The sequence below is a fragment of the Myiozetetes cayanensis genome, unplaced genomic scaffold (assembly GCF_022539395.1).
Source record: "Myiozetetes cayanensis isolate MyiCay16 unplaced genomic scaffold, myiCay2020 scf17, whole genome shotgun sequence".
Lineage (NCBI taxonomy): Eukaryota > Metazoa > Chordata > Aves > Passeriformes > Tyrannidae > Myiozetetes > Myiozetetes cayanensis.
In genome coordinates this window covers 11,294,836-11,415,891 of record NW_026087378.1, presented here as the reverse complement: position 1 = coordinate 11,415,891, position 121,056 = coordinate 11,294,836, and the positions used below count along the sequence as shown (strand labels likewise).

At 43.6% G+C, this 121,056-nt stretch overlaps 5 protein-coding genes across 17 annotated transcripts; 3 read left to right on the top strand and 2 right to left on the bottom strand.

Moving 5' to 3' along the window:
- Positions 1–44,393: 44,393 nt before the first annotated feature.
- RUFY1 (RUN and FYVE domain containing 1) lies at positions 44,394–59,466 on the top strand. Its single transcript, XM_050312216.1, is given in 19 exon segments — positions 44,394–44,564; positions 44,566–44,662; positions 49,225–49,398; positions 49,682–49,799; positions 50,488–50,589; positions 50,915–51,038; positions 51,442–51,500; positions 52,214–52,279; positions 52,379–52,448; positions 53,315–53,416; positions 53,841–53,957; positions 54,295–54,462; positions 55,207–55,304; positions 55,771–55,890; positions 56,700–56,829; positions 57,241–57,335; positions 57,774–57,822; positions 58,013–58,090; positions 58,734–59,466. Coding segments are annotated over 19 exon segments (2,082 nt in total). The 3' UTR covers positions 58,878–59,466.
- Positions 59,467–60,600: 1,134 nt separating this feature from the next.
- Positions 60,601–76,319, bottom strand: HNRNPH1 (heterogeneous nuclear ribonucleoprotein H1). 9 transcript variants are annotated; one of them, XM_050312221.1, is made up of 15 exons: positions 76,273–76,319; positions 75,559–75,687; positions 69,438–69,497; positions 68,484–68,621; positions 67,491–67,646; positions 67,149–67,292; positions 65,531–65,669; positions 64,358–64,536; positions 64,039–64,110; positions 63,826–63,959; positions 63,515–63,650; positions 63,261–63,344; positions 63,076–63,126; positions 61,986–62,078; positions 60,601–61,385 (listed from the first exon to the last, which is right to left on the bottom strand). In XM_050312221.1, the coding sequence occupies exons 2-15, from the start codon at positions 75,605–75,607 to the stop codon at positions 61,261–61,263; spliced, it is 1,560 nt and encodes a 519-aa protein (XP_050168178.1). In that variant the 5' UTR covers positions 75,608–75,687; positions 76,273–76,319; the 3' UTR covers positions 60,601–61,260. The 9 variants fall into 9 exon arrangements, with proteins under 9 accessions (XP_050168178.1, XP_050168181.1, XP_050168180.1 ...); XM_050312224.1 differs by lacking the exon at positions 69,438–69,497 and having other exon boundaries at positions 76,273–76,291; XM_050312223.1 differs by lacking the exon at positions 76,273–76,319 and having other exon boundaries at positions 60,601–61,500; positions 75,559–75,732.
- On the top strand, positions 70,305–74,962 carry LOC126638388 (deoxycytidine kinase 2). 2 transcript variants are annotated; one of them, XM_050312233.1, is made up of 7 exons: positions 70,305–70,404; positions 70,935–71,050; positions 71,441–71,634; positions 71,838–71,985; positions 72,217–72,332; positions 73,748–73,847; positions 74,666–74,962. In XM_050312233.1, the coding sequence occupies exons 1-7, from the start codon at positions 70,305–70,307 to the stop codon at positions 74,687–74,689; spliced, it is 798 nt and encodes a 265-aa protein (XP_050168190.1). In that variant the 3' UTR covers positions 74,690–74,962. The 2 variants fall into 2 exon arrangements, with proteins under 2 accessions (XP_050168190.1, XP_050168189.1); XM_050312232.1 differs by lacking the exon at positions 74,666–74,962 and having other exon boundaries at positions 73,748–73,892.
- CANX (calnexin) lies at positions 75,769–120,727 on the top strand. Of its 3 annotated transcripts, none has more exons than XM_050312219.1 (15): positions 75,769–75,773; positions 108,122–108,310; positions 108,773–108,846; positions 109,376–109,434; positions 109,657–109,798; positions 111,093–111,174; positions 112,601–112,793; positions 113,640–113,829; positions 114,569–114,682; positions 115,173–115,329; positions 115,641–115,856; positions 116,261–116,380; positions 116,484–116,622; positions 116,773–116,864; positions 117,440–120,727. In XM_050312219.1, exons 2-15 carry the CDS (start codon positions 108,125–108,127, stop codon positions 117,491–117,493), a joined length of 1,818 nt encoding a protein of 605 aa, XP_050168176.1. In that variant the 5' UTR covers positions 75,769–75,773; positions 108,122–108,124; the 3' UTR covers positions 117,494–120,727. The 3 variants fall into 3 exon arrangements, with proteins under 3 accessions (XP_050168176.1, XP_050168175.1, XP_050168174.1); XM_050312218.1 differs by lacking the exon at positions 75,769–75,773 and adding an exon at positions 100,292–100,365; XM_050312217.1 differs by lacking the exon at positions 75,769–75,773 and having other exon boundaries at positions 116,776–116,864.
- On the bottom strand, positions 84,647–90,380 carry LOC126638387 (leukotriene C4 synthase-like). 2 transcript variants are annotated; one of them, XM_050312230.1, is made up of 6 exons: positions 90,222–90,380; positions 87,738–87,812; positions 86,824–86,923; positions 86,112–86,182; positions 85,797–85,878; positions 84,647–85,424 (listed from the first exon to the last, which is right to left on the bottom strand). In XM_050312230.1, exons 2-6 carry the CDS (start codon positions 87,793–87,795, stop codon positions 85,298–85,300), a joined length of 438 nt encoding a protein of 145 aa, XP_050168187.1. In that variant the 5' UTR covers positions 87,796–87,812; positions 90,222–90,380; the 3' UTR covers positions 84,647–85,297. The 2 variants fall into 2 exon arrangements, with proteins under 2 accessions (XP_050168187.1, XP_050168188.1); XM_050312231.1 differs by lacking the exon at positions 90,222–90,380 and adding an exon at positions 89,641–89,786.
- Positions 120,728–121,056: the final 329 nt, after the last annotated feature.

Here is a 121,056-nt window from a genome sequence, read left to right as displayed (position 1 = left end):
AATTCATGACACCCTCTTGAACAAATCTCTCCTCAAAAATTTACATTTATCCATTTTATTCAGAATACGATCAGTTGTGGGTTTTGTTACTTTTCTGTATCATACTAATCCAACAGGAATGTGAATTACTGAATCGGTTTTCTAATAAATTGTAATTCCTTCTGCCTTCAGTAATAAAACCTTAGATTTATAAAAAGCAAACTTCAGTGTAGGAATTTGCTGTGAATAATTCCTGTAGGAGCTTTTTTCAGAACCGTGTAATTGTGAGGGACAGGTCTGTGCCCTGCCCTTCCTCTGCCCCACAATGAGCACTCAGGGCCTCTCCCTTGTTCCTTACACTGACTGCAATTATGGTCTGAGTAAATTGTCAGAGACAAAGACAACAAAAAGGTTAGAATTAAACTATTAAAAACTAAGGACTATGTGTAAAATGCCCCTTTCAATGACAAAATAGAGGAAATTATACCACTCCCTTAACAGCAGAGTCCTCATTCAAAAATAGAGCATTTAAGGAATAGCTAAAAAAAGCTCTAATTGTTCATGTCTTTCTTTTTTCACAGTTTGGATAACAGTTTTATAAATAAGTTTTCTGAATGATCACTTAACTGAATCACCTACCCTAATTAAATTCAGTACCCATACTATGCCATATATAAAGATGGTGAATGGAGCTCAACTCCTTAAATGATCCATCTGTAATAAATGTATATATCTATATATTAGAATAAATACCTTTGTAGTATTATATAAGTGGGTTCCCTGAGGTTGTCCCCATCATTTGTATTCAGTAATTAACTATGTTAATCATGTTTACTTTGAAATGAATTGTTCTCTAATCAGTATTAAGAACAGTTACTTAATAAACATGGCCCTTACTTTTAACTGATTTTTAGACTGACTTCACAAAGTGACATTTAGTTCTTTGAAATTATTTGCTATTTTCTCTTCTGTTTAAATAGTGAGTGTGGTGGATAAGGCAGCTCCTCCAAAACATGGTGAGTAAAAACCTATTTCAGTTAAGGACTTCATCTCTTTTCCTCTCTGCCTCATTTTCCTTTAGAGACCCAGATAACAACTCCCCCATTTCCAACGACTCTTCAGTTCAGGAAACTATCTAACAATAAGAAACTGCAGTGGTGTGGATACCCCAGCACAGTCCATGGAGCCTGGAGAGAGCAATTCAGAGCATCCTCACTACCTGACTCTCTTCACTGCACACTTTCCTGGTTAGAGACAGACTCAGAGGTCCTACTGCAGGCAACTGAATTAAATATCTAAATTTGGATGGTATGAGTAGGTTAACCTCAACCTCTTGTTTTTGCCATATAGGAAGTGAGGGAGACATGGATTTTACTTTAGAATTGGGGTCTTCCTAAAACCAGAAGTGCTCAGCAATCTGTGGCTGGAAAAGTATGGTTTAATTCAAAGCAAATATGATGTTGTTTAAGAGAGTCAGGAGAGCTGATTTAAATTCCTGTTCTGCTATAGACTTCCCCTGTGACCTTAAGCAAGTCACTCAGGGCGAGATTTTTATGGGCATCTGGACATCTGACTCCAGAGGATTTTAAATAACTAACTTTGCAAATCTAGCCATTGAGTGCTATTCTTTAATTTTTCCATTTGCAAAATGTAGACAGTGTTATTTCCTCTCTCACCTTCTACCAACAACAGCTTCCAGGTGGAATTCTCTGTTAAAAGACTAATGTAAGGCTGAGAGACTATGCACCATAGTGAGAAAATTTACTGCTTAAAAATATTCTCTAAAATATTAGGAATTTCTCTAACCCATTTTTTGTAAGTGCTGGGGACAATTCTTCTGATTTCCTATAGCTGAATAATTGAAGTTTCTCCACAAGTATTTCCTGTCTCCATCTGAAAAGGACAACAGCCATCACCAAAGCAGCCAGGTAAAGCTATATACTATTGTTTCAGTTCCCAAAATAGAGTGCAAATATTTGCAATTCAAATATCTGTCCATTTAAATTTAAAATTTACCTTTCAAGTCCTGCCAGCTAAACTGGAGTGAGAGCCTCACACCGAGGTGGCAACTCCAAGCACGAGTCCTTCAGTGACTCCCTCACGCTCTGTCCCCGTGTGTCCTTTATCTGCCACCCACATTTATGTCCAGCATCACAGGGCATGGAAGGGGACACGGCACTGAACCTGGAAATGCTGCTTCTTTTGGAAGAATTTTTGCTAAGTGGCACGAAGAGGTTGTACCACAGCACCACACCCGCTCGTGTGCCGTGTGCCATCCTGATACGCTCCCCCTGACACGGCTCAAGGCTGCCTTGGTCCAGAAGCCAAAGCAAACTCAGAAGTTTTCCATTAATACTTGCCTGTGCTGCTTTGATTCACTTTCTGCAGACGTTTTGCCAATAAAACGTAACACAAGCCAGATTTCCTCCTGCCATGCTTTCTAAGGAGCAGATGACTCGTGGATATGTCATTCAGCTGGATTTTCACCTGGAAGGAAGCAGCACACTGCCTACACCGAAGTGACTTGCTACTAGCTTTTAACTGGCACATCCTTCCTTTTGCATCACTCTGTGCTCACAGGCATGTCTTGGCTGAAGCTGATGGAATATATTTTACATTTATTAGCACTTCCAACATGCCCAAAGCTTGCAATGCATATGCTGGGCATCACTCCAGGTATACATGACCCCAAAAGGTTCCATGAATTTTGGACACCAACTTGCTTTGCAGTTATTTTGAGTGTGTGAAAGGTTTGAATGAGAGTTTGAATGAGGTACCCACACTAGCTAAGCTGCAGGCAGAGTTGGGATGTGCCAAGGGACCGCAGAAACTCTACATCACAAGGAAAGCTTGAAAACCAGAATGATTCCAAGCAGATGTATGGAAAATGGTACTTTATTCACTAAGTTATTTGCCATCAACATTTGCACAAATTAAAGAGGCCCCCAGGAATGGTTTCTCACATATTTTAGCAAGTCACTGCATTCTGGTGAGCTGTACCTTGCCCTTTGAAGAGTCCTATTGATTTTAGTTCAGACTAACGTTGGCAGAATGGGGACTGAGCAACTCTGGGTGGACAGTGACTCCCTTCTTAATTTATATTCACTGGATCATGTTTGACAACTAATTTTTTTTAAGAGGGTCCTCTGCCCTCTCAACCCAAATTTAAATCTCCTGAGTGAATCTAATGTGGACATTTCTCCTAGTGATTTCTCACTGACTTCTGCTGGAAGATGATGATCCCACTTAATCAATGGTGAAAGTTCATTGGTTTCCATGAGGCAGAGCTTTGCCCTCCTTCTCTGGGGTTTATTGCCTGCTATAACCATCTTTGGCATATTTCACCATTTCTCTGCCTCAGACTTCATTAATGAAATATTTCCTTCTAATAAAGAAAGCTCTGCTGTATAAACCACAGCATGTTTCCAGGGCACATTGCTTCTTTTCCAAGTTTAACTTCTTGGCAGCAGACTCCTCACTTTCATTTTTGTTTTAATCCCAAATCTATTGCTGTTATGATCCTTGCTTCAATAAGTTCCCTATTATATAGTCAGTTGTACCTGCAGTATTAGGTATAGAAGTATAATCATCTTTGTCATTTGATGCACAGATTAATTTGGGAAACAATTTTAAATCGGTTTCAGTGTCACATTTTTGATTTCCAATATTAATTATGTAGTTCAATGTACAGCTCTTACATATTAGTATATTTTTACACCTTGGCATAAATATTGTCTCAGATCACCTGACTGTAGCAGTGAGATACAGCAACCAGTTTACCCCCTCCTACCTCGTCATTCTCAGAAGACAAAAGACCACAGCCTGCCTCCTTGACAGCACACAAAGGAAGTTGTGCTATATTTAAATTGCTCTAACATATTCCTTCCCATGTGAAGGTTCTCAGCTCCTTTGCTGGAATCTCCACCCCTGAAAAAGGGCTTTTCATCTCCCATTATGTGAGTACTGAAAAAAAAACCCACGAGGTTTCTGTAACATCCTGGGTCAGTTTGTCCCTTGGAAGATAGTAAAGCTATTTTATCTTTGGAAAGGATATTTAAAATTAAAGTTCATACTTCCTACATTTTTCTGTCGGTTTTATTCCAAATGAAGCAAGAAATTGATTGACTTCTAGGTTTAACATACTCCCTGTAGATCCTACATTAGTTTGGAGGCATGAGAGGAAAACTCATCTGGCTCTAAACAAAAAATGTTATTTGTCATTTTGTTGGGTTCTGTCATTGAGGAATATGGTTTAAATGTTTCCCTTGATGACCAGCCTGTAGAGAACATAAATCCTACAAGCTCATTCAATGTGTTTTAGTCTTTTAGGGAAATTTATCTATTTTTCACGATGGAGGACCTTGATTTAGCTCACACTCAGACGCCAGCCACGATGGAAACATTTATTTTAAGTGAAAATTCTTGTCATTTTTATCTCCTACTATCTTCTTTTTAAAATATTTTTGGTCCATCAACACAAACATGAAGCATCAACACTATGCCCTTCATTTGAAAACAAAAATAGTTTTCAATATGTTTTCTGTCCTCTTCTTTATCTCTGATATTTTGTATTTATGCATTAGTAGCATCTGCAGACCTCTGTCTGGAATGATGATCATGGTATTTTCTTGGCAATCCTCTGATTAAAAACTGAGCTATTCCATCCCAAGTTAGTCTGTTCTCTTTTGGCATGTTTGGGTGGGTTTTTAGGTTCTTCTGCTGCATCACAGTCCACAAAAGGAGGTACAACTTTACCCAAAATAAGCAGAGAAAAAATAAAATCACTATTTATAGTTCTCTTGCTCTTGGAACACGTATAGCATTTTCTTCCCTGATATTCTGGCAATAATATAATATTTAATTGAGGTCACAACTCACTTTGACCACACCACAACTTCCCAACAACAGACAAGCACTTCCTTCCTCCAGCAACCTACACATGGACTGCTCCAACAGGTACACAGTCACTAAAAAAGCAGGGAAATCTTGTTGAAACTGAGAGGAAACACCATCATTCCCACACTCTGCTTCCACCTGCCACGTTTTACTTCTGCCTCTCCCTCTCAGTCTCCCAGCAACAGCACGATCACTCCATCCCCCCGTCAATAACCAGCGCTGAGCCCAGCAAGGAATTACTTCACATGCTTCAACCAACAGACTGGACCACAGAAGAGCTACTGAAGTGACAGCTATCACTTCTAAAAGAACAACCCCTTGCATAGAATTCCACGTTCTAAAGTTTTGATACAACAAATGACCTTCTGTCCTTGAGTGTGTGTCCGTGCTAAGCATATTTGGCAGAGTTTAATACCATATAATTGTACCAGGGATCAAGTTGATCCACCACTATTTTTACAGAAAGTATCACAGTAGAGATAGAGTCACACTCAGGTGTGACTGTTTGTTGCCCCTGGACAAAAACTAAATAAATGAAATAAACTTTTAACCACATTTTCAAGTGTGTCTTAGAATAGGTTTTTACTGCCTTCTTTTCAAAGCTGCAGCATAACACAGATGAGTTTTTTGTATTTTATGTTCTATTATATTCCTTTTCAGCCAGGACACCTGGCTCTGCAGACACTTTTCATTGCTTCAGTTCTGGGCAAATCAACATCTGTAAAACCTGAAGAACTGCTGCAAAATCCTATTTCTGTGCTGACATCTCCAGCCATAGTGATGGAAAGTTATATGAAAATAAATACATTTTCCATAAGAAAAATCTAAGGATTTAAATAGTTGGTTCAGAACCTGTGATCCAGGAGACCTGACCTGAAATGGCCAATGAAACACTTCTGGAAAACATATAAAAATGTTAAATTAGATATATCAGGAGCAGGGTCTGGCTCCTACAGAAGAAAGAGCTGTAAAGACTGGAGCAGTAGCTTTCAAAGGTACCTGAGGCCCGTGGTCTGAGAAGCAGCAGGAGAGAGAGCCTTTGGAATTCCATGCCTTTACTCCTGAAGCTCAACAGTTCTTGTTTCAGGTTGCAGCCAGCAGAGAGGATGTGCACTGCAAAAATAGTTTTACTCTGTTAATTGAGCAACCAAAGATTTCCAAGTAGGATGAAACAGCAACGTTCCATCAAAACACCACTGGACTCTGCAGAATGTATTTGGGGAACTATTGATTTTGCCAGGGAATTCTGCATTTGCAGTAGGCCTTTTAACATCTCAGAGGAATTTGATGGGGATATAATTCCTCACTAAAATTTGTAAGGTGTTTCAAAGGCCTTACAGAGATTAGCTTTTCACTCAAGGTTGTAAAACTGTTCCATAAGGAAAGAGATAAGATGTAGAAAATTTCTCATTGAAGCCAGCCTTGATTCAGTCTGTGTTTCTGTCAGTGGTGTATTTTGAGCAGTATAAACATCCTCCCAAAGACGGATCTAGTGAAGTGCTTTGTGATGGCCAGATAAAACACTGTGTTTTATTAAGACCACGTCCAAAATTTCATGAAATTCAACTGAAAGACTGCTATTCTTTGCTTGGTGTAGTGAGTGGTGACAGAATTCCTATGGAATTAGTGTTATCCTCGTATTTTCTTCTTAAATCCAATCAATTACTCAGTGGAGTTTCTGGGAATCTTGCCGACCATGGCCAGTGAGTTCTACCTCCAGCCTCCAAAGCGTGATGGAATCAGCAGAAGGGCTTCCTGATTTCTGTGGCACCTCCTCCCCTGGAGAGGGCATGAATCACACAGGCAAATGTATTGAAAATGTTTCATTTCAGTCCATTACTTTTTTCCTTGTATGGCGATTTCATAAGGGATAAATGATCTCTCCCATGTGTTTTGTGAAGCCAAATGAAAATGAATATTTTTGACTTGTCCCCAGCCAGAGAAAGTCACAACCCCACAGCAGTTTTTATCCATTCAAAAGAACTAAGCTTTGTCCCAACCCACTGCAATAATCACTATTTTTATTTTAGTTTCTACTCCCTTTACTCCAGATTTTAATCTGGTGTTAGTGAATCTCAGTCAGGGGAATGTTTTTACTGAGTGAGAGTTGACAAATATAAATTAAAAAGTCTCTTTATTATGCCTATAAAAAGTCTTTAACGTTATTATATTTGTGTAGAGTGACTGTGACTTATCATCTTATGTAAAACCTTAATCAGGTCTGAGTGTAAAATGAGATCAGACAGTTTTATTCTATCCCTTTTTTCCTTTTCTTTTTCTGACCAGTGTAGACCTAATAGATGCAGAATACTGATTTAGCTATTGCCTTTCTTCTTTTTTTCTTTTTTCTTTTTTTTTTTTTTTTATTATTTTTTATTGAAAGAACTCTGCAGGGATAAACATACTCTTCTGGAGCCCTTTTTTTTATAATTAAAAGTGAATAATAAAGTAGAATGACCTGATAATTATATGGGAATAAATTTACAATCCTCTGAAATTTATATGAAGTTACATAACAGTGGAGTGTCAGGAAGTCCAGCATATTCTTCCATCTTTCTACTTTCAGTTTGTGTAAATCCTGCATCACTCCTGCATGACTAAAAGTCACTCCTTTAAACTACTTTTTTTTCCTCTTTCTTTATTCCCCAGAGTATTAGAGCCTTTCTTCATTGCTATTGTGAAAACACATATGTTAGCAATAATTGAAGTGCAAGGAAAGATTAGCCCTGTCCTATGCAAATACAATAAAAACCAGTCTTGCCTCAAAAGGTGATCCCATGCAGGCAAGTGAACAGCATGAAAAGTTGGATATATTTTTTAGAAGATGCTTCTTGTTCTGTTAGGTTTTGTTCCTTATGAGAGATGTATTACAAATAACTGGCACTGAAAATTAGGTAAAAGAAGGCAAAGAATAAATAGGACAGTCAAAGCTCACCAGCTGGATCTGGATGCCCAGAAGAGACATCAAGGCTGAAAAGATGGTTTTTGAGACTTTTAAAGAGATAAAATGGCAGCTGTAATGTTATGTCTCTGTTGTTTATATTAAGATTTTTTTAACAAACAATAATATTGGGCACATCAGAGAATGCAAGAAGGTCTGTTTTTAAAAGAGCATTGACTACTACATCACATACCCTAACATGGGGAGGGAATCTTTGTAAGGTTCAGATATATCAGTTCAAAACAGAGAGACACTTCTGGTTTTTTTCACACTGCCTAAAACCTTGTCTGCACAGTTATATTGACCCAAGAGGACTACAGATGAACAAGTATCAGACCTTAAGTACTGTCATGTTTCTCCTTTCTGCAGGCATTCTATTTTAGAAAAAAGGATTTAAAGGATTATTCTGGAACAGAGCATTCCCACAGGAAAGCAGAGGCACACTGGCATCATTACAGAGGAATAATAACACCCTGTAAACATGACCTGTGTTTTACCCCACCTTATGTCAAGGCATTCAAAAGCCCTGTAGAAAACTTCAGGTGCTCAGCAGCCAAGCAATTATACTCTTGATCTCTGCAGTGCCCTGTTCTTTGGGAAGGTCTCCCTTGCTGCAGTGAAGGACTGTACTCTCTGGAAACTCAGAGAAAAAAAAGGTTCTGTTTATAGCAGGAATTGGTGTCAGCTGACTGTGATTCTCAGGCTATGCAGAGAACAAGGTGGGACAATAAAAGGTACAGTGCAAGCAAGGAAAAGTGAGAGAAGTTAGCTGAGATCTGCTTCAAAGGTGCTCAAACTGGCTTCAGCAAAATTGTTACCTTAAACATTTATTTAAAAGTAATTGGATTTTGCACAGCCAGCTTAAATGCACTAAGAATCCCATCTTTCAAATGGAACAAGACATTTCTGGGCTGTACTTCTGTTTAAATTTAGTTCTTGAGATTACCCCCTGCTGTTATACTGAACTCCTTAATTCTGACATCACTTACCACGTCCCATCCAACAACAGCATCATACTGGAAACAGTGACGATGGTATTGCTGCATATCTTTCATTTTATTCTCAATCACTGCAGCCTCACTGGAGTTATTCTGGTTGACACTCATGTGAGAGAAGAATTAGGTGCTTACACTTGTTGAAAGAGTTTTCAGTTCATTCATGGTCAGTTCTGGTCTTTAAAGTCAAGTAGTCGTTTGGCAATTTGCTATTTCTGGTTCACTTTTATCATCCATAATTCTAAATAATGCTAAAGAAAAACACGTGCAATGGGGAAAACTCTCACAGGCAAGACAACCAGCCAAGTCATAAAACAAGTCCTTTTATTCCTCTCTTGGTGCAGAAAGAACGCTGTGTACTGACTGAGTCCCAAAACATAAAGCCCTAAATTCTTTAAATCTTCCCAAATAGAATTAAAAGTGACAAATTTATTATGTAACTCAGATGATATATCTGCCACTGTGGCTAGGGACCAGCCTATTTGAGTCCAAAGCAAAAATAACCACACATCACTCTGAGGAATTGTCAGTGCCCACTTTCCCTCTCAGATTAAACTTCATATAGTATAATTTGCAAAAAATAATCACAATCAACTAGATAGCATGTGCTGAGCACTGTCTGACTGGCCACTTGTAAATAGGCAGTTCTTTAAAACCACACAGAAACTGAACAACAATGATGATTATTTGTTTGTACTGAAAATGCAGACACCAAAATGGGCTTCCCACTGCAAACAAAATATAAAATTGTACCCACAGATGGAAATATTTAGAAGTAATTAAGGATTCTGTGAGGGAACTTACATATATTAGTCTGAGTGAGGAGTTGAAACAAAAGGATTACTTGAGATTGATGCTTACCTTTTTCTTAATCAGATATTGAGGTATTTGGGGTAAAGGAAAAGTTTTATTATACATCCATGTATAAGGGATGTTAGGAATGTCACTGCAACCACACTATGGTGAATGGTAAACTGCAGGACATGGAAAGACATGTGATTGCACTTTTATTGAAGAGAAAAATTTGCTCATTCATATGACAGGGCAGTAAATTGCTTTCTACATCCCTATTACAGTCACTGCTGTGCAAGGATGTGGCCTCACAATCAATGCAAGCCAATGTAAAACTGCACTGTCACCAGCAAGGGCTGTCCCACCTTCTGCTTTGGGCTGGCTGAAGAATAAGACAGATCAGTGGTGACTCATCAGAGATCACTTCAGCCTGCTCATGAAAATGAGCAAAACGCTGGATCCACCAACAGAGCAGTAAAGACTGACTTGGGTGTGTCCTAGAACGCCCTGTTAACTCTTTGTGTTGTATCTGTATCACGTGTTTGGTCATCAAATAAGTGTTTGTGTGGCTGCACACACAGAGAGAGTCTGAACCAGCTGTGGGCAGCTCAGTCACAGTTTATAACATCAACAACCCCCTGTTTAACCTGGTTTTCTCTGAGCCAGCAGCCCTGATCTCTGCTGCTGTGAATCTGATCCTGTCACAGGCAATGCTTAATAACACTGAGCTAATTTTAGACTCTTGGGTACAGTGGTGGTTGAGGAAAACGATGCTGCTGTCTCACTCTCAGAAAAAAAAACAGGAATGCCATGGATTCACCATAAATATGCACAGACTAGAGAAAGAACATCTTTCCCCAGACTGATTCTGTCTGACTGTATGGCTGGGATGTTCCCAAGCTGCCATGTACTATTTGAATTTGTCCACAGTGAGTTCTGAACAGTAATTTGCTAATTTCTGTCAAACATGCTGTCCAGGGGTTTAGCTGTAAAATCTTCAGCAGTAGTTGGATATTGTAATACTTCATTCCCTACCCTGTATTTATTACAGTAGGGATCAGCATATGAAAGGCAGTTCTATTCTTTCCTTGCTCTCCTCTATGGTGTGCTTTTAAAGAACAGCTGTCTACCAGATGCAAGAAAATTAAGACATTTAATTTCCTTTCTCTGTGCCTACCTGCCATTAATGCTAATGGCAGCTAAGTATGAAAGCAGGAAGAGAGCTACTGTGAGCAGACTGAATGTAACAGTTCACCCATTTCAAATAAACCTGGTTGTTTGAAGAAGAAAGGCAGAAAACCCGTCACATCACATCCCACTTATCCTTCAGCATGAGACCTGCAAATTCATACTTGATTGACTTCAGAGCCACCGTGGACATCGTGTGCTGAACAGTGTTAACCCTTCAATGCCTCACATCCAAACTCAATAAAATTTTACAATTATGCTGTATAAAGCACAGTTATTGGCTGCATGTGTTTTAAACTGCAGATCCTAGGATGGTTTCCTAGAGATTATTTAAAAAAAAAAATCTTTCACCTGTTTTCTCTGTTGTAGTTTTATTCCACTCGGATTATTAGGTGTTCTGCTCTCTTTATTTTGTCAAGGGGGCTTTCAGAAATATTAATAAATAGAGCAGATTAGAAGCAGACTGGTGTATTCAGAGTTTGCTGCACACTTAGGTTTTCTTATAAAAAGAGCAATTTCCAACCAGTGAGGCCTCTGAGGGAATCAGTAGAAAAGCTTTGCCATTGGATGGGGCTTGGAGTAACCTGGTCCAGTGGGAGGTATCCCTGCCCATGGCAGGGGGTGGAACAGGCTGGTCTTCAGTATCTCTTTCAAACCATTCTGTGATTCTACGAGACAATGCAGTTTCTGTAACTATTCCACTGTACAGCAAATGAAGTTCCTTTTTCTTTTCCAATTGAAATTCTGAAGCACATACAATTAGAATTAATTTAAAAATCTATCTCAAAGCACTTTTGACAGATTTAGCAGTTCTTCCAACCCTTTAGTGACTTTGCAATAATCAGCTATTATGGTGTTTCCTTTTTCTTCCATACAGTGCTTACAGTTAAGTAAAAGGTGTTTCAAAATAATATACACTTGTCAGACAAGATATGTATGTCCATCTTATCTGATATGGGTTTTGAAAGATTAAGAATTTCTTGGGGATCATTTACTATGACCTAGAGATTCAAGCTAGTGGCACAGAGGAATTACAGGATTAAAATTCCTGTTACAGATACGTTAAGAATCCATCTCATTGCTATTCTGAAATCTGCTATTCTTTTGTTCAATGCACTATATTGCTTGTTCATGGTTGATTGAGATATAAGACCGATTAATCTGCAGTTCTACAGAGGCAGATTTTAAGGTTAATTCCAAAATTTTATTGTATTTAGACTCTTAAGCCTTCAAGTGATTGGTGTCCTAAATTTGAACTGTTTCCTTTCACATAAAAAGTATGTGCTGTCTTCAGAATTGGTGGTTCAAGGTAAAAACCACATGAAAGTTTTATCAGAGATTAATTTTCTCTGTCTTTCGAGTAGTGCATATTCATGCTTGCAATATAAAAGACTTTCAAATTCAAGAACTTAGAAGCTGAAGTCATGTTTCCTAAATAATCTCATGTGACTGATTTGTGTCTTTAGGTGTTGTATAATTCAACCACTGCACACACACTTTTCAAGTCAAAACATTTCTTAGTGATTTTTTTTAAAGCTTTCTTTTAGAAGATGCATTCTGGGAAATTTCAAGTTCCACGTTATAAAATCTTTACAGGAGATCATAAACTATCACTAAATCAGAGGATACATGTAGAAGTTCTTCTAGGATTTATAGAACACATGCAGGATTCAGCTGTGTCCAGGACTGCTCCAGGGTGTTAGTTATCCTGCTGGATAGGCCACTGCAGTTATTACACAGACTTATTTATTTCATAACATATTTCCACCTCACTGTGATGGGTGGCAGCTCCTGAGGACAGCTTTGGAAAAGCCCAGATAGATACCTTCTGATAATTCACAGCCCTTTGAGGCTCTCATTAATTGCATCTGTTAACTGGGTGAGGTTTGTGCTTTCCAGGTTCTGATCTCCCACAGAACAAGGCTCGTGTAGCCTTCCCAATATGCACTCATGCATCCAGACCCAGATCTAGGTGTGCTAATGCTTCCCTGTTTGCTCTCCCCACTGCCCACTTTCCCACTGGACTGGTGCAGTCATACAGGAAATTTTAGCAGCCCACCAAGGTTAGTGTGTAACTGCACCTCAGAGCTCGGGGTATTTTCAGTATTTCCATTGTTCTTGGATATTTATTTGTATAGTTTAGTACCTGGAAGAAACACTACTCCTCTTTTCATTCTGCCATTGCTGGACACACACCCCAGTGACCCCAGGAGTGACTGCAAAGCCACCCATGGGTACTTTACAAATCCCCAAATCATTATCCTGTTCCAAACACACTCCACAGTAATTAGCTCCAGATTGTTCATTGACTGTCATTTTAGAACTCAAATGAAATATGTTATTATTATGTTATTAGCTGTTTATGCCTTGTTAAAACATAACCATTTCTAATTTGCAGAAATGTGAAAACACAAATCTGGAATATACATCTGTATATGTCACATCTACAAAACCCTATGACCCAAAACCAGATTTTCTAAACTAAACTGAGTATTATTCTCCATATCACTACATATGACATAGGATTTTAAAGGCAAACTATAAATAGTTCAAACCATCAAGTACTTTTAAAGTCCACTCTGTATTTAGACCAGAAAGCAGGAAATATTAAATATGATCTGACAGAAAAAAAACCACCAGAGAAATACATGTATTACCTTCCAATATTCCCTATATTACATTTAATTTATATCTAATACATACATATGCTATATAAAAATATGGAAACCTGCAGGCAAAAAAATATTAGTAAGTTATGAGGAACTGCATTACAACAACTGAGCAACAGTATATATTTCTGTCTTCTTTTACTGACTGTACAAGAGTACTCAATGTTATTGCTCACATTAAAGCTGAAACTCCACTAAAATTGCCTGACAACCTATCTTCTTGCAATTTTTTTTGCAAGATTATGAAACAGTAATTGGATTCTTTTTAATATTGGGGAATTGTCACAAGGTGTTTATTTGTTTAATTAAGTCTTCTAATAGTTTTCAGGGGAAAATATATTTGTGAGACTTAATTATTATATCAATTAATTTTAATTCTATCCCAAAATGATCCAGTTAATGTAGATTACAAAACTCAGAGATAATCAGTCTAGGATAATATGCTTTTACCAAGCACAGGGAAGGCCCATAGAGCACTGCTTGTGCTTCCTTAACTTAAATCTCAGCTTATAACTTTAGGAAGTTATAAACTCTGCCACCCTCTCTTTTGGCTGTGTTAGTAAGTCAGCTGCAGTTCTGCAGAATGCATCAGTTTAAAGCTATATATACTAACTTTTAAAAACAAACATTGCTTCCAAAAACATCATCCTACAAAAATTTGTTTATATATGGTTCATTTCCTTTACCCTTTCCTGTAATATAAAATTTATTTTATTAGTTAATTTTGGATTATGCTATGTTCCTATCACTGAAAAATTTTTATAATGCTATTAAACACACACAATAACTTAAAAATAAATGCTTTCACATTGGTTTTAAGTGGAAGAATTGTTAATCTGCAAGAAAGATTCTAAATGCAGGACTGTTGGCACCAGACTGTGATTGGTGCTGAAAGATCCTTATGTAACACATCTGTGTGTGACCTACACAACAGCATCATCCCAGTGCTAACAGCAATAGATAATTTTATAATATTATCTAGTATTATGAAGGCTAAAGGGAAATACTATATCTAAAGTTCAACATTCTCACAAAGTTATCGTTTCTATACGTTAGATAAAGAGTTGGTTTTGTGTTAGTAATGATTTTTGCACAGAGAAGGGTAAAAGTTTTGCCGTATTTAACCAGGAAAAAGATCATCACATTCTTTCCCAAATCATCTCTCTCTGGGTTCAAGCAGATCAATGCCTGTCTCATATTTCCCAGCTGTGTCCCAGACAGAGTCTGCTCCTGTGAAAACCTTGCAGTGCCTCTTAAAAAAAAAAAAAAAAAAAAAAAAAAAAAGTTTCATTACAATCACAATGAGAAAAGTCTCAGAATTCCTTATGTGAGGTGCTTATTTACCATTAGAGGTCACTGTCCTGCCTAGGACACAGCCCTCAGCCACAGTTCATTTTAGGCACAAACAGGGAGGCATTTGAAAGCCTAATAAACAGTGAGGGTACAAGCTGCTATTTAAATCAACATTTAAATAATCCTGTCGATATACAAGCTCTGTAGAAAACCGAGAAACAACCAAGGGAAATAAAGAGTATCTGTGAGAACCTGACAATTCTATGTTCTTTAAGGTCCAATAAGGTATTGAGTAGATGGTCATCTTCTAATAATTAGAAAAACTACTTAGCCAGAGAAATGCTGTCTTTAAAATGTTTGTCTTTTTAACATTGAGCTTTAATGCTTGAATAATTATTATTATGCACTTTCAGCAAGGGATCTGATTCTGAATGCCATGCCTTAGATGAGTACAGGGGATACAACAAAAATGTAGATGATGACTTTTAAGTTTTGTGCCCCAATCCAAAAAGATCCAACGTGAAACTGGAAATCTGAAAGCCAATTTCAAACCAAACAGGAGACCAACGATTACTGCATTCAGTCAACTGCACTGAAGGCAGAGAGACAAGGACATTTCCCCTCTTGAAATTCTTTTTATTTCACTCAAACGCCTTGAGAAAAAGATTCTCTAGTTCCAGTGTTTTGTATGCCAGTACCTCACATGTACAACAACATGAAGAAAACTCAATATTTGTTTCTATAAAGAACCATTTAGTGCTTTATGATACTCTTTGGATTAAACCCAAAGTTACTGAAAGGACTTTTCTGAAATTCGTTGTAACTACTGTAAAACACTGTCATGGGTTTATAATCCAATGATTACGATTTCTGCCATTTATCTTTGAGTTATGTGCTTCTTAATGAACTTTATTGAAGCACAAATGCGTGTCCTATAGGTTAAGAGTCCAAGAACACGGAGATGCCAAATATGGCATTCACTTGCTTCTCAGTTTTAATTAGGCCAACTGGGAGCATTTTAGCATAACATATTTCAGCTGTAAAAAATACCACCTTTAGAGATGAACATCCCCAGCCAGGCATTTGCAATATTTTATCACCACGCTCAGGGTTGTTTCTCAGCAGTGAATTCTCCGTCACTGGAAAGAAACTCAATAGCAGTTTTTAAAGCAAAGGTCACGAGTGCTGTGCACTCAGTCCTCACCACAGGCTGGTGATCTTTGTAAAACCGAGTCCCTCTTATTCCAGGAGGGAGTAAAATCTCAAGGAGCCAGAGCCATCTCTGGCTGTACCAGCCCCTCCTTGATTAATATTCTGATGCCTCACCATGTTCTGTGCAATTCATTCCCATCACACCTGCACAGATGTTGGGATGGGCACGAGAAAGGACATTCATGTCACATAATGACACACCTTTCTCCATAACTCTTCAAAAATTGATGTCAGATTCCAGTACTTCCCTTGGGAAAAGAGTATTGGGAGCTGCCATAATGGTCCTGATTAAGTGTTCTTGGAATATGGAAATGGCAGTTCTGGAAAGATTGTAAAAAGTTAATGTTTTCATTAGTCTTCAAGCCCTACTGCTGAATTCATCCTTCACATAGTTATTAAATAATACTTATCTTTTATTACAATAGTGAAAATAAAGAAGTGTAACTCCCACTCCTTAATCTCCTGCTCTCCCTCTGCAGTGGAGACTGAGATATACAGAGGTTGGCAAACCTGGGTTTAGAACTTATAGAGATACTTTAATCACATTAAAGACAATAGATTTTTTTAACCCAGGGTATTTTGGGTGGACTTGGGTGTTAATCACTCATTTCCATTAAACATCCATATTTTGGATCTCTTCAAAAGACTATTTCATAAACGAAGATGAAGGTGACTCTGCAGAAAATTCAAGAAGCCAAAAATAAATATCACTGTCAAATTAGCAAGTTCCTAAAAGTGAGGAGAGTGTATAGATTTAACTTGTTTTTTTATGTTCTTCCTTGTATTAATTACAGAAACTTTCAGGAAAAAGAGGGGGAAAAAACCTAGATAATTTTCTTTTTTTTTTTTTTCAATGTAACAAATTCTTACCAGGCCTTGGCCCAATTATATTAGGAGGAACTCAAAATGTCACTCCAATTTAAACCAACTTTGAAAACTGAGGAACTTTCTAGGACAGGCTAAAGCGTCTAGATAAATCAAGTATGTAAATACCATACATTTTTTCAATTGCTAATGGATTACGGTATTTGGGGTGGTGTTAAATGTTTATACAATATTTATATAAATATTATCTCTGTTCATTTATTTATCTATTATCTATAAAGCATATAATAAAAAATATTATTTAAGAATAATAAGGGACTAGGAAATCTGAGGCTCAGTTCTGCACAGGGATTTTTGCCACTGAGGATGGTGGGTAAACAGGCAGGTCCAGGAAAAATGTCTCCTCCACATAATTTTGATCCTCTGCATGTTAAAAATCATGCTCATCAGTGTGCCCAGAACTTTGTTTTGCACTTACTCCACTAGGAGTAAAGGCCATGAAGTAACCAAGCAGACAATGGTACACTTTCCACCCAATTTAAACTCCTTTCTACTTTAGGAGGGGAATGTGATTAACAGAAACGCTTTAAATGGCAATTGGAAGGTCTAAAACTAACAAATCTCTCACGGTTTCTAAAGATAAGCAGCAGCAAACTGTGAGTACAGGTTTACTACTGAGGAGTCACTGACACACGTGGGCAAACACACACATTCCTGGCAGGGCAAGGATGTTGTTGTGCAAGTAACTTGACTGCCAAATTTCAACCTGCCTTTCTGTGACCTAGTGCTCTTTTGAACTATAGAAACCCCCAAAACACTCCACATTAAGATGAAACTAACGGAAAGGGCAGCTTTATCCTTTGAAGCCTCTGTTATTGTTCCTCATGCTCCCTTCCAATTACTAATAATGTGTTCTTTTGTTATAGTTAAGTAATACCTGCATCTGAAAAAGGAGACCAAGCGAGGTGTTGAAGGGAGTCCTTGGCAGATCACTCAGGTAAAAGGAGAAGGGGAGGCAGAACACATTGGTCCTCACAGATTTGTCTATAAGAATTGTACAGCTTGTTTTAAAAAATTCCTTGTTCAGTCTTAGCAAAGAGTCTGAATGTGCTTCATTATTCTGAAGGGAAATGTAGAAGAAGTACCTGAGCTTAATGAGATTTTGGAAAATAAATATCCATCTTGAGTTGCCTGTGTGGTGGTGCTTTTTAATGAGTTTAACTTTGAGTGTATAAATAAATATTCTGTTAGATGCCATCTGAATAATGTGCAAATTAAAACAGGCATAGGGTAAGATCTTCAATGCAAAATTTCATTCTTTTTACAGTACAGTATTTGTTGTTTGTTATCTTCTGTAGGCGGCAACTGATCATTATTTCCAGGATGTGCTTAGGGAAATCATGAAGTGTTTGTTTTAGATAATGATGTGCAGCATTCACAGCTACTTGTGACTTTCAAAAACCGAAATTAAAGATCCTGAAATATCAAGCATATCATTAAAAAATCCTTCACTGCTCAAGACTTTCGCCTCATTTTCGTGTAATTGGGGAAAAAAATGTTTTCTGGAATGCTTTGCAATATGATTTAAGTTGAGCATAAGTTCACTTAGCTGAGTGGATGTAATTTGATTTCATAAGAGCTGAAGTACACTAGACCAAACTAGTGAGCTGCTCTTCTGACCTGCTGAAGGCTGTGCCTCATGATGCCAGAAGCTTCAAATCCCTTTAACTACAGAGTAGAGAACAACAGCCTCACTTCTCAAAAACGCTTTTCCTCCACCCTCAGTTAACTCATTCCAGTTCATTAACTGGCCATGGTCTTTTCTCCAGACCTTGTATGCTGGTAATGTGAAAATGTAAACAAATGACACCGAGAAAATCGTCACCTTTTCAAAGCTGCTGAGATTTGGGCCATATGCAGGTACCTTCAATGCTCTGCTAAGAAGGAAACTAAATAGAATTTGACTTCTAAACACTTTTTTTAGAACCTAGAGACCATACTAAACTTTGTCTTTCATCCTGAGGAATATGGCCAATGTCCATTCTCAGGTCCACTGCACGGATTTATGTCTTTTTTTAATTATTTTCCTTTCACTCTGCTATGACTCAGCAAAGCACATAACATTTGCTTATATTTAATACCTTGAAAGGACATTAACTTAAAAAAAAATCATAGGCTTTTTGTTTGTTTGGGGCTTTTGGAGTCAGAAACATTGACTTATTTTCTTTGCTTTAACACTTTCTGAGCCTGTATGGTTCACTTTTTAGTCTGCTTCTCTTCTCCACCCAGCTGTTCAACTTGATGGAATTACTGTCACTCTGTTTGATAAATTGGGTCACTGAGGGTCAGGAGTCCAAAGCAGCCAAACTTACTCCAGAAATGGCAGCAGAAATTCACTGTAATGGGCACAGGTTAGAGGCCAGAAGACTCAAGCATGGCAAAGTTTAGTGGTATTTGAATGGCATTATCCTTGTTGTGACACTAAGTGGGATTCTTAGCCAAGGGCTGGGACCCAGACCCAGACCCAGACGTGTGTAGCAACACAGAATCAAAAATTATCTCTGTCCAGAGAGAGCTTATGATCCGTGCAAAGAGACAGGAGACAGCTGAGGAACCACAAGCAGACCACAGTGAAGGAGGCACATGGAGATATTGCCTGTTAGTGTCATAAACTGGGGGGTAAGTACATCAACAACCTAATTGCAGCCAATTTTTGTTTTTTACAAACAGTCTTGGAAATGAGATTCTTAAAGAGAAATGCAAAGTTATATTTCAGGACATCCTTCTGAGAGCTGATTAATAAAAAGACTTCTCCTAGCTATATTAGAATTACAGAATTTAAAAATGCCTTTTGTTTTTTTCTCCTTGGAGAGTTTTCAAAGTACTATTCAAAAGCAGGCTCATTTCCCGTAAATTCATGAAGGAACATCTGGACTTAAAATACCCTTTCATCCTTTGCACATCATTTTAACACTTTCCCCTGATACTATTTTTGTCTTCCTTCTTGGATTTATTAGCTCCTAAGTAATTACCTTTTGTTTCTCTTAGGTGTAATCATTGCTTGGGTCAACATTTTCAAGGAGCTCTCACAGCTTTAAAAACGTGCTAATCAACATTTTTTGATCATTATTTGCTGTGCTTTTCTTCCTTGCCTCCCCTGCAATGGCTGCCAGAGGATTTGTTCTGTCTGTCTGTGTTCTGCACGTGCATTTAAGCACTTCTTTCTTTTCATCCTCTGGGGGTTGAATATTCTCTCCTGTTATTCAAAACTGATCTCTAATCATTATATTGACTTGAGCACTGAAGAAGAGAGTCAATAAGAAGGAAGATGTGAGGGAGAATAGGCCAGATTCTTTCACCTGGACATTCAGCTGATGGCAACACTGTTGGTTTATGCAAAGAGACCTTCCCAGAACCTTCCCTTCTTTTGTCATGCAAACAATGAAAAAGTCCTGTGAACCTCCAGGGGTTCACTCACGAGGTTCTTGCAGAACTGTTCCTCTGCAAAGCAGGTATTTACAAGCTTCACAGAAAAGAGAGCACCTGTAATAAAACCCTGTACTATCCTAGGAGATCTGTGGCCATGGTTACACAGCTGCTTTAATCCAGCAGAAACCCAATCTGCCAGTGATATGGGGGACTTGGAAATTCCCCTTTCTATGAAACTGCTCCTTCTCATTGCCTCTCTAATGCTGGCTTGAGCTCTCCCAAGACTCTACAGCAAGTCTGATAATGGAACTGATGCAACTGCAAACTGAGCCAGCAAGACCCACCCCTCAAATATTCATTATTAGTCAAATTAGCTCCCTGATCTAACTCGTTGCAAAGTCCTACAAGCACTAACACTGGAGAACAGTGGACATGTGCAGCTGAGGATGAAGTGCAAGGTAATGCTCTGGTTAGTAGCAGTGAGCTGAAAGTCAGCTGAAAACAAGCACAAAGCTTCAGCCCAGTCTTTTCCTTTCTGCACCTGAAAGTGCAGCTCCATTTCCAAACTTACTGCCACTGGTTTGTTCTCTCAGTGCCTTGTTCTAACAGTCTGAACTCGTGCTAACACCACTTTCTGCTGAACACAGGGAAGAACATGCTCCTGGTAAACAGCTCAGACTGCTCAAGGCTCCTCTCTCCCAAAGCATTCCCATGTGCTCAGTCACAGCACAGGAGGAGGAAGGCACTCCCAGCCCTCTGCTGCAGCTGAGGTTTTCAATTTTCACTGGGGTTCTTAGGAGCCTGAGCTTTCCCCAGGTAAGCAAGACTTCAGCCTCTCTCCTGCTTTGCAATCCCACTAATCAGACACAAAACCTGAGTCGGGCCCAGCAGATCTGATCTGCCACACAAAGCCAGGAACAGGCAGCAGTGCTGGCTGAGAATCAAAACTCGATGCGAGATGGCACAAGGAGAGAGCCAAAGCATGTGCCTCACGGTGCACGAGGTTTGGCACAGTCTCAACAGATGGCTGGTTAAGTTTTTTTGCTTTAAATTACCTTCTTATTTTCTTCAGTGTGATGATTCCTCGCTGCTTCCTCAGCAAAATGAAGATGTTAATAACCACGTGACATAAGCCAGTGACGAAAAGTTGAACCTTAAGAAAAAATACTGACAATTTAATTCAATTCTAATGACATTAGAACACATACCTTGTTATCTTGACGTCCTAGAACAGCAACAGTACACAAACCACTGACTTTGGCTGTGATATTTACTCCTCTTTCCCTACTATGTAAGTGAGAAAATGCATGTGGTCAAGTGGATTTAACCCATCATCCAAAATCGACTTCAAACAGTAGAAAACAGTAGAACAGTAGAAAAATCTTTCTAACAGCCAGAGAGCCCTTGTTTGCTCCCATAAAAATCAACAGAATCTTGCTTTCAACAGAGTCAAAGGATTCAAGAACAAAGGATAATCCATGGCCTCATATTTATTAAAAGTAATTTTAAAATCAACAGCAATAATTTTTTCAATCGAGATTAGCAAATATCACCAGGAAAATTACTTTGATCCTATTACAGTCAAAGGAAATGCTTCCTTTCCCTCTCTCTGCCACGGGGCTGCAACATCAAGTCTGCAATGCTGATTCCTACAGGAACTTTAGGTTCATTTAAGATGATTTTCCTTTCTGCATATGCTTCAATCTATATAAATGTTCAGGTCCAGGAAAGTTAAAGATACCTCTGCACCGTGAGCTTGGACTCTCAAAGTTCAGATTTACCTTTAATGAAATAAAGTGTCAGTGAAGTCCTGTTGGCCACACGTGCAAACATCACACACACATTTTATCACCTTGCTGGTAAAGGTCATATTAATTCACAGGATCAGTTCAATAAAGTAAGTATTGTAAGTGCAAATTTTTGCTACTGTCATTAAAAAATGACACTGCAGAATAAAACACCTGGGATTTATGTGGTCCTATGGTCAGGGCCCATGTTGAAATAGTTGATATCTCTTAACCTACAGGAAAATAATTCCTGTAACATCCTCAGTTATGAGGTCAAAAGAAACAGTTTGCCAACTTTATGACACGCAGACAGGTAAGGGTTAATAGGGTTAAGGAGAAGGGTGAACTATCTCAAAGCTCCAACTGTAAAGAATCCACACTCATACACCATTCAAAAAGCAGAAATATATATGCTTTAAGGGGGGAAATCAACTAGTAATCTCTTCAAAAAGAACTTTTCTAAGTACGTGTATGTTTTTATTTTTCTCTCTTCTCGCATCTGTGTGTAAGGAGTTAACGTGTGTTATACAAGTGCAGTTATATAATTACAAAAATCCCCACAGCAGAATTAAAAAATTATCTGAAACTGTATTATTTTTAAATGTATAGCCACATACCCATGTGCGATGGCCCAAAGACAAGAAATGTTAATAAATAGTTTGAACAAAAAAAAAATGTGTATTTTTGAAGCATTTAGGCATATTACTGCTTCCCTGCTGCACCAACTCACAAAGCTGGCTAAAGAAACCTGGATAATTTTAAAGAGCAAATCTGGTGTTGCTCAGCAACAGCACACCCTGATAGAAAGGATGCAGGATGTTGGAAGATTTAATATTAGGGAAACTGTGCTTGCAAGGGGAAGAAGAATAAATACAATTTTATTCATACAACGTCCATAAAATTGGGACAGCTTAAAAATAATAATCAGATGAAGTGATCATGCTAATATCAATCTTTGTATAGTGGAGCTAAATAAAAAGTTATTGCCTGGAACCAATGAGGTGGCATCACAGTTCATTAAATGGCATTGATGTTTGCACTGTCTTGATATGATGTGATGAGGGGAGAAAAGCAGTGCATTTTATGAGAATTTGAGAGCAATCTCATGGTTGAAGATTTCAGCTCTGCCACGGGCTTGGATGAATATTTGCCAAAGTGAGGACTGAGTAAGAACCCAGAACTCCACACATTCTCCTGATCAGAGGAAATCCAATGCTCTCAAAGGAGAAAGTGTCTTAGACAATACAGGCCTCACCTCTGCTTTGGTCCCACATAATCATCTCCCTAATTTATTTATTCCTGGTCAGAGTAGCAAGCCCTGATTTGGTTAAAATACTACATTAAGTACTAGGTTAAGTACTATTATTTTTCCATTTTGGAGACACACTGGCGAAATGTTCTGTAGTGTTCTTTTGTACTGAACATATAAAATCCCACAGGAATTTAATATTCTGTCCCTCTTTACTCAGCCAACCTTCAACTACTGTTGGGCACTATCGAGAAGAACCTGCAAGAGAGACTGAGACTGCTTAGATGACAGAAGTCATGACAGGGTCTAAGGGTCAGCAGATATGTGACAGAATTAGAGTTAGTGCTTTGGAAACTGAGCAGCTAGACCAGTCCGAAGGAGAGAAAGAGCCACCCACCAGAACTCACTTGCAAGGTTGCTTATAAAAACCATATTTTGGAAACAGTGTCATTTTGTGTCAGCAGCTCTGAGGGTCTGTTACCACCCACACGTGCTGAACTCCCCGTGTGTGACAGATTAGGGCATCTCCATGGATTACCCCAACCCAAAACACACCACCTGTAATCCAATACAATGCACACAGAAATTCTCTGCCTTGGTCAGTTTTAAAATTAATATTTGGTTTTTATGGTAAAATACGGTACAAACAGTGTAAAAGTCCTTCTACTCACAAATCATGAGGATGGAACTCAGGATGTTGGACCGGCAACAAGACCTCAGTATTCCCATCAGCTGGCCTGAAAGAGACTCTGTGTAACCATTTACCTCATTGCATTCTACATTAAAACCCTCTTGTTCCTCCTGTACATATAAGTGAATACTTAAAATGGGCTATAAAGTCATAACTGCCTGGATTTTTATCAGCCTACTCAGAAAACAGAGACTTTCTCAACAACGGGCTCTGTGGGACTAAAAAGTACACCTGAACAGAAGGACATTTGCTTCTGCTCTTCTCATCAATGCACTGTGGAAACAGGATCATTAGGACTGAGCAAAAAAACCTGTTGCTACAGTGTTTGATTCTCAGACACCTGGTGATAACACAGTCATTAGGCAACTGCATCACTCTTCTCTCTGTCCTAGCGGTAAATGTCAAACGCTGCAAGATTCTTTGTTGCTCCTCCAATGTAAAACTCATTTTATTAAACAGGAGTGATACCATCTTGCCTATTAAATGATTGGTTGCAAGGGAAACGAGTCTGTCAGCACACCTCAGTGGATCTGTCCTCTGGGTGACTACTTTTGCTATGACCCACCGATACCCTCAGCTTGTCAGGAGTTATTTACATCAAATAACATCAAACTTTCATTGAAAATACCAAAAAAAAAAAAAAAGTGCCTTTCGAGCACCTGCTGGCCCAAAGTGACAATGAAAAATGTTGATTAGAGTGAAAAAGGATAAATATTTCATAAAAATAAGCATTTCATTAAAATTTCATACTTATAATTTCTCTTCCATTTCAGGAAAGGGGTTTTAATTAAACTCTACAAGGTACAAGTGTAAGGTAAAAGACAGAACTAATAATCTCAGGAGAAGAAAAGAAAAAATAGAAGGAAGAAATAATTTCCAAGGAAAAACCTATGACCGAAGTAATACCACACTGAAAATCTGACCCCTCAGATTTCCCTGTTGATGACATTCCCACTCTCAAAAGGCAGAAAGGTCTCAGCACTCTCCTGTAAGTGATATTAGAATTTTGTTGAATCTTTATTTTAAAAACATTGGGATGTGTTTGCTGCAATCTTCAAAGCAGCTTTAAGCCAGTTTTGTGTCAGAGTAATGGCAGGCCCATGACTGAGCCCTTTGGTACTTATGTCAAGGAGAAATCACACCTATCTGAATGGTATTTACAATTCTGGCATTTACAAAAGGAATTGTGAGGATGGGGATTTATGTTGTAACTCAGAAGAAGACTGTTGAGATGAAGTGGAAGAACTACAAAACAAGTGCTGGAATTTAGGTCTGCTCCTGTCAGTAGGGCTCTTCGTTCTACCCTTTTGTTAGCCCTGAATTTGCAGCATATTTTTATTTAGTAGAAATGTCATAAAAAAAGAAAAGTTCTTCTGCAAACTCTTGTTATGCTTCTGAGCTTTGGAGTTCTGGGAAGGTCACGCTGTGGTGCCTTTATAACCATGTTTTCCTGACCTGTGTTTCCACAGGTTCAGAGAAATGGTACCAGCTGAGACAAACAGGCTGAGGAGGACGTGTGGTTGTTCCACAGATGCTACCTTGTTAATTTGCAGTGGTTCAGAGTCTAGAGCTGGCTCTTAAGTAAAACCAACAGTTCCTTTTTGGAAGAGAAAAAACTTCTCTGAAAATGTAGAACAGAGTTGGTGCAGATTATGGAAACCACAAGATAAACAAATGGCCTAAGCCTATTCCATAACTCTATTTTTGTAATTTTTTTTTTTTGCTAGAAAGCTTTTGAACAATTGTAATGTCTTTGAAAATATCACTAAACCAAAGGCTTGGAAGTGCATCCATGACAAAGTATTTTAACTAGTAGCACATGAATTATAGTTTAGAAATTAATCTAAAAATAATCAGCTACAAAAGCTATCTTCCAAATTCAATTTAGGTGCAAAGGTAGAGTATATCTTCTCTTTTGTAAGCAATTAAACAAAAAAAAAAGGGGGAAAAATTAGATGTGTTCTATACAGATTCATCAGAAAGTAGAAATAGTAAATCTGTGATCACTGCCTTGAAGAGAGAAAAGGGTTGGGAAGGAAATAGACTAAAAAGTGTATCTGGAAAACAGCTGGAGCAGATTTCCATAAGAAGAAGTCATGGAGCACTAGGAAATCCAGTTTCAAAGTAATTATTACAGAATGTATCAAACCTGTAGGTATTTCATTGTGCAGCATCCTTAAAACAGCTGCATTGCACACTTGATTCCACAAATTTTTCCTTGTGCCTTGGACACAGATGTATAAAAACTAATGGAGTCAACTATAACTTGTCAATGCTTCCTTCAAATTTTACACTGGTAGTCCTTCCACAGAGATAAGAAATTTGCCTATGTCCTTCATAGGACATACTAATTGTAAATTATAATTAATAGGTGTTAATACCCTTCAACTATGCAATGGATTAACATATTAGAACACGAGACTTACTTTGTTGGGTGTCATATAATTCATGAAAGTTACTGATACCAACATATCTGCTCCAAGAGCCCATAAATGTTAAACTGTTTCCAGCAAGATCTTTCAAGACATCAGCCAAAATGCATCCTAAAAAGTCAGCAAGTATTCCCCTAACAGGGTAGCTTTCATTCTTCAAATCATTCAGCAGTTTTACCTTCAATTCTGAACACATTCTAAATTATAATCTGTTTGGAGAGATCTGCGTGTGATGAAGAAGGAGCTTGTTGCCCTTTTCAGTTTATAATGTCACCAGAAATTAGGTCTGTTTAACAGATGTGGAATTCATCATTTCAGCCTTTAACTTGCATTAGAAAGTCACCTTTTTGATAACTGATCCCACTGTGTGTTGTTTACACTGCAAGTATCAAAGTAATTCACAGTAAAACAAGTTTTCTTCAAACAAAAAAAGAACCCCTTTCCCCACACTATAACTAAAGAACCAAGTCTCATTACACCACGTTTCTAAGCAGTTTAGCAAAGTAAAATCCTTGCAAACAAAACAAAGTGAAATGAAGAGTAGTTGCACTTTAAAACCCAGATCTTCGGCTGCCACGGTAACTCTGTTTTATCTAACCCATCATAGTTCATCAGAGTTACCAATAATCAGCCACCTCTCATAACCCAAGCCATCCTTTCAAGAGTCCATCTAAACATTTTTAGGAGAGATGCCTAATAAATATTTACATCTTTTTCTCAGTATTCAAATTACTTTTACTCTGAGAAATGGCACACTAGGTGACTTAGCAAAAGATGTGAAGTGCTCTCAAATATTCAGGACCTTCATGCATGTATATATAATTTTTTTTCATTAAGAATGTATTTCATACCTTTTTATTACAAATACAGCTGCTCTCTACAAAGAGCAGCAATCTTACTCAAACCTGCTATCAATGATACTGAATTTGATATTATTGCATGTAGTTTCCATCTTTTAAACTGCCACAAATCCAAGTCAGTGTTGCCTCATGAATACCCTCTGTTCCCTATTTCTTGCTACTTATCCCAGCCCAGTGGAAGAACTGCTGAGTTTTTTTAAGAAGGACTATATAACTACAAACAAAGGAAGGTCTAGATTAGACAATAACCCAAATTTTGTTGCAGAGGAAAGTCAAAACACTCAGTCATCACACATTGACAACAAGGACAATTATTTCCCAAGATTCCTTAAAAATAAGGTGGACTGTACTTCTTGTAACTGAAAATATTCCAGTAACATATAAGGTGACTGTGACTAAACTAATGTTGGTGTTCCAAATCAATTTCCCTTACACAAATTTACAATACAAGAATTCATTAAGACAGGGAGGAAGCAGATTTGATATGTGAAATAATATTTACCTAGAAGCTTTGACCAAGATAACTTATCCTCAAATTCCAACAGCAAATTAGTTCCTTTCTCCTACTTCTCTGTGTTTCATTTACATATATACCAGGCCCTTTCATAATAATCATAACAATTCCCTCAGCTTACTGAAATAAACATTAATTCAAAATAAATACATCAACATGCCAAGCCTCAAACTGAACAGGGGAAAGAACAAAAATTACTGCACATCAATTCCCCCACACTTACAAATTTCCACATTTGTGAAACTGTGATTAGTCATGAAACCAAACTAAAAATAAAAACTTTAGAGTTTCATAACAAACCAGGAGGCAATTATAAAAAGTACTCGTGTCTTTTCCACACAAATGAGAACAATCCTTACCTGTTTTTTTTCAACATTCCCTTTTTTTTTTTTTAATCTTTTTCTAGTGAAACATAAACAGAAAATACTTGATCCTACTTTCATTTACATTATTTTTAGAGAACTGTGTTTTCAGTAGAGGGACTTCAACATCATCACAGTCCTATGGCACATGCCTAACTCGGCTTCAGTCAGATTGTTTATTTAATTCAAGTTTTGGGACAAACTGAAGAGTTGAGGATCTACAGTGGGGAGAAAGCAAGACTCAGTTCCACACCTAAAAATTGTCCCTCTCAAGGAAACTCCATGACAGACATCAGCATGCCAAGCTCATTTTTTTTGTCTTTGTCTTGTGATCAATTTATTTTTTTAACAAATGTGAAGGAATGGTGGTAGGATCTGGGCAGCTCTCCATCTGGAGTAAGTTGGACAGCTCCTCAGGAATCAATGGATTAGACCTTCCAGCTAACATAAATCTCTCTGGGACCACTAATCATGAGCCCACCCAAAATCAACAGTGTTACTTTGATTTACAGTCACTGAAGAAGTGGTGCCATGTTATATACCAAATAAATCAGAAACATTTGATACAGATGCAGGAAATTGCTGCGAAGAGAGCTGCAGGACTTTATTGTTTTAACATGAAGAGTCCAAAACTGCTGTAGCTGTTTGAAATACAGGGTGGGCTTGATTTTGTGTCCTTCTCCCAGGCTCAAGGATCATGGAAGTGATGGGGCTTTTTGCCTAAAACTGTCTCAAAAGTCAGTGTATCACATGAAGATATCCCAGGTATTCATATCCCCTCTATCCTAGGATAGGAGGTCAGTGTCTACAGGACACCTGTGCGGTTGTGAGGGAGACAGCACAGGATCCTGAGGGCAGTTCAGAGCAGGATTCTGGTGCTAAATCAGCTTTAACCCTCCAGAGGAGGAAAAGCCCCCCTCCTGCCCTACTCCTTTGCCCTGTATGATGGTGAGATTGTAAAAAGCTGTGAAAGCTCTCCTAAGCTTTTGGATGTCCAATTCTGTGCCCTTTCTAGTTACTCAGAGCTCCTGTAAGGAGTTAAACAAGATGTCAGTGACAGGTACTCCATCATCCCAACCTAAAGCACACATTAGAAAGTTAACAAACCATAATTCATAACCCAGTAATTCAGTATTGGCAGGAAAACCGTGTGTTGTAGCTGTACACAAAAGAAAACACCAAGATGATACCTCCTCAGGCTCTCTCATGACATGTCCCAGTTTTTCCCAGCTTAGTCTGTTCCCCACCTGTTGTAACCACCTCTGCCTCACCCCTTTACTTTCCCCAAAGCAGCAAAGGGACAAAAGGCAACAGCCACTTTTAGCAGTCAGGTTCTTGCTGCCACATCGGTTGTGCTGACTCCTTTGTGCAGCACAGAAATGTTGTTATAATCCTCTAAGACATGCCTTTCCTCAAGGTTTTTCATTTTTGTGATTTACAGGAGTATTTTCAGACTCCCAGGAAATGTTATGATGCTTGCAATCCCTGGCAAAATTCCAGTATTTCCTCAAGAGTTTATCTTTTATATCCTTTGCTCTTTACTTCTCTGGAAAGAGAAGAAAGCATGATTGGTGCTCGGGCTATCAATTAGTTAATAATTGTCACATTTCTCCTCAGACAAGTTAAGTGTGGAAACATCTCTTGTTACAAAAATCAGTCTCTACTTGAATCATTTTTCCACAATAACAGCGAGCTTTCTGTATACACATTACTGTAATAATGTCAAAGTTCAGTCATACTCAGAGTTTATTAGATTTTGTTTCATTCTTTCCCTTGAATTATTCATTGAATATCTATAATTTCCCAAAGAATAATTTCATAAAGTGCTGCAGCAATAAAACTCTCCATGTATAGCACACCAACGTGAATGGTATTTATGATGTACTCAAAGAAAGATCAGCCTGTTACATTAATCACGTAAAACTATTGAAAAATTATGTTTAATCATCTCTATTTCAAAACAAAACCTGCTCAGAGCTTTAAACACTGTGTGAAACCTGGAATTAAATTTCATACAACATATCCTGCAACTATAAATAATTATTCAATACTTTGAGGTTTGTCTGGTGTTCAGTAACCTCTCATCTCATTTTCCCTGAATTGTGAGCTGTATTTAATATCTTTTATTTAGTAGGTTTTGCTTAGAATGTTCCAGATTTAATAAGGAGAAACAATAAGATCTATAAAGGCCTGTCCTTTGGTCAAGACAAGCTCATCAGAAAGCTGCCTGTGCCTCAAACCCAGCTCTGACCGAGGAACATCAAGGCATTGACAGAGCTTCAGGCACCTCCTGTGCTCACCCCACTCTCTCTGCAACAAGAAGTGCCCTTGCAGCATTTGTGCTGGGATGGCAGGGCAGGGACACAGGGGGTTCTTACAGAGCACCACAAGTTTCCTGCAGGATGATTGTCCACTCAGCAACTGGATGGAGGAAACAAAGATGTGGCCTACAGGAGTTTATCACAACAGGTGTAGTGACACTGGGATTGTCAGCAGTATCAGTAAGTTCAGTAAATTCAGTAAATTCTGTTGAATGCCACCTAGTTAGAAGATGAATTTCTCCCTATATCTGACTTCTGAGAGCACTGAACCACACTGTAATTCAACCTGATCTGTCTGACAATTAAACTTTCCAGGCTTTGCTATAGACTGCCTGTACAAAGTCAAGGGAAAGTCAAGGCTGAGGACAAAACCTGCTCTTCATTAGGCCAAAAGGCAGAGGTTCTGCCCAGTGCTCCTGGCAGGCTCATGTGCTCTGTAAGCCAAAATCATGCTGACACCTTTCAGATGTCTGAAAAGCTAAATAGGGTACACCAAGACACCGAGTGTGTGGCATGTGAAATCAAATAAAAAAATGATGCTCATGATTCCTAATGAATCAGAATGCATTGTCACAGGGTTTTAACTTGCTCAGGACTGCAGGAACGTGCCACAGAGTCAATTCTTGAAAAGCTGGAATCTGCAAATAAACCACCATGTACTTAATTGGAAAATAAATCTGTGAAAACATGATAAAGCCTTTATGAACTCTAACAAGCAAAGTGTGTATACAGAATATATAAGCCTATATATATAACTGAAAGCTTTCTTTTTTTTTTTTCTTTTTCTTTTTTTCAGAATTTTATGATCCCTCCAAAGGAAGCAAAGAATAAACAATTGGTGTAATATTAACAACCTCAGCTTTTAGCTTTGAACATTAATAACTTATTTGAAATAGCTCAGCCTCCTGTATATGAGCCACCCTGTAGTGTTTCAGCTGATTCTGATTCTCTTTGTGCAGAAACCTTTTAGCTAATCATTTTCATCTCTGTGTGTCAATAAATCTTGCATCTCTAGGGCAATGACTTTTACTCAGCAAATGTTAAGCAGAAATAAAACCGCCCAGAACAGTCTAAGTATGAGAATTTCAATAAGAATTTAGCAATATATTGATCCACTTCTCCCCCTTCTGACTTTTCATTACTATGTCACTTTCCACTCCCGAATTCAATAAGATAAAAAGCCAAAATAGCATGTGACTTATGGGCTTCAGCCAACCCTAGGAAAATTATTTTTGAATGGCTTCTTCGCCAACAGTAAACTCAAAAAATGGTCAATATTCTGTACTTGAAGTGAAGAGTTGACAGTCACACAATACAAGTGAATGACTTCTTCTATAGACAGAATAAAAAGGAGAAATTAGAAGACAAAAAAATTAATAGATGCAATAGTAGGAAGACAAAGCCTGTAATGAAAAGCCATGTTTCTATGAGTTTCTAAATTTAACATATTATTACATGCTCTACGTTGCCTTTCCTTGGGAGTCAGTTGACAAAGTATCTACATTCTCTATAGTTTATTAAATAAAGCAAAATTAAGTTCAAGCAACTCTTGTGCAATTATTGATAAAGATCTACCACGCAAAAGCCACTTGGACGTGTCAAATCACACTTTCTGCACACCAGATGAACAACTACTATTTCCATTCCCCTAATATTTATCAATGGGAATCAGAAAATAATCAATAGTCACAAAGGAATTTGGCCACTAAATGCAGTCTACACTCCAAAATGCTCAAAGTGATAAATAAGCCAAGGTAAAAGGACTCTTTGTAACCTTGTTGCTAAACCTGACAAGTAAAACTAACAATATTCTCATGCCCTGTATGTTTTGTGACAATGGTATCACTTTGTTTCCCAAAGGAGAGAGGGCACATAGTTACATACCTGAAGGTTCCCAGAATACACCAGAATGAAGTTTACCAGCAAAGCAGCCACGGGAGAAATTATGTTGCACTATCACAGACAACTTTTGTCAGCAATGTGTCGTTTTAAACAAAGCTGCGTTGAGAACTTGCTTTGGAAAGCGCATTGCTGAGATGAAAACAAACTGTGGAATTCAGAACTTTCTACAGACTGAAATTACGATTTTGTATCGACTCCATTCTGCACAAAAAATGCCAGTTGGGCTCTGACTGAAACCTCCCACAACTATTCCTGCATCACGATTCAACACAAGCTTCAGTAATACAAAGCAATCAGGTTTTGTGTTCTGCAGCCAACCCAAAGGTTACCCGACCAACTTCCGAACAATGAGTTGATCTCAACCTCTCCAAGCATCACTTGCAGCATCCAAGTGTTGATCCCATTTGTCCTAGCACAACATTTCCACAGGGGTTTTAGATCTTTAGATCTTTAGATAAATATTCACAAAGGCTCTCCGGGGCTTTTTTTCCTTTTCTTTTCTTTTTTTTTTTTTTTTACACTTCATTAAACCTGTGTACTAGTTCATTGATTTTGGTAGATGTCTTGCCTAGAAAACACCAATGATGTTTTTTCACTTATCCAAGAAATGAGAAAATGGGCTTAGAGTTGTTTTGCTTGTGTTTCAATATGAACACAAGTGTATTTTCCAGCTTCTTTGACGTGAGATTTCAACTTTGGTTTTCATAGCAATGGAAATGTCAGGAAGAAAGAAACAGATTCTGATACCCCAATAATTTTTTTTTATAACACAGGTGATATGGTGCCAATAAAATTACAACAGAAGTAAGAGATACCATTTAATGTGGCCATCTCAAATAAAAGCTAAACTCACCTCAGGCTTCTGAGCACCTAAAGTATTTTTCAGGATCACATTGTAAATTCATAAACTTTACCATAATAAAAGTCCAAATAATCTGAAGTTTGAGGCTGTCTTGCACAGGTTGTTCCCCGTGTTCCCATAATGTTCTCATTTTAAAAAGGGAAAGTATGTAACTAGTCGTGACAACTGACTCCTTAAAAATGCAAATTTAGCTGCAGTTTTAGCAGGAGAGTCTGCACTTTATTAGCTGCAGTTCAGATGCATGAGACACAAAGTCTGCTTGTTCCCTCACTGCCTGTGTCCCTTCTGAGATTAGGAAAAAGAGCAATCTAATAAGAAATAATCCTGCCAAAAACAAATATCCAAGAAGAAAACCTAAAAGAAAAAAGTGCTTTTTTTTTTTTCCTAGTTGTCAAATGAGTCCATTAACTACGGTGTGGACTGTGGTCTTAACTCAGGAATAATGCATGAGGCCATTTCACAACTATTTGTTTATCATATCTTTTAAAAATATTGTGATGTTTTCTCAACATAATGGGGCCGGCACAAAACCTCATGATTGTTAAAAAAAAACCAAACAGGACACAGTGTCAATGCCCAGAATACATTTAACACTAAGTAAACAGAGCTGCAGAGAAGAAACAAGCTTTGCTTTATGTAATGGTGTTGCCTAAACTCCAACTCTCATAATGGGAAATAAAGTGCTTTTTATGAGGCTCCAGTCCCTGCAGTTATTTGGTAATAATGTCTTCACAGCAAAGTTTGAAAGTAAACCCAATTTTTAAGCCAGCCAGAATCCTGGGTCTTTGGAGATTATCACTGGAGATCAAAGTCAGCAACAAATATCCAGAGCTGAGCAGAGAATGTCAGGGTTGTTTTCTCAGTTCATAGAAGCTTCTGAGTTTGATATGGTCTCCCTGCTAATTAAGATTCAATATACCAGTTAGCTGTGATCTTTGGTGTCTTCCACACCTGAATAATATTTTCTGACATTTAAGTCAAGCTAAATCTGAGTGTCTTAGTGACAGTAATGAACTGTATACTCAGAACTATATTAAAATAAAGTTTCCCAGGCTGGGTTTCCTAAGTTTCTTTGCAAATGTGGAGGTAGCAGCAGACTAAGCTCCTTTTAAGATAATACCATGCCTTGTTACAATATTTCAAGATTAAGATAAAAATTCAGTGTATCTGGGTAAAGAAAAATGTAAAACCTTGTGAAATTTGTATTTTATTTCCTATTGTACAATGCAATGTTTCTACTGGTAGTAAAAAGAAAAAAACAAACCAAACCAAAACAAAACAAAACAACACCTTTTTTAAGACTGAAAGGTCTGGGAATTTTGAGACAAAAATTCAGTCCTGCAAAAATTGTTACATCTATAAAGGCATAGCTCCTAGTTCATAATATTTTCTATTATCACCATTTAAAAAAGTAACATCAGGTTCTTTCTTTTGACCTTTATATTTCAATGTATTAGTCAGAAATACCTCAAAGAAACAGGTGTATGAGAGATTCTCGGATATTGAAAAAGAGACCACTGCTTTAAAGTCTTATTTTAGTCTGGTACAAAAACGGGGGGGGGACGGACCCAACATAGGTATGAGAAATGTGAGAGTTATTGTGGCTTCTCTTTACTTGTCACATCATGGTATAAATTTTTCCAGCAAAATATAAGCCAGTAAATTGCAAACTCAGAAATAACAGCTTACTCAGCAAAAGCATAGGGCCATCTGCCAGCTGTTGAGTCATCACAGACTGTTGGTGCCACATGTTCCTCACAGCAGCTGAATTTTCATCAAACTCTGCAGAACAGCAGGTAGGGAACTATTGCAGTCAAAGGAAAAAAACCAAGTAAGTGTGGACAGTGCAATGGAAATGAAACTGTTAATTAACGGGTCTAACCAGCTAAGCAGGAGAACTAAACAAAACCCTGGGAACATGGAACTTCCTGAGATGCCTAACTTTTTGCCTTGTCAGGGGTCAAATTCTGCCTGTTTAATTCCTAAGATAGGTCACTCAAATCAACAAAATTAAGCATATGATAAAGTGAAGTAGATTGTTAAGTGCCACCTGCAGAACATGGATTTCTCAGACTGAAGCACATACAGACGTCCTTGCCAGCTTGCATGATTCACAGAGATTAAATTTCTGTATTGATATTCTCCTAAAAACAAAGAGGAAAAATGTAACATTCCAACTAATTAATATTTGACGTGTTTTAAAAATAATGTATATTGTAACACTGAAAATGTTTTTAAATTGTGAGAGGGAGAGACTTACTAAAAAATCAAAAGCATTGCACTTAGATTTTCAATTTAATAACAAAAGTTCCTGCCCTGAAGTAGCTGAAGTGATATGTAATTTCCCACAGAGAGGAAAGGTCCCTCTCCCAATTACATGTTTTCATCCTTGCATTGTCTCTGTGACCCCTTTGACTCATAGTGAGTTCATTCAACTCTCCAAATTAGCAGAAAAAATACTGAGGGATTTTTTGTTGGTTTGGTTTGGTTTGTGGTGGGTTTTTGGGGGTGTTGCAGTCTTCTGCTCATTTGGTCAGCTGAATCAGCTCGTGGTAAGTGTCACATGAGTCCCTGAGCCACCAAAGGAAGATAAAGGGAGGAACATGCTGATGACAAACAAGCAGGAAAAAAAAAAGAAGTAAGAGGTGACATTGTCCTCTTGGAGGTTGTGAGCTCCTGTACTGGCTCAGACACAATGCAGGATTTATTACCAAAGATGAACTCCTATTGACCTGGGCAGGAAAACATCTGAGGATTTGGGGTTTTGTTAGAATTGGTTATCAGTCCCAATTCCATCTCTTCTTCCTATGATCCCTAAGGACAATGCACGTTATATTTGATCACGTCCCACTTTTCCACTGCTGGTGTCTATGGGCTCCCCATCTGCCCTGGAAAGTAAAGTTCTTCAGGAATTTTAAATGAAAGTAACAATAAGCCTCACAACTATGATCATGAAGTTCCCTTCCTCATGAAGTTCATGAGGAACCTTCCCAGTGAAAATTCTTACCAGCTTTCTCTGGCTCCTGTTCTGTTCATAAGTTACTTCACAGAGATTCAGATCTCCTATCATTTATTCACTGCAGAGATTGAAATTTTGATTAGCAAGAACTAAAATCACCTTTTTTGTTTCCTTCTCTTAAAGCAGGGGTCATATCTTTAATTAATGCCAGTGAAGCTCCTCTTGATAAAGCAATATAAATTTTAGTTAAGAAAGCAATGTGATCATGACACCATCAACTCTGCTCACTCAGGGAACATAAAGGAGGAAGACAAATATAAAAAGCAGAAATGAGAATGGAGTATTTTAAGGCCAAAGTTCAGATTTGCACTACCTGCAGTCTATCACAAAACTGGTTTTAATAAATTTCAGAGATATTTTAGCCACAAAGCAAGTATTTTCTTCTGGACTCTGTTCTCAGTGCATCTCAGAGCTGCTCTAGAAGTAGAACTTCACATAATGAGTTGTCGTGGTTTAACCCCAGCTGGCAACTGAGCACCAGGCAGATGCTCACTCACTCCCCCATCAGCAGGAAATCAAACCACTGACTGCTGTGATTCTCATCTAAAACTGAATTTTAAAAGAAGTTGGCTAATTAGTAATCCCTATAGAGTGTCACAGTCAAATGAAAAGAGATCTCTATCAGAAACTATTTTGAAAAACAGTTAACTTGCACCTAGATCCATAGTTCCATTATTTTTTTGCATCTGCACTAAGAAGAGACTAGCCTGGGAAAAAAAAGCTGGGTTTATGCTAAAATAACGGCAATGCCTATATTAGGAATCAAACTGATTTTTCTTTCATTGGGTTTCACAAAACATGGGCACAATGGTGAGAAAACTTGTCAGTCATATAAAGAAAAAGGTTAGAACTTTCCTCTGCTATCATACAGTCCATCTATCCTCTACAACTGCATTAGAAAAAGTTGAAATATGTTCAAAATCCTCTAATGTCCAGTCTGTTCAGGACAAAATTTTTGCTGTCTTTCCTTCATCTTTCTTTTTCTGGGATCCATCATACCTACATAATTTCTCAAGCACATATGGATTATGCAGCTCAGCCTCTACAAATAACTAAAATGCTTTACTTTCAAAGATATGCAATGAGCTGAAGTTAGAAGCCTGTGGCAAATCTGGTTGATTTTTTTAATGAAAATAAAGTAACCTTAAATGGAAGCACTCCAATTCAACAGCAGCATTTTGCAATATTTTCATTTTAAATAGTAGGATGAAACATATACATAATAATATCAAATATATACTCAAACCACATTAGCTCTGATTGTGTGCCAGGCATGATACATGCATTTAGTAATACAATAAGAAGTCCCAGTTCCAAACAGCCTGCAGTCTACGTGGACAAAATTAAGGAAGATAGTGACTATCTTGTAGAAAGAAAACTAAGGCAAAGATCAGAATCATAAACAATGTAAGCATTAGGACATAAATAAACTATCACATATCTGGGAATAGAACAAAGATCTAAGCCTTTCCTGCAGTGTCTCAGCCATAAGGCTTCTCCTTCTGAGTAAAATTCACTATCACTTCGTATTGAACTGTGCAGGTTTTAATCAAGCGATATTTCCCTTGCATAGAAACAAAACATTTTCTCCAGAAAGCAAAACCAACTATTTTTCTGTCACCATGCAACTCCCTAAAGACTTTTCAATTTACAGCTAATATACAGCCAGCTGTACCTGCCTTTACATCCCATTTACTCATCTTTTTCAGCAGCATCTCCAGCTTCCCTCCTTCACCTGAAACTACTTGCGGATTTTTCAGAAACCAAACATTAATAGTAAAACTGAGATCTGCTCATGCTGGGAGTGGATGCTTGACTGGCAAGAACCACTCTAATTGGAACATTTGAAGATGCACCTGAAATGCCAACCTGTTTTGAGAGTTCCAAGACAGCAGTGGTGACACACAACACAACACAGTGGAAAAAAAGATCTTTTCCTTCTGTATATGACAGCTCTGAAACAGTTAAAGACCAAAGTAGGGCCTCAGTATTATGTGACAGTGCCTTGGGTGGCCCCATGCCCTCAACTATTATAAAGCATTGACTCAGGGGAGATCAATACCAACATATCCTGGCAGGAGTTGGGGGCTGATGAATTCTGACAAGATCACAGCCTGAAATGGCAATTGGCAGAGAATTACAGGATTTTCTATTGCTCTTGTTGTAGTTGAAAGCCAAACATTTGTGGTTTCTGTTGATTAGAAAAACAACAAATTCTTTAACTCTTAAAATTCAGCCGTTATTACAATATTTAGGTCTCGCGTTTTTCGTCCTCGCTTCAGTCAATCAGTTCATTTTCAGATGAGGGTTTGGGGGGTTTGCTTTGCTTTTGAAAAGAGAACAATTATTCAAATTTGAGGTCTAGAAAATTTTGCTATGGTTACTAATACCATATTTCCAACAGCAGTCAGGGCAATGTATAAAATTTTCTGGAATTAATAGACCAACGAGGAAAAGGAAAGACGGCAACACACTGTATCTTAACAGCTGGATGCCAATTACCACTCTCTGTTAACAAACCACAGCCATTTACCAGAGGTGTCTTTGCCTCCCCACTTGCACAAAGTGGCAATTCAATTAGACATCTCTTCCTTCCTTCCACACAGCTCGAAATTTTAAACAAGTTTCACCTGAAAAGATTAATGACCTCCACTTCATTTCATTGAAGCCATCATTACACTTCTTTATTGCCACCCAGGTTGTTATAAATTATGGCTCTTTCACAATTCTGTAACTTTCATCTTTGTGTGCTTTTAAGGTTCACCTCTAAGAAGGAGGTCTGCTGTAGAAAAAAAGAATTCTCTTGATCGTGTGAAATAGTTTAAAGAGAATCTGTATTACATCAGGTGAGGTGTCAACAGAAATTTGCCATGGTGTGCACTTCTAGGAACGTCACCTGTAGCACATTAAATGCATCTGACTTTGTTAGACCCTTCTAATTTCTTTGTCCTTGCTGAAAAATTTGTTGTAGTTCCTTGGTTGCTCTGTTCCTCAGTATTTGAGGAAGGAAGTTACATATGCCCATATGACAATATCATCAGCATTCAAGATTAAATGTATAAATCAGGGACAGAGTAAATTGAGGATTTAAACAGAACAAATCTGAAAGAATAATCATTTGGAGGCTTCTGGAGAAGTTCTGCTATTGGGTGTCCAAGCCTTGAGTCTACACCCACATCTTGTTTTCTCTATATTCTCTTATCTAAGGATGGTTACTTCAGATGCAACTCCTAATCACAAACCCCCTAATCCATTGGTTACTAGAAGCTTTCAGAATTCAGCAGGGCAATGATTCCTCTTTCTAATTCTGATCCTTTTATTCCCCTATGCATTTACTGCTGGTATGATGCCAGGAGTCCTTATGACTGGTAAAAGATGGAAAGAAGGATGTTTAAGATAAAACAGTCCAGTGGTAACTCTGTCATCCGTTTTTCTAATCTGCCATGTGGAGTCTCTTTGAAGAACCCAGGGCAGGTAGAAAACTGGGGGTTGAACAGGACACCCGTATAGTGAGCGACCCTTCCGACACACAATTTAAAAAATATGAACTGTTCCAGTGCATTGAATCAGCAGAAAAACCATTCACTTCTGTTGTATTAATTTTCTGCCAACTCAGTGCATTGAAATGGCTCAGCGAGCCAATGACCAAGGGAGCTGAGGAAAGGGTTTGGCCAGAGGCAAGAGATGGAACAAGGCAGCCAGCAGTTTGATTGCCTGGGGGTGCTACAGAGCTACAGCCTGCATTCCCTGCCAGTTTTACCTGGGACTGGCTTGTGGAGAGGTCAGGTGGGCAGCCGTGCTGTTGTAAGGAAATGGGAACACACAGCTGGAGGAAAAGGAGAACAGCAGCACTCCAGTGGCCCTTTAAACTAGTTTAAACCACCTGAGTGACTGGTGCCCCACATTTCTCAGTTCTGTTTCCAAAGGTGACATGGTCACATATGATTGATCAGCTCCCTCAAATGGATTGGTGAAGATATTTCTAAAGGATTGTTGGTGAGAGATCACTAAGCAACCTCACTGTTTAACATCTAACCTGCCTGCTCCAGCTTCTCTCTTACTCTTGAAGCGTGGAAAGGCCTGAAGACAAATTTGCCTGACTTGCAGTGTGAGGGGAATTGGTAACAGAGACTCAGTGAAGCTGACTGAGCTGCACACCTGCATTATCCAAAAGCTCAGGTTTCCCTTTGATGCTGACAGTAACAAAGGTGCTTTTGCACATCTGTAAAACACCTAGTTCATTTTTTCACTTTTCCTGCCCATAAAAATTCCTATCGAATCAAAGTGTCTGGGAGCTATCCCTAAGTGTGGCAAACCAAGTATTGGTTACAGCTCTGCAAGGAAAAACGCTCTGAGGAAAGAAAGGAGAGAGAGAAGAAATTGTTCCTACTTAAAACAAAGAAAAAGTCTAGCTAAAGATTTATTGACTTCACTTTTGGTTTAAGATCTCTAGATATCCTCCTAATTAATATGCAGTGTCACTCACAGAGCAATCAGAAAATGAGAAAATCAAAGGCAAGAGAAAAGCTGGGAATTGCACTTCTCACACTACTTGTTGCAATCTTTTCCAACTCTTGGTTTACTGCACCTCACAGAGGGGACTGAGTTATGAGGCCTGAATTCTTTGTAGAGAGACCTGAGCCAGTTTGTGCCACATTAGGCCCTCAGGTGCACAAGTGCAATGTCACCAGAACTGCATACAAGCACCTAAATGTTCTTTAGTATCTTAAACAGAAAAGATTTGTTTAGTATTCCTTAGTATTATTGTGTTAGTTGAAAACTGCATTAAGTAGCAAAAATGTCAGCACATTTCAAAGATACCATGTTGTTATCTTACTAGGATTCAGCCTGTAATCACATTTATAATTCCTTTTACCCTATGTCATGTAATTTACATCACTTTTATAAAACCTTCAAAATTATACTTGATACAAAACTGTCTGAATACAATAATGGGGGGGAGGGGGAAGAGCTAAGCTAGTAAGAACCAAGGGGAAAAAAACCCAAACAACACAGATAAGCCATGAAAAATGTAACCCAAAACCACACAGGTCACAAAGCCTATAAATTACACCATTCAAACAGATGTGTTCTGATTTCTGATTTGGTCTGTAGGCTGGACCAAATTATACCATTTATCCAAACTTCTCTGTGAGCACAGGTTATGTCACAGAGCAGCTTCAGGGGTTGCTCAGGAGAGCACAAGCTCAGCTTGTTTCTTTTCGTTTTCCTGGGGGCTCTCTGGTACTTTCTCAGGCAGCTGCACAGGGTGGTGTTTGCTCCGGGGCTGTCCTTGCTGATGTTAGAGGCTGCTCTGCCAAGAAAGTAGTGCCACAGTGTCACCTACTGGGAAGTTCTGCCTCTGCCTTTCTTCTTACGGTGCCAGAAACGATAAAGAACAAATGGGAAATCAGGGTGTGTTGGTTTTACCTGCTTTCTGATACTTCACTTTCCAGTTCACTATACTCCTATTAAAAGCTCTTTTTACTTTTTATTTTTCTAAAAACCAGGAAATAATTCAGAGTAGAACAATAAGTATATTAGACTTTTCCTAAGACTGTCATTTAATATATATCTGATGAGTATTTGGTCTTAACTGGCTGATTTAAATCTATATTGAGAGAGTTGCTGTTCTTTTGATTCCATGCCAGTATCTTAATGCAAGTTTCTCCTTCACATTTTGCTCTACCTTTCCCTTTATTTACCATGACACACATTTCCACATGACATTCCACTGACATTTAGGTACTGTGGCAGACCTAGAGTAGCCACAAAAGGGTTTTCAAAAGAAAACACTGTTAATCTTTGCATGAGTAGCAAGGGCTGGACCAGTGGTCTGTTAAGTGACAACAGTGGTGAAATATCATCATCTGCAGAAGACAAATAAAAGTAAGCCCACTCTCAAAGCTAAAAGTGAGGAGTGTTATTCATGCATAGTGCCCCTCCTTGATAAATCTGTGAACCGAAACCAAAGCATGTTTTTCCCCTTTTTAAATTTATTTTTATTTTTTAAAATCATTTTATTGCTCTTTTTTTTTTAATTTTATGTGCTTAAAGCTGTATTCTGTATAAACTACATCACTCCTTGGCTGCCCCAAATGACTGCTTAGGAAATTGTAAAGTGTAAACAAAACAAATCTCTATTTTAGGACTCACAATGTCACAAGACTTCTTGCTTGCTTTGAAATAAGAAGTGTGCAGACAGAGGGTATTTAAAGTAATCAGTGACTGACTTCATAACATTTAAGTCATTTTGACCAAATAGTTACAAGTGAAGCACAGTTAAATTTTATGCACAGTATAAAGTTTCCTCCACAGACATTTGAAATAAAATGTTCAAATGTTTCTTTAATAGTAAGAAAAGACAGTCACAGACTGTGTGATAGTTTCACTTAATATTTTTACAAAGTAGATAATTGTGAGGCTGTAAAGGGGAGTCTGGGTCATTGTTACCTTAAGAGAGCAACATAGTGAGGTAAATAGGAGTCTTGGTTTTGCTTTTATTTTCTCAGTCACAAAACTTTTGTCTTTTTCTTCAGATCTACTGAAAAAGAAGTATTAATTTAATGCTTAGAATTCCGCTTCTAGCTAAGACTACCTTCTCAACCCTGACTCTAACAAAAAATCAGTGTCAACTCTAGTCAAGAGGTATATTCATATAGTCAGCTGCAAAATAGCAACTTACAGAGCTATGAGATATTATTTCCTTATAAACACAGCCCAGTACTGCTGGAGTCCACAAGATGGAGTAAAACTTACCTCTATCACCCTTTAGCAAAAGTAGATTAAAGCCTATACTTAGCTCATATGAATCATGGGTGAATAAGAGGCTGCTGATCTCTGAATTCTCAACAAAAATATAAGCATTTCCCAGAGCTCTGAGGAACAAAAGTTGTTAAATTTTCAGTGTCTGAGAAGCCAAGATGACAGAATCAATCTTAAAGTAGCTTATAGTAGAATAAATAAGTTATAGGCCTGAAGATTTATATTGCTGCAAGAGTACTGAAATTGATTTTCAACTCTCCTATTCTCCTTCTAGAAGATTTCCATCTATGTAGCAAAAAAAAGATGATATGCAGCATCTACTATCTCGTGAGTGAATAAGTGAAGCACCTCAAGCACATGTGGTTGCTGGATGGAAAAAACAGATAACAAGGCACACGTCAGTGGGCCACACCAATATTTGAGGCACCCAGTAAGATCTAATTTTCATACTAGAGTAATTTCAGTTCCCCTTCATGACGGATCTTTTCTACCAAACACAGCCCAAATACATTCGTGAGTGGCCTTACTGATAGTTGGGTGTTCATGTGAGTGATGAGCCCTTTTCACAGCACTGCACCTGTCACACCACGCCTCCATTTCAACCACAGGCAGAGTCATAAAGGTCTCTTTCATCTGTCACAACTTAACCATGTACATCTGAGATGCCAAAAGGCATTAATTTTCTAATTGAAAATTATGTCTGGGGGTAGGGATAGCAATAAAAACCTGCACTTTCGTTAAACTTTCCTAACTCGTTTAAAGGTAAACCCCATCTTCATCTTCCACGCCCCTACGAGTCCATAACTCAGAACAGCAAGCGAAGTGCTCAGTCCCGGCCAGGCGTGTCTCGCAGCCCTGCCGATGCAGACAGGTGCTTCATCCCGGCTCCAGAACCTGCCCGGGCTCTGACACCTGCCAGGATTCCCGGTGCCCACCCGGGCTCCATGACCTGCTCAACCCCCGATACCTTCCCAGGCCTCTACGATCCACCTGAGCTCCATGGCCTGCCCAGGCTTCCAGTGCACACCCGGGCTCTGTAACCTGATCGGGCTCTGCTTCCTGCGAGGGCTCCTGGTGCCTGTCCGGGCTCTCGGTACCTGCACAGATTCCCAGGGCCTGTCCGGGCTCCCGGTACCTGCCCAGATTCCCGGTGCCTATCCAGGCTTCAGTACCTGCCCGGGATCCATGACCTGCCCGGGCTCCCGGCACCTGCCCACATTCCCGGTTCCGTCCCGCATTCCCGGTCCCTGCCGGAATTCCCAGTTCCCCCACACACATTCCCGGTTCCCGCCCGCATTCCCGGTCCCTGCCGGAATTCCCGGTTCCCCCCCCACATTCCCGGTTCCCGCCCCGCGCCGGGGGTGAGGGCGGCCCCGCCGCCGCCGGCCGCGGTCATGTGACCCACCCAAGATGGCTGCCGGGGAACGGCGCGCCGCGCCCGCCGCGGGCAGGGAGGAGGATTTCGAGATTATCGACAAAAAGCAGCTCCCTGACGCGGCCGAGCTGAGGAACGAGGAGAAGGCGAAGCCGGAGGAAGGGAGGTGGTCCGCTCCGATCTTGTCGCTGGCCAAGAAAGCCTCTGGAAAACTTGGCGCTGAGCTATGGCAGCGCCCTGAAGTCCGCGTCCCTGGCGGGGTTCGTGTCCAAGCCCGGCAGCAGTGACAGCCCGGCAAAGACAAGTACGGCTCCGCTTCTTTAGTAAACTCGCTTTTTGTGGTGCGCAAATCAGTCCGCTCCCGTAAGTGCTGCTGGTTCGTGTCAGTGGTGCATGGGTGTTACTTTGAGTTTTCTTTTTTAAGATGCTGCGGTTTTGTGTTGGAGCGAAATTAAACGATCGACGCAGATGTAGAACTTAAGAAGTGTATTATAAGCAAAAGAAAACTAAACCCATAGTATATTTGGGGAAGTTGACTTTAGTTTTATGCAGTAAGCTTTTATTTGCTGGCTTTTCTCCCTCTCCTCTAAAGCTCCCCTCGGCTGCACTGAGGGATCTCCCAATTCCATGTCCTACCTGATGTGCTGGTTCAGGGACGGAACTCGCTGTATCTTTCGTGTCAGAGTGTGGACAAGCAAACTAAGATACAGATTTGTTACAAGTTACGTTTTTAACTACGCTAAAAGTTTAACCACAACGTGCTTTGTTGAACGTCTGCATTCATGGATCTGGCGGCCATACAGTTTTATGGAGCAGGTCTCTTAGAACTAAATGAAAAGGACTTTAGTTGAATCATATGGAAAATAAATCTCAGTGATACTCATAACGTGGGAAAAAAAAACATTGAAATGCAGCAGAAAATGGGACTGGAGCCCTGTACTCCAGGGTCTCATACTGGTGCTTAAGTCTGGAGCAGTGGAGCTCAGTTTTGCTCCCTTGTGCTACCTTTTGGTTTATAAAGGCAGAGTTCTGTGGGGCTGAGCAGGGACAGGATGGGAAAACCAGTTGCTGCTGATGGACTTTTTCATTTTTTTGTAAAAATATCCTCAGTGTTCCATAGTCAGAGTTTAATTGTCCTGAAAAAAAAAATTATCTTTCCTTGCATCTCAAAGTCTCACACCAAACTTCTCGTGGATTTGCCCATCTTGAGCACCTGGGATTTAACCTGATAAAGGGCAGAATATCCCATTTTCTTCATTTGGAATAATGCTGTGAATACATGTAATTCAAAAGAGCATACAGCTTTTGGCAAGGGGTGGGGAATGTCATGTTCTCTTGCCTAAAATAGATCTCCCACACTTAATGGAACTTTTACCATAGTCTTTCAGCATCTTCCTTGTAAAGTAAGTGAATACAACACCACCTCCCCAGATGGTTGAAAGGATTTGGATGTGTTGATGAGTTTTATGGAAAAATTCCATACGAAAAATCCGATCATAATTTATATATAAAATGTGAACAGGCACTAAGTCACCTGTTCTACCTGTTCAATATTATCTTTGACCAAGCACTATAAATTTAATTTAAAGCAGGTATTTTTAAGAAATAGGCTAAGACCTGCAGGACCGCTTGTGGAAAATTTGGAGCTTGTTCCCTATATCCTCTTTTTCTGGAGATTTTATAAGCTCTACCTGCTGCTTCAGATCTGTTGATCACATGTTTTAAACACACAAACCCCATCTTAAACCAGGGTGTGCCACTGAAGAAACTGTGTCCTGCCTTGCAGAGAGGCCGGGAGCTACAGATCTAAAGAAAACAAATCAAGAAAGACTTGCAGTCCCAAAGACCAAGAGATGGAGAACTGTGAGCTTTCCTTTGTGCTTCAGTGTTTTCTGACTTCAAAGTGTGCTGAATGATTACAGTAAACAAGGCATGTGGCTTCAAAAAGATGTTGGAACAAATCTCTTGAATTAGATGAGAGACAAAACTGTGTGACTGCATTCTTAAAGATTGCAGCATCGTGTCTGTGATCTTTTGCACTTGGGTAACCTGATTCCTAATCTTTGGGGCTTGGCTTTGCTAATGTGTCTAATACCTGTTTATTTTGCATGTACCAGCTTGCACAGTTTTGCAAAAGATGTACTTGACTATGTAAATTTGCAACTAAAAAGTCTAAAAGAGAATTCAAGTAATTATTTAACTTAATGCAAGCCATTATTATGACAGTTTATTTTAAGTTTGTGTTCATAAAGAACATTTCATTCACATTATTTTGGTTTTTTAAAATCTTGAGGGTAATACATGTACCTTGAGCAAGGCTTATAAGCAAAGTATGCCTGATACGTAAAAATTTTAATTCAGAAAACCATCCAAATGGTTAATATTGAACACACCCCAAAAAACTCACAGATTTTCTGTTTCTAGTATGTAACCTGACAATATTGACATTCAAAATATTACAGCCCTTTTAATCCTCAATCTCATGTCAAGACATTATATGCAGTTTTGAGGTATCCATTGGCTACAGTCAATATACAGTATTCTATATATACTATATTGCATATTAACTATATATATTATAGTATAATACAATATACTGTACAGTAACCTGCTGAGATGAGAAAACTTTGTGTGCTTTGTGGTTATTAAGATCAGTTCGATTAGAATGACTCCCTGTTTTCCCTATTCTGAGACAAGGAAGAGTTTTGCTCATTTTTAATCCTAAACTAACACTGTGCGCACAAAAAGGAAGGTAAAATTAGTACTGAGGAGACTTTTGCACAGTCTTAGGAATGGTGTTGACAATCTTGAGTGTGACTGACACAGGGGAGTGTGATCGTGTCTGACCCACAGGTGACAGCAGGACTGTCCTACTGCAACAGCGGTGCCTTAAAAGAGGATTTCAGTGACCACTGGCCTGTGGTTGGCAGCACCTATCGGAGACTGTGGATGCCCGAAGAAGCAGAGGGGCTGAAACCAGTCCCTGTCCCGCTCCCCGTTTTGTCCCAAAATAGGTTTTTTCCCTGGGTATGCAAGAGGCTGATACACACACAGAGTGGAGGTATTAGATTTATTTACAGTTCTGCAATGAAAGGGGCACTGGGTGGCAAATCCACAAAACCAGCATGATGACCACCAAAACTTTTCACTGTTTTAGCAAACAAAGGCATTAATGTTCATTGGCTACAAGTTACCTAGTTCTCTTATTAATTAGTATTCTTCTATTGGTTAATGATTCTCTCACTTCTCATGCTGATTAGTCCGCATGCTCAGTCTCTCTCTTCTTTTGTATCAGTGGGTTTACTGAGTCAGTGGTCATGATCAGCCCCTGCTGCAACTACCTTTTACCCAGTTGGAGCTGATTCAGCACAGTTGCTGAGCTGGCTTTATTAGTTTTTTCCTTGTCTTGGAAGTTCTGCCGAATATCACAGAATCAATAGCATATGCTGAGTTGGAAGGGACCCACAAGGATCATCGAGTCCGAGTCCAAGTCCTGGCCCTGCACAGGACACCCCAGGACTCCCACCACGTGCCTCAGAGCGTTGTCCAAACTCTCCTTCAGCTCTGGTGCTGTGACCACTGCCCTGGGGAGCCTTTTCAGTGCCCGACCACCCTCTGGGGGAAGAAACTTTCCTAATATCCAGCCTAAACCTCCCCTGACTCAGCTTCATGCCGTCCTTGTGGTCCATAAATTCTGCACTCTCTGTGTCCACTCTCAGTGGTACATCCTTCTCCCCAAGCCTTGTTAACCTCCCTCTGGGTCTGAAGTTACTGAAACATGTCGAGCCCTAAACTTTAACAGGAAATTCTACAGACGAGTAATTTGTCTTTCTATCACCCGGGCATCACTTAGCGCTGCTGCTACCTGCTTCGCGGATTAAATCTCCCTTTCCTGTTGTTTAGGCATGAAGATATACAAAGACCAACTATCCAAAATAACATCCTTTATCAAGAACATTTGTACATATTCCACATTTTGAACACATACACACACACACCCCCCCCTTCCCCCCGGCTGCGCCGAGCCCGCCCCGCGCCCCTCACAGCGCTCTAAGATGGCGCCCGCCCCGCCCCGCGCGCTGTCGCCCTGGTAACGCGGCGGGCCGGGGTCCCTCAGCCCCGGCGGGTCCCCCCGGCCCGACCCGGCCCGGCCCGCCGCTCAGGTACGGACCCCCCCGGCCGGGGGGCTGGGGCTGTGTCCCCCACCCCTTGGTGCCGGGAGCGAAGGCCCCGCTCCCCGCGGTGTCGGCGAGGGGGGCTCCCCCAGGGCTGCACCCCCAGCCCGCCCCCTGCGCGGGATGGGTGGGGGGCACCGCGGGGAGGGGGCTCCGAAAGCTGGGCAGCGTCTCTGCGAGGATTCTCCCCCTGTACTCGGCGCCGCAAGTGCTGTGTCTGGGCCCCTCCATTCAGGAACGTCATTGAGGGGCTGGAGGGGGTGCAGAGAAGGGAATGGAGCTGGGGAAGGGTCTGCAGCGCAGATCTGATGAGGAGAGGCTGAAGGAGCCGGGGCGCTCAGCCTGGAGAAAAGGAGGCTCAGGAGTGACCTAATTGCTCTCTACAGCTCCCTGACAGGAGGTTGTAGCCAGGTCGGCCTCTTCTCTCAGGCAACCAGTGACAGGACAAGAGGACATAGTCTTACGCTGTGCCAGGAGAGGTTTAGTTTGGACATCAGGAAGAATCTCTTCACAGAACGGGTGATTAGACATTGGAATGGAGGTGATGGAGTCACTATCCCAGGACGTGTCTAAGGAGAGACTGGATGTGCCACTCAGTGCCATGGTCTAGTTGACACGATGGTGACTGGACTTGATGATCTCAGAGGCCTTTTCTAAATCAGCTTTTCTTTCCCTGCCCGTGTGCCCCCAGGTGCGCGGTGCCACACCATGGAGGAGCGTGCCAACCTCATGAACATGATGAAGCTCAGCATCAAAATCCTGATCCAGTCAGCCCTGAGCCTGGGCCGGACCCTGGACTCCGACTTCCCTCCACTGCAGCAGTTCTTCGTGGTGCTGGAGCACTGCCTCAAGCACGGGCTGAAAGGTGGGCTCTGGATACCACTGCTGTGTCTCCAGTTTGACCCCTGAATGACATTGTTAATTGCATAAATGTACAATGCTAATCGGCATTACAGGTATAACTGTGTGGTTAACCCTGTACACCCTGTATTTTATGCCTCCTATACTGTCAAGGTATTTTTAATGCCCCCTTTTCATTGACATGTTAGAAGCTGGTAAGACAAAGTAACACATAGACTAAAATTGTGAATTCTGGAGTTGGTAGCCTGTTACTTTTCCTCACAAACTTCTCTGTGTGCTCCCTTTAGTGAAGAAGACTTTTATTGGACAGAACAAATCGTTTTTTGGTCCTTTGGAGCTAGTGGAAAAACTTTGTCCTGAAGCATCAGATATAGCAACTAGTGTTAAAAATCTGCCAGAGTTGAAGTAAGTTGGTTGTTGGAGATGATGCATTTCATGCATACTGCTGAGAAAAGGAATCCTTTGTGTAGTCTCTCGGCTTCCTTAATGAGATTTATTCCCAAAGGAAAAAATAGGGCATGTAGGAGGCGTTGACTTCTCCAAGAGATAAGGAGAATACCTCAAAATATTCAGAGTTTCTGATTCAAACAATACTGCCAGATTAAAAACAGCATTTGGAAACTTTTTAACCTTGCTAAAAATAACTCAAGTCTTTACAGTTATTTTCATTCCTCTTCTTTCCCCCACTTTTATAACTTTGTGTCATTTTGTGAGTGCACTAGTAGTATCTAATTTGGGTAATTCAGGATGATGGAAAGAGACTGTTTTCAATGCTAGGATGCATCAGTGTTTGGGTTATGATGATAGCTGACAATATGTGTCTTTTTGAGTTAGGAAAACTTTACAGTATACTTTTCCTTCACCGAAGAACGGGGTATACTTAAATGCTTTTGTGTTCTGGAGACAGCAGTTCATTTCCCCAGGGATATTTTTTTTTTCAGTTGTTGAGAGTTTTTGGGGGGGTTTTGCCCTTTTTTTTTTTTTTAGTAAATAGTATCCTTCATCTCACTTTGTAAACTGAGAATTCTGAATCGCACAAGTCCACTTAATAAAAAGCTTTGTTTTTACCAAAACATGCGACTTTTCATTTTAGGACTGCTGTGGGCAGAGGAAGGGCTTGGCTTTATTTAGCACTCATGCAGAAGAAACTGGCAGATTATCTCAAGGTGCTCTTGGACCATAAACATCTGTTAAGGTAAGAGCATGTTGTGTAGGTTGTGTTCCCCAAAATCACTGACACCTTGTGTTGCTCCAGGGAGAGTCATTCCTTGACCACTTTAAGCTTGTTCTTGCAGCCTGCAGAGGAGCAAGTGGTTAATTGTTTTTGCAGTGAAGCTACAGAGGAACTAGACAAGTGTTTTCTGAGAGTTCTGAACCCTCAACCTGGTGCAATAAATTGGTGGGAAGGGGCTGCTCAGCTGAGCTTTGTAAAGGCTGTGTTACTGTTTATATGATTTCAGTGATGGAAGTGCCACTGTAATTGTTTGATGTGCAGTGATGCCTGGTAATATTTCTTGCAGTGAATTTTATGAACCTGATGCACTGATGATGGAGGAGGAAGGAGCAGTTATTGTGGGTCTGCTGGTTGGACTGAATGTTATCGATGCAAACCTTTGCTTGAAAGGAGAAGACTTGGATTCCCAGGTGAGGGTTAAAGCTTAAGTAGGATCAGTTGGTATAAGATTCTAGTAGAATTAAGTACGTCTATAAATACTTTACTGAAATGGGTCCAGAGTTCTTTCCAGCATGTCCTGAGTTCAAGCTTGTCATGTTTCCCACAGTGAATCAAAAGAAAGTGCATAAGTAGTAGTTTATGGAAATAAAACTAATAACTACTAGGAAACTGATCACACTAAAATATGGTTTTATGACAAACACTAGTTTCCATGTTTGCATCAGCTGGGAAGAATATAGGTATTATTTGTCTCTGCAAACTTAAACTTCATATTTCTGTCATTTTCCAAATATACATTTTATGATTTTCCAATTCTACTTCTATGCAGAATTGCACCATAAGGTGTCTTAATATCTTAAATATATTTTTCAGGTTGGAGTGATTGATTTTTCCTTGTACCTTAAGGAAACACAGGACAGTGATGGCAAACAGTACGTATGGTGAATTAATAATTCTAAACCATTATGGGTTTTGTAGAACAAACCTGTCAGTCTGTGGGAGGACATGAGTGCTGGAGACCTCAAACTGTTAATCATCCAAAAAGGAGAATCCAAAACAGATTTTGTTAGCTAATACTGACTTTCAAAGATTGAGCCTGTGGTGGTTTTAACAAGAATACAACGTGCAGAGTTTGTGTCTTGAGCTGGGACCAAATTAAAGGCACCCAAAATATTAAATTGGGGTTTGATTTGATTTTAGAAGAGATGATCTGCCAGACCACCCACTGCTAAATCACTGCTTTGTTTCTAAGCACTGTTTCAGAAAGGCTCTCAGTTAAGTAGCTCTATCTGTGGGAGAGATCAGTTATGGAGGAAAAAATATAATTTTAGGTAAAATGTTAGGTGAATGGAGACCACAGCTATTGACAGCACTGGATCTAGAAGACCTCTAGCAAATGAAGGGGACTTCATATTTTATGGGCTTCTGTCACTTCAGAGCACTTCACTGTGGAGCTGAAAAGCAGCCAAACAGCTGCTTCACCTCTCCAGTGCTTCTCATCTAGCTCAGGCACAAGTATTTTATAAGGAGAGGATGAAAGATTTCTACTCAGTTTGCAAGTCTGTACTGAAAGCCCTAGTACAAACTAACACTTTCAAATTAAGGACTTTCTTCTCAGTCAATAAATTCTCACTTTTACAACTAGAGATGGAGGGATTACAGCTGTCCTTGACCAGAAGCATTATGTGGAAGAACTGAACCGACATCTAAGGTGGGATTTTCATCTATTCTCATATACAAACACTTGTCCTGTGTAGCTTTTTCAGTATGGCCTTTTACCATTTTCATGCATCTCTCCTCCTTGCTGCAGTTGCACGGTTGCAGATCTTCAGAACAAAATAGACTGTTTGGAAAAGACCAATTCAAAACTCCAGGAAGAGGTTTGTGTCTGCTCTGTTAAATATTTCTCACAGCTCTTTTCCATCAGAGGCAAAATTCCCCAAGAACTTACCTTAGACCTAACACATTTGAGTGGGTACTGGTGAGATGTGGGGGACTGGGCAGACTGGCATGGGTTGGCACATGGAGGAAGTTTTCTGGGAAGCTTCTGTGCTAAATTAGTGGTTAAAATGCTTTTGGGCACCTATTTGGTAGATGGATTTCCTTAATGAAGTTTTTTTGCCTTGCAATGGTGTCTCTGCCCAAAAGTAATCAAACCACGGTCATGGACATGACTTGTCCCTCTTCCCTCTGCACATACACATGCCTATGGATTTGTCATGTGAGTGATCCTGGAAAAACAGAAGTTAAGAAATCTTTCTCAGATGGGAAGTAAAATAGAATCCAGTAGCATGCTTTATGTATATATAAATATATATATAAACCCACCACCACACAAAAAATATATCTCCCTTTCAGAGTGTATCTGTGTAGTCCAATTTCCAGTGTATTTTGGGTATCTCCACTTGAAAATGCTGTACAGTTCCACCAGTGAATGCCAGCCCTGACCTGCTGTGGTGACTTCCAGTTAATCCCACAGATCCAGGGTGGATTTTACTCTTTTACACTTGGGTGCATTTCTTTGGGCAGTTAATATTTAAAAATAATCGATGAGGGTGTGAAGCAGGAGTCAGTGACCAAACGTGTGTGGGGTTATTAATTTCGGCTGCAGGAGGCTCAGGCAGCTCCTGAAAGGGGAAGTGAGCAGCACACCTGCTACAGGGACTGAGCTGCTGACCTTAGAATTGCTCCAGATGTTGCCTGCTTGCACAGTGATTAAATATAGATCTGTTCTCTTTATAAACAGCTTGCAGCAGCTACTGACCGGATTGGATCGCTGCAGGAAGAGCAGCAGCAGTTAAAACAACAGAATGAATTGATTCGTGAACGGAGTGAAAAGAGTGTAGAGGTGGGCCGCTGATTTGAAGATGATCTCTGTTGATCAGCTGCAGTTACTGCTCTCAAACCCACTGGGACCTGCAGTGCTCAGCAGAGTTGAGCAGGCTGCTGTGCAGATCACTGAGTTTGGGTGTTGTGTGCTCAGGCATTTTAATAATTTTAGGCATTTAGATTTGCAGGCATTTAGATTTTGGTGTTCTTTACTACTCACTCATATACTTGCAGATGGGAGAAAGCATTCACAGTATTGGAATTATTTCTTTTTATTGGGTCGTTGAAATTTCAGCTTATTAACGTTTGCCAGGTCTTTAGTTGTAAAACATAAGGATTTTACTTGAAATGGCACATAGAAATGCTGTGTTACACACAAGAATTACAGGGATACTTTAAATACTTTGTGATCTTATGTGGCTTCTCTGCTGATGTTTCTTTAGGTAACAAAAGAAGATACAAAAGTAGAATTGGATACCTACAAGCAGTCACGACAGGGTCTTGATGAAATGTATAGTGATGTTTGGAAGCAGTTGAAAGAAGAAAAAAAAATCAGGCTGGTAAGAAAACTTAACTATAGAAAGTGAGGTAAAAGACAGAGGATTCAGCCTAAACTGTAACCTTACAAATACAAGGTGTCTGCTGTGCACCTTCTGCAGCTCTTCAGAATTCATGAAGGAATTGCAAGCAAGATGCCAGATGGGCAGACATTAACAGTGTCTGTAAAGAACTGGGAATTGGGGCTTTTGGAACGTTGGAAATTAAAGGTCTTTCTCTGTTTAAGAAATTACCAGCGCTACAGCAAAGACACATGGTTTGTGTATGGGGTTATATGGGGTTTGGAAATGCTTATCCTGACCACACAGCAGTAACTAGCAGTAACTATCTCTTTGTAAGGAACTAGAGAAAGAGTTGGAGCTACAGATTGGAATGAAAACAGAAATGGAAATTGCCATGAAACTTCTGGAAAAAGATACTCATGAAAAACAAGACACTTTAGTTGCACTTCGCCAACAGCTGGAAGAAGTGAAGGCCATTAACTTGCAGATGTTTCACAAATCTCAGGTATGTGCAGGGTGCTGGGGATGGTTTTGTGGGGTTTCTGTTGTTTGGGTGGGATTGTGGTGTTATGGTTTTTTTCAATTGGACAAAAAATAAACTGATAAGCATTTCTACAAGGAAGCCACGGAGTAGTAGTGCTCACACAAAATATACAGAGCTTGTTTCTGTTAATGAAATAAAACTTTAACTAGCTTCTCCATTAAATAAGAGTTGAGCAAGCCTTTCCCTCTCACAGCTGGTGCTACAAATCCAGAGGGGATTTCTCTCAATTTTTATGGGTTGTTTCCTGATGCCTGTTCAGGCTTTACCCAGGCCTTTGCCTCCTTCACAGGCACTTGCAAGGCACAGCCCAGTGAAGCCCCAGTGCTGAGGTGGGCCTTTGCTTTTGAAAGCAGTATTTATTTGGGGTTTTTCTGGCTTCCTGATTCCATGCCCACTGAGTGCATTTGTTGCATTCAAATCATCATTGATGATCTTACCCTGTCCATTTAATCTGATAATTTTTTTCTCCAAGCTTTTTTCTAAAGAGAGGATTTTTGGCTTGTAGCTGATCTCATAGGTAAAAACTTAGTTAAGGGTTGGTATTTTTTTTCTGAGGTCTTAACAAAACAAGTGGAGCAATGTCTGCTCTGGCATTATCAGCATTTTGTTTGCACATTCCAGTCAGACCCAGGCCTGGCCTTTAGCAAGCTGAACATTCTTGATGTGGTGGCAGACTTTAAACACTGTGTTCACTGTTTCCTATAGAATGCAGAGTGTTCATTACAACAGAAAACAGAAGCAATATCCTCTTTTGAAGGAAAAACAAACGAGATGATGTCCTCTATGAAACAAATGGAAGAGAGGTAATAACTACAAGATCAGAAAGTCAACACTGAAGTCAGTAGAAAGTTTCCAATGTCAACCTTTACAGGATGACCTTCCATATGCCCCTACAGACATTTGGGCACACGTGCCAGCATGACCTTTTTTTACTTTCTCCTCCTTATCTCTCTGTGCTCGCTGTTCTCTTTTCCCAGGCAAACATGCCCATAATTGACTCATTGGAAAGCCATAGCTCTTTCCACAGGCAGGCTGTTTAAAAACACGTTAACTTCAGTTTAAGAACTAGTATGTCTCTAGCTTTTGTTGTTTGGGGTTTTTTTTCAGACATGATTACTTTCAAAAGTCTTTTTTTTTTTTCTTTCCCTCCACTTGCATTTGCAGTTCAAGCTTTTATAAAGACCTGTTCTGGTAAATCTAAAAAAGAGGGTGAGAGGGTGTAGTTGAGGAGTGAACTGCCAACAAATGCTGGTGTTCCTTGCCTCGTAGGCTGCAGCAGGCAGAAAAGGCAAGGCAGGCTGCCGAGGAACGGTGCACCAAGATGAAGCAGGAGCTTGCTGGCAGGCTGGACACGTGTCGGCAGCAGATGTCCCAGCTGGACAGCAAATGGTATTTAATCTGCTGGAATTTTTTTTTTCCTCCTTCCCTTTTGCCATTCCTCCCACAAGTGCTTTCTGCTCCTTTTGTGCTCGGGTGTAAGGAGGGGTAGGTTCGAATTGTCTTGGCCAGAGCATTGACAGAAGTAGGCAGGATCCAGGGAAGCACAGCCCTTCTGAACAGTGCACAGTGAGCAAGAGGATTTTGACATGGTTTTTTCCAGAATATCCAATTGGGAGCGCAGAGTGCCAGCAGAAATCCGGCCATTCCGACCAGCAATGGAGTTTCAATTGCTTCTTTAGTAAATCAGGAGATAGGTATGGTCATGCTTGTAGGCTGAGCATAGAAGTGACTGTCATGCAAAGGGATTGGGGTTCTTAAAGGGGTTTGGGGGCTTGTTCTTTGGGAATGTTAATCCTCTGAAGATTTTTAATACCAATAGAAAATGCTTCTTTCACTGTTCAGACATCAGGGTAGAGTGTCCCTTTTAAACAGTTTAAACACAGGTAGTGAAATATGTATTTGTGGGGATTAGGTTTGGGGTTTTGGGGGCGGGGGTCTTGAGGCCTTTTAGTAGTTTATTTTTCTTCTAGCTGTTCATTGCTGCTTGTTTTCTGTGACCTGAAAATGTTAATATAGTTTTTGACGTCTGCTGCCGTAACAGTTTGATATCTGCTGCCCATTCTTTCCTTTCCCAGAACACCACTCTAGTTTTACCCTCTTTGGGACAAGATTTCTTCTCCTCATATTGTTGCTATCCCTAAGTTCTATAGGATAATTTTCTGCTATAGGGTTTTTTAGAATTAATTATTTTTAAATAGCTCAACTCTGGAAAAGGAGTTAAAATCTGAAAAGGAACAGAGGCAAACTTTGCAAAAAGAACTGCACCAAGAGAAGGATGCAACTACTCTGCTTAAAACAGAATTGCAACAGATGGAAGGACTGAAGAAGGTATGCACAAGCTTCAAGTGTTCAGAAAAACTGAATGTGATTTATTTTTTAAGCATGAACATTCTTGTTAACCTGAAGAAGGTTTGCTCCTGTGTATGGAGCAGTTTAGATTCTGAGGACACATCTGTACATCTGTGTCCATCTGTGGGCACGGGACTGATATGTTCTAGCTCTGCTCAAAAACATTCAAGGCCTGAAAATCTTCCTCTTTCTGGTAAATATGATGAAATAATTTCATCATTTGTGCAGAACCAATGGGTAGCTCAGCCATGTAACTCTAAACATCAGGCCTCAGAAATAAGTTTGTAAAGGAGCCGATTCTTGTGAACTGCTTGGATAGTCTGGGTAGACTGATCAAGGTTATTGGTCAAACAGGGAACAAAAAAGTTGATTTCGTGCTTGATTTTACAGGAACTGAGAAAACTGCAAGATGAGAAGCAGCAGTTGGAGAAAGTCTGTGAGGAACAGGAACAAGCTCTTCAGGAAATGGGACTTCATCTCAGCCAGTAAGTTCTAGGAACTGAACTCCTCTAAGTGACGTAACCTGGAGTATCAAACTGATACCAAGAATTTTAAACCTCATCCAGTTACAAAAATCAATTGATGTAAGAATTTTAGGAGGTAGTTACTGTGCATGGGAAACTAAAGAGCCATGAAATGAAAATGAGGGAGATCCCTGTAGGAGTGAGCTGGCTGAGAGAGGGAACACTACAGGAAATGTTTAGTTCTTACTGTGCTTTTCCCACATTCTTCTGGTTATACTGAAAAGGGGGCAAACCCTAAGGTGACAAAGTTTCCTGGTGATAGTGAGTGGTTCAGAGGGATAATGGGGAGCTGACTGAAGAACTGGGGTGTAGATTCACTGGCTGGACAACGGAATTGGAGGGAAAACCAAACACAACTAAATATAAAGTCATGCAGAGGGAATAATTTTTTTTTTCCAGATCAAAGTTGAAGATGGAGGACATTAAAGAAGTAAATAAAGCACTAAAGGTACTCTACATCTCATGGGTATTTTGACTGAACATGCAAATTTCCCTGAACACCTTCAAATTTCATCAGAGTTATTCTGCTTTAAAAGGTGCCTTTTGAAAAATACCAGCAACATTGGTAAAATGCCTTTGAATTTTGTTTTGTAAGTTTATTTGTATCTCCAGTGTGGTTTTTCATTTGAATTTTCCAGGGTCATACTTGGCTGAAGGATGATGAAGCAACACACTGCAAGCAATGTGAAAAGGAATTCTCCATCTCAAGAAGGAAGGTAATGTTGCTCAGTGGATTGTTTTTAAACAATCCATGGCAAACAAAAATGGTGCTGTTGCCTAGTTTGCTAGGGAAGGCTCACCCTGCTTCAATTCCAGATCTTGTTGGTGTGATAACTACACAGGGAGTAATTTGGCATTTCACATCCTAAATATAACGTTCCCTCCTGCTTTCGGGTTCTCTCCTTGGTGGGAGCTGTTGTGGGCTGTGTTCAGTCTCCCCTCCCGGCTGAGCAGGGGCCCGGCAGGCCGTGCTCCGTGCCCGGCTCCCAGGGATGCTGCGGAGTCCTGAGCCGTGGTCTGGGACAGCGCGGGGCACGTGGCAGCCCAGGGGCCGCATCTCCTCCCTGCAGAGCCAGGCCTGGCTGCAGGAGGCGGGGAGATCCGGACAGAGCTCCATCAGTCCCTGGCCAGGCCCGAGCCTGTTCCTGCTCCTGCTCCACCCCGAGCCAGGGCGAGCGCAGTTCCCGGCTGTGGAGGGAGGGATCAGCTGCACAGCAGGAAGCGCTGCTGGGAGGGCTGGGCCTGGCGGGGAGGGAAGGGGGATGGATGTCAGCGTTCTCAGAAACCTTCCCGAGGTCTGACTTCTCTCTTGCTGGTGCTGCTTTTCGGCAGCTGTGCTCACTCTGGTTCTGTTTGCAGCACCACTGCAGGAACTGCGGGGACATCTTCTGCAACACTTGTTCCAGTAACGAACTCGCGCTGCCGTCGTACCCGAAACCTGTCCGCGTCTGCGACACTTGTCACACGTTGCTGCTCCAACGGTGTTCCTCCAACTCCTCATAAGGCCCTCCCACCCTTGACAGAAGCGCTTTAACATTGGAAAGTAGCCATTATTTTTTTAATTCTGAATTGCAGGTGTCCTCTGTACAGCAGACTGGCTGGTCTCTGATAATTTCCTCTGTGGGACAGAGCAGTGTAAAATAATTTGTAGGGATTGTGCAAGCTAATGCTTCTCCCAACTGAATAATTAAGAAACTTATATCAACTGTAATTTCCCCTAAAGTTCTATTTGAAACTAAAATCACTTTTCTGATTTTTATAGGCATTTGTATTAAAATTTGTATATGGCATTTCTACATTTATTTGATCCCTGTAGATGTCCCTGTCTCTGCACATGAACTTCAGTTCCTCTGTACCTTCACTGTAGGTGCTCCTGTGTGTCTCCTGGCTCGTGTACAGTTTTGTATTTGCTCCAAGTCAGAGAGGAAAAGGTCAGTTTATGAATTGTCTATGGAAAGAGCTTTATGGGGAGTGTTGATGAATGTGCCTTCAGTTCACTGCGGAGTCAAATCCTGCACATTGTACTTGTTCTGGAAGTCGCTGTGACCACGGTGTGGTAGTTACACAATAAAGCCTTTTGCAAAAACTGAAAGCAAGAGATGTTCTGATTTTAAACAGCTGTTGGTCACAGATGCCAGAAGGGAATGTTCTTATCTATCCCTGTACATTCAGGACTTAAGCTAAAGACACCAGAATGTGTCTGGGATACCTGACTCTGGTATTCTGGAAGGTGCCAGATGAAGCCCCTGCTCTGCAGCAACTTCCACTCTTCCCCAGAAGGAAGGGGGCAGTGACTCCAGCTGGCTGTGCCCACCCCTGGGATAGAGCAGGACAGCTCTACCCCAGCCCAGGGGTGTTGGTTCTGTCAGGACTGGGCACAGCAGCAGCCGGGCCCCGGAGCAGTTTGTTATGGAGCACCAGCACCCCAGGGACAACAGGGTGAAGCCACCACTGTCCCCAACAGCACTCACAGAAGAGCCTCATGAGAGCCATGGATTCCAGAACAGCTCCTTGAGCTTCTTCCAAAGGCTCCACCTGCAACAGTGCAAACCCAGCTGTGATCCCCCCAGCTCTGCCAGAGCCCACTGAGACACCAGTTCTGACCCTCAGTCATCCCCCCAGGTTTTTATCACAGCAGACAGAGCTGTGGCTGCAGCACACAGTGCTCAGGATTCAACCTTTACAGCTCTCCCCCTGGAGAAGAAGCACCTTCTCCACTGCAGAAAGGGACCTCAGGTGTGTAACCCTTGAGGACAAAAGGGTTCCTTACAAAAGGCAAACAGAGGTACTACAGCAAAGGCAGGGAAGCAGATGCTGTGTTATTCAGGGGAACACAAAAGCTGTAACTAAGTTGCTTACAAAACCACATCTTTAAGCAGGATGTTTTACAAGTTGCATTTATTGAAACATGGTTGCAGAAGCTGCTGAGTCCACTGATGCCTACAAGAAAGTACAGAATCACCTCTCACCCGTGCCCAGCAGCTTGAGGGCCCAGAGCACCCCTGCTCAGGGCACAGCCAAGCAGTGCTTAGAACCAACACACAGCGGGCACCCCCAGCAGGGGGGTGGCCTCCTTTGCTACCCCCAATTGTCACTGCAACACTACAGGCCAGCGCTCAGGGAGAGGAGCCGCTGCTCAGAGCAGCTGCATGGCAAGAGCACTACAGTCACACAGGACAGAGATGCAAGTGTAGTTACAAGAAGCTGGAGGTCAAAAAGGAGTGAGTTCCAGTTTTTAAAAGGAAGATTTATTTAACAAGTTTCACTTAGCGCAATACACCTAAAAAGGAAATCACAATACAATGAAAGATTAAATCAAGGCCTCAGAATTTTATACGAACACCAAGACCAAAATCCTAAAGTAGCCGTATTGCGTCTCAACATGTTTCCCCCATTAACTTAAAAAAAAAAAAAAAAGCTTTAACATGCCTTACAGGATATTAAAAGAAATAAACTAGAACTAACATGCCAAATGTTCACTTTGATTTTCAGACACAGCTTCTATATTGGTTCTTTACAAAAAAGCATGTCTCTTTCAACATGTATTCAAAACAGTGTCGGATGTAATATGGTATAAGAGCAACATTTAACATAATTCAAACAGCTTTAACCTAAATACGCTTACTGCTTAAATACACTCCTACAACAAAACTAACTTGAGAAACGCTCCAAATCGTTTAACAGTTAAAGTCTTTACTTGGTTATTACATCCTAGATGAATGTTCATTTCTGTATGTTCAAAAATACTGAACCTGAAGGGTTTTAAAACAATCCTGAATTCACTTACAGTAAAGCATAAATCACAAGCTCGTATTGCAAAACTGTTAAACTTAGTTTTTTGTTTTTTTGTTTTTTAAAAAAGATGCGACCAAAAGTCAGCGATTGGTTACATTCCCCAGCCACCACTCATGTTGGACATGTTGGACATGCCGCCCATGCCGTTCACTCCCATGGATGCGCGGTTCCCACTGCTGTAGTAGCTGCTGTTCATGGCGCCCTGGCTCCCGGGGTCTGAGGGGGAAACCGACAGCAGGTTCACAGCTGCCTCAGGCCGACTCGAAGCATCCTTGCCCCAACGCCTGTCCTTGCTGGGCCACCTCGTAAATACCGTCTACCGTGCCCAACGCTGCAAAGTGTCAGTTTACAGCTCCGTACCCAAAGTCAGTCACCGGTTGTTCAATGACAGCATGAGCTCTGCATCACCCCCCTTCCCAATCCAGAGCTTTAGCACCGCTCTGGGGGCATGGGGAGGACCCAGCCTCCCACATCCCCTCTCCCCCCCATTTGTACTTTGTTGAAACAAAGCTGGTCCCCAGCTTTTAGACTAAGAAAGGAAGTGATCAGAGCAATGCAAGTCTGGAGACTGGCATTTCCTACTCCTTTCAGAGTAATTTTCCACATTTCCTCCCTCAGCTTCCCATTTTTCTTTTGAATAGATCCCCCCCAATTATCCACTTGTTGTTTTGTATTTTTTTTTTTTAACATTCACAACAGCCACATCTTTCAGGGCTTGTGCTGCCCAGGCTGTAGCACAACCCTCCAACACCAGTGAAGGGCATGTTAAGCCAGCAGCACCCAGCCCACCTGAAACCAGCAAAGAAATGCTCTTACCATAGCCACTCATGCTGCTTTGACCTCCATATCCTCCTCCATAACCTCCACTCAGCTGCTGGCTGCCTGGAGCACCATAACTGGATTGGCTTCCTTCCAAGTTAAGGATAAAAACGTTAAGAACTTGCCTGTCAAGGTCTGCTCATCATCAACAAACCCATCCCGCACCCAACAGCCCCAGCACTCTGGCACAACCTCTCTCACACCCAGGGAGCTATAAGTATACAAGGTAACAACCTCAAGGAAAGCCATCAGGTTTCTAAAACATCCCTCCAACCACATGGGACTTCAAAAATTGCTTTTACTTTTGCAGTTTTTCGGGACTATACAGAACAGGCTTGGTCTGCATTTATACGTAAGACACCCCAAAAAGACTTAAACTGAGCTTTAAATGACCTCATACAGGACTGGTGCTGCCTGTCCAGAACTGCACCAGCTCATTAACTGGGTTTGTATATGGTCCCAATGGTCTTATTCCTGCTCCAGACTGGTTGTGCACCACAGCACTGCTTAAGCTCACTAACAGCTACTCTTCACCTCATCACCTGTACATCACCCCTACAAAGCTCTTCTATAGTTCAAGTATCAGCATTAGACTTCAAACATTTCACAACCAGAGTACTACAGAAGCAGCAGTACCCACCCACCACCCTAGCACCCGAGAAGAGAGCACCCCCCAGAAACCAAGCCCACCCTCACCTCTGAGAAACCAGCCCAGTTGGGTGTCAAGAGGGTATCTGCCTTAAAAACACAACAGCAACAGACTTGTGTTGCTAACAGACATTTTAGATTTTTAAACAATTTTGGGGTTTGATAGAGCAATTCAGGCCATCTCTCCCCAACTCCAAATACTTTTCTCCCTCACCATCAAGAAGACCAAGCTTGAATGGCAGGTCACATGCCACAGATACATCCTCCATCACCAGACTATGTCCCAAAAAGGGAGGGGGGAAGGAGAATAAAAGGACAGGAGGAAGCTCCCACTTTTGCACCACCACAATCCCAGAAGCCACTCATCCCACCAGCCACCCCACCCCACCATTTATTTAACCTAATAATTGTCAAATATATTCCCAAAAGGTTTATATACCTGCCAGTGTGCTAGTGTTCCAATCTTGGACTACCCCTTCCGATTCCTTGACTGTGTGATTAAGACAGAATGTTGAATTTCAGTTTTGATGCCAGGCACAGAATAAGCAGGAGCTGTACAAAACAAGCCAGCTTCCTTCAATAGCAAGTGCCTGTTTAAAAGTGCACTGAGACTGTCACACATACCCATTGCTCCCATCATCTGACTGCCATAGGCACCACCAGTTCCTCCTGCTGTAGAGTTCAGGAAGAGTTCTACATATCTGTGTTCTGAAAAAAGAAAGTTTTGCCATGAGAGTATTTCACACCACGCCCATGCAGCTTGTCTCAACACAAGTGAAGCTGCAGTAAAATCTTTGGCATTCCAGTGACAGCACATGCCCTACAGCTGCACTGCTGTCATTTCCCTAAATCCACCTATTCCGAGCAGCCGGACTTACGCATATTTGCTTTGTCTTTGGACATTGCGGCCACTGCATCCTCGTGAGTAGCAAATTCAACGTCTGCCTCTCCAGTTACTCTGCCATCTGGTCCGATTTCAATGTGTACTCTTACAGGGTTCAGAGGTGAGAAGAACTACACACGGAACAGTCACACAGATTAAAACGCACCAATGCAACAGCTGGGGGTTACCAGCAGCCCTGTCCTCCGGATGAACACTCCAGCTGCATGCAGTGCAGCTGGCATGTCCAGCCAGGACCACAGGACCCGAAGCCATGCACGAGGAAAGGGAGCAGCGTTTGGGACTCACGTTGTAGATGTCATTCTCCGTGGCTCTGTAGGGCAGACCTCGCATGTGGACGCAGTGGCCAGTGGTGCTCTGGAAGGTGGACGATCCGTCGCCGTACCTGTGGTCCGACATCCCTGCAGAGAAAAGAGTCCATTCTAGGTCTTTCAGATGTATTTTAGTTTCTTTTGACACATGTCGTAAGTTCAGTTACTGTTCCTATTAGAGATCTCTTACCTCTTCCAAATCTATCAGAACCAAACCCATAGCCATCATTATACCCATTGTAGTCATCATAACCTCCATAACCTAGAAACAGATTGGACATGTTCATTTCAACTACACAAAGATCCAAAGAAACGTTCATTTCGACTACAGAAAGATCCAAATACACACGTACACACTGCAAACAACAGTTTACAAAGTCTCATTTCTTCTACAAGAACTAAAGCCAAGGACACATACAAACCAGCAGTTACAAAGCAGGGAAGACACTCCCAGGTCCAAGTGTCGCTGCTTTTCATACAAGCAGCTCCCTCGGACTCTGTGCACTTACCTCCTCCGTAGGCTCCACGCCTCATTCTCTCCAAGCTACTTCCTCTACCCAGGCTGTTATATCCGCGCGTAAGACCGGGCCTGTCGTACGGACCAGGTCTCTGCATTGCCAACAGCTTGCGTGGAGGGTCGTAGTGAGTGCGCACCTCTGCTCGGCTACTCTTGAAGATCTCAATGTACCTACAAGTGTTTCCACAGGAGCAAGTCAGTCTTTGATTCCTTCCACAAACACCTCACAACTTCACATTACAACAAGCCATTTAGTCATAGCCTTGACACTGGCGGTAATTTTAAGCCAGGTTTCCTTACGTTATGTAGGCAATGACATTCTATTTTACGCTACATTACAATCAAATCAGTGTATTTTCAAGAAATTAAAATTACTGAAGGGTTTATGTGCTCCTCATACTTGGCAGTATCCCAGCCTTAAGGGTGGGGGAGCAGTACTGATTCCCCACCCACCTCCCCCCAATTTAAGGTGTTAGTCAAAAAACGTAGGAGGGACTGGTGTCCACTCAACTCAGCACCATTTTGCTCGAGGCAATGGAAACAGAGGGTTAAAAACCTGGTCTCCACCAAGAGTTTAACCCATCAGGATGCCACAAAAAGCTCTGCATGTACTAATGAACCCAGCCTATGCTTCAGTGATTCAGCGTAGGCAAAAGGTGCATGCTTCAATGAAAAATAGTCACAAGTAAAATAGAATAAAAACCCTTTGTGACAATTTCTTGAAAGCTATGCTTATTACATTGAAGATTAATACAGTAAGTAAATTTGTTACATTTCAACTTATAAAACAAGTTTAGAAAGTATCACATTTTCTTATGGTAGTAAGAGTACTGTGCATGTCTTTAGAGCTAAAGGCAGAATTGGTGCTATTTGAGAAGTTAAAGCCATAGTCTCTCAACTTTGTCACTTCCAAGCTATAAGTTTTGCACTCCTGTTATTACTCAGGTTTCAAAGCACACTTTAGTTCAGCCAATTTTATCTTGCATTTTTGGGTAGATCCAAACAGTCTGTGCCACAGACTTAGAAATCAATGGCTTTACTCATCACCAAGTTAGGGACCAAAATACTGTTTTGATTTGGACATTAACACTTTCAGAAGAGAGAATATGGATTTAATTGTTTACCATAAGAAAAGTGACAGAGCCAACCAACCATCCATCCCCACCTGTGCCCTATTCTTTCCTTGTGTTTCTTTAGAGCCTTTTCAGCTATTTCCTGTGAAGCAAACTGCACGAAGGCCTCCCCCGTACTCCTCCCCTGGAAGTCCACCGGCAATGTTATCCCATTTGGCACGATTTCCAACCCTTCAACCCAAGGACAAATAACCCCAGTAGGGGGGCAATATTAACATCACAAGCCCAGTCATGAGTTTTTTCTTATAGCTTTAAAAACACCAGAATTTAAACACTTTTAAGTGAATGGTATGTTGATTCTAGAACACCAGAAGAAAAAAAAGGCACGTCAACAAAGAGCTCCACGATCACATACCATTCAGTTCAGGTTCTTAACCCACCCTGCAGAGCACAGAAATGCTCTGAGTGTCAGCAACAACTCCTCAGAGATGGCATCTAATGCAGGGTGCATTAAGAACCTCACATATTATTACAAACCTCTTCAATTCTGTGAAAGTACTTAAGATGAACTTTTTTTAAGAGAACTTAAATTCAAACACAGCAAAGTAAACAGCTTTATATAGAACAAGTAATTTTACTAGAGGTCACTCAGGTAAAATAATTAGTCTTATGCAAACACCAAGTTTCAGCATTGATTTTTTTTTATCTTTAGGAGTGCTTAATTAAGAAAAAAATCATGAAATAATTTTAAAGTATTAGTTCCTGAACAGAAGAGGCATAGTTTGTATATTAAGCACAGTAACAGTTTTTAAAGCTTGAATTATTTCACCAAGTAAGAAAAAAACAGCTTAAAATGCACATGCTTAGAAATTGCTTGTTCATATCACCGATTCAGAAAACAAAAAACAAGTTCTGAAGATGTAAAATTGGAAATATTTCTACTGTATTTTAAAACAAAACAGTAAGTTCAATTATATCTTGTTATAGCAAAACATTTAGAAATCTATTTTGAAAATACTACCAAATGAAATCCTAAAGAAATCAACAGCTTTTACTCTTAGGCATTTTTAATAGTTTGTAATTCCAGTTTCTAAAACATACAATAGCTGCAAAAAAAGTAAAAATTAGTCAAAATAAAACATTATCTCTTCATCCATAAAAACTATGAACTAGGTAAAATCAAGGGTTTCTTTTTTTTCCCCATAGAAAGAAAAGGGGGCAAATCTGGAAACCTGCATTTGGGTAGAGTTCAACAGGTTGTTTTTCTCTGGAATTTCATTCAATACTAAATCTATGTTTGGAAGAAGCCATGGACAATGCCTGCCCTTGCTCAGATCCTTCTCCTCACACAGAGTCCAGAGGTGAGGGCGTTGTACATCCTTCACTGACAGGGTGAATCCTCTCACCTGAACTGTTCACTTTAATTGCAAAGGCAAGACACTTGTTTTCTGCAATCCTTACATGGAACAATACGTCCCACTAAGTATAAATCTGAGTAGCTCCTTGGTATTCCCTAAATGATTATCAGGTACTTCAGGAATTGATCCAATGGATCCCTCAAGCATATGTAACTAGTAAAAAATTGGGGTTTTAATACTCATAAATACTGCTGGAAGGACTACAGGGCAATCCGTGCTTCTTTGGTTTGTTGGGTTTTATTTTTTTAGCATAAACCAATAGTGCTATAGCTACTACTTTTATCCCACATACCTGAAAAAAACTGTACAATTTCTTCTTTACTACAGCCAAATGGGAGTCCTCTAAGACGTACAAAACCATCATTAGCTGTATCAGGGCTGTTGGGACCAGTATGCTTCAGAACCCAATCCATTTCAACGTTGTTTGACTTGAAAACTGTAAAAGGCACTTAGAATTAATGCATTCTGGAAAAAGCAAGGGTTTTAAAAGTCATTTGCCTTGAAACTAGTCAACTTATGATATACAAGTCCGTTTGTCCTTCTACATGCATTTTAAAGAGACAGAGAAGCAATTAACCAAAATCCCATCAAGCACAAACACATGTAGTCAGGTACTAGACCAACTGAGTCAAACCTTCAACATATCTGTGTCCCATTGTCTCTCTGTCCTTTTTCAGGGCCAATTTCACATCCTCCTCGGATTCAAGTTCAGCAAATGCTTCTCCACTTGGCCTGCCCTCTCTGGTGTAGATGAAACGGATACCCAGAGCCCCGTTCAGAATTTTGCAATCTGAAAATGAAACAAGAAGGCCAGAATATTAATAATTACAGGAACACTGTGACAAGCTGCATACACTCTAAAAAAGAAAAATGTAGCAGGAACTATCAAGTTGTATCAAGATGACAAAGGTAGCAGTCTTCTTGTTACAACCTTACAATTACCAAAGAGGTTAACTAAAATTAAGTAACTCTCCTAGTCAAACCTACAGATTAGCAACTGCAAATTACCTATCAATTTTCAAAGCTTTTCTCTACCTCAAGTTAAATGCACTATCTGCTTTGGATCTTAATTTTCTCATCAGCTTAAGACAAATAAGCAGTAACAGCGATCAGTATAATAGATTAAATCAGAACCAAGTCCAATTCATCAAATTCCTGAAGCAGCTTTAAAATCTCCAGCCACTGCAGAAAGCATGTATTTCTCACTACTATTCATTACTGCAGAATGCTAATTATTCGGGGCAAGGACACATACACTGAACACTTCACAAGAGAGCCTGTTCGAGCAACACTAAACTGATAACTAAGATAAACTGAGAACTAAACTGATTTGGTTTAATCTCCAGCAAGAATTTTGACGTTTTCTTTAAAATGGAAGCTTCCCTTTCCTGGTTGCTCAAGCAGGGAAGGCAATTGTGGCCATCTCAGCAACGTGCAGACTAAGCCCCTTTGTCTGGAGTTCCTGCTCACACGAGCACACCAGGCCCTGCCTGAAGCATTTGTTGCGTTACAAACTTCACAGGGTCCTGAATGGTTCCTGCCACTGCATCCCCGGGAGGGACCCCGGACCCAGACAACAGAGCCCGGCCCCTCTTCAACACCCCAACCCCTCCCCGGCCCCACTTACCGGAGAAGAACCTCTGCACTTCCTCGGTGGAGCAGGACCAAGGCAGCCCCCGGACTTTCACCACGTATCCCTCGCTGCTCTCCGTGTTCAGCATCACATTGGGGGTGAGGCTCTGCTCCGTCTCGGCTTCTGTGGTTGCTGGAGAAGACCAGAACGGGCCCTTTGAGACTCGTGCTCAGCACGGCCGCCACCCGCACCCCCTCAGAGCGCCCGGCGGCCCCCCTGGCCTGTGCCCCGGCCCTCCCCGAGCCTCCTCTTCCTCGGGCGCTGCCGCCTCACTCTCACGGTGCCGCTCCCGCCCCCGGCCCGCGCCCTGCCCCTTCCCCGCACGCACACATGGTGGGGCTCCGCGCTGGTTCTAGGGCTCCGAGCCTGATCCGCTGTCCGGAGAGCGCCTAGTCCCGGTCAGGCGGCAGCGAGCGGGCGAGCCTGTGGCGAGAGCGCGCTAGGAAATGGCGGCGGGTGCTTCCGCTGGGCCGGGCCTTCCGCCGCACAAAGAGCGCGGGCCCGGACGCCGCCCTGGTGGGCCCGTGTGCCCCCGGTGATGGCGTAGCGCCCGCGGCGGGTTCGGGGAGAGCGACGTGTGCGTGTGTGGAGCGGGCACAGAGCTCAGGGCACCGAGCGCCGCCGCCCCGGCACCGCTCACGGCGGGAGCGGCTGCGGCGTGGCCGGGCCGTGCGCGTGCGCGCTGGGTCCGGCGGGCCCGGCCCCGCCCCCGGGACACCCCGCGCGCGCCGCCGCCTGTCCGTGCCTGTGCGCACGCGCCGCCCGCCCGCCCGCGCGCCGAACAAAGCCCCGGCCCCGCGCGCCGCTCTGCGCATGCCCCGCGCGCCCTCAGCCCCCCCCTCACCCTCACAGCGCCCGCCCGGGCCGGTCCCGGTGCCGACGCTCGGCCCGCACCGACAGCGAGGGGGCTCTGGCTGCACACAGAGGTGTGTGGGAACTAGCACTTACCAGCTTCAAATGCTGACGCTACCCCACGTGAAACAATCTGCTCGCTTCGGTCACTGAAGCCTGGTGTGTTTGGAGGAGATGGGGAGAGAAGAGACAATGGGTCACAATTATCATAAAAGAAAGGAAAAGTTTACTCCCTCCCGTCTCCTCCAAACACACCAGACCTGGCTAGATTGCACCCTGAATCTCATAGTTAGAGGCAGGAGTAACTCACCATCTAAGAATCCTCCATGCCCTTTCTTTCCACTGGAAAGAACAAGCAGCTCATGTTTCAACTTGCCCATGCAGGTGGTAGAGGACTCATGCCCAGAGGTGAGTGGGTTCCACACAGCCCCTGACATGGGTTATTTGGAGCCCAGAAGCTCCTTAGAGCAGCCTCTAGATGAACATCCTTCATCCATGCGTGTTTCTTCTCCAGTACCAAAAACAACTGCAAACCTGCACGGTCTCATCTCTTATGTAAGCGCTTGAGGTGTTTACTTTAAAAACACCGATCCAGACCACTAACAACTACCGAACGGCCACAGCTGGAGGACTTTTAAAAAATTTAAAAAAAAAAAATTCACATACACTCAGGATACGTCTGTACATCGAACACACGGCGCAGTCGTTTGCACTAATGCAAAGCTGCTCAGTGAGTGGAATGGCGATAGTCACTTCCTGCACAAAGCTGTCCTGCTCCATTTCAGCCACCGAACGCCCATTTCGGAACCCCGCGGCAGCAGGAGCGGGGTACAAGGGGCGGCGGGAAGGGGGCAGCGCCTCCGCCTCTTCCCGGGGAGCGGCCATCCCGCCCACCGGCGGGCGGGATACTTAAACCTGCGCGGGAGCCGCTGAGAACTCCCTGGGCTCCCGCTCCGCAAAGCCATGTCCACCCCCGCCAAGCGGCACTGCCAGAGCCCCACCGGCTCCCTCGACTCCAGCTTCCAGAAACGCCTCCGGAAGATCTCCATCGAGGGGAACATCGGTGAGCTCGGCGGCACGGGATGGGGCCGGCCGGGGGGGTCAGCACAGGAGCGCGCCGAGGGGCTGGGATGGCGGAGGAGGAGAGGAGGGCAATGCGGGGCTTGTCCGCCCGGCTCTGCGGGCAGAGCGGGGCCGGTACCACGTCGGGGAAGCACCGCCACGGCCGGGTGCCCGCCGGTGCCCCCGAGGCGCAGGGAGACTCGCGCGGGGCTCCCCCGGGCCGCGCCGCCCGTTCGCTCCCGCCCGCGCCAATTCCCGGCGCCTGCGCGGCCGCTCCCGCGCTCCCCCCGCCGGCCCCGCCGAGCTCCGCCCGCCGCCGCAGCTCCTAAAATGTCGGCTCGGTGCCTTATCGCCCGACCGGCCCGGGCGCGGCCCTTCTGGTGCCGCAGATTAGCGCTGTTTTCGCCCCGGGAGCCCCGCGCCCCCAATACCGCACCGACAGCCCCTCTCAAACCTCATCGCTGCCCCTGTACCCGTCACTACCACTAAGGGTCTGATCAACCCTCAGTAAACTTCTCGCATCTCCTGCAGCTGCAGGGAAGTCAACGTTTGTCAGGCTGTTGGAGAAGCACAGTGATGAGTGGGAGATCATCCCCGAGCCCATCGCCAAGTGGTGCAATGTCCAGACAGCCGGGGATGAGTATCAGGTAGGTGTGCAGGATGTGGGTCGGGACAAACAAACTGCTGGGAGTATCATATCCCTACTCCACAGAATCGCACTAAAATCTGGAACTCGACAAACAACCTACTTAAAGAACCCACCATGACTGCTACAATCACCTGACAAAAAAGTCTCTTTGATCTTATGCTTAAGCATTTTCCTTACAAAAATAAAAAAAAAAACAAAACAAACAAACAAACAAACAAAAAAAAAAACACACCACAAAAAACAACCAACCAACCAAAACCAACAAACCAACCCAAAACACAACACAAAAAACCAAGGCCATGAATTCTCACTTTAACAAACCAGAATTCTAGATTGAGAAAAGGGAATAAAATCCTGCAAATATGCTGATTTTTCTCTTGCCTCCTAGGAACTTTCAACATCTCAGAAGAGTGGAGGAAATCTGCTTCAAATGCTGTACGACAAACCCACAAGATGGGCTTACACCTTTCAGACTTACGCTTGCCTGAGCCGAGTAAGAGCACAGTTAAAACCGGTCTCAGCAAAGCTACATGAAGCAGAACATCCAGTGCAATTTTTTGAGAGATCTGTGTACAGTGACAGGTAATTATTCCTGCAGCACAGCAAGAACTCACATTAACAGCTCCAGGTCTTTAAAGATACAGAGCTGGAGAAACACTTGATATTAAAATAATATCTGCAGAAGGGCAGACATTTTTTCAGTACCATGATTCTGTTCTAGTGGCAAGTGTTTTGGTAGATCATTTTTGTCATTCCTGGCATGAGACTGATGTCTTTCGTTGCAGATATGTATTTGCTTCTAACCTGTTTGAATCTGGGAACATCAATGAAACAGAGTGGTCTATTTATCAGGACTGGCACACATGGCTCTTGAATCAGTTTCAATCAGATATAGAACTGGATGGCATGATCTACCTCAGAACCACACCTCAGGTATGCTCACTGAACATTAAAGTTTTTCAGTTCCAACTTCATTTTCCAGAAGCTTAAGAGAATACAAAAAAGTTATTCCAGACTTAACTCGTTTATGTTCAGCCAAGCATTTAAAATTAATGCTCACTAATGTCCAGCATTAGTCTTCCTGAGTTAAGGACTACTTGATCCTTTGAGCTGATTTAACCTACAACACATGATTAATGACCACATTTATACTTCTTTTTCCAGAAATGCATGGAAAGGCTACAGATGAGGGGAAGAGAAGAGGAACAAGGAATTGAGCTTGAGTATTTGGAAAACCTCCACTATAAACATGAAACCTGGCTCCAAGAAAGGACTATGAGGTAGGCACCCATTTTCTGTAGCAAGTTTCAGCTTGTAGGCAAGGTTCTTCCAGCTTTATGCTAAACTTGATAAAACACAAGTTTAAGTCTAGCTTCACTCAGGCACACTTGAAAGGATTTATTTTTAGATTCACTTCTCAGTTTTCAAAGATGCAACTTCATCTAATTTGAAACCTTTGTTAAGCATTAGCTCCAACGAGGAAGCTTTATAGCTGTAACTCCAGCAAGGATATGGATTTTGCTAATTGGAAGGGCACAGGAATAGGGCAGTTAAAATAGCGTTCAATGGCCAATCACAGAAGTCACTTACTAAGCAGCTTTGTGTTCCAGTGTATGGGGGGGGCAAGGTCCCAACTACCTTTAAACTTGCAGGACTATATTCCAACAATTTTTGAAGACAGGATTAATATTTAATCAGAAAGGCTTTTGGCAGACACTGTTACACACAAGCAATCTAATCAACAATTGAGTGATCTCTGCACACCTTGCCCCAACTTCCTTATTCTTAACCAGCTTTCCCATCTAAGGGATCTCTAAACATGAAAGCAGACTTCAGGTTTTCCCCTAGAGGAGCCCAAAATACTCTACTGACTGAGAAGTGTTACAATTCTAGGAAAAGTACATTATCAGTCACATCTACTTTCCTAAGTTTGATGTAGAATTACCCAAAGGCTTCAGAGACAGAAAGCAGTGCATAGTGTGGAATTTTGGGAACGCTTATGTTGTGTAAGCATTCCAAACTTGTAAGCAAGCATTTCCTGTGTTTTTCATAGAATCACTTGAAGTCTGCAAGCACAAGCTAGAATGTTGTTCAGCACAATTACTACATTTCCACACTTAGAAGAATAACTACTGGTCGAAGAGAAAAATACACCCAGTTGCACAACTACTGCTCCCATCTGTTCTTAAAATGAAGCCAAAATGGTCTTGCTTATCTTTAAGACATTTTAAATACCAGTCTTATAACCTGTTAAAGAGGCCATCCCCATGCAAGGAAGCTTTAAAAATGCATATTAATAAACGGATTAGGTGGGGGAAGACACAGGATGATACTTTAAAAAAATACTCATTCTTACAGAATCAATTCCTGGTGATTGATTCCGTGACAAAAAGAATGAGATAAAGGAAGCCAAAGTTAAAAACAAACTATCTTTTCCCCCTACTTGTACATAACAAATTGATACTAAGAGCCCAGATTTGTGAAATATATGGAAGTTGTGGTGATACCACACTGACTGGGTTACACAAGAGCAATTAAGGACAAACTTGACTTGGGCTTTATTCTTAAGTCATGGCCATCAGCATTAACATCTCAGGTGCACGTGGTAATCTGACTAATGCTGCACCCTTGGAAAGCAACTAAAGCGCTGGAGTCTTAAGCACAATAATTTATGCCGTGTTCTTCCATTTAACAGAGTTGATTTTGAGAACCTAAAAGAGATTCCTATTCTGGTTTTGGATGTTAATGAAGACTTTAAGAACGATGAGATTAAACAGCAGTACCTGATCGATAAGGTAAGTAGCAAATCTTGTTTCTCTGTATCTGCTTTTCTTCTGTAGTTATCAATTTACAATCTTAAAATTTGTGATGAAGTGCTTGTTTGGGGTTTGTACAATCACTCTCCTTCGAGATATTTCTGCCCCCTCACACAACACATCTGACAAAGGTTATGCATGGGGCTCAGTTTCCTGAGGAGAGTTCCAAATGCATGAAGTGAAACTTCCAAGTAGAGTTGGGAAGGAGAGTAAACAGCCATTTGAGGAAACAAGGTGGCAGTAAAGAGGTCACCTGAGTTAAAATGGTGTTTACCAGTTCCAAGGAAAGGCAAGCCTCAGGAAGTAAATGCTGGAGCAGTATGCTGTGTGCCCAGGCCATGGCAAAAAAAAAACCCACCAGAACTCCTTAAAAGCATGGGGATGTGCTCTCCTAGCATACCCTATAAGCCATTTCCTCCATCTTGTTCTGGGTCATCAATTTGAGATTACTGCAGAATGACTCCTTCAAGCCAAACCTAATTCCCACCATTAAATAAATCTAAATAAACCAGGGAGGGGAGCGCAATGTTCAGTTGTGGAGGTATTTCTCATATCCTCATGGAAACCAGCAATTACCAGCTTAGGGAGTTCTGCACAGACTATACTCAGACATGCCACCTTTAACCTTGCCCCACTGAAAGGCCACCAGCATTTCAGGTCATGAATTAAAAATATAAGGGCAAAACATCTCTGGATACCGTATAGTAACAAGCCATTTGTTCCCAAACAAAGGGAAAAGCCTGATATTTCAGCTTTTAATGTATCAAATATTATATATACTTTCTTCTTCTTGACAGGTCAAGTCTTTCCTGACTTCTTAAGAAGATGGAAAATTAATTCGAACAAGTCCCTGAAGTTCAAGATTTAGACTTAACAATCAGTGCGTTCACGAATTTACTTTAACCAAATGCACTGTATAGCTTATTTTAAGGCAAGACTGAAATGTAAGATATCGTTTGGGCTTTTTTTCCCCTGCCTGACTTGCGTGGGTTTTGATAGTTTTCTGTATAGCTAAAATGAACAAATATGGGGCGCTTCCATAATGTTTTTTTTTTTTTTTTTAATTGTGTATTCTCCGCTGTTAAATAAAGATTTAAAAGTCCTACTGCCTATGAGGTGTCTGCCCCCGCGGGGGAGCTCAGCGGTTGTCAATGGCTGACACCCAGTAAACAGATAGCAGGCGCTGAGCGGGGTTGTTTTGCAATAACTGGCACGGGTTCACCATTTTAAGACGAGACTGTTATGGCGTCCGGAAAAACCTTTACTTTCAACTTCTGCTTAACCGTGCGGCCGTTCCCACCGGCCTTAACGCTACTAAAGGCCGGACGTTAAACCTGTAATAAACTGTAATTCGCGCTTATCTCGATTACGATCTCACAACCCCCCCTTCCCCCGCACTCCTTCCCCCCGCACGCGAATTCCCCCCAACCCACCGCCACCCCTCCCGTTGCGGGGAGGGCCCTGCGGGCGCGGCGGGGGCGGGACAGCGACCCCGAGAGCTCCCGGCCCGGCCCGGCCCCGCCCGCGCGGCGCACGCGGGGCGGGGGGGCCCGAGCTGCGCACGCGGCCCGGCCGAGGCCCCTCAGCGGCGCCGCCGCCATCGCGGGGCCTGCGCGGCATCTCCGCCAGGGACCGCCCGCCCCTCCCTCCCACACCAATCCCTCCCCCCCCCGCCGCCGCCGGGCCTTACCCAAGCCGGGGATCTCGCCCTCCGTCTCCTCGGTGTGACAAGGGTCCATCTCGGCCGCGCCTTCCCCGCAGGGGCCGCGAGAACAAAGCTGGGCGGAGGTGGGGAGAGGAGGAAGGGGGCGCTCGGGCGCTGCGCGACAAGCGGGAAGGAAGAAAGGGAAAAAAAAAAAAAAGAGCTCAGTGGCGGGCGGGGGAGGCGGATGGCGGCGGCGCGGGGTGTTTCGGGGCGCTCCCGGCGGGATGGGGCGCGATGCGGCCGCGAAGCGCTCCCGGTGCGCGCCCGCTCTGCTCCGAGTGCGCAGCGCCCGCTCCGCGCCTATAAATGGCCGCCGGCCGCGCCGCGCCGCGCGCTGACGTCACGCGCCGCCCGCCCCCCGCCAGCCAATGGCCGCGTGACAAATTGAACGCGGCCAGTCACGTCCGGCCCTGCGCGCACGGCGCGGTGGGAGAGCGGAGGCCTGGGGGGCCAAGCGCGGCCGCCGCGGGGGTCCCGCGAGCCCCCCGCCCCGGGGACCCCAGTTCGAGTCCCGCCCGCCCCAGTTCGAGTCTGAGCCCCCCACAACCCCCGGCCTGGCCGCGGGTTCGAGTCCCGCCCCGCCCGTCCCGCTCCCCCAGCCATGGCGGTGGCCTTGTCCCTCCTGCCCCGCCCGCCCCGCCGATCCACCCCCATGGCCCCGCTTCGTCCCCGCTCCCCGCCCCGGGCGCCCCCGCTCACGGCGAGCTGCGGCCGCGGGGCTGCGGCGGCGATCGGCGGCTCCGCGCACTGCGGCCCCGCCCGCCGCCCGTGTCAGCTGGGCCGGCCCCGCCTCCCGCCGCGGGGCCTGCGCGGGCCGGCCGGGCCGGGCTGGGAGTTTGGGGTCCACAGAACAACCCGGCCCCGCTCAGGGACTGCGGATGGCGGGTCTGGGGTGGGAGCAAGGAGGAGCTGTCGCTGGGAATCCCCGGGTGGAGGGTGGGAATGGCCACTTCCCACATGGCCTCTGCACCCTCAGGGTGCTCCCTCACAACCTGACCGAAACCCTCCACAAGGAATCGTGAGCTGGGACAGCTTCAGGTTAAAATAACTGCAAGGGACCGGTTGGGCAGATAAGAGGTGACCTTAGGACTGTGGAGGTGTGGCGTCTGCTCACAGCTTTGTTTAGTGGTTAGTGAGTGTGAAGCAAATCCCTTTACTAATCCCTGCTGAAGCCTTCTCAACAGTCAGAAAATGGGGGGGGGTTGGCTTCATATAATGTATCATTAATATCATACTCTGGGGTACATTTACTATGTGTCATTTTATTAGTTTTGATTGGACTTTTTAGTCCCCGTTACTGCATTTGGAAAAGGACAGAAAATGGCTAAATGGCTTTGAAGAGGGCTGTAGTGGCTGACTTCTTGCTAGCTAATTTTCAGTGATAAATAAAACCTGCTTTGCCCAATATTTTCTTGATCTTATGTTTGTTGTAGTCAAACAGCATTCTGATGTGCGTTTTCTCTTTAGATTTCTCTTAGGAGATTAAAGTCATCCCATGTTCACACGGACAAGGAGTTCTGCTGCATGAACATCCTCCCAGTGTTAGAAGAAAGGTCATATGAGGGGTTTTCTTCTTTGCAACTATGTAGCTGTTTTGAAGCTTGGGCAAAATCCCAGGCAGCCTTTGACACATCCAACAGGAAGTTTGGTATGGACACTTCCAGGGGAAGAACATGACTCTGAACAGCACAGGCAAGCAAAGACATAAATAGTCATCAAAGAGATATAATTAGACAATGTACATGCAGTGTTTGAAAGATGAAAATAAACAACAATTCAAGTGGAGTTACTGCTGAGAGCAGCAGCCCTTTTCCTCAGAGGCCCTGGCTGGTAAATGCTTTTGCAAGTGGGGGTGGTCCCATGGCATATGAGCACTTGCAGAGAATAAGACAGGAGATAAAAATCCTGCCAGAAACATTGATGCAGGATTTTGTTAGGTTTATTTATTCCACAGTTTCTTCTTGGGCATCATGTTTACCTGGCTTTTTGTTTTATGGAGTCAGCCTTATACCCTCACCTTCCTCTCCAGCAGACCCAGTTGAACTCGAGTGTGTCTGTCACAGCTCACACCGCAGCTTTGGGGACGTGTTTTTCTCTGAGAAGCCTTTGTTCCACTTCAGAATTCCACTGTCTCCTTCCTGTGAAGGGGAAAGGCACACCTGCCCTCCAGACAGCAAGGGGAGGGCAGCTGCTCTCATTTTCCCATCTGCCTTCCCAGAAGATACATTTTGCCTCATTCAAGCTCTGGGGAGGGAGGACTGTAATCCAAGCCGAGCTCAGCCTGCTGGGTGTTGTAGTCCATCTGGGAGAAAATGGCCAAAGAAGTGGCCTCCTGCGTCGAAACTGCTGGAGAAATGATGTGCCAGGTAGTCACACAGCCCCCGTGCAACATCCCCGATTCCCTCCAGGTTTGTGGAGAGCGGGGCTGGAAACAGTGACCCAACCTGCAGGGAGATGCATAAAGCTGAGTGTGCGTGTGAGGTGTTAAGCTGTATCAAAGTAAAGCCCTTGAAGCCTTCTACCTGCTCAGGACCTTTCTGTCTGGCGCCAGGCCCTCTTTGTTAGCTTGATTATGTTTCTTTCGTCGGAGAGAAAATAGTGGAGAGAATCTGCAGCTCTGGTTCAAGGGTTCCATAGGCATCCAACCATATGGAGACACTTTGCGTGTCTGGGAGTGAAGCAGATGCTCATTTCTGAGTGGGTTTTGGAGACGTTATTGCAATGCAAAAATAATTACCAATGTTTTCTTCGTGAATCAGCATTTGCCCTTTCAGAGAGAAGTGATCAGAGCTTAAATTTCTGCTCTGAAGAGACGACAGAACCCCTTATCCATCATCACTGCATGTGCCTTCCATAGCTCATGTTATCCATTTGTTCTGCCTCCATCATAAACTTCATTTTTCATGTCTCAGTGACATGTGTTGCATGTGCTTCATGTTTGCATATAAGCACCTACAATTCAGGATCTTACACTTAATCTGCAGGCCTGATTTACCCTCAGTAAATACTGCTGAAGCTGACTTGCTTTTCATTTGAGATCTGAAAATAGGGAATACGTGGAAATCTTATACCAACGCTTTGCGGGTTTCTGTGTGTGTGACTTCCAGTCAAAAGCCCTACAATTCAATTATGACCTTTCTGTTATTTCCCATGGCTTTAGAAACAGCCTCTAGCTGTGATGCTGTGACAAATAGAAGCTAAACAATGCTATTAAAAATGCATGATGCGTGTTCTGCCATATTAGATAACATGGCCACGTTCATCACCCACTAACGCTGCCAGCTCACAGCTTTGCCAGTGCAGCCTCCCTCCCATATTTGCTTTGGACAATTGAAGTGGATTTTTGGCTACACTTCACCTTTCTTCCTTTTCATTTTCTTTTTTTTTGCCTTTATTCAGTACTCTGAAAATGGTGGTCCGCAGCAGAGACTGGACAGAGCTCATGTTTCCCAGTCTGTAGTTCACTAAGAACCCAAGCCAGTCGTAGAGGCTGATAAACACTGCTTTAGTGCAAAGCAGATACGCAAGTCCCCAGTTCTCTGTGAAGCCACTGCTGCGCTGTTTGAATCCATCACCCTTCCCTTTACATCCAGGGCTTGTGCTCACCATCCTTTGACACTGCGAGAATGGGAGAGTTGCCTCAGAGTTGCCTCGGTTCTGCTCCCTCAGTGGTCGCACCCCCTCGGGGCTGTGTTGGGAGTTCACCGGGCTGGTGCTTTTCTGCTTGTCCGTGTAACTCAGGCCCGTCACCGCTTCAGTTCTGCAACACTGCAATTACGGCAGCTGGCAGGACACCTTTTGGGTTCTCCCGACGGGTGCCTGGCTGTGGGCGCGGGTGCAGCGCTGCGGTGTCTCCTGCAGGTACTGGGGTGTTTTGCCTGCCTGAGCTGTGTGGCCGTGAGTCAGCTCTGGCCCAGGAGCCATCTGGCCGTGCAGCGCCGTGCTGAGCTCATCAGGCTGCTCCCGGGAAAGGTTTCTTCACTCAGGCAGAACATTCACAGCTCCTTGGCGGTTCAATCTGTGTGCTGCCAGGAGAGCATGGGCAAGTGGCCATTCCTATCCCTCCCAACAAGCCTTGTCTGCATTTCCTCACACCCTCCCAGAAGGACAAGGGGCTGCAAAGCTGTAAATACTTCACAGTGGGGCGACCCAATCCGGTGTTGGGGCGACTCAGTCCGGTGTTGGGAGCGTGTGTTGTTGGAGCTGTATCAGGGCAGATAACAGTCCTGAGCTCTTGTTATCTTGGTCACACACATCCATGAAATACAGCCAATTTTAGCCCCTCACCAACTGCAGGCTCAGAAGCACTGACCACAGCAGCTCACTGTTTTCATCTTCGCTGGCCATGATGATCCCTGACTTCCACCCCTTGCAGGCAATGTTGCCTTAGTTTGGGGTCATCCAGCTTTCTCTTGTCAAGCAGTGTAACGTCAAAGCAATGTGGCTGATGCACATGCTCAGACACTGATCTTTTATTCTCTCACTCCACAAGTGCTCTGTGAGTCCTCCTGAGTGCTGACCTTTTTGCTCTCCCTACCTGACTTTTACTTTTAGTCCCTGAACACGAGTCTGGCACAGCACTGGTGGGGGCTGGAGCTGGGCATGCTCTTCCCTCAGCTACCACAGCAGGAGTGTGAGTTTTCCTTTGGAGGGAGGGCATTTTCAAAGTGGCAAGTTAAGCCCTGTTCATCTCATATATACTGTGGCTCTGCCCTCACCTGGGGAAAGGTGAATTCTTGGTGCTCTCCTGTGAGTGGTAATTGCTAGGAAGTAGAAAACTGATGAGAATGAAGCAAATTTTATCCTCAAGGTGTGGATTTTCCTCCCAACCTGCTAACATACAAAGTGGCAGATAGCTTTGGTTTTGCTTAGGTTTCACCCCACTATCAAATGCAGGAATGTTTTTTACTGCACAGGGCTGTGGCCTGTGGTTAATGTGAAGGGAGAACTTGCCTGCAGGCGAGGGGCCTGCTCTCACTGGCCTGTCTGAAACACCCTGTGCTCCATCCACCGCTGTGGCTCCTCCGTGACGGTGTTTGAGCCAAACACAGCAGCTCTCAAACCACAGGTATGACATGGCTCAGCCACAGCCACCCCAGCCCATCTCAGTCTCTCCAGTGAGGGTTGTGCTCTTGCACTTCCACCCCCCAGTTCCCCCTGAGCAAAGCACTGCTTCCTCTGGTCTTGGTCCGTTACATCCCCAGCAGATCTGTGTTAACTCAGCTCAACAGGCTTCTGGATCTTACTGCCCATAATGTTCTCCCTGGTTGTGGTGCTGATGCATACAGAGCTCGGAACGAGCGTACGGTAACAGACAACCCCCAAAATGCTGTGGCATTGACGGCAAGGCCTCTGCAGGCTCAGCAAATAAAATGGGTCACTACCGAGGGAATTTCACTTCAACAACTCCCCTGTGCCTGCCTTTCTTTTTCCTTGCCCTTGAAGTCACTTGCATGTAAACAAGTAAAACTAAGACAAGGGGTAACAAAACGAAGGTGAGGAATGAAGAGGAGAAAGTGTCCCACAGTCCCTCTCTGGAGTCTGCATCCTCACAGTTCCAAACGGCTGCCTCCCCAGAGCTCTGATCCTGGTGCTGCTGCAGAAAGAAAGGCCCATTGAGAAGCCTGGCTCCAAATTAGCATTTGAATTCCCTTGTAGTCTGTTGTCAGATGGGCAGGAGGTGGGTGCTAGTCTCGGTTGCTCAGCGCTGATACACAAAGGTGGCTTTAAAAGGTCCTTATTTTTCTGAGGAGAAGAAATGCATTGCTCAAACTGTGGATACTTTGAATTTTCCGGTTTTCCCCCCTCTCTTTCTCTCTGCCTTTCTTCTCCATTTCACCCCCTTTCCTGGATCAGCCTGAGCCGCAGATAGACACGTCTGGGTATTGTTAGCCCTGTCTGACCTACTTCTCTCCCTCCCCTTGGCCCCGTGCTATGGATGCTGGTGCTATGGAAACCTGGGTGACATGCCAGTGCCACAAAGCCAGAGCCACCAGCTGCACCATCCACTCCCAGCCCCACGGGAGTTCCCCTCCCAAACATCCCCCTCCCCCAAGAAAGTAAGCAGTGCTGCTTCCCGGGGAAATTCCAGGGTGTCCTCCACCCATCCCACCAAGCCGTGCTCCGGAGGGACTGGGGAGCTCTTCCATGGGCTCGAGTGCCTTTTACCCCAGTCCCAGGGCACAGTATCTCGGTGCTGGTGGCCACGTGTAAACGCGGTGCTGCCCGCACCAGACCTGTCTGTGCACCTCTCGGGCCCCGACCATCACGTCACGGGTAGGAAAGTACACGCGGGCGCCCTTGAAGTTTTCAAGATAATAAGCTACAAAATTCTGCACCGAGATACAAATGCCTTGCCGGGAACCTGGATGGGATGCTGTGCCTTCACCGCCCCTCGCGTGGGAAGCAGCCCCACGGGGACGGAGGGTTGTTTACAAGTTCAGCCTCTGCATTTCTCGTGATTAAAAAAAAAAAAAAAAAAAAGAGTTCTCGCTGGTTCTACGGGTTTCCTTTGCTCTCTGCCGGCCTCCCGTTCGGCTGGCTGCTTCTCCTGTGGTATTATCAGGGTGGATTTGCTTCCAAATTCCTCACGCCAAACCTTTTCCTCGTCCCCGTTGCTGACAATGAACTGGCAGCCGTTAAGGGAGGAAGCAGGAAGGAGCTCGGGAATCCGCACGGCGCTTGCAGGGGCTCTTTGAGCGTGTCGTAAGCGTCTCCAGGAGATTCCTGCGCGGCTCCAGGACTCCTCCAATCCAATAATCCTAATGCCAGCGCCTGGCCCGGCACGGATCACGCTCGAAGCAGGCGGGTCGTGCCTGAGTGCCGTGCCGGCTGCCCGGGGAGCGCTGCCCCGGGCATGCCTGGGGTGCGGCCGGGGGTGCCCCGGCACAGGCGGCGGGACGGGGGTGGCGGTGGCCGATTCTGTTGGACCCCCGGACCCCTCGGGCACCTCCGGACCCCCCGCCCGCCGCAGCCGCGGGGCACCAGCGCCCTCTCCCGGCTTCGGCAGGAAGCGGCGGGGCCGGGGCGGCCGGAGCGGGGACACAAATCCCGGGGGAGAACCTGGATACAAATCCCAGGGGCCTTGGGGACACGAATCCCGAGGGGAGCGGAGACATGAATTCCAGGGGGGAGTGGGGACACGAATCCCGGGGGGAGCGGGAACACAAACCCCAAGGGGGGAGTGGGGACACAAACCCTCTGTAGGAGCAGGGACCCAAATCCCACGTGGCAGGGTGGACACAAAGCCCATGGGGAAGCGGGGACACAAATTCCGGGGGGAGCGGGGTTGGCGGCGCGAGTTTGGCCCCTATCGCGGGGGCAGGAGGGACCCTCACCCTCAGTGCTGGACATGAACCGTGCAGCAGTGCCGGTGAAGGTTGGATCACCCTTAAACTGGAGTTCATGGGTTGGCCTTCACACCAGCAGGACAGTGGCCCGGGGTGGCGGGGGCAGCCCCCCAGCACAGCCCTGCCAGCCCACTGGCCCCTCAGCACCTCTGCAGCAGATGCAGGTGGGCAAAGTGGTGCCACAGAGCACCAGCACAGCGTGCTGGGCAGCAGACTGTGAAATGGGTAAATCCCGAACCCGTGGCCTGCATGGTTGAACCATCGACCAGTGCAAAGCTGTTTTCTTTGACTGATGAAGCAGCAGAGCAATGACAGCAGCCCTAGTGGAGGGGAGCAGCTTTCCTTCTGCTCGGGACACATGAAATGGCCTCTCTGACAGTGGCTTGAAGGGCCAGTGATGTGCCTGGCAGGTTTTCTGTGGCAGAATCAGCGATGGCAGCTACCAAGGCCAGAGCCTGACTGCGTCATGCCAGGATTTTTAATGGTCTGCTGTGCATCCAAGGGGAGAAGCTGGCTACAACTCACTGCTGAATCATTAATTTCCCTCCTCTGAGTCATTCTGCAGCCCTGTCACACACAGAGTGGACACAAGCAGGGCTGAGGTGGATAGTGGCTCCAGGTTGATATGGCAGGCTTAGAAAATTGGTTGTAGGATAAAAGACAGAGGTTGTGTCTGCAGAACCACTGAGCACCCATTTGGACTAACCCCAAACAGTGGGGTTTTGACCTGGAGTCAGGACCTGCACCAATAGCTGGTGAAGACTGGGGATCAACTTCAAGAGATGGTGGGACCTGTTAATGTAAAGCTAAGTGAAATCTCCCTGGGGGCAGGTGGTGTCTGTCCCTCCCTTGCTAGCTCCAGACCTTGCTAAGGCACAGCCAGGGTTAAACTATGCTCAGCCTTTTTGGAAGTGTGTCACCAAAGATGCCAGGAAAAAAGTTGTTTATCTCACTGTGACACCCGGGGGTTCCTGTGAGGATGGGGCCGTGCTGCACCAAAAACTTTGTGGAGGCAAGTGCTGTACAGTTATTTTTGTCTGGCTTTAAGCCTTCCCCTGCAGTGTTTGCCAGCCTCAATGCAGCGGCAGGGCTCCAAGGCGGGAGAGCCCAAAAGCAAAATAGACTGCTGGTTTTGCTGGGTAAGCCAATTTAAAATGCAGGGAAGGAAAGGAAACAACGTGAAGAATTAATCACTTCCTCCAAAAAGCCCTGCCTTTTGTTCTTACAGTTTAGATATGCCTGCTGCTGGTGAAGGGAGGGGTGACCAGCGGGCTTTCCAGGGTGGTTGGACTGGCAGCACGCTCGTGCAGTTATTTTTGCTCTCTGGGCTTGGTGTGAATTCCCCCTGTGACGACACAGGGAGCATTCCTGGTGTTTCCTGAGCTGTGTCACTAACAGGAGGGCACCAAATGCACCAGTGGCCAAAAACATCAGTGTTGTGAATGGTGGACTCCTGTGAAAATCCAGCCCTTCCTCATGCAGGTGGGACTTGAGCACTGTGCAAACCACCCACTTCTTGGTGCTGAGCAGCTCAGCACCCAATCCGTGAGTTCAGCATCTCCAAAAATCAGCTTCTCCCTCCTCAGAGCTCTCCTCCCATGGCACACAGGGTTGCAGGCTGCGCTGAACTGCACATCAGGGAAACCAAGGCAGCCACCTTGCATTCAAACACTCGTGTTGCTGTTCTCTGCTAGCTGCAGACTCACAAAGAGCCACCTAGAACAGCAAGTTTAGTGTCTTTTTAATTGTGCACCTTGTTGCTGACCAGTGTTGGAAGTCGCACACGCAGCAGTGATGAGTTTGTGCAGCCTGATGAGCAATGGCTGATGAGCAGCATGAGGGCACTGACAGACCTTTGCACAACATTTTGGTGGCTGCTCCTGTTTGCCCCTCACCTCTTTTGCTATGCCTCAGACCACATCACATTCCAAACAAATGCCTTTAATAGGTGTGGGCCTCGGGAAAACTGGCATGAACCTGTGTTTGATTCCCTGGCTGAAGGCAGAGCCGCTGGAGAACAGGGAACACATGGCAGTTCCCTTGGGCAGCTCACTGGGAGGCTCAGAGTGAGAAGAGTTTGCTTTTATGTGTCCAGCTTTCCTGAAACTCTCATTGTTTTGGACCATTGCTGTTTCACATGGCGGAGCTGCCAGATATGGAGCGCTTGGCACACAAAGTGCCCTGGGGGCAAAAATACCTCCTGAAGAGCTCAGCAGTTGGTGCTGGTGCTGGGCAGGGAGAAGGGTGGTGATAATATCTCAGGTGAGGGTGGATTTGTTGCTGGGGGCTATGTGAGTTGCAGCCGGTCTGTTACTGGAGGGTAGGAGGGAGCAGGACCCCAAGGTGAGGACACTGATGAAGGACAGAGGACTGGCTCACGCTGTGAGAAGCTGCAGGACATTCAGCCCCATGTAGTGGGAGAGCAAGGAATGCAGGATGCCCAGGGAAGACACTGCAACGAGAATCCAGAGAACTCCAGTGGAAAAGTATATGGCGGCGATCCTGGTGGGAGAGAGGCAGGATGGTGAGACCGAGTATCCTGCCTGGGAATGGTCCCTTCCTCTCTGCAGAAGCAGGGTGGAAAGGCAGCCCCTGGCTGTTCCCTGCCCCCTGGGTGGGGTGCCATGCCCTGCTCCTGCCTCCAGGGAGTACAAACCCTCCAAAAGGGCTCGGTGCAGCTCCAGCCTTGCCCCGTATATGTGTAGCTGCCACCGGCCCTGTATCCATGCCCGCATTACACATCAGAGACAAGGCTGAGTCATGCAGGAACACTGAAGCATCCGAGAGTCCTGAGCTCCCCCAAAGCACATTATGTTCCCAAATACAACTCCCCAGGGGTTACCAGGCACTCCAGGCTCTGGCAGAGGTGTTTACCTTTCTGAAGATGATGCCCTGTATCCCGTAAAGTAGCAGTAGCGGGAGTAGAGATAGAGCAGACCCAAGGCTGCAGCCAGACCTGTGGTTAAGAGAGATCACAGTCACCAGCTCCAAAAGCTTTTTGGAGCCACTTGGAGCCACAGAGGTAGCCCAAAGTGAAGGAATAGAGATTCTATGTCCTCTGGCTTTACCCTCCCTCAGAGTCAGAATTACTGCTTAATTTATTGTTCAGAAGGTGAGCAGGACCTGAGGACTGAGCCAGCACTTAAGGGAACAGATCCAGTGACAAAACAGGTAATAGGATATTCTCACCTTGATGGAAGAAGAGTCCAGCCTGCCACAGAAGTGCCAGGAAAATGGGAAAATACTCAGAGGAGTTCACCCTGGCAGGAAAGAGGAAGGTCATAAACAAAGGAAAGAAGGAAGCTCCTCCTTTTTTAGTTCCCCAAGCAGTTTTCAGATGCTGGAGGCTATTGTTTTTCAGAAGAGATGTTGCCATAAGAAGCCTCCAGGTTTGCACCTTTCCCCACAGTTCCTGTCCCAGCTTTATTCACAGAAATTAGACAGTGGAAGGAACTGGGTCTCCAGGGCACAAAAAAATTAAGCAAAAGATGCCCAGGTCAGACTATGCACAGAAAGGCTTTGTGAACCATCCCCACTCCCCCTTCCCAAGTGCCACAACCCAAACCCTTCTATCAATGTCCCAAAGGCCCAGGGAAGAGTTGCAGGGAAGGTCTGCCCCTCAAGCAGGTAAGGCCAGAGCAGCTTGGCTTCGTGGACCAAGAACTGTCTTTAGCAGCCCTTCACTGCACAGCAGATTGCTACGTGATTTCTCTCAGCAATGGCTGGTTTAGGACTCAAGAGCCAGCCCAGTCTTGATGTTGGCTCTTCAACCCACTAACTAACCCTGAGAGAGGTGAGTAACTGCTGAGTTACAGGCCCGAGAAAGGAATGGCAAAGCTGGGGAAAGGCAGTGCCACTACACATGAGATCTGGCAAACATCAGGTAGAAGGAGGTTCTTACTGTGCTCGAAAGACCCTCTCAAATTCGGGTGGGCCTGAGGTCTTTGGAGGTGAAATGCCAAACAACCTCCTGGCATAGATCACCTGGAGGAAGAAGTAGGCTGCAGCAAAAGAGAGAAAAGTAGCAGTGGTCAGTCCTGTGGTTGGGCACAGTGGGGTCAGGAGATGGCCAGAGGTTGAGGAAAAAGATCTTCAGGCTCCTCCTGACCCCAGAACCCAGCATAGCAGAGAAAGTTAGACTAAAATCCCAGATGCCTTTTAGGTATGGAAAAGGAATGACCCAGTGCAACAGCAAAGTGAGGAGTATGCAGTCATGTATCACCAGTGAGGTATTATCTGCTTTCTCTCTTGTGTAATTAAGATATCCTCATTTCCACAGAAACTGTTACACAACTCTGATGCACTTTGTTACTCACAATTTTCTTTTCAATCTTTCATTTTTTTCCTCTTTCCAAGTTCTGAGTGAGTAAGGACAGAACTGATGCCACAGATAAATCACCCAGACACTGAATTAAGTTGTCATGCAATGTGGAACCATGGCTGGGTGGTTCTGTGTGACCCCCTACGGCCCCTCCTTCCACATCTCCACACTGCAGAGCTCTTTGTATGCTCATAACTTCACACACTCCATGAACTGCTGTAAACCCAGTGAAAGAAATTCTACATGTCTGTAGAGGGAAAGATCAACCAAGAAATTCCCGAATGAAGGAGGCAGACCATCTCAGAGGAAAGGCTTCCCAGGCACTCATTTGGTTAAATATTTTCCAAAAACCCAGATAAGATATCAGTTTACTGCCTGAAAAGCAGAAAAGTGCCAGTGCAACAGCAGACATTAAATATGAAAATGAAAGAAAATCAGTGGAGTTGCAGTAGATTGCAGTGAGTATTTGACCATGTGCATCCAACGGTCCCTACCTTGCTCCAGGACTCCCAGGACCGTCACGGCAGCGAGCAGATGAATCTGATCCAACATACTGACTCTTCCAAGCCCTAGAAAATGTGATTTCTTGCTTAGAAGCTCCTCTGGCCAGGTTTAGTCTTTGCTAATGTGGCAGCTGGCAGTGGTAGCTGGCAGCATAGGTTTGGTCTAACTGAGCAAACAAAGGGAAGATCTAGCCTGTGGTACTCACACCCAGGAGGAGTCTGACTTGCTGTTATCATATGCACTGTGGAAATGGAAATCAGTGGAGACAGGCCTAAAGGAGTATTTCCGTTCTGCCCTTTTCCAAGAATGGGTTATGAGGCAGTGGAAAAGCAGAGAGGGAAGGTGTGAGAGATAAGGGAACTGAGAGCTGAATGGATGGACAAATTTCAAAAGGCTGGTGATCTGCTTCCCCAGGGGCATCCGCTTTAAAATGCACGCCAAGGCACGTCCCTGTCTTTGATGTTGTAGGAGAAACCAATTGGGCTGTTGTGCCCCACCAGAGCACCAGGACAGGCAGTGTTCCAAGGTACATATCTCTGTGTACATATCCCTGCACACACTCTGGATATCGTGTGTTGGGTATGGAGAAAGACTTATGGCCACAACGCTGGGACAGCGTCAAATTAAACCCCTGCATGAAAAACCCTCTGCAAGAGTAATTCAGGATGTGATAAAAGCATAAAAATCTCTAGATCTGTCCTGCACACTTTATTTGGGGATGGGTTCTGCAGAACAACTATCAGGCACCCAGAAGGCTTTAGAGCCAGCCCTCGTACTGGAAAGACTGGAAGCTGTGCATTTAAGGCTTCTGATCAATCCTCAGCCAAACAAACTCTCCCTGTAAGCACCAGAGAAAGTTCTGTGTGGGGAAAAACTGCAGAATTCATTAGGATATAGCAAAAGGAAAATGATGTTTTCACATGTCAGGAGACACCCACTTCGATAGTTCCCTTCTAACAGCACAAAGCACAGCCTGGAGCTGCTGGGACAGCCAGCTTTGTTTCCTTCCTCTCCCTTCACTCAAAGAGTTCTCCCATCAGACCAGGGAAAAAGGAAAGCAGGTTAAGGCAAAGTGATCGTTGAACACCACTATTATAGAAAACTACATTAAAGCAGGTTACAGGAATTACATTTTATGCCTGATGTCCTTGATAGGTTTTCTAAGAAGCAATAGGGGGTCTGGTTTTCTACCTCTGTATGGGTTATAAGGCACCTGAAATGGCTGTAACAGTGTCTCAGCTTAGTGTTGCTCCAAATATCAAACATACCCCACTCTGTTTCTCATGCACCAGCTCTAAGATTAATTCTTTCACCTCAGAATAGAACCTTTTTAAAAGGTTCAGAAAGGGCAAAGGTTTCGAAGTGCTTAATAATGTTTTATTTCCCTCTGCTCCTGTCTGATTACAGCCCACTAACAAAAGAAAATACAAAGCAAAACAAAAGATCTGAGCTTACACCTCCATCAGATGACAGTGGAGTGTAAGGGAATCTGAGCCAGGAGTAGCTGTACAGGCTTCCACAGAACGCACCCGCCCTCCAGATCATCGTTAGACACAAAATTCTTCTACCATCATAATTTAGCATAGTCTAATGAAGGCCAGTAGAAATATGAATGAATAAACAAACACAGATGTCTCTCCCCTCCTCCTCCCTCCCTCGTATGCATGATTTTTCAAGCTGATTTTAAACTCCCAAAGGACGCATTTTTCTTGTCCCTGGTTGTCACCATCAGAACTTGCTTATCTTCCATTCTCACTTGGTGTTTGCAAGAACAGGCAAACCTCCTGAACAAGTACCCTCCCCCAGTGCCAAACGCCCTTCGGTGGGGGGACTGTCACTGGTGGACAGCCTCAGCACCCTGCACACAACAGCACGTCGCAAAACCTCACCTACCGAGGCTGACGCGGCCAAATTTCCTCCTAAGCCAAGGCAAGTCCTGAATCCCAGGTGCACCTTGGGGTGGGTTTTCTGAGCAGGAGCTACTGAAATGTTCTCTCCCACTTCCCAGCTCTCCACTCCAAGTTACACTGTGTGAACATGGTCCTGCCACAGGGAGGCTGGACTAGCACCGGACCAAAGTCCTCGCACCTCCCAGCGAGTCGTCACGGCAGGCATTTCTCTGTGCCCCTGCTTGTTTATGCCACCTCTTATTGCAGCCAATAATCCTTTCTCCCTCCTCATTAATTACCACAGTAGGGAGACACTGTGAGCTGGATTGCAACACTGACAGGGATTAAAGAAATAACCTCGGGAAGAAAAATGATCAACACAAAAGGCTTAGAGGAGTTTTAAACACCCAGAGAGTTTGCAGGACCCGTTACCCTGCAGCAGCAGCAGAGCAAAGAGAAGCCAGCAGCACTGAGTCCAGCACTGCTACCTGCAGTAACCTCCCCTAGAAAGGTATTTCAGCAGCCTACAATGCCAAGAGCTTCCTGACAGTGGAAGGGGGAACATTTTTCAGATGAGCAACTTACCCTTCAGCTGTGAAGCGCGAAGGAGCCTCTGTCCTTCCAATTGTATTGTACAAATATGGACGTATTTTCTAATCTAGGTCGGACTTTTCCTTCCTTTCCCTTTGAATTCTTTTGCAGCCACTGAGTACATCCAAATGTGTGACTGTGGAACTGCTCTCAAGAATAATTACTGCCACATAGAAAAAAAGATGGGAGGGTTCATTCAAAAGAATTTCTTCTCACAGGAAGTGTTTTTATAGTTCGAGAGAAATAAAGAGAGCTCAGTCCCAAGCAACTCAGTCTGTTCAAGTAACAGCTCCTCAGCTGTTACTGAGATGGTGGGGTTGGGGACGTGCTCTCCTGACCTCCCACACCCAGGAAGGCTTCTGTGAGCTCAGACCAACACATGTTGAGATTTTCCTAGAATTCTTGGCTTTTACAGGCATAAAAGGAAGGAAAGGCTCAAAACATAGCAAGAAAAAGCCAATTCATTATTTCACCCCTTAGGGAGACATAGCTGACCACACGTTCCCAGGAAGCGGGGACAGCTGCTGACAATTTCTGTTCTGCAGCTCCCACCAGGGCTCCCAGGAAGGCATGAGCTGGCTCAGACCTCCTGAGAGGTTTGAGATGTTTCCTGGGTTTTGCATTTTGAAATAACCACAAAACCTTGGCATGACAAGAATTACCATGCCTCCCTAAGATGTGCATCTGTAGGGAGGATCCTCCTTTCACAAAGCAAAAGAGCAGGTGGTTGGTTTTGCCACCAGCATCCTGGCTGGCATTGTGTGATTTATCCCTCGGAGTACAAACTCAGTGTGCATCAGAGATGTGCCTCAGCCTGTTTATCCAGACTGATTTCGGGCAGACATTCCTGACATTTATATATCTGTGGCATATCAAAGAGGTCACATAAATGTTCTCAAGTGTTCAGTTATAGCGAGATTTCGAAGGGCTAAACCAATCCCTGGGCAGCTGGAATGTTGCCACATGGAGCAGGACCACTGCTTACAGAGCTTCTCATCCCAGTGAGGGTGAAGAGATGATTGACTTTAAATAGGAAAAACATCAGAAGTAATTTTCCAAAAAAGCAAGATGGAAAGCTGAGTCTGTGGAAAACTATATAAATGAGTATATATACTCACTAAGTTAGGGATAGTTTGGAGAAATTTTTGAAAAAGCTTTCTTCTAATGGAATTTGGTGACCTTTATCTGTATGCATATTAAATATGACTGGAGGGCACATCAGTACAAAGGCAATGCCAAAATTCACCACTTAACCCATCATCAAAAGGCATTGATACATGCAAATGAATAATACTCCTTCTTTTATGATCGACATATGTTAAAAATATTAATTACATCCCTCTCTTGCCCTGCCTTGTGTTATTGTCACACAAGAAAAGTCGTCTTCATATGTTTTGCCAGTTTTCCTACTCCCTGTTCAGCAGAATGTCAGAAATAGCAAATAAATAAAACAGAACAATGCAAGAAAGGCAACTGCACTTCTGAGTAGTTCGAAGAACAATAAATCTCTGGAGCGGTAAGTGCATATGGCAGGGAGGGGGAGGATTTCCCTTTGCAGAGGGACAAACAAGCCTTTCAAACATCTTTGGCAGCTCTTATGTTAACACACACTTAGTATTATCCCATAATGATATGGGGGAAAAATTGCAAGGCTACAGAGTACATCAAAATACATCAAAGTCTGAAGAGGGGTCATGGAGCACAGCTTCTCTTTTTCTAAATTATAGAGGTGAAGAAATGGAACTATTCAGCCTTTCTATCCTGTTTGTACAGAAAGCCAGATACAGGCCAGCACTACCTGGTTATGAGGGAGCGCTGGGCAGGGCATTGGAGAGGGGCAGAGTGCAGGCAGCTCTAAGGAAACATTTTCCAGGGAGGAGACTGGAGTTCCTGATAGGTCTCCTGTGAAGGAGAGACCCTTGGCTTGCCAGACACAGAGTCAGGGGAATTCTTCTGAAGTGGGGAGGTGATGCTGTGTAAGGTCATATCTGCAGGGATGGGGCAATCAGGAGGGCAGTGGTCCCTCTGCCTTACAGTGACTTTTCACACCACAGTCCTGTCCCACATGGGGTTAAGGGAAAGGGGGTGATTTGGAGGGAGGTCTGCAGCAGGTCCTCATGGAGCTGCTCTTCCCTCCTTGCTTAGTGCTGCGGGACTGCACCCAGTGGAACCTGAGCCCTGCTGAGTGTCCTGCCTTGTGTCACCCTGTTCATAAACCTGGGCCATAGCTCGGCCAGACAAACACGGAGGATGAGGCCACAGAGTGTCCAGCCATCAGCATGGGACAAGGGATGATGCCCATTGAGGGCAGAAGGTGCTGGGGACAGTGCAGCTGGATGTGCTGGGAAACAAACGGATGTTTCTGTAGAGCTCCTCTGACGTCAGAGGTGTCAAAGTTTTGAAATATGTCTTTGGAATGAACCAAAGGCAAATGATGCAGATGAGAGCAGGTCATCACTTGGACTGCTGTTCTTTTAAACTCTTCTGCTGTCACGCCCCCAAAAGATGCCCTGAGTGGTGTGCTGGGCAGGGAACAGAGCCCAGGTACTGGGGATGGTGCCAGCGAGGGGCACACACACTGTGAGGCTGCAAGCACAGTGTGAGCAGAGTGAAGAGGCTGCTCACGTCACAGAAATCACTGAGTCCAGAGGAACGTAAACAGGCTCTGTTACTTCTCCCAAATCTGAAGGAGAAATGAAACAGAGCCAACCTCCACATCTCCAGCTGGCACAGGACCAGGGAGAGAGACCAGGGTCACAAGGTCAAGATACGGGTGTGGGAGCAGATGCGTTTCTGGTTACTGGCCATCATTTGTTGTAGCATTTGCGTGTCAAGAGCCTGGCCGAGGTCAAGCTCATCTGTGAGTACTTGACACTGATGGCAGCTGCAGGGGGAGCTGTACTGGGGACAGTCCCTGGGGAGAGGTGCACAGGAGTGTGACTCCTCTGGCCTCATGTGGAGCCCAGACGCTGCGTGAAGCTGCCCCAGCCCTGCTGTCCCCCAGCAAGGGCAGATAACTCCTACCTTATCTCAAGTTAGGGGGCACCATTTAAGATACCAGAAGTGAAGACTCATTCTGAGCCTTTCTCTTTCTGTCCCAGCTCCTGAGTTGCAAAGCGGGGCTAAGAGCAGTCTCAGAGGTGCCACTGGGACAAAGCACCCATCCTAGCACTGATCTTCTTCCAGGACCTTCTGAGCGACTTCAGCTTCCCCAGCTATTGGGGTACTGGCCCACAGAGGCAGGCAGTGAGGGGCTGTTTCCTGGGAAGCCAAGACAGACAGACAGACAGACAGGCAGACAGAGGCTGTAGGTTAGAAAAATTTACTCTTCCTGAAGGTTTTTGAGAAGTGTCAAGAACAGAGATCTTTGGCCAAACATGAGAAACCAGCTCTCAGCAGTCACAATGCAGTGACCAATCCCACACTGGGACAAAGGACTTGCTTTAAAACCACCTGGGTTTATTTTTAGGGTGTGAAATGGTTGCATGATACAATTGTGTAAAAGATCGAATTACTAGAAACAGTGTTAAATACCAGCCTTGCCTGCACACCCTTGCTTTTAATCACTGGGAGGCCAAAAAGGCAATTGAAGTGCTCTTCTTTGATTTCTGAAATAACTCTAAGCATCATTTCCTTTCACTGCCTCATAATCAAATAGCAGTGGAAGCAAGGCCCACACTCGGCAGGGAAGCCCAGAGGAAAGGCTCTGGTATTCCTTTGGAATGAGTCAGGATGGGCATTAATGTTTGGTGTGAATACGGTCAGAAGGTTTTGTCTCCACTTTGTCTTGAACAAGTAGCTCCAGATCAGAGCCCTTTGTCTGATGCCAGGGAGGACTTCAGGGATCTTGTGGGTGCTTGTCGGTGATGTGGACAGCCTTGGCTTCCCATCCAAAGGGTTTCCAGATGCCTACAAAGATAACACAGACCTCACAGGCTGCATCTCAGGTTCACCCTACACTTCAGGGACCTCCTGGGTCAGATACAATATAAACACAGATATGTTCATGAAAGAAACCTCCAGTACATCTCCACAGCACACACCTTCTGCCCATTACCAGATGCTTTCAGGCAAGGGCTCAGACTGACAACAAATGAATGAAAGGAAATTTACTTCTGTAACCACTCGAAGGAGGGAGGGAATGCCCACAGCGCTGTAATGTTGTTTTGGTTTTACCGGCCACAGCAATAAAAGAAAATACAGGAGGATCACCAGGCTGGACCTGCTGAGGTCACCTTTGCTGCACACAGGTCCATAAAATGGGAATGAAGCAGGGACTCGCTGTGGTCCTGCTCTCCATCCTCCTGCCACATCTGTGCGGACTCACTGTCATCCCTGGGCACAGCAGGGCTTGGCAGCCGGGGCACTCCATGGTGACAAAGTACTCGGCACACCCTTTGTTCCTGCTGGGCTCCAGAGGCCAGGCAGCCGCGGGGCCACCTCCCGACCCAGCACTAATCCTTTCCTAGGAGATGTTTATCACAAATACTAGCAGGAGCAAATCCCATAAGCCCTTCACTCCTGGCTGCTTTGCTCCCAGCAATCGGGGGTGGAAATCTGTTCACCGTTTCCAACTAACTAACTGGGCATCAGGGGGCTCAGAAGTGCCTGCACTTTTTGGGGATGTTGGTAAAGGGCTGCCAGGAGCTGGGATCTCCTGAGAGGCTGAGAAGCGTTGGAGACACGTCTCATTCCCAGAGGCACAGTTGGAGCCGTCAAACCGTAGCGTTTGCTTATCCCCTTCCTTCCTGGCAGAGAACAGAGCCTTCTTCTGCAGAAAAGAGGCGGAGTTTCAGAGCGGCTCTGCAGGGAGGGGAGGGCAGGAGAGGCCAGGAAGGGTGCGAGAAGGGGGCCCCAAACCACACGCCCTGTGCAAGTGCCTGGCGCCGTCTTGGGAGAAGCAGCCCGGGCTGAGAGGGAGATCCGTAGTGCATTTTTGCCGCCAGACGGCAGCGGGGAGCTGCGGATGAAACAGCGGGTGCGGGTGCAACCCTACCAGAGCGAGGAAGGGGTGTTCTGCCTGCAAAGGGAAGGATCCCAGCCTGGGATGAACGTGCTGGAGATCTTCTGGCTGCTCCTTGGGGCAGAACTTCTCTGTCAATGCACAGATTACCTTCTTGCCAGACAGGGTTAGGTCAGGAGCACCCCAAGTAGTGGAAGGAAATACAGACCACTGTGGTTCAGGGATCCAAACTCAGTCCTGGCAAGGCAGTGGGGAGGGAGCATCTCTGACCAGACTGGGGAGTGGCTGGTGATTGCAGGAAGGTGGGTTTGTGACCTTAGTTAGAATCTGAGGTCAGGAAACGGCTCTTATGTAATTTCCATTTATAGGGTAGTATTTTCACCTGTTTATTAATAAATTTGTGTGGTAACTGAGAAATGGACATAAACCCTCAGCACACACAGACTTACTGCTGTCACCCTGCAGTGAGCACAGGCAGGGATGCCCCCCCAGCAGAGTGCCTTGAGCAGGGACTGCAGCGCTGCTGTTGTTTTTGGAGAGGGAGCTAAATGTGACAATCCCTGTGCCCTGCAGCTCCCATCTGTGACCCACTGGTTATTGGAGGATACAGTGAGTGCTCATGAAATCCTTGCTGGCTGGTTGCAGCCACCGTGGCCGCGGTGCAGCTGTGCCTTGTCCCCTCCCTGTGGGCACGTGCTCCTCCTCACATCTCACACACCACTGCGAAGGAGCTGTTTCTGGGAAGAGCTTTTCCCTGGGAGGGTTGTTTCTCAGAAGCAAGTCCCTTCTGCACGTTACTGACTTAGAGAGCTCTTGATGGCAATTTAAGAGGTTGTCAAGCTCAGTTTTCCACCTGGGCCATCTACCAGAAGATGATGTTCCACACCAGGGACAACTGAATAGGACGTATGTCCCACCTGGACCACTGTGACTGATAGTGGAGTGTTTTACCACCAGCCTGCCTTCATCGGCATCACTGGGTGTCAGAGGCTCAATTTCACAAGTTGTTCAAGCATATCTATGTCTGAGCTGCTCCCAAAAAAGCCAGTTCTGTGAATCCAGCAGAGATAAACCACATGTCCTTCAGCTGATTTCCTTTCAGCCAGGACAGGTGCCCAACACCAGCCATGGCACAGCCACACGAGCACACAGGAGGAGGCCACATGGAGGGGGACACGCTGGTAATATGAAGAGAAACAGGCTCAGTGTAAAACCACATGCAAGATTTAAGTGAAAACAGTGGAGAAGTCTAAAAAAATAGGAATCAAAAGCCAGCGTGCAAAGTACCGACCACATCTGGATTTCTGTCTTCCTTCAAAGAAGAGAGTGGTGATGGTTTTTTGGTCAGACACAGAGAAAGACCCACTGAAATGACTGAAATGCTGGTTTTCTGTTATTCAGCCTCTTCAGCCCTAGGAGCTGATGATTGCAAATGGGAGAGTGGTCCATCTGAGAGGTTAAGTGCTGCTAATTCCTTGTTTATTGATTCCAGTAAATTGGGATTAGGACAGGCCAGAGGTTTGAGGTGGCCTTGTGCTGTTTACATGGCATGTCAGGAATGCAGCAGCTCTACTGTGATTTTGCCTGTTTTCTGGTGGTGAAGGCAGGCAGCTGCAGAGAGGGAGCACTGTGCTGAGGCCAGCTCAGTTATCCCAGGGCTGCATCTGGGTCCCAGATGCCTGGCTTCTCCTGCAGGGCTGGAGGAATTCCTGTCCCCTGAAGCCAAGGGGTGAGTGGGCTCTTGGAAAATCCTAGCCATGGGACCCTGACATGCCCTGGAGCAATTACGTGTTGGTATGGGAGAAGAAGATGTTCCTTCCTTCCTTCCTTCCTTCCTTCCTTCCTTTCCTTCCTTTCCTTACTTTCATCCTTCTTCCCCTTTCTCCCATAAATAATATACCCATTTACCTCTTTCCTTTCTCCCTGGGATAGTGCATATTTGAATGGTATTTCAGTTGCTATTAATTTCCTTATCTTATGTCCAGACTAAACCTACACTTGTTGTCTTGTCTTGGGCAACTCTGAGTTTCTGGGCAACTCTGAGTTTCTGAGTCCCAGAAGTTTTCTGTACAATTCCTTTTCCCAGGGACACTTCCCAGCCTGTGCAAATGGCATCAGGTGGATGGGTTACCTTCTTCCCCCCACTCAGTGCTGTGTCTGCCTGTCTCCTCCCAACTGTGAGTGCTCTTCTTCTGCTTCTCTGTTCGGTCTTTTTCCTACTTATCTGCCTCACCTTACTAAAATTAATTTATAGCACTTCTTACATTCATGTTTATCAGCTCTGAAAATGGCAGGGCTTCGTTATTTCCTTTTTAGACACTTATCCTCCCCCCATTTTGATAATACTCGCCTATCTTTTCCCATTCAGGCATGCTCTCCAGAGATGCCACTGTAAAGAAATATGTTTTCCATGGAAAGCATACCAGGGCGTGTGGACATTGCCCCATACAGAGAGGAGAGCTTGTCTTCCCTCCTGCAGTTCAAAGTTTGAAAGAGCAAAAGTCAGTGCTCTCCTGCTGGTCATCTGCCTTGCCTGCTGCTCTCTGCCGGTGTGGTGTCCCTCACGTCCCCCCACTCCGACCTGCTGGATTTTCCAACTGCTTCTTGCCAGTTTTCCAGAGGAGAGGAGTCTGAAAAGATGTACTGGTCGTGCTTGAGATGCAAGGGGAGCTCTAGCAGTGTGGTGATGGCCTGCAGGGATTAAGGAAGGAAGAATTCTTTGGAGAGGGAATTAAGGAAGCACCAGTGGAAGGCGTGGGAGGTTTCTCTGTCTGGTAACGCTCACAGCAAGAAAAGTTACCCAAAATGCAACCATTCAAAGCTGTAGTGCACTTATAAACTGAGGATTGCCTCTCACCTCTGAGCTGTGCATGTTCAGGCTCTGCCAGTCTCGCCACACTGACCGATTTCTGCCTTTCCAACTTCACTGCCAAAGTCAGAGATCAGCACGCTCCCCGAGTGTTTGTCAGTAGAACAAGGCAAATCTGTTGCAATAAAGCCTGAACGCACCAAAATGTTTTTCCTTGACAATGTCATGTTTGCCATGTGGTATCTGCCATGCTCTTTCTTTCATCATCCCTGCCCTGGCACTCCAGAGTCTAAAAATATCACCTTCTCAGCTGCCAAAGCAGTTAAATCTCTGTACATGTTTCTTCTGTTTCCTTTATTCATCTTTTTTTTGTTTTTCTTCTGGATTATCTCTCTCTCTTGTGTTGGTTTTGTATTCCTTTTATCTAAGTTCAAACATCTTGAAAATCCCAGCATAGGATATGCTTTTAGCAGGTTTGTTTTTTTTTTTTTTTTAACTTATGTTGCTCTGTTCCCTTGGATGACAAAGCAGCACAGACAGGAGCCAGCTCCAGGACTGCCTGCCTGTGCCATGATTCAGCAGGTTGTAAAAGGAAGGAATGTCTTCTCTTATGGGAAAGGGTGGGAGAGAAAGGGAAGCATGCACGACAGGCATGTGTATGTATTTGACTTCCTGGTGCTTCTGTGATTGCAGTCGGAATATTACACCATCCTGCAGTTGTGTTGCAGTTAGAAAAGTGTTTCAAGAGAGGGTCTTGAAAGAGATTTGGTGGAAAAATGGGCTTAGACTAGGTGGAGGAGGGAGCTTGCTAAAATATATTGCTTTGTTACTCTCTAAAGTATTCCTCTGTGGTGTTTTTAGGTTCTTATTTAAAGCACTTGGTATCTCCTGTGCTGCTATTTTTGTGGCTATTGCTATATTGCTGTAGTCCACGGCTATTTCCCTGCCTGTCTGTCTGCACCTTCTCTTCAGCCTCTGGGTGCAGCTCAACATGGAAGGTTTAGGAGCCAGCGTGGTGGCTTTCTGAAAAAACGTGTTTGCTTCCAAACTTCGGCGCAAGCAGGGATTTGCTGATTTCATTTCTGCTGAGCCTTATTTCTGAACGCCGGGGCCCTGCTTGCATTGTCCGAACGCGGTGGAATTTTCTCTGTGGGGAGACTTACGCTGCTGACTCATTGCATCAGCTCAAAACAGATTTATGTTTACAAAGGGGAAAAACACCACCCTTTTCTTCCTTACTTTTTTCCTGCCCTTCCTAGCGATGTTGGATTTGGTATTTCTACAGAATAGCTGTCTCCTGGGACGTGCTGCAGCCCACAGCCCACACGGGCCTTTGCTTTGAGCTGGGTGGTTCAGGCACAGCTTTCCACCGAAATGTTCTCAGCTGGGGCAGCTCAGAGACAAGTTTAAAGAGTTGTTACTGACAGGGTACCAGGAGCCTGTTCTCTTACTGTGGGTCCACATTCTCTGCCCTCCCACATGGTGGGACACAGGGACTCCTCAAGTTTAATCCTGTTGTGACAGTGGTTTGATCCCATCAAACCCAGTGCCTCCTTCAGCCTCTCCGTCCCACTCGGCACGGCAGAGCCAGTTATTCCTGCATTGCCCTGCATTTCTGTACCAGTTCGATGCACAAACGTTGAGTATTTTGCGGTATTTCACCTCTACAGAAATACATTTTGGAAATGCAGCACTGCTTAAAGCTTCTGGGTGTTCCAAACCCATTGGAGAGTGCGTTCTCCATTTTATTGAGGCCTCATCTTGTAATTGAACAAAAAAAAAGACTGGACACATTGAATTTTCTGAACAGGCAGGAAAACCCAACCCCCACTTTTTAAAGAACTAAAGAAGGAGAAGACATAAAGGTGGCTTTGCAGGGTAACAGGAGGGTGTTGTGTGAGGCGGGTGAGGGCCCTGGGGGGGGGAGGGTGTGAGGAGGCGCTGGCCCCGCCCCCGCCCGCCCCTTACCGCCCCCTACCGCCCGGCCCGCCCCGCCCGCCACCGCAGCGCTCCCGGGCCCAGACCCGCTGGGGCCCCGCCCACCCCCCAACGACCTCCCGGCAGCCGCCCAATCGCGCAGCACTTCCTGCACCTCGGCCGGCCAATAGCGGCGCTCCACGAAGGGCAGCGCCGTTGGGGGCGTGTTTGTGGGCGGTCCGGCCGCTGAGCGGCGTGGCCGCCGGCCAATCAGAGCGTGAGACCGGCTGCCAGCGGGGCGGGCGCGCGGGCCGTCCGCCAATGGGAGGGGCGGAGCGCGGTGGGGCGGGGGCGGGGCCAGCGCGCGGCGGAGAGGCGGGCGGCGGGCGCGCGGGCACGTGACGGAGGCGAGGGGAGCCCGGGGGCGGCGGCGGCCGGGGCGGCGCGGGGTGAGTGTGTCCGTCCTTCCATCCCTCCGTCCGTCCGTCCGTCTGTCCCCCCGCCGCCTCCGCAGCCGCCGCGGCTCCGGCACAGCAGGGCGGGGCAGCGGCGAACGGGCCCGCCAGGGGTGAGGGCGGCGGGGCGGCCGGGCCTGTCGGGGGCGTGCGGCGGGGCGCGGCCGGGCCCCAGGGCGGGGGCGGCCGTGCGGGGCTCGGCCCCGTGCGGAGGTGGGTGCGGACCCCGGGAGTCGGGGCGAGGCCTCTGCGGGCGGGGGCGGGCGCGGGGCTGCGGCGGGTCCCGCTGGGCACCCGCAGGGCTCGGGGCGGCCCGGGGGGAGCGGCGGCTCTTCTGGTAAGTTCTGTGAGTGCCGGGCCGGGCAGCGGTTGGAGCCGGGGGCGCTGGGGCCGGGAGAGGCCTGGGCTGAGGGTGGGAGGTGGATGTGGGTTGGATGTGGTCTGGGTTGGGTCTGGCTGCGTATTCCCAGTGTCAGAAATAGCCGCGAGGCGCCCGAACGCGCTCCCCGTGAAGCCCCGCAGAGCGGGGAGAGGAGGAGGGTGCGGAGCGTGGCGTGGGGCCTGGCTCGGGCTGAGCCGGGGGAAGGAGAAGCCTCTGGAAAGGGGGAGCTCGGGGCGCAGAGCTGGAGGCCAACAGGTGAGGTGCTCTCTCTGCAGGTCTGAGAATTGAGAATCCGAGGGGCTTAAAACGTGCACTTTAATTTTAGCCACCCAAATACTGTTCACGTTGGGAGTCTTCAAAATAGTGTTTAAATGACACCTCAGGTCTCATTTCTGGCTGAAGATTGTGTTGTGTGCTCTTAAAACAGAAAAAACCCACACCTTTGAATTAAAGCGTGTACAGCTCACTGCTTTCTTCCCTGTTCCGATTCTAAAGAGTGAACTTTCACATGCAGATTTGTGGTAAGAACTTTCTAGGCTGCAGAAAGAGAAATGCTGCAGGTGATTTGGTTGTGAGGGGAAGCAGATCTGTACTAATGGTAGTAGTAATATTGAAGATCCAGACTCGAATATGATGAGTGTTAACAGAATTAATGCTGCAGTGTTTCTGCAGACCATTGTGGAAAACCCCTTCTGGAACTTAGGTAGAGTGTGTTAGATGTATGAAAACTGGTCTCTAGGCATGTAACGTATTTCTAAATGCAGTGTGTTTACTTAACGTTGTCAAGCAAGCATAGTTAACCCACAGGTTTTATGGAAGAAAATTACCCATTGTGGCTTTGGTTGTTGCTAAAATACTGCAGGGAGATAGCGGAACTATAATAATGCATGAGGTAATGCAGATAAAATACTGGTTAAATATAGGTTGAAGTGTCTTACTCTGGTTTCATGCTGATGCACTTGACTTAAAAGACCACCTTACTGATGATTTGGCCATATTAGGTGGGCTTTTCCAAAACACTTAATAAAACTAGGAAAAGCTTTGAGTAAAACTATGTGTTTGTATTAAGTCTTAGTATTTCTAGTTTTTTAAAAATAACATTTTGAAGAAGATGTTTGTACAATTCACGGGTAATATCAAGAGCTGTTTGTAACGTGTAAACTGTTTCGAAATGAACTGCCCTCCTAGGAAAGGAATCTAATGTGAAACAGTAACAAAGTTTCCAACTTCCATCAGGTTACTGTGGCATTTGGTGTGCTGCAGCATTCCACCCTCAGTAAATGAATAAATCCTTTACTGAGAATTCGCTGTGATTTGTACTTAGCCCTGCCCTTTACTTCCTTTTCTGGCCCTTCAGTTTCTGCCTCTGGTAGTAATGATGGTGGCAGCCTGTTCTTGCTGGAATCAATTCTGTAGCAGGGCAAACTTGAATTGATTTCTAGTCTTGAAAGATCTTGGGGTGCCTCCAGATCTTCCCCCACCTAATATAATTTTCCGAGCAGCCCATCTGTTTTATGGTCAAAAAGCCTCACGGCTGTGTCTTCACCCTCCAAGGACTTCCAGTTCTGCTGGAAGGATATCTCTGCTGACAAACAGTGTCTGCTGTTTGCTCCTGTGCTGTACCCGCACTGTTGTACATTATTTTTAGAAACTGGCATATTTGAAATGCCTATTAAAAGCAAGCCTTGTTGTTGTCCCCTTTCCCACCTAATCCCTTGCCTGGTTTGTGCTCCTTACAACCCAAACAAGAGGCAGCTTTTTCTGTGGGGCTCTCCAAGAGAGGTTTGGCTAATCCTTCACAGGAGACTTTTTTTCCTCATGTAGCAGTGTATCCTTAAAAAAAAAAGTGGGGGAAAGGGGGGCAAACCACCCCCACAGAGAGCTCCTGCCTCTGGGCCCTTGTAAGCAAGGTGGTTTTGCTTTAGCCCTGTCAGCTGTTCATCGAGTTATAATGTTAAAGGCAGAATCTTCACAGTGCTGGAAATTGTCTGGGCTGCAAAACTGAATATATAAGGGGAAAAAGTGTTGTCTGCATCATATGAATTTCTGCATATATATGAACATAATTTTGTTATACCCTCCCTTAGAGGGGTGGTGAGGTGCTATACTGGGAGTTGATAATACAGTGTTTGACCTCACAGTTGCTCAGCTTTGCTGTATGTCCATCCCCCAGGTGTGCCCAAAGATAGGTCAGGCAGGTGCAGGTGACAGACCTGTGCTTGAAACTGTGACATTAAGCTGACTCTGCTGCCAACAGCTTTGTTTCCTTTATCCTTGGCTACTTCATCTCATGGTCCTTCCACTTGTACTGCTACAGCTCTTTGCTTTTGCTGGGTTGGCCTGGGGTATTGATTCAGGGTTAAAATAACAGGGCAGAAGGACTTCGAGCCATCTTAAACCAACTGCTGGTTCATCATGAGGCTGTGTAAACAGTTACCCTGGCACCGCAGAGGAGGCAGGATGTGGAGGGCAGAGAGATTGTGAGCTGTACAAGAGATTTCCTCTGCTCATCAGTAGTTCTGACTTTAGGAAACTAGTGCACTACCAAGTAGGGTAACCAAACCTTTACTCAGAAACCACAGAAAACTCGTTTGAGAGGGAAAAAGGATATCTGTGTCTCAGCTTTTCTGTTCTTGTCTCTTTGCATTTTTTTTCTGTGTTGTGATGAAATTTCTTTACTTTTGTGTCTCTACATTTTTCTTCCCTAATTCTTGCCTTGTATGAGGATGCATTGTGCTTGCTTTTACTGGTGTGCTTCTGCTGTAAATACCACACTGAAATCCAGTGTTTGGAGCACAGGACTTTGCTAGCAGAATTTGCTCTTCCTGTGCTTAAGTTGTTCAGCTGAGACTTCAGATGCTGCTGAAATAGAAACCACTGATGCTCATCCAGTTAAACTGCCGAGGTGTAGTTCGTAGTAAGTGACTTATTTTTAGTAAGGCCCATTTAATATGACTGTTAATTCTTTTAAAAAATGAGTAAGTACTAAACTACATAGCCAGTAGTCATTCAAATGTAGTTATACATTCTGAAATATGCTGTGTTAAGAACTGGTTTGATGAACCACTGAAATAGATTAGTAACCAAGGAGATGATTAAACTGGTTTTGCAGGCTCTGTTTGACCTGACAGGGAAGTTACTACATAGAATGTTCTGGAAGTATGATAGCAGAGGACTTGAACATCTTTTTTGTGAGCCCTTTCACTCTGTTCCTCCACAGGACATGTGTATGTTAGAGAGAATGGTGACAACTGTTTGCTGTATGAGTCAAGTGTTTCCAGTGTCATGCCAATAATTGAAAAGAACTTTTCCCTTTATGCCCAGAGGAAAGGGCAATTCTAAATAAAAATTAGTCTCTGAAACCACATGACTTTCTTGAAAGCTTTGAACTCCAAAGGCAGCAATCCTGTATCCACGTGTTGAGAGTGCCACTTTTGGGGCAAGACGCTGATTCTCTCCCTGAATCTCCAATTTGGTTTCATTTTGACTTTTCACAAAGTGAAGTCTGTAGTGCAGCTGTTCCAGGTGTCTCTGTTCAGTGCTCTGCTATAAGTCCTGTAAATTCCAGGGGAAAATACCTCAGCCTTTTGACAGTGAGGTGAACAGTGCTTAACTACCAGCTCGTAGGTTTTCTGGTTTAGAAACTGCCTGTGGGTGGGCACAGAGGGAAAACAAGTGATCTGTAGCCCTGGCAGTGTGAACTCTCTTCCTAGTTTGTACTTTGGGATTAGCCTGCAGTAGTTTTCCCTGTGGTCTCAGTGGTGTGCCAATGTCTGTAAGTGTCTGAAGACCATATTTAAAAAAAAAAAAGTAGATGGAGTTTTAGTCATCTCTGGCTTGAAACGTTGTTATGGTGAAAGGAGGGTTGCACTGAAGTAGAATGGAGACGTCAGAAGCTCTCACCTATTATGAAAGTGTTCCTTTGTTAATGGCTCTCGGCAGTGGCATGATCAGAAATACACCAACCTTCAGAAATACTGCACAGTTAAAGCTGAAGAAGGGAAGTGCAGGCAGACTAAAAAAATGGCTAACAATGGTAATTGCTTGGAAATTGGACACTTCTTCAAGGGAGAAGTCTGATCATAATAGAGTAGGTGGCTGGGTGTCTGAAGGTTCAGACTACATTTTAGGTGACTAATTGAACACCTGTAGTTGCCAGCAACTTAAAGCTCCGCTAAAATTTGATTAATGCCTGTTTTGTATAAAACCTGAATTTCTTCTCTCTCCTGCTCCCCTCCTCTCCTATTTAGCAATAACCTAATTTACTAGGGCGTAATTGTGTTGATGTTGTGTCCCTAAGGATTTTGTGAAGTGAATTTGAAATTTTCTCCTGTAGCAGTACACCATTATGGATAGAAGTAGCTTTTTAAATATCGAAAATGTGTGCTTCTCTGAGATTGCTCTTCTGAGAACACAGTGTCTTTTATTTCTTTATAATTTGGTCAGTTTATATATTGTTACAGGTTAAACAGGATAAGGAGCTTGGCATGGTAACTGGTAGTTGCAGAAGAAGCTGCCAGCCTGTATTCAAGGTGTATAAATGGTAGCTTATGTTGAATTTGGGACTGATTTAATGTGTAGGAAGTGTCCTAAGCAGCTTTCTGTAGGAATATAAACCTGTGACTGCTGCTTGCCAATGATTATAAAGAGGTAAGGACACAGAACTGGATTTAGCTTGTCTTCAGGCTTTTTTAGCTTTTTTTTTTTGGTGGAGTGAGAAAGAGCTAAGCTTGCTTGGGAACTTGATCAGACAGTACTTCTCCCTTGAAGTGAGGGTCAGTGAGGCCTTAAATTTGGACAGAACATTAACTGATAAATGTGGACCTTCAGGGTAGATACCTGTGGCTGTATCAGGAGTACAGATGTGCAGTGCCAAAGCTTCTGCCTCTGCTGTGTGGTCACTGGCAGAACTGTCTGGTTCCACTAGAATGCTTTGACAAGAATTTCTGGAGCAGTCTTGCAGAATGAGGCCATGTGGCTTTGCCACTTGGGTGCAATCATTTGTCAGCAGCAAATGGACTTTGGTAAATATTTCCAAAGGGTTGTAGTTGGGGGGGGGGGAAATTGGGAAGTAGGTAATTATTAAATATGGAGTCAGTACTGGCAAGAAAGTTGTGGGGGATGATTTAATTCTTTCACCAAAACTTTACTGCTGGTTGGCCAGTGGTGAGATTGCTTAAGGGATTACTTGCGTGCTAAACCATTAACACCCTTTGCACAAGGTTGGGAGGAGGGGTGCAGAAACTCCTCCCTTTTAGAAGGAGAGGAGAGAATTTGCTCACTTTTAAGATTAACTTCCTTGTATCACTTTCCAAATCATAAAGTGCTCATTCTCTCTGTATAATATAATTTGAAAGCAGTTATAAAACTTGAGATATAATCTTCCTGAATTTAGCTCCATTACAGAAGTACTTGGTGAGGCCCTATTGGTAAGGTAAGACAAAGTGGAACCATTTCTTTGGGAAGGTGTCCTTGTGCCATCTCATCTGTTCTTGCTTTGTCACACAGGACACACCCAAAGATCTAAAGATCACTTTTTCAGATGAAATTTCAGGCTCATGTTTTCTGTACTGGTTTTGTGCTGGTAGGCATAAGTTTATTCAGAGAACACCTTATCTGTATAAGAAGAACTTGAACCTTTGAGGGTACCAGTGGTTTCTTGACTGTTTTTATGCCTTGGTTTTGTGTTGTGATTTCCACACTAGTAATAAGAGCCACCAACTGCTAAGGAGTCTGAAACTGTGTTCAGTTTTGGCTGTGCATTAAAAAAACAAGCTCTGCTTGTGTATAACAGCCCTTGAAAGTTTTTGTCAGCTACTCCTTCTGGAGTGATTGTCCTTTTGGCTCAGAGGTGTCTGGGTGCAGTTGCCTGAGCTGAGTGGGTCTGTGCACACACATTTGGACAATAATCCTCAAGGCCATGGCTGTTGTTGGAAAACTGGCTGCAGTTGTGTGTTGCTGTAGTGACAAGCTGGACGTGACCTCAGCACAAGTCTTTAAAATACAGTTTTTGTTGTACTTATGAAACATCCCCTCTGTCATTAGAAGAAAGTTAAAGAATAATCTAAGAATGGTAGATCTGGTATGCAGCGTGATTTTGGAGTATTGGGTAGTGCTGATAAGCCTTTAAGTCTGTAAATTCTTTTAGTTGCCTAAACATGCTTCGGAAAGTTGAAAGTTTGTTTTCTAGCAGGATCTTAGGCCCCTACAGGCACTGTTAACTCTGCTTGAGTTATGTTTGTAAGTCTGCAGGGCTACAGCCTGAGGCAGGAGTGTAAGGGAAGGAGGGGATGTTTGGTTTTATACTTGCTTTCAAAAAGAATTAGTCTCAGTTACAACTCTGGTTTTTGGAAGAAAAATTTGGAATGAGGCGCAAAGGAGAAAAAGTGAGCAAGGCACAGGTTGTTGTAGGTTTTTTTTGGCCAGATAAAGCTGAGCAGCATTCTAGGAGTGTTGCCTTCTGTGTCAATCTAAAGGTAAGTAATCTTGGAGTTTTTCTAACAAGAAAATCAAATTGAAACCAATTTTACTTACAAGATATTTTAAGCTATGGCTTGCCAACATCTACCATGTTTTAGGTGTGACATGTTTTAGGAGCACCGTATGAATTAGTTTAAGTGTTACATTTCAATTCTGTAAAACCTCAGTTAACAACTACTCTTTCTTTGGTCATCTTGCTAAATTAGAGATTGAAAGAAGGGAATCAGATCAACTGTCTCTTTCTCCTGGGCCTGCCTCAGTAGCCTCAACTGCTTATAGACATCTGCCAGCAGTATCAATGACTGTTGGCAGTAATTCCAGAATAAAACCTGGGGAAGGGGGTTGGTGATTGAAAACACCAGAGTTCCACAGTTGAAAGGACAAAACCAATATATTGAACAGGAGGTGAGGATTGATTACTCCATGGGTTACTCTCTGCTTGAAAGAACTAGAAAATTGTATTTCAATTTCTGAACGGAATGAAAGCTTCAGTTTCTGCACGATGCATTTCAAGTCCTTCATGAGCACAAAATAGGTTTTCTCCTTAGGCTTTTGCAGCCACGTAAGTTGTGGTGTTGTGTATGTATCTGCTGTCCTGCTCGTGGGCTGTGGCAGTGTAAGAGCAAACTGGTGACAGTTCTGCAGCGTGGTTCTCCACTCAGTTAACATCTGTTTTGTATTAAATACTTAGCTTTATGTTGTAGAGCTGTCTCAGCCAGCCAGATGCAGTAAATAACAGGGCTGAAAAGAGAAGTTTGCACTTTTCTTTCCGTGGCATGACGAGGCACTTCACCTGTTGCCTTGGATGCTTGGGTTTGTACCGAGAAGCAACACGTCCCTCTGTGTGCAGTGCTGGCTTGACCTCTCTGCCTTCTCTTATTTATCCAGACCATGGAGCTGAAATGGCTACTGTATGTGACCCTGCTAGCTCTTGGCATCCTTGCTGCCCAGGCACATGATGTGGATGAAGACAACGATGCCGATGATGTAGTTGATATCGAGGATGACTTGGACGATGGCATTGAGGAAGTAGAAGAGTCAAAATCTGAAACGAGCAGTCCTCCTCCAGCTCCAAAGGTTTGGCATGAAACTTTTTTTAAAAATTGAGTTACTGCTTGTGTTGAGGTTAATGTGAGTCTGATCAGAGTTGTCTTTACTTTGCTAACCCTTAAAATGTTGTACTGTTATTAAAGATGTTACCTGGGAGTAGGGCTTGAATTTAAACTTGGGTGCTTTGTTTCTATTCTCATGTCTCTCATATTCTTCCAGAAGACTTAGATCTAACCTTGGAATATGTGATGTGATTATCAGGAGTTAACACTAATATTCCCAACTGGGTATATACTTGAGTTTTAGTTGCAGGCAAGAGCACTACAGCTTGGCATAAGCAGCAATATTTATGTAACTTCTGTATTTATGTTGCAAGGACATCCAGGAGAGCTGTACTTGAGCGTAGAGGAGGAATGTGAGCTTTATGTGCCTGTATTTGTGTAGAGAATTTGTCTTGAAAGGTGCATAATAGCCCCTCTTTTCCAACAGGTTACCTACAGGCCCCCCGTCCCAACTGGTGAAGTGTATTTTGCGGAGTCGTTCGATAAAGGAACTCTGGATGGGTGAGTATTATCTGAAGGGTGATTCGGTACAGCAAGTAATTTAAAATCTTGGTGAAAGCCAATGAAAAACCCTCTCTGTAGAGGTGATGTTACTCAAAACTGAATCAAAGGGCCCTGGTTGGTGAGGATTTACAGCAGTGCCTTCTTGAGGCTGGCTGTTAAAGTGCCCAACTAAACCAGTATTTCCTTAAGCTCTAGTAACAAAGGGGAGGTGAGCCATGCAAGTGTAATGGTTTAAGCCTCATCTGACTTTTTACTTTCCTCAGGTAAATGTGAGGATGGTGAGGTACTACTTTCATTTTTTTGAACAAGAGTGAGACAGTCTCTCAGGAGGCCGTGATCCTGCTTTGGGGGAGGGAAGTGGCACATGCAGCAAAGTTTGCAGGCTTGGGAGTAGGGCTCCTTGGGGGATCAAGACACTGGGGTGTAGTCATAGGACAACAAGGGATGTCTCATGTTAAGGGCAGGATTTTTAGTGTGTGTAAGGGAGAAAGGATGGCTTTTCAACCACTGGATGTCTGTCTTCTAGATGGGTCCTTTCCAGAGCCAAGAAAGATGATACAGATGATGAGATTGCAAAATACGATGGTGAGTTGAATCCAGGTTTTGGATGATAAATGTTTCTGAAGTCGTTTGTCATATCTAAAGAAGAGGTGCAAGGCTTTCTTACCTGTTTCCCAACTAAAATATTCACTGAAGAAAATGGAAGGAGTATTTATATACCTGGCTAACAGTATGAAGTTCTAATTTAGACAAAAGATCCACTTGAAGATTTTAAAAACCAGTAACATTAAGTTCATTTCTCCCCAGGTAAATGGGAAGTCCAAGACATGAAGGACACTAAGCTTCCAGGAGACAAAGGGCTTGTACTGGTAACCCGAGCCAAGCATCATGCAATTTCATCCAAACTCTCAAAGCCATTTGTGTTTGATACCAAACCCCTTATTATACAGTAAGTAAAGGATAACTTGGTGTTCTCTTGTTTCCAGAATGACAGGACAAGCAGGCTGAGGTTAATTCCATAACTGAGCTCTTGTTGACTGCGGGTCTACGTGACACAAGATGCTGTAACCTATTATACTGTTTAAGTAAGAGTAGAATAGTAAAACCCAGATTCCCAGAGAGGAAAGTTGGGAACAGCATGGATCTTTCTGAAGCCTGAAAAAGGAAGAAGTCTGTGTAAACCAGACTTGGTAACCTGTCTTGTGGCTTCAGTTCCCGTGATTTAATTGTAGTAACAAGGTCAGGCAACTGACTTTTGTACTGCTAATAATGGAAGTCCTTGTCCTTTTGAACGAAAGCTGGTTTGTGTGTAGGTCAGTGCACTTTGTTTTGCAATAAACTGTTCCCTGTTTCTGAGGTGGAGTGGACAGAGGAGTGAAGATGCAGTCGTTTCCTCCTTCCTCTGTCTTCATTCATTTGCTGGAAAATGAACAACTCATGTAGCTCTGTTTGGCCACGACCGATGTAGAAGAATCTATTTGGATGTGTGTTAGACCAGCAAGTCAGGGGAAAAAAGAATTCAGTGAGAACAGTTGAACTGTGGATTATTATCGACTTTATCAGTTTTAAATAAAGAGTAAACTAATTCATATTTGCACAAGATAATGAATTGGTCACTTTGCTTTGCATGACTATTTAGTTTTGGCTCAAAATACAAGGCTAAAAATAAATCCCAGCAGTCACCCACTCCAGCTGCTGGCATTGAGAGAGGGTCAAGCATGCTTAGCCTATTCCTGACAGAGATGTTTCGCCTTTTTCAGGCTCCTTGGCATCCCTAAATGTTCTGATGTATGCTTATAACCCTAAAGGGGCTTCTCCTAGGACCCAGTTGTTCTCCCTTTGGTAGTCTTGCAAATTGAGTTGTCTGTCTGCCATGGTAGTTTTGGGGAAAATAATTGTCTCACCTCAATCTCTGTTGCAGTGTCTGATATACTGGAAAGCTTTTTCTTCCTTCTTTCTACTTAGAGATCATAATCTTCTAGACCAACACTCAATTCCTTTAATATTTTCTGTCAGGTCAAGTCTTCTAAATCTTCAGTTTTTATTGTTTCTCAGGCCCTTGTGAATATTTTCTCAGTCCTTAGAGTTTAGTGTGTATTTTTAATATTCACTGGGCAAGTGATTTAAAGAAAACAAAACCAAAGCCAGTCTTACTCTTAATATGTACCTAAAAATTGTAATTGTGTATTACAAAAATAATTTTTCCTCACGTTCTCTCCCCTTTCTATCCAAACTAAAATTAGGTATGAGGTAAACTTCCAAAATGGAATAGAGTGTGGTGGGGCCTATGTGAAATTGCTTTCAAAAACCCCGGAGCTGAACCTGGTGAGTAATGTTACTACTTTGAGTATTAGCTGTGAAAGAAAGGTTTTTCATTTTGCTTCTTCCTGAAGAAACCTCTTCAGTGAAGGCAGTGGGGCCTGATTGCCAAAGTACTTTGCACTGAGCATTTTCCCAGTGTTTCCAGTTGAAGAGGATAAATACTGAAATGAAATGGCCCCTTGAGTGGAAACTCTGGAGTTCCCTGGTAGCTGAGCAGTTGCAGACCTTTGCCAAACTCTGCAACACTTCAGATTTCCCTGGGCTGTAGGACCAGGGAGGAGGTGTTTAGGAAAGTAGCCCATGTATGAGGAGAAATCTCTTCAGGAAGCTCAGCACAGAAGGAAGATTCCATGTTTCATCTTCTAAAACAGACTAAAATTACTAAATAATAAAATTACACCTTGCATTTTTGCCTTACCTTTGACATGTGAACCCATGTGAGTTACTGTGTCTGTTTAAGTCTTGAGGAGTTGGACTGGATACAATCTCACATGTTCAGCTGCACACATGACCTACACAGAACTATTTGCTTCATAAATGACCCTTGAATGAGTTGTCTTAAAATTGTGGTTGATGGAAGAGGCCATGATACAATTCCTAAGGCTTTTTCAGGCTCTTGTTTTGTGTCCTCTCAATCATACACTTCCCTTGAAGTGCCTCTTCAGACAAAGCTGAACTGCTGGGTCACCTTGCACAGGTTTTTGTAGCCTGTGGGTTTTCTTGAGCCTTCTTCCTAGACTTTATAGGATGCACCTTTTATGGCTTGTTACCCATCCTTCTTCTTTCCTTCTGCAGTCTCATGGGAGTTGTATTATTAATAGAGATTCCAAAGTATTAAAAAATATCCAAAACAAGCATAAACACCCAGAAGATTTCTTGGCTGCCTGGTTTCATATGTGCATTGACTTTTAAGATAACATTAGCAAGAACAAAGAGACTTGCAGTGTTAAATGGTGAAATGATTATATCCAGTTAGATATCAGATTGAGACAGTACTTCAGCTCATAAATACAATTTGGCCTCACTTTTAACACTGTTTATCACCGTGTGTGAAAGAAACTGGCTGGACTAGCTACTCATTCTTTATTACCTGTAACTGATACTTCTGTGTTGATAGCTCTTGAAATACTTTATTGTAATGTAGAGATATCCTTAAACATTGTGGTTGTCACTGACACTAATCTTCCTGATAACACTTATATAGCTGGTGTTTTCCATGTGAAAAGTACAGACCAAAGGTGCAAAATGAAGGAGCTGGGATACTTCTGGTGTTTTTTCTAGAGGCTTATGTGAGGAATACAAGCTTTAGTGCAGGGCTTGATATCCAAGTTGCAAAATAATTTCTAATGCATTGGGAGTTCTTATGCCAGGCAATGGCTCAAGTTGTATTTCAAAATGATGGAGTGAAGTTTTTGCATTGTTTTTAAAGGACCAGTTCCATGACAAAACTCCATATACAATAATGTTTGGCCCTGACAAATGTGGAGAGGACTATAAATTGCACTTCATCTTCCGGCACAAAAACCCAAAGACTGGCAAATATGAGGAGAAACACGCAAAGCGTCCAGATGCAGACCTGAAGAGCTACTTTACTGATAAGAAGACTCATCTTTATACTCTAGGTATGGTGACTGTTAAATGTGCATGTTAATAACTGCAACATTTCCTGAATCAAAAGCTCATAAAGTGAACCAGATGAACAACTGAATGTTTGTGACAATGCACCATGCAACTGAAAACCACTTGAAAGCTTCAAATGCAAAAACTGGACATCTCTACAAAGGCTTTATTTCATCCTTATAGGAAGTCTGGTTTCATGTAAGAAAGGTCATGAGACCTTGAACTTAATACTTAAAGGAGAACTGAATTTCAGAGCAGTTATCTGAAATAATCATCAGCATTTATGAACTACCTGAATGCTGCACCTGAGTGATCTGGGGTACAGTGTGCTTTAGATTGAGGCATAGCGTTGTTCTTTTTACTGCTTTTGTACTACCAGACAAACTCAGGGGTTCCTGAAACAGTGTCTATGTTAACTATGACTAAAATCTTTCAGGGAGTACTTTAGCTTTTCCTACTGAATAAAGTAGTGAGATTAAAATCTTGTTAGTCAGTAGTAGGAAGTCTTCGTGTGGAGTAGAATGTGAATATATACATTGTTACTACTAAAGCAATACTTACTGTGCCAAAGTCAACTTGTGGTAACTGCTAAATCACTCTACAAACCCCTCTGTGCTTTTAGCGTGTTTGAAGTAGGACTCCTGCCATGAGTCTGCTTTCTCACAAGGTGAGATGTGGCACATCACCACTAGTTATACTTTGGCATAAGGAGAAAGGTCCTTAACAGTTTTTTGAAGCAGTTGTTGGGTAGGTGGTAGCTTGGATTGTACAGTGGGGATGAGTGATGCTTTATGACTCATGCTTTGTATCGTATATGGAATGACTACAGCAACTTTTTTTCCTTACAGTCTTGAATCCTGATAACAGTTTTGAGATACTGGTTGATCAAACGGTTGTCAACAGTGGGAATTTGCTAAATGATATGTCTCCTCCTGTGAATCCACCCCGAGAGATTGAGGATCCAAATGACCAGAAGCCTGAGGACTGGGATGAGAGACCAAAAATCCCAGACCCAGATGCTGTTAAACCAGATGACTGGTAAGCTGATGGATGGGTGGAATTGAGGGAGTCCTTAGCCTGATAATTTGGTCCTGATCAAAGTTTCTCTCAGATGACTTACAGAAGGTTTTGAGTCTTGTCCTTGTAATCAAAATACAGTCAGTTTAGACATCTTAGCAGTACTTTGGTAGACAAAGGCAGACAGGTTCCACATGCTCTGGGAATTTCTATTTAGTGCTCCTGTTACTGTGTTGGCCACAGACAAAGATTTTACAGAAACACCTGTGCTAAGCTGTTGCTTTCATCCTTATGAGATCCAAAGATGAGCTGCAGAAGGTGTAACTGAAAACTGTTTGTAGCTGTTTGTGTAATGCCTTAGTTAAAAGTGACCGAAAAATCCAATTCCATAAATCAGAAACTGGTCCTGGCTTTCTCTCTTTGAGCCTGTGCTTTGTGAATGATAGACTCAGTTTCAAGCTCAAGTGTGTGTTTGCAGTGACTGCCAAGATAGGGGATTTGCTGTAATATGCTCTTTCTAGGTTGGTTTTTAAAAAATTAGTGTTACCTTGCAGTGGGGCACCATGATATGCTATGAGGAACATGTGTAAGCAGCAGATTGCAAGGCAATTATTTTCTGAAATCATGGTGTTACCCTGACAGAAGTGAAGCTGGCTGGCTGTCTACATCAGAGGGCTTGTTCAGGATCTGTAGAATCATGCCTTGGGGTTAAGAGCTCCTGTGTGCTGTGTGTGTTAATACATAATGTTCTGCTCTCCAGGGATGAGGATGCTCCTGCAAAGATCGCAGATGAAAACGCTGTGAAGCCAGAGGGCTGGCTGGATGATGAGCCAGAATATGTAGCAGACCCTGATGCTGAGAAGCCTGAAGATTGGTAAGTTTGCTGCCTGATGCAAGGGACAGCAAATATTTCATGGCTTTGGTACTGACTTTAACAAGTGTAAGAATAGCTGGTTCATTGTCACTTGCTAGCAAAGTTCCCAAAACAGGCTATTTTACTTCAAAAAGAAGGCAGAGTTGGTTTGGGGAATTTTGTCCTGCGTTCACCTCTGCATTTTTCAGCTCTTCTGTGCTTTGAAGCAGAACAGGGCATGGACATTCATCTTGCAGTTGTACCTACTTGGAAGGGGCAGTGGGGCAGTCTGTGTTCAGGGACTGGCTTTTGTTGAACCTCTGTGCTTCAGTTAGTCTTTGAAATCCTTGTTCCTTCTGCAGTGTCTTTATCTCCAGCCCTATGCTATACAAAGTTTCAGTACCTCCATTTTACCTTAGTAGTATTAATTTTCTCAGGAATTGCACATTGCCCAGGTCTTATGCTGTATGAAGGCAAGGGGGGGACTTCAAAACTGTATTTGCCTTTTCAGGGATGAAGATATGGATGGTGAATGGGAGGCACCTCAGATTGCAAATCCTAAATGTGAGGCAGCTCCTGGCTGTGGTACCTGGCAGCGCCCAATGATTGACAATCCAAACTACAAAGGCAAATGGAAGCCTCCTATGATTGATAACGTCAACTATCAGGTTGGTGTTTCCATTGCATAAACTGATGGCCAATGCAGCATTTCTCTTAGGAAAAGCAGGATGATTTAGATCCAGCAGGTGTAATTAAGAATTCAAATGTTGTTATAATTGCACTGTATTTCAGGTGGACAGATTCAAAATCCTTTCTTAACAGGCTTCACTTCTTTGTATTGATTTCCAAAACCTGCCAAGTTGCACCCGTAGACATTGTAATTAAGTGCAATGGATTGTTATTTCTCTCCATCCAAAATGGGCTGAGAATTAAAAGTTGTTTTCTATTAGGTGAGGCAGAATGTCTTTTGTCTTCCTAGGGTATATGGAAGCCTAGGAAGATCCCAAACCCAGATTTTTTTGAAGACTTGGAACCTTTCAAGATGACTCCCTTCACTGCTGTGGGACTTGAGTTATGGTCCATGACATCTGACATCTTTTTTGACAACTTTATCATCTGTACTGAAAGAGCTGTGGCTGATGATTGGGCCAATGATGGATGGGGACTGAAAAAGGCAGCTGATGGTGCTGCAGAGGTGAGAGATGAGACTTTAATTGTGCTGCTGAGGGAACAGTGGAAGCATTACTGCTGTTCTCTCCCACAGCCTTTGTCAGTATATACCTGTATGTGCCAAGGCTGAGAGTTATGCTAAACCAGCTTGGAGCCTTAATTCCTAATTATAGTATGCTAATGATTGCTATAAGTAACTATGAGTATTCACTGCTCTCTTTTGAGTTTTTGCTCTGATAATTGGACTGTTTAGCCTAATTCTTAATTTGTAAACCATGAAAAAAGTACAGGTTAGCTTTAATTTTTTTTGAGGTACGAAATACAGTGTTTAAAGTTGCGAAAAGTGTATTTGAAAATTCTGAACCTTAAACTTAAGTGCTACAACTTGCTGTGTGGCATGAAATTTGACAGTTCTTTTTTGTCTTGCAGCCTGGTGTTGTGGGCCAGATGATGGCAGCTGCTGAAGAGCGTCCCTGGCTTTGGGTAGTCTACATCCTCACTGTGGCTTTGCCAGTGTTCCTTGTTGTCCTTTTCTGCTGTTCTGGGAAGGTAATGCATTTCCTCTGATAATTAATATCATGTTTATAAAGAGGTTCAGTAAAATGAGCCTTAATGCCACAAATAATTGCCTGGTTTTGACGTTGTCTTTTAGAAACAGCCAAGTGCTGCAGAATACAAAAAGACTGATGCTCCTCAGCCTGATGTGATGGATGATGAGAAAGAGGAAGAAAAAGACAAAGGGGAAAAAGAAGAGGAAGAGGAGGAGGAGGAAGCAAATGAGGAAAAGCTGGGTAAGTGAACTAGATAATCTTGAACAATATTCTCCCTGACAGAATAAACCAACAGGATTGGCAGACATGGAGTAAAGGCATTGGTGAACTGGAGATATGTCAAAAATTAGAATGATTTTTTTATTTTTTTTATTTATTTATTTCTCTTAGAAGAAAAGCAAAAAGGTGATGCTGATCCAGGAAATGCTAGTCAAGAGGAGGAGGAAGAGGAGGAGGAAGATGACAGGAAACATGCATCAGAGGTAAGAGTGCTTGATCTTTGAGGGAAGCTTGTGCATTTTTTTCCTTAGTTTATGTAGAACAGACCTTACACAGAGTTAAAAGTTAACCAGGCTCATGTGATACTCCCTCCCACTATCAGAACTTTAGAAAAACTTAACCACCCTGCAGAATAGGAATTGCTGTGGCCAGCTTGAGCAGAGCTGAGTACCTTGTTAAAGACACTGCCATAGAGCCTGCCTTGCCAGAGGAGTGGGACTGCATGGAGTGCATCTTCTTGAGGCAAAAGGCTTATTCAGCTTTGTGTGCAGCCAGGATGTGACCTTTTAGTGCTCCACACTGACATAATGGCTGACTTAAAAATGGGTGGAGTGTTGCTTGAAGTTAAAGGATTCTCCCAGCAAACACTGTACATCCACTGTGAAAACAAGGACTTGGCTGTTTGCCACAAAGTAGTTACAGCAGTAGGTCCTTTCAAAAAGTAAATCCTGATGTAGAAGTGAAAGTAGATTATTCTTTGTAGATGTTCACAGAATGGTTATTACAGATAATCTTAGGTTTTATTCCCTTGATGTTCACACAAATTGCTTTCTTGCAGGAGGAGGAAACTGTGAATAGATCACCCAGAAACAGAAAGCCAAGGAAAGATTGAAAAAAGTCATAAGAACTTGATCTGTGATTTTTTTTTTGTTTTGGTTTGGTTTTTTGTTTTGAAACATGGTTCTGGGAGAGGACCTTGGACACCTTACATTGAAACTTGGACAAACCTCAAGATTTCACCATCCACAGGTTCCAGTCACACTATCCAATGTAATGGAGTGTCTAGCAGTAAAATATTTGCAATCATCTGTTTTAAAGAGCATCATTCCTGTAGAAAGAATGCATTTAATATAATGGGCTGTGGATTTTGGAATGTAACATAACTAACCTTTTCATTTTTGGTTTTAAATATTCTTTTCTGTTTTTAAGTAGATTGGTAGAATTTTTCCAGTCTCAAACCTTGGCTTAATTTAATATATTAATTAGTGAAATATAACAATGAATCTTGAAAGTGCTAGGTGATAAAAAAATGCAGTTTTATAACTAGTTTTTTTTACAAATATGTAAATTCCTAAATGCACCGATGTCTTTATATCCCTTAAAATTTGGTAATTGTTTAAAGAAAACTTATCAATGTCTTTGACAACCCCTCTGCCTTCAAAAGAAAAAACTAGGGGGGATGTGTGGGGAAACAAGTAGTGAAACTGTAATTAATTAACTTCATTCTTTTGGGGGGAGGGGAAAGAGGAAGAAGGGGTGGAAGGAGGGGGTTAGACAGTCTATAGCATATGACACTGTGCATGGCTAAAGCCCTGCTAAGTGTTGACAAACGATCTGGGATTTGGAGTGGGTCATCTTGATTGTGGCATTTCATCCTGCAAGACCTTGCAGATAATCGATTTTTGTTTGTTCTTGAGCTCTTCTCTGTGCAGCTCAGGGGTTGGGGGGAGGTGTGGTTGGGCTACTTCCCCCTTTCCCCTCTGCTCGGCCACCGATTGCGTCCTCTCTGCGTGACGAAACAGCTCTTGCTGAGAGCAGCTCTGCCTCAGTTGCTGAAGCGCTTCATGTTCAGCTCTTTGTCAAGCTCGATTTCATAGCTAGGCCTACTCCTTTCCAGGGTCCAAACACTGAGTAAGACAGTGTCCCATTATCCTCTCACTGTTGTCACTGTATGTCTGCTGTAGAAACGGGGGAGGTAGGGCAGGTACACAACTGAGTATTTGTTAAGGAAAAAGAAAAAAAAAAAAAAAAAAAAACCACACAACCAAGATGTCAGTATTTGTAGGTGGGGAAGGAGCATGTGGAATATCTTAACTGGTATGTGAAACTGTTTAAGTCCTTTATCTGCTCTTCATGTAACAAGTGCATTCTAAATTATATTGTGAATGTTAGGGAGTTCCAATTCCAGCTGAATAAATTTTTTTAAAGCGTTGAGTCTACCACATTATACTGTTTCACACACTTTTTTTTTGTGGAATGCAGGTGAGCACTACAAGAGCATTACCTCTGAAGGTGAAATGGATGTAATTCATTACACTGTACCAAATGTGTTGGCGTTTGGATGTCTATATAGATGAACTTTTGCCTTTGTTTAGAGTGAAATTAAATGTCCTAAAATTACTCTTCTTGCACTGAATTTAAACACTCCAGTGTTGTTTGGTCATAGGATAGGTATAGTGTAGGGAATAATTCCCAGGGGTTGGGGAGGGAAGAGTGTTCCAATTACCTTGCAAACAATCTAACCAATTACTAAAAGACTCTTGTTTTGGGTTTGTTTTTGGTTTTTGTTTTTGTTTTTGGGGTTTTTTTTTGGTAAAACACCTCTTGCTGCCTGTCCTTATGTTGTATCCCTTGGTTGTTGTGTTTGAAATACTAGTGATCACAAATGCATAGCAGGATTTCTTGATCTTTCTGCAGTGTGCAAATAAACTATTGTAAGCAAGATACTGGAAGTAATTTCAGACTTCTGTTGGGAGCTGTTGCATGTTTAGAATGCCTTTGCCTGTTGAACACACCTGGTAAATACTGCTCCTTATTGCAAATATAGCTTATACTCTGACATGGAAGATGTCATAACTTAAGCATTGCTACTGGCTTGTTCTCAGGACTGTATTTTTATCAAGGAGCAGCTGCTATTTATGACTCTCAGTCCTTTGAGATGAAGTATGTGTAAATGGTTTCAATTCAGCTAACATTTTGAGCACAACATAAAAATCTATTAATCTAATGGGTTTTTTAATCTTAATATGCAAATTGCCTTAAACTCCCAAACAATCCATGTGCATACATGTTCTTTCAAAGCATCGAAAGTGAACTTGAGATCTGCTATCAGCTTTTAAATAGTATTATATTAAAGCTAATTGTAAATCTACATTTGCCTCTGCTAAATCTCCTGAAAAAGTCTCCTGTCTGCATGTTATGGCTTTTTTTGATACCTTAGTGTATGCTTTAAATAATCACTACAATAAATGAAGACTTTCCAAAATGGATAGACAACTCAAGTTACTTCTTATCCAGCTTTCTGGCTTTGGGTGCCTCAGTTTGACCTCAGGATTGCTCTTGAAAGAAAAAAAAAAAAAATAGTTATCTGCTTATCCTGAGTGCTTTTAAAGCATAACTGTGTGTTCTAAAGTAGTGAAGCTCCACCCTGAAGTGGGTTTGGAAGAGTTGCAAATACTTTGAAGGTGTATTTGGACCCTTTGTGTCTGTGCACCCAAGGGTGGCAGCTCTTGAAAAGGATGCTGAGCTTGATGTGCTGTGTCTGAGGATGAGGGGGATGTGTTAGACAGAGGTGGCAAATAAAAACAAACCCCATGGGCTCTGAAGAACACGAGGCAGCAGAAGTGCTGGGAACAGTTTTTCTCCTGGAGCTGGTGCTTGCTCAGGGAGTTGATAATAGGGATGCAGCTAACCAACTAACCCTTCCCAAAGTGTTACTGGGTGTGATCTGACCGGGCTGGGGAACAGTGAATGGTCAGTGCATTTTGAAGGTCTGTTTATAAGATTGACTCCAGGGCCTGAGGAGGGCTTCTTGCTAGTGCTGACTGCTTGGAGTTGTGCGTTTCCGTGGTTGTCTCTCCTTCCTTACCACTTCCTCACAAGCTCAGCTCCTTCTGTGAGGTGTGGGTACATCCCTGGGTCTGGTGCCCACTCTCCCCATCCCAAACTGGTGGTAAATGCCACTTCTTGCCTCGTGGTTTCAAAATTGGGTTTTGTTTTGTTTTTTTTTTTTTTATGTTGCTGAACAAGGACTGTGATTTCATGTCCCTTTCAAACAGGTACTTGTAGATGCGACTTGAAAAAAAAACAAAATGTAAAAACTAATCAATAAAGAAACTGAAATCCGTTTGGCTTTCTTTGTTTAATTAGCAAAGGTGCATCGGGTGACGGTGAGGTGAGCGGTGACTCTGCTGCTCCAGCGACGGGCAAGCTCGCGGTTTGACCCGAACGCGGAGGTTCTGCAGGGCAGAGCTCTGTTTGGAGAGGGCTTTTCCCGGGATATCGGGACCTGATCCCGCCGGGACGGGACGGGACGGGACGGGACGGGCTCAGCTCCACGCCTGCCCCTCCCTGTCAATCACCGCTGGCTCCGCCTCCCACCTCTTCTGATTGGCTACGCCGCGGGCGCCCCGCCCCTTCCCTACCTGTGCCTTTTAAAGGCGCCGGGCCCCGCCC

Bases quoted from the DNA above. Each gene is read 5' to 3' on its own strand.
- LOC126638388 (XM_050312232.1), top strand. From the start codon at position 70,305: ATGTCCACCCCCGCCAAGCGGCACTGCCAGAGCCCCACCGGCTCCCTC. The intron at 70,405-70,934 runs GTGAGCTCGGCG...CATCTCCTGCAG, and splicing joins CTCCATCGAGGGGAACATCG to CTGCAGGGAAGTCAACGTTT. The intron at 71,051-71,440 runs GTAGGTGTGCAG...CTTGCCTCCTAG, and splicing joins CAGCCGGGGATGAGTATCAG to GAACTTTCAACATCTCAGAA.
- HNRNPH1 (XM_050312221.1), bottom strand. From the start codon at position 75,607: ATGGACCCTTGTCACACCGAGGAGACGGAGGGCGAGATCCCCGGCTTG. The intron at 67,293-67,490 runs GTTTGACTCAGT...TGCCTTTTACAG, and splicing joins GGGACACAGATATGTTGAAG to TTTTCAAGTCAAACAACGTT. The intron at 64,537-65,530 runs GTGGGGATGGAT...AAACACTTGTAG, and splicing joins AAGGAAAGAATAGGGCACAG to GTACATTGAGATCTTCAAGA.
- LOC126638387 (XM_050312230.1), bottom strand. From the start codon at position 87,795: ATGTTGGATCAGATTCATCTGCTCGCTGCCGTGACGGTCCTGGGAGTC. The intron at 86,924-87,737 runs GTAGGGACCGTT...CTTTTGCTGCAG, and splicing joins CCTGGGAGTCCTGGAGCAAG to CCTACTTCTTCCTCCAGGTG. The intron at 85,879-86,111 runs GTGAGAATATCC...TCTTAACCACAG, and splicing joins TGGACTCTTCTTCCATCAAG to GTCTGGCTGCAGCCTTGGGT.
- CANX (XM_050312219.1), top strand. From the start codon at position 108,125: ATGGAGCTGAAATGGCTACTGTATGTGACCCTGCTAGCTCTTGGCATC. The intron at 111,175-112,600 runs GTGAGTAATGTT...TTGTTTTTAAAG, and splicing joins AAACCCCGGAGCTGAACCTG to GACCAGTTCCATGACAAAAC. The intron at 114,683-115,172 runs GTAAGTTTGCTG...TTGCCTTTTCAG, and splicing joins GCTGAGAAGCCTGAAGATTG to GGATGAAGATATGGATGGTG.